Source organism: Diplotaxodon limnothrissa, unplaced genomic scaffold, assembly GCF_057381915.1.
Source record: "Diplotaxodon limnothrissa isolate DT_005_m unplaced genomic scaffold, D_limnothrissa_male_GT1.1 unmapped_scaffold_1, whole genome shotgun sequence".
NCBI classification, from domain to species: Eukaryota; Metazoa; Chordata; class Actinopteri; order Cichliformes; family Cichlidae; genus Diplotaxodon; species Diplotaxodon limnothrissa.
In genome coordinates, this window is record NW_028188555.1 from 174,228 (window position 1) to 318,406 (window position 144,179).

A 144,179-nucleotide genomic window follows, 5' to 3' on the forward strand; every position below is an offset into this window, starting at 1 on the left:
TTAAAGTAAGTTACAGAGCATTTCCTGCCCTTCTGGGGGGATTATATTTCACTAAAAAACGATCTAATATACATGTCCACATAATTATGCATTATTATAATTATAATATATTAAAAACACACTGTATTTTAAAGAACATACATTAAGATGCAGATTATATTAGATTTATATTTTAAATAAGACAAAATTTGGATTTTACAGCAGTAAAATGATTGTATTTCTATACATGTAATAAGCTTTGCCCTGCACAGAGTGGATAGTGAAACAAATGGAATCATCATAAATACATTATTTCATATTTATTACTTCCCCCTCCTCATTGCTTTATTATTGTAGCTCTAGTAATAAATAATAATGTAAGGATTCTGGATCAGCACCATGATGCCCATAGTATATACAGTATTCTGAAGAAGGTCTAAAATGTCAGTGTGTTGCACCAAAATATTTAAGTAATTATCAGTTTTAGTTCTTAGAGTGTACCTCAAAGCACACTGTGTTCTGTTGATCTTATGTGCTGCACAATAATGTTTAATATTTAGTATTTACTGTTATATTACTATATATCATTGTGATGTTGTTTATTGTATTGCTCTCGTTTTCTTCTGCTTGTTTTCTTTTTTCTTTCTCAACAGGTGATCCAGGTGATTGATGTATGTGTGTGTGTGTATATATATATATATATATATATTTTTTTTTTTTGTCTGCTTATTTAGTTGGTTTTTGTTTTTTTGCCCTTTATCCCTGTCCCAGGACACAGCTGGGAGTGACTGACAAGATGAGACAGAGGAAACGCAAACTAAACACACTGACATGAGACACGGACCTTCACCACAAAGCAGTAAATACATAGACTGAGGCTACGTCCACACGTACACGGGTATTTTTGAGAACGGAGATTTTCTGTTTTTGTTTTCAAAAATAATCCCGTCCACACGTAAAGGCAGAAATGAAGGAAAACACTGCTAGGAACATGCCAAAGCAACAGGTGGAGATATATTCCTAACCGTGCAGAAATGCTGGCCAATCAGAAGTCTAGAAGCCTCGGTGGGAAAAAGTAAACAAAGCTGGGGCATAGAAGGAGAACCAAGTCGTATGTGTGGAGGGACAGTAACTGTGTGTATATGTAATCATTTAAACACTGCAGAAAGTACAATTAACACTAATAGTATAATAATAGTACCTGAATTGTACGGAGCCCCTCTGATGACATGGTCCAAAAATAAATAAATTGTGGCCACAAAATACCCTCGAAATACTATTTTCGAGAGCACGAAATGGGTATAACGTGGCAACGAATTACGCATTTGTGGCAACATCATATTGATACAATTCCTGGACAGCTGCGTAGAGACACAAGCATGAGAGTAGGCTAAACCTATACACCGTGGACAGAGACGGTATGAGTGAGTTTTATTTTAGGCTGGGAATGAGCTACAATGCATTTTGAAAAGCCTGCAATGCAAGGAACCATTATTACGGAGAGACATTTAAACAGGATACTGAGAGCCCAGTTGCTTTACAGGGCCTGGACGCCGGGATAGATTTTATTGTCAACCAACTGCAAGGGCCTGGGAAGGATCACGGTTATTGGTCAAGTGTTTCGTGCCCACAAATTAGCATTTCGTGCGCACGAAGTAGTATTTTGTGGCCACAATTGATTTATTTTTTGGACCATGTCATCAGAGGGGCTCCGAAGAATTGGGATACAGCCTCTGAGATAGAAAGTGTGCGACCGTGAACTCGACTCTCTTTATGACACATACACACACAGACACACACACAGACACTTGTTTTCAGATTTTAGTGAGGACACCAAAAAGCCTCAAAAATATCCTCAAACTCGTGAGGACGGCCATTTTGTGGGACTCTATTAGCCCACATAGTAGCATACCAACTCTTTGTCCTCACAAACATGTCTAAACAGGTACACACACAGACACACACACAAACAGGTTTGTCAGGTTCCTCGGCTCGTTCTCTGCGTTCAGTCCATTGAAGGTGATTATTGAGCCAATCACAGCTACAGAGCTCACTGTGACTCTTCTTCTCTCTACAGTCACACAAACAAACACACTCAGAGACTCTGACAGCAAAACTACAACAATGTGGTGTTAACACTCACCCTGCCTCAGCTCCACCGTCCTCCTGCTGCTCTGACGGAGGCTCAGCTGTTTCTCTTCCTGTTCCCACCTGCTCGGGTGGCTCCTCCCCTCTGCAGTTACAGGAAATCAGGTGTGTGTGTCTCTTGTTGAGACTGGTTCTTCCTGCTCTCTATCATCACATTGGGTGTTTCCAAATTCAGGGAGAGGATGCTTCGAATGCCACATTTGTAGGAAATTGTATCACATGGACGCGACGAAGGCTGTTCAAATTTGAAGTTTTCCAAATGCGTCCTTCATTTCCCTGAATTTGAAGGATGGGTCAGGTGTGTCCTTTGTGGCCCAACATATCCCAGGATTCATTGCGGGCCATACAGGAGATATTTTTCTGATAATGATAGTGATCGAAGTGGGAGTTAATGCAGGAGACGAACACTTTCAAATGTAAGTATATGAAAATCTGGTGGTGCAAAAGTTTTTATAGCGGGTGTGTTGTTAGGCTCTGGGCATCTGCATAGACATGTTCTTTTTTTGAGAATGTGAGGACAAACTTGAAAGAGAGACACTGTGAGAGTGGACACATCCACACTGCTGCTGCATCTGTGCTCACCACGATGGCCTCCTTCAGAGAGATGGAGGACTCACTCTGTCTTCTGGCTGATGTAAGTGTTCAGCTTTGAACAGCTGTCGTTCCAGCTGCTTTTAACTTTGTAGTTTCACATTTGTACAGACTTTATATTTTTTATAGACGTGTCATAAACCAGTCCTTAAATCATTTTCATTATCACAGATACAGTCTACACTCTGCATCATGAGCTGGTCAATATCGCAAAAGTTGTAATTCGTTTCATGTTTCATGTAAACTGCTCTGAGGTCACAGTGACACCAGCAGATATAGTTACAGCCTCTCTGTCCCCACCATCCCGGCCCACGTAGACCGCAAAGGCCGGGTCCTCCGAAGGATGCAGCCGACGAATTGGAACACAGCTCATGTCTGACAGCAGTTTGAAGAGGAAATGGATTCTGTTCTGTTCTTCACTCATCACCTACCTGACAGCTGACACCTCACACCTGTTTCTCAGCTGCAGGTCAGACAGAAGGACACACAGAGGATGGAGGGAAGGAGGATGGATCTGCTAGTCTGAAAGTTGGTATGTCAGTTTCTGGTCAAGTTTTTGTTCAACAGGAAACATAAACAGAAGCAGGATTCATACCAGCCTCCACTTGAACAGCAGCCTGCTTAAACTGTCTGCGTGTCTCTAGCTGATCTCTGTCTCCTGCTGATGTCACAACGTCTCCGTTTTATTTGAACACTGGAGGTGAAGATGGCAGATTGTTGGCTAAAATGGATGTCTGTGGCATCCTGCATTTAATGTTCAGCATCTTTGTGAAAAACCCTTTAAAAGTTGTTTAACATGTCCAAAAATCCAAAACTGTTACAGATTACAAAGATGTTGTTTCTATGGGCTCAGGCTGTACTTGCTAGTTCACATTTCGGTAGTAATGTTGATGATGAGGATCATTATTTTTCATTGCTTTAGTTTTTATTCCACTGTTTCAAGGACATGCACTTAGTAGGGACAGCGGACTGGACAGGTCTTCAGTCTGTCTCGCTCTAAGACAGCTGGGTTAGGCTCCAGCGCCCCCGCGACCCTGAAAAGGATCAGCAGAAGTGGATGGATGGAGGGTCAGTTTGTCAACATTAGAAAAACAAACATACTACCTGCCTTAAATGTGAAATGGACGGGCTTTATGTTTGCTCGTTGTTTGCTAAAGAGACTTTTCTGCAGCATTTCTCTCCCGACTTCTTTGTAGCACCTTTCACTGTCACACATTTGATCTTTACAGCAGGGCTGTGCCATATCATATACCATACTATAGAATTTTGACATAGTAGCTATATAATGTTACTCCTACTTTATAGATCTCCATCACCCGATCCTCCGAAAACCTCTTGGAGTTGGCAGCACTCGACTGAGCCATTTTGTGCAGAAGAAGATTAAAATGATGCTTTAAACTCCAGATGTTATCTGAGCTCAGATCCTAAAGCCAGACCTCTGCATCTTCATTCTTGTGGAAAAGCAGAGCAGATGTTGTTTTCAGGAGGATGCTGCTATAATGGCTTTAGTTCCTTGCAGGTAATTATGACGACAGCGGAAGCAGCAGGAACAACAAACAGCCCAAACTAACAGACAAAATATTAATGAAAGTCCAACCCAATCTCCTCCATCCCCGTATCCTCCACTATTTGCTTCTTCATCTGTGAAACCTGCAGAGCAGAAACAGTGTGTGGACAAAGTTAGCCGGTATGCAGACATGTTTGCTTTTGTTACAGGAGTTTGAAACACATCTGCAGCTCATTCAGAGGCTTTGGGGCCGTACACACTTCATTTTAAATCAGTACAGCCGATCTCACAGCTGCTGGATGTTTCTTTGAATCATAAGAACATTAAGACAAACAAGATGATCATGAAAATCATATTAATGATTGATTTGGCCTACGTTTGATGCTGAACTGCAGTAGCTCCTGACATTGTGCTTTTATTTCGTCTGGATTAGTTTGCAGCACTGCTGCACAGTTTACATTAAAGTGCACTTTTGCAGAGCAGACGACCCCCTGCACGACTGATGGGGTGAACCAAGGCCCTGCATCAGACAAAGAAGCATTATTTCAACTGTGAGTCATGCAAAGCAGCTCTAGTAGAGTCCTGTAAATGAACAGACTGGATCCCTGTAACGTACCACCTCAGTGACCAGTGGAAACATTCAAATGTTCAGGTAGTCATCCTAACTGACTTGGGGTTTCTGCCAGTGTGTTACAAGTGAAGCAGCTTGCCTGGTCTACACACTGGGACTCGTTTCTTTAAATCACCATTAATACAGTTTCAGCTGCTGACACATTCACTAGTGGGTAGTAATTAAAGCATGCTGCACCACTCATGAGTGCTATCATTCAGCACTCTCATTCATTTGTCTTAAAGCTGGTAATTAAACTCCCTGATGCCTCACTCTGTCTCACTCTTTTCTGTGTGTGAGAGAAAGAAGATGCAGCTGTGTTTCTAACAGCTTCTCTGGAGGAAGCCCTGCAACTCTAGAATCTCACCTGAGTCTGTGACTGTGAGCTTGATGGAGTGCCTGAACTCCTTGATGACTCTCTCACCACAGATGCTGTGGTTGGTTGGTTCACTCACTATGTATTAACAGACCTCTCTGCATTGAATCATATCTGTTATTAATCTCTGTCTCGCTTCCACAGCATGTCTTCATCCTGTCTTCCTTCTCTCACCCCAACCGGTCAGCAGATGGCCCCGCCCCTCCCTGAGCCTGGTTCTGCTGGAGGTTTACGTTGAAACCAAGCACACCATTGTTTTTCTTGTGACATTACCAATAAGTTTGATGTGTCACATGGCCCTCTTCCTATTGAAAAAACAAAAGTTGTATCCAAGATGGCCGACTTCTAAATGGCCACCATGGTCACCACCCATCTTGAGGAGTTTGCCCCTCACATATACTAATGTGCCACAAACAGGACTTTAATATCACAACCATTCCCATGTTATTACGGTGTATCCATATAAATGGCCCACCCTGTACTTACATTATAACCAATCCGCTCCTTTATCCCCTGTCACGGCTGGGGGAGGGAGCCGTGTGGTGTGGAGGAAAAGGAGGACCCAAAATGCAGCAAACTGATGATACGAGTGATGTTTATTTACACGGTGGCAGTGGCAAAAACAGGCAATGAAGCATGAGTAATGACAAACCTAAACTGGGAGAAACTAAAGAGCAAACCTGAAATCTTACAAAACGGAGAGCGGAGCAGAGAGACGCAGACCAAGGACCAGGATACCAAGAAACACAGACGAGCCGACAACGAACACAGACCGACACCCACTATATATACACACACACACAAGGTAATCGGGTAATCGCACACAGGAGGGAAGAACAGCTGATCTGAATACACATGATGACTGGAGGACACAAGCTGAACACAATGACAACAGACACAGACTTTCAGAACAAAACAGGAAATCTAGAACCCGAACCGGACACAAGGGGGGAGGACACAGAATAACTAGAACAGAGGGAAATAATCACAAAACACAAAACGCTGGGTCAACGACCCAGGACCATGACAGTACCCCCCCTCCAAGGGCTGGCTCCAGACAGCCCAAAACAAAAACAGACGACCAACCCAGGGCGGGCGGCGGGGGCCCAGGACGGAGGGACCAACACAAGCTCCAGCGAACCGAGAGAATTGTCCAAAACAAAAACACACATGCTGGAGCACGAGAACAAAACACAGTTCAGGAGGCCGGCCCGGAGGCTGACAACTCAGAAGTCCAGGACAGTTCATCTTCTGAGGCCGGCCACGTCGGCGACGTAGATCCATAAGCCGACCGAGCGGAAGGCAGCGGTGGCGGAGTGGAGGCAGTTCAGGGGGCCGACCGTGCACACGGCAGCGGCGGCGACGGGGAAACCGTTCAGGCGGCCGACCGTGCGGACAGCAACGGCGGCGACGAGGAAACCGTTCAGGCGGCCGACCGTGCGGACAGCAATGGCGACGATGACACAAGTCTGGAGGCCGACCGCGCGGAAGGCAGCGGCGGCGTCTAGGAGGTCGTCCATATTGACGATGACGCTCCACCAGCGGCCTGGTAGATGACCGCCGATGTCGAGGCGGCAGTTCGGGACCCGAAGGTGGCGTGGCCGTCGCAGCACCAGACGAGACCGAAGCAGCGGCTGGTCCAGGCGCGGCTGAAGCTGAAGCGGAGGCCGGACCAGGCGCGGCTGAAGCTGAAGCAGAAGCCGGACCAGACGAGGCTGAAGCAGAGGCCGGACCAGACGAGGCTGAAGCAGAGGCCGGACCAGACGAGGCAGATGACGAGGCTGAAGCAGAGGCCGGACCAGGCGAGGCAGATGACGAGGCTGAAGCAGAGGCCGGACCAGGCGAGGCAGATGACGAGGCTGAAGCAGAGGCCGGACCAGGCGAGGCAGATGACGAGGCTGCAGCCGGGCCAGGCGAGGCAGATGACGATGCTGCAGCCGGGCGAGGATGAAGGCTCGGAGGCTGCAGCTGGCGAGGATGATGAGGCTGCAGCAGGCGACGGCGTGGAAGCCGGAGACTGTAGCGCTGCAGGCGTGGAAGAAGCTGCTGCTGCCCGTGGCGTGGATGAAGCTGCAGCTGGCGAGGATGATGAGGCTGCAGTTGGCAGCTGGACGGGCTCCTCGGGCCCTCCAGCTGACGAGGCAGGAGGCTGGCTAGGTTCTCCTGAACCTCCAGCTGACGAGTCTTGAGGCTGGACGGGCTCCTCGGGCCCCCCAGCTGACGAGTCTTGAGGCTGGACGGGCTCCTCGGGCCCCCCAGCAGGCGAAGCAGGAGGCTGGACGGGCTCCTCGGGCCCCCCAGCAGGCGAAGCAGGAGGCTGGACGGGCTCCTCGGGCCCCCCAGCGAAAACAGTCTCTGGACCAGTGGGCACCGGGGCCCCTGGAACACACAGGTCAGAACCAGTAGGCGCACGGGCCTCTGGCAGGCACAGTTCAGAACCAGCAGGCGCACGGGCCTCTGGCAGGTACGGGTCAGAACCAGCAGGCACACGGGCCTCTGGCAAACACAAGGCAGACTGCAGCTGCACAGAGCATTGACCCAGCTCGGGCAGCGACAGCCGGATACAGTCCTCAGCTGGCTTCTTAATCTCCAGGGGTCCAGAGTCGGCCGGGGGCTGGGACCCAGCCTCTGGGGAGGCCCTGGAGTGTGTCACAGTCTCTGGGCTGGCCAGCTTTTGAGGACTGATTACAATATTATGTGGTGTGTCTCTCTGCTTGACATGAACAGGTGAAAAATAGTTCTTTCCGGGTTGGATGGACTTAACTTGTTGTGCAGGAGGAGTTGGTGACAACGATGGCTGAATAGGTGATAATAAGGCGGATGAGTCTCTTGTCAACTGAGCTATTGACTGAGCTATGGATTGTAACCAAGTGTCTAATAGGTCTGGCTGTGACTGTAATGGGGGTGACGGTTGAGTGGCTAACTGAGCTAGTGGCTGCTGGGCAGCTAACTGAGCTACCGGCAGGGCAGCCGACTCAAAAAACACAGCCCCGGAATAAACAGACACACAGTCCAAAACAGAAAAAGGGTCCTTTTCACTCACCACAGCTGGCAGTTCCAAAGTCCTAGTCTTCGGCTGTGGGGTGATGCGCCGACGGCGCGATCGTCGCTTCCTCCCGGGCAAAACCTCCGGCGGGCCGGGCAAAACCTCCGGCGGGCAAACTGATGATACGAGTGAAGTTTATTTACACGGTGGCAGTGGCAAAAACAGGCAATGAAGCATGAGTAATGACAAACCTAAACTGGGAGAAACTAAAGAGCAAACCTGAAATCTTACAAAACGGAGAGCGGAGCAGAGAGACGCAGACCAAGGACCAGGATACCAAGAAACACAGACGAGCCGACAACGAACACAGACCGACACCCACTATATATACACACACACACAAGGTAATCGGGTAATCGCACACAGGAAGGAAGAACAGCTGATCTGAATACACATGATGACTGGAGGACACAAGCTGAACACAATGACAACAGACACAGACTTTCAGAACAAAACAGGAAATCTAGAACCCGAACCGGACACAAGGGGGGAGGACACAGAATAACTAGAACAGAGGGAAATAATCACAAAACACAAAACGCTGGGTCAACGACCCAGGACCATGACATCCCCACTTAAAATATTTTTACTGAACTATTGTAATATTTGCTGCCATTGCTGCTGTCCTCTTGGCCAACTTACTCTTTCAAAAGACATGTTTAATGTTAATGAGATTTTTTTTTAACTAAATAAATAAAGGTTATATAAAAGTCGCTGCCAAAAACTGATCGCGGCTTCTACCTTGTTACACGAATGTTGTTTGTGGCTCAAGATGACTTTATGTCATCCATGAGGGAAGCATTTGACATATGTTTCACATATTATAGCCCAACAAGTTACTTATAGCAGTTTAAATACGAGCAATCACTTTTTGGCAAATACCAGAAATCAGTTTTTGGCAGACAATCACTTTTTGGCACAACACCGGTGTCTAGCAGGTTTTATATTTTAGAAAGTTTAAAGCTCAGCTTAATAGAAGTAGTGTGGTCGTGAGTTTTGCATAAACAAATTTGTGCAAACCTCAATGAAGTGAAGCAACATTATAAAGAAGAGTGAGCCTAAATGACTCCCCAATGATGTGAGAGACTGATAGTCATACAGAAAACAATGACTTTGAGCTGTTGCTGCTAAACGTGCTTCTACAAGCAACTGAATCTTGGAGTGTACTTTGGTTTGTCTGCTCATAAATTGGTGGTTCATGATGATAAATGAACTTCTGAACTGGTTTAACATCAGTGCAGTGGCTGGTCCATTCCTTGATGTATATGTCAACGTTCAAAATGAGCCATTTAAATCAGCTGTGTTGGATCAAGGACACATCTAAACCCTGCAGGACAGCGGCCCCGAGGCCTGGAGTTCCCACCCTCAGTGCAGTGGAAATAGTCTCATGCCAGTCTTGCTGCTGCCTTTGAGTCTATATTGCCGAACACTGTGTGCACACATTTTTTTCCTTCCTAAACAAACACACATTTGTAAAGGAAAATTTAAATTGAACTCACAGTTGGCGGTTAATCGTTATATAGTTTAGATGTACACCGAGAGACGCATTTAGTGGGACTTTTACACCGCCACAGATTTTCTTCTTCTTTTTTGTTACATTATTGACATATACTAGATATTTTAACCTAAGCAGCAACAATCATGTCTCTGGTACAGGCACTTTCCACCATGCAGATTAAGCTAAAATGTGACTTGAAACAAATTCTGGGTTTCCGTTCCATAAAGGTTCATTTCATCTGGTAAGTTAGCCCCTGAGGTAACAGTCTATGTGAACATAACATACTCACTGACTCACACTCAACTTGATTGATAGTGATTTCCTGAATCAGGCAAAGCGCACAGAGGAAATTCATTTGCATATGTTTGTTTTCACAATCACTGAAATCCAAGTTAGGCATGTTTCCCTTTTTTGTTGTTGTTCTTGACACGAGTGCTTCAGTTATTTTCTCATCAGTATGTTAGGACAGAAAGGATTCTGTTGTGGATTTATGATCATCTCACGTGTGTCCATCTTTCAAACTCTTAGATTGTGTAGACATTAATGCAGCTGTCAGACTGTAGGCCAGTTTCTTTGCACTGTAAGCATTGATTGGATGCTACTGTAGCAATCAGTGCTTACACAAAACGTCCCTGCGTAAACCCTCAGACACACAACAAACAGATCAATAGTATCTGAAATTCAGAGTACGGATCTTTTTACACATTTCTCACAGAAAATCACCTAAATCGCTTTCGTGTGAGATGCACATCATGTTTGCCTCATAAAGACTTGCCCTGTATGTATTCATTTCTTTTGACTTTCACGTGGAATTGTCACCTAATATAACAGGTCCATCAGTAAATGGTGTCTATCTTCAGTTTCTGTCTCCTAGACTTTGTCCCTGTCAGGTTACAGCTGAATAGATAGTCATATCATGCAGAGACTGCATCGTACTATAATGCTCGTATGATCGCGTTTGTCATAAGTGGACTGGTCTTGTTGAAACTTTGCAGAAACCTTGCCCAGTAAACTGTGAGTGCTAACATTTCTATGGCATATGCAAATACTTTAGACAAATCCCACAGTTGTCTATATTTGTATATTTGACAGTTTAATGAAGCATTTAGAAATCAAAGGTCAGATTAAAATGCTGGATCACAATAGAATGTGATATCACACAATACAATATTTTTAATATCACACACAGCATGAAAGCTTGCTAGTGTATATTATAAAAATATTACAGTATGTTGGTATAACTTTATCCCCTCCTAGTTTTTAAGATACAAATTTTGACCCACACTGATTTGTGATCATATTCCTCTGTCCACTAAATGAAGATGGAGGCTCTGCTCTTTATTTCTGTGTTTCTCTGGAGAATCCTGGTAACATGATGGCTTTCTGTCTCTAAACACACACGAGCTTAACTCCGAATGAACATGATCAGAGTTCATTGAACCAACTCTGATCAGTCTTTTCTAAGGGTTTCAAGCCTTTCTTGTTCGAGCCTCTCTTTGTTGTTGCTACAGTTATGTGTAATTATTAATAGTATTGCAGATGTTAGCCTCTGCCTGCAGTGTTGATGTGGGTAAAGGCTTTAACCATGGATTAGCGGCAGGTCCCAGCTTGTAAATTGTGGAGCATTAATGCCCACTCCAGCTCCTATAACCAAATATAAACAGTTGGGATGAGAGTTAGCTCAAGCCACTACAACAGCCAGCAAGAATGATCTGTTCATGCTAGCATTAACAGTGCCTATACACATAGCGACACACGGGGGCGGGGCCTAACTAATAACCAAGATGACTACAGGCTTGGAGGTGCTAAAAGTCAGATATACCAGGAGCAGTTTGGGCTTTAGAACAAATTTTGTGTAATTATAACAATATGTAATTTAGGAGCTGGTTACATATGATGCTGCTGATTTTTTAAATCTAATTTTTACGTTGCATTAATTTCTTTTTGTCAGACAGGGAATCAAACAAGTTCTGTTTTCTCGAATGAATCCCACTGTTATTTGTTTGTCCTACCAACAGGGATGTTTACATGGTATTCATGACTGCTGCACCTGATGACTTTCACAGCTTGAGGACTGCAAACATTTCCCAACAAGACATGAGTGGTGGGGTGATCGTTGGTATTCCTGATCAGGTGAGGATCTGTTCCCATCAAACCACCAAAACCAGTTGTTCAGGATGTTTACAGGATGAAGAATCCCCAGTTATTCTTTGTGGTTGGAATGTGCCTACATATGGCTGTGTGGGATTCTGGCTTACTTTAGGGTCAGAGCAGTTGGTATGTGGAGCAAATACTGACACAGTCAGAGTGGGCAAACCAGCAATAGGCTTGTTGTCATACCTGGAAGTCTGAAAGCTCCCGATGCTGGATGGTCTTTCTAGTTTTTAATGACAGGTCGTCTAACAAAGCTTCCATGAGGTGCTATAATGGAGACTGTCCTTTTCAAGGAGTTTCTCATGTCTTATCCTACTTTTTTCTTTTTTTAATTAACAGGAGTGAGAATTTGAAATCCTCTATATTGACATGATTACATTTCTTCTTTTAAATGAGAAGTACATTTTGAACACAGTATAGTGAACACAATATCCAAGAAGCTAAATCTGGTGAAATGGTTTCTTTAGCTGTCAGCTTGAAAGGCTGATTGGGGTATTTTTGTCACCTTGCATGCGGGTGGCATGGACACCCGACTTTTGTGTGCATTTATCAAAAAGCTTGGATGATTTTGAAGATCAGTGGCATTCAACTCATGATCAGCGTTCAAGTTTTCTTAAAATCTTGTAACATGATAACTAGAAAGAAGACAGCTAGGATTTTCAAACTGATCCCATAGATGGATCTACTATGAAGCTGAGGGACAGCACTGCTTAAAAGATCCTTTTTAAATGACTCCAGCTGTCTGATTTAATGAGACCACGTGTGCTCAAGTTTCCTGCTCTGACTCGGCCTCAGAATGTCTAGAGGCAGAAATCAAGCACACTCAAAGGAAATAAGCGTATCAGTGGGCATGTGCTCAGCACGCAGAGTGGGAGTGACTAAAGGTGCCACTGCAGAGCATCGCAGTTGTTTCGTGTGATTAAGTTGTGTGTTTATGAACCTGTGAGTGTTAGTCCTTTTGGCAGGATGACTCGCATGAAGCTGTTATAATTGTTTGTGCATGTTAAAGTTATGCCTCAGTTCTTTGATACCATGTTGGTAGGATTATTTGGCACTAAGTTAATAGCAGTGGCTGTAATCTCCCGCAGTCATTACATCCAGCGGTATTACAAATAAAGGACTTTTCTATTGTTTAGTTTAACTGTGGCTAGCTTGCCATGTCCGTGCCTTATGATTGGCAATTTGTATGACGTGCTATTTAGGCAATATATGAGCTATAGTGACCCCTTGTGGATATTGTGAGATATTGCTGTGTTGAGTACATTATGTTTTCAATTGTTTTCTAGTTATTTGTGACTCTACTAATGATAAAATTGCCTGTTTCTGTTTCCAGAAAACCATTGCTCATAGTCCCACATACTATACAATGATAAGTTCAAGTATGGCTGTACCTAATTTGGATTAAGCCTGGCAAGCACTTTGATGTAAACATTTCTTCTGTGGGACTTAAAGACAGTTAACCCAACTCCTGGACTGCTGCAGTCTTCCTGACAGAAAGCTTAGGCCAGGCTTGTATGCCCAGTATATATATTCTATAACGTGTGTAACTACTTCGTTTAGTTGTTTTTGTTTGGATTTAGTTTAGTTGTTTTTCTTTTCAGTGTATTTCAGTGTCAGTAATTTGTGTAGTGCTCACTCACATTTTCAACTGGAAAAGACCTGCAATAGAAACGTATTTAGGAGCAAACAAGTGAATGAAAAGTTTGACATCATTAAGGCCAAACAGCACCTAGTTTTCAACAAAAACACATAACATAAGAGCAGCAGTGACGATGCAGCTGACACAGACGAACCCATTTAAACTGGTCCCAGTGTTTTTAGCCTAACTTGAGTCTTGAACCATTGGGGCAAATGAAAAATTCCAGCAGTTCTTGAAAGCAGCAACTCTGTGCTTTTTTTTGTGATGTTAGGGACATTATGGTAACTCGAGGCAGAACACCATCCAAATCTTGGTAAATAACACATGAAAGAACAAAACAAACAAACATGGTAAAAAGAAGCCAAACGTGTGATAACATTGTTCCATCACGCTCACTCACTATTCTCTCAACCTTTGCCTTCACGGGGCTGCTGCAACAATGTACCTGGGATTACCGTAATGATGCAAATATTAATGAAAAGTGCAGAGTTGCTGCTCTCAGGAATCATTGGACTTCTTTTAATTGAGGAAATGGATCAGGAGTTACGGTAGTTACAGATGTTTAATACAACCCTAGAAAAGAGCTTTCTGTAGTGCTGTGTGATACGGAAAGATGTTTTATGTATCCGATACAAGTAAATACAGGGCTGATATGATCTATACTTTTTAATGTGGATGATGCATCATCAAAATGCCAAATTGTTTACATTTTCATGACCTTTACGTTGTTTTTTAGGGGGCTTCATCCTAATGATTATTAATGAGTTAAAACCGAGGACAGAAATAATAAAAGGATTTAGTTTGTAGCCCATAGTTTAAAAACAGTAATCACACATTATCCCTTTCTTTAACAGCAACACAAAAGGGTCATTATATTCCATTAAATCTGAGCCATATTATATTCAGTATATTTATTTTAATTTCAGTAAATGTTTTTATTTAAATGACATGTTTCAGTGAGATAAATGTGTTATTTCAAGGTCGTTGCATCATTTTTACTTTTCGAGTTGGCTAAAATAAGAATTAGCCAGTTGCACTTTAAAGTAATATAACCAACATATCGCCACAGTTATCTACCTGGATATTCTTCAGAGCATGCTTTCTTGCATGTGACAACAAGAGACCTCTCGGTTGTCTGGTGGAGCATTTAGCGCCTCGCTACATGTTTCCAAATCGGCATTTCTTCTCAGTGAAAGCTGTCCTAGAGAAGTAAAGCAAGTTTGTAAGTTTCTCTCTCAATGTTTGTAACGCATTCCCACTTTAAGCTTAACAACCGATATATGGAGCGACTGCCGCGCCTCCTCTCCCCCTCCCTCTCCTGCTGCTACTTCAATCATGAAACTAATCAATGATCAGCTGATCGCAAGTTCCGTCTCTCTTGTTTGTTTCCCACTTTGCGCCAGAAAGAGGAAACCAGCAGATAAACCACAGCAGCACGTTTAAGCTTGATAAGCTGTTGTTAGAATTTATTTAATATTACTTTAATGCCTAATGCTATAAGTAGCTGACAGCTGGTAACTGTGCAGGGGCGGGTCTAGCACGGTTTTGCCAGGGGGCCAGCTGGGGCATTAACAGGGAAAAGGGGGCACAAAGAAATACTTTTCTTTCTTATTCTCGTTTAAAATGTCTCGCTTTTAATAAATAATTATCTGAATCTTATAACCAAAGTTTTTATCTAACGTAAAATGTATAGAAATCTAATATTGTATATAGTAACTATTAAGTCTAATATATACCCTAGTAAGTTATAGTACTTTTTCCTTTGGGAAGATACCATCTGTGCAGTCTGCAGTTCTGTTGAAGAAAGATGTTGAATCTATTTAATTGTTGTTGAAAAATAATTGATTTCTGTGCATTTTTTTTTAAATACATGCATTAAATTAAAGTCGATTATGTCGATTAAGCACCACGAGGCAGAGGGTGGGCGATGGTTCCCTTTAGTTTTTTTTTTTGCTGGGAGTTTGCAACCCTATTAGTTAGGTTGTTTAATATTTCTGCTAAGTACTCTTTAAAATACCAGAATAGGGAGTGATAGGTTTTGTATTGTTGATTGTCATTTATGCTTAGAAATATTTACTTATATATGCTTAGAAGTATATAATCATTTGTAGATTGAAAGAATGTCTCATTCTAGGAGGTCTGTAACAACTCTGTGTAGCATGAAGAGGGGGGTGAGTTCACTCCCCTACAGAGGAGAGGTCGTATCTTCTTTTGCTGATTTATGGTATAGCAAACACACGTATATCTGTTTAAGTATAAGAGCCTTTTGTTAGATGGACCCAGACTTCTGGCACCAGCTTTGGGGAGTCTTCACAGGGTCACATCTTGACCTCACACAAGTCACACACACACACACACACACACAAGTCACACACACACACACACACACACACACACACACACACACACACACACACACACACAGGCAAGGTACTCTTTGTGTGTATGTAGACGTCATATGTTAATGAACCTATGCATATTCATGTAACCTCAATAAAAGAACAGTGGTACGGGAGGACGGACGAGAGTGACTGGGGTCAAGCGAAGGAATGGCGCTTTGTCCGGTCATTTCTCCCGTGCACGAGAAACATGAAGTCTTTGCCTACTTGTGTCTTGCTTTGCAGTGTAATTATATTGTCTTCAACGTTCCAGCGGATGGGTTCAAGCTACAAACCTATCAACAGAGATGCACATCGCCTAATATGCTTAATTGGTAGTAGGCTTTTGAGCCTATACAGCTTGGAAGACAGCATGCATGAAGAGGATGATGTGGACAAAATACTCATTTGCCTAATAATTCTGCACTCCCTGTATGTGTGTGCGTGTCCAGGGTTCAGCTGAGACAGTGTCCTTCGCCCTGCCAGGCTAAGTAAACAGTCTTCCAGCCAACCCAGGTGGCCTTGCACGGAATAGGAAGGAACAGACTCAACACAGTCGTTATCAGGGTGTTTTTGTTCGGCTCCAGCCTTGAGCCCACAGCTGGCGCCGAGAGGGTCTCCGCATAAGTGATGGTGCTTTTTACTTTAGTGCGAACAGCTCATATGAATTTCAAAGCAGTTCTACAGTCCAACACTGGTCTCTCAATCTCCCGTTGGAGAGCCGCGAGCTTCGCCATACTTGCGTTCTGTGATGTTGTCATTCTTGTGCTCAAGGAGCCGATTCTGAGAACTCACGGCAGTGTGCCTCCCCGAGATGTCATCCAATTTGCGCCCAGAGATGTTATTCTGAGCGAGCCCTTCCGAGATGTATCCAGTCTGCAGTCAGAGATCTTATTCTGAGTATCCACAGCAGCCGTAGTCTCTCCAAGATCTTATCCGTGCTGACTCAATGAGCCCATTTTGAGAAACTCACGCCTCTCCCATCGTTCCAATCCCAGCGGGCAGCCTTGTGGGGGTTTGAACAGCCGGTTCCGCTTTCTCAAGCCAGCTCCGATCAGCCAGAACCCTGTTACCATGGTTCCGAATAGGTAGATATCTTCAGCACGCAGACTCACCCGAGCCCAAACTTCTCGTTGAGAAATTGCATTTAGGGACCAGTTTTCAACAGGACAATGACACCAAACACACCTCCAGGCTGTGTACTAGAAGAAGTATACTAGATGGCGGCGCGCACAGACGCAGCGGCTCTATGCTCTCCACTTGGGTGCCTTTCTTTTTTGTTTCTCCACTTTTTCTTCTTCTTTTGTTTTCCTTATTGTGAAGCCAAATTTTCCTACAACCATCTGGAATTATGCAAGATCGGATATAACAGCCAGATCCCCATTACCAGTGATTATCAGAGGGTGCACAACATCCCCCCAGAGATAGCGAGAACATCGGGTGCTCCGTGGATTGTTATCGGCTCTGCCAAGAAACGCAGGCGGCGGAAGGAACGCAAACAAAAGCGGGGATGCCTGTCGGGCCTGCTGGCCAGGCTAAAGAAGCAGCCTTTCAAACCACCGCTCCCGAGCATCTTTCTGACCAGCGCACGGTCGGTCGTCAACAAAATAGATGAACTGAACCTACTTCTCGCCGCACAGCCAATCGTCCGTGACTGCTGTGTCCTGGTCGTCACGGAGACATGGCTCACTCCGCGAGGCTCCTGCCTACGACAGCCGTAACGCTCCGACAATCCATCAAGCGGTGGTAGCTTAGCAAAGTCGTACTGAAACATCTGACAGATTTTCGAGCGCCGTGCACATAAAATCGTTTCGAGGTCAGTAAACACAACCAGAGTTCATACATAAGGCACACGGGGTGATAAGGGGCTCTGTCGACTTTCAGAAAAATCAAAGGATTGATTTTAAGTGCGCCGTATTTTCCAAACAACACGGTAATAACGACGGCCCGCTAGCATGCTCTACCAAAAATAGTGCTTTGTTGTGTATCTGACGGACAAAAGCTAAACCAGTTCCACACCACTGAAGCTGCAGCATTTTTACAAACCAGTTCTGGTTCATCCGTTTCATTTAGCGATCCACTTTCGCTCTTCTCATTCTGCGTCATCATCCAATTCCACCTGTGATCTTGTGTCACCATTGCTCTCTGAGCTTTGTGTTGCTTCTTCTGTCACCTGACAAATAGGACATACATGACAATAAGAATAAAATGTGGAGCTGCTTCAGTGTGTCTGTCACTTTGTGCAGATCTTGACTGATCAGTAATGTTTGTAGGCTGAGTGCATTTTTAAAACAAGTTGTGCAAACTGCACTACAAGGTGGAATATTTGCAAAATCATAACTATGACCTATGAATACGTCAGTGCCATTAAGATGAAATTCTTGTGTCACCAACATTTTAACGTTAGGCATATAATTCTAACAGCCTCTGTAAACTAATATCCCGGCTGCTCGAGGCTGCTGTTTTCTCTGACAGCTTCACTTAGATTAGAATTAGAAACGCTGCTCTGAGACTGAGAGAACTAACAGTGCTGCATGTTGTGCTGTTAGTTTCCAAAACACGTTATTCATGGTTACATACAGTTTTAGACTGATGTGGGCCAAAGCCTAGCATAGCCTGCAACGTTATTGTGACGGACACATTTTATGTGTCAGACCCAGGACCCTGAGCAGTTATGGACTAATATTATAATGTATGTATTTTGTATTGCTGTCCCTCGTTCTCCCTGCTTGTAGACGTGTGTGTGTGTGTGTGTGTGTGTGTGTGTGTGTGTGTGTGTGTGTGTGTGTGTGTGTGTGTGGCCCTGGCAGGTGATTGGCCACACCTGCAGCTGATCAGGCCTGTCGGAGGAGCTATTTGAGAGTGTGGTGGAGCTCTCTCCGACGCTGGATCATTGCGTGGCTTCACGTCAGTCTCTCGACCAGTTCCTAGTTTGAGTCTGCTGCATTATTGTGTGTCTGACGGCTTCCTCTCTCTTATGTCCCCAGGAGTTACGGGGAGACGAGAGGACAGCGAGCACGGGGTGCTCATCACGGAGAAGCGGAGACAGGAGCACTAGCACTGGGAAGAGGACACGTCACGGGAGTCGGGAGAGCACGGGATTTATTGTCATGTCTGTCCATCGCTGTAAATAAACGCACTGCTTGTACATAGAGCACCGCGCCTGTGTCCTCCTTCCCTACACCCCCACGGTCTGCCAGCCAGACCGTGACATTATGAGTGAACTTGGCTTTAAGTGACTTACAGGTTTCTCTGAAAAATACTTTCTTATATCCAGGTTCTTCCTCTTTGCTGCCGTCCTCCTCTCCTCCTGGGAGCGCAGGCTTGCCTCTGCTAAAACTCAACAGAGCTCCCTGAAAGGTTCAGCCAATCACATTGGCCATATTTGTCACATGAGGTAGGACTCCAGTACAGGACGTAATTTAACTCTTTCGGCACCGCTGGGTGAATGAGACGTTGACAGATCTTTTTTTCTTCTTTCTATCAGGTTTGGTTTTCTTTACTCGAAGAGATCAAATTATTGGTGAGGACAATTCAATAATCGCTGGATATTGGTGGGGACATGTCCCCTCCGTCCATGCCAAATCGACGCCCTTGCCCGAATCGATTCAATCCATGATTCGATTCGATTTGGGGAAATTTTGCCTCAGACAGTCAGCAATATTATAATTTAGATCATACCCCCCCCCCCCCCACACACACACACACACACACACACAGCCTTATGGGTACAGTAGTCTCCCGCTACACCTCCTTTTAGCTAAAGACATACTTCATAATGACTCACTCAGCTCACAAGAACAGGAATGCAGAGCATTATCAAACGTTAAAATGATACACATCTCTCACTTGTTCACTTACATTTAAACGAAACACATAATTGTAAACATCTCTAACAGCCTAAGCCAGCTTTGAATAGGGCCTGAATGGATAACTTCAGAGAATTACACATCCAATCTTACACGAGGTCTCACCGCTCGACCAGATCTGGTAACAGTCCCTGTTGGTGTGAGGTGGCTCCTATTTCTCCTTAGAAAACCTGTCTGTCTCTACCACATAAGATCTGGGAGCACTGGCAGGTCCAACTACTGCTCCAGTGGTTCCTTCAGTAGTAATCCACACCTTCTGTCCTGACTCTATGTCTGCGGTTGTAGTGTTTTGCCTGCTCACGCCTCCCCTCCTCATCCTTCTCGCGAAAAGCCTGTAGGTCGGGCCACTTTGGCACCAGCTTCGCAGCAGCTTGTGGCAGAGAGGTACGCAGGTGTCTCCCCATGAGCAACTGTGCCGGTGAGAGCCCATGTTCCAGTGGGGTGGCCCTGCACGCTAGCAGTGCTCTGCTGTAGTCACAGTCCTCTCAAGTCTTTAATGGTACGATCAGCGCGTTCTGCCTCCCCGTTGGCTTGGGGGTACCTGGGGCTGCTCGTTTCATGTGTGAACTGGTACTCTTTAGCAAAGTGCTTGAACTGTTCTGATGAAACTTGCGGCCTGTTGTCCGATACCACAGTCTCGGCAACTGCATGTCTTGCAACGGCCTCTTTTATAGCATTAATAGTGACCTCTGCTGTTGTGTCTCTCAGTTCACCAAGTACCACGACCAGATTTGGTGTGTGGTAGTAACAGGCAAATGAACTTTTGTTTTTTAATGATTTGAATATATATGAATGCTTGTGCATAAATACACAAACAATACACATATGCTTTCATGCTTTCAATTGTGTCATTTACGTGATCTAGGTCAGCGGTCTCCAACCTTTTTTGCACCACCGACCGGTTTATGCCCGACAATATTTTCACGGACCGGCCTTTAAGGTGTCGCAGATAAATACAACAAAATAAAACTAGTACCGAAAAAAGAAGATTTATTCATAACACACGTGAAAAGACCCAGGAAAACCGAGTTAATGATAAAAACGATAACAAAATAACGCTGAAAAGCGATAAAAACCCTGAAAACCAGACATTTCACACCTGAGCCTCAACTCTCGCGGCCCAGTACCAAACGACTCACGGACCGGTACCAATCCGAGGCCCGGGGGTTGGGGACCGCTGTTCTAGGTAGCTCTGTTTTGGAAGTTCAGTTCAAGCTAGAAATGTGCTTTGGAGTTTGTACGTGTTTTGTCTCTAGGGGCCACCACATATACAGTGGGGCAAAAAAGTATTTAGTCAGCCACCGATTGTGCAAGTTCCCCCACTTAAAATGATGACAGAGGTCAGTAATTTGCACCAGAGGTACACTTCAACTGTGAGAGACAGAATGTGAAAAAAAAATCCATGAATTCACATGGTGGTATTTGTAAATAATTTATTCGTAAATTAGGGTGGAAAATAAGTATTTGGTCACCTCAAACATGGAAAATCTCTGGCTCTCACAGACCTGTAACGTCTTCTGTAAGACGCTTTTCTGTCCCCCACTCGTTACCTGTATGAATGGCACCTGTTTGAACTCATCATCTGTATAAAAGACACCTGTCCACAGCCTCAAACAGTCAGACTCCAAACTCCGCCATGGCCAAGACCAAAGAGCTTTCGAAGGACACCAGGAAAAGTATTGTAGACCTGCACCAGACTGGGAGGAGTGAATCTACAATAGGCAAGCAGCTTGGTGTGAAAAAATCAACTGTGGGAGCAATCATCAGAAAATGGAAGACATACAAGACCACTGATAATCTCCCTCGATCTGGGGCTCCACGCAAGATCTCATCCCGTGGGGTCAAAATGATCATGAGAACGGTGAGCAAAGATCCCAGAACCACACGGGGGGACCTGGTGAATGACCTGCAGAGAGCTGGGACCAAAGTAACAAAGGTCACCATCAGTAACACACTACAACGGCAGGGAATCAAATCCCGCAGTGCCAGACGTGTTCCGCTGATGAAGCCAGTGCATGTCCAGGCCCGTCTGAAGTTTGCCAGAGAGCACATGGATGATACAGCAGAGGATTGGGAGAATGTCATGTGGTCAGATGAAACCAAAGTAGAACTTTTTGGTATAAACTCAACTCGTCGTGTTTGGAGGACGAAGAATACTGAGTCTCATCCCAAGAACACCATACCTACTGTGAAGCATGGGGGTGGAAACATCATGCTATGGGGCTGTTTTTCTGCCAAGGGGACAGGACGACTGATCCGTGTTAAGGACAGAATGAATGGGGCCATGTATCGTCAGATTTTGAGCCAAAACCTCCTTCCATCAGTGAGAACTTTGAAGATGAAACGAGGCTGGGTCTTCCAACATGACAATGATCCAAAACACACCGCCCGGGCAACAAAGGAGTGGCTCCGTAAGAAGCATTTGAAAGTCCTGGAGTGGCCTAGCCAGTCTCCAGACCTCAACCCCATAGAAAATCTGTGGCGGGAGTTGAAAGTCCGTGTTGCTCGGCGACAGCCCCAAAACATCACTGCTCTCGAGAAGATCTGCATGGAGGAATGGGCCAAAATACCAGCTACTGTGTGTGCAAACCTGGTAAAGACCTATAGTAAACGTTTGACCTCTGTTATTGCCAACAAAGGTTATGTTAGAAAGTATTGAGTTGTATTTTTGTTATTGACCAAATACTTATTTTCCACCCTGATTTACGAATAAATTCTTTATAAATCCTACCATGTGGATTCATGGATTTTTTTTTCACATTCTGTCTCTCACAGTTGAAGTGTACCTCTGGTGCAAATTACTGACCTCTGTCATCATTTTAGGTGGGGGAACTTGCACAATCGGTGGCTGACTAAATACTTTTTTGCCCCACTGTATTTCTATTTACATTCAGGTGACAGCAATCCATGGATGGTTTCGACATGCAAGAGGATATTTTCCCCGGTGCCCAGCGGGAGAAGACACTGCTTGCGATGTCGATGAGGTCCTGTGGCCAGACCCCAACAGACGGCGGGATCCATGAGCCCACGTATGCACAATTGTCATGATTTTTTGTGTGTACAGTATAGTGTTTTTTCTATTACTGTATTATGTTTGTATTTTGCTTTATCTGAATTGATGGTGCTGCAGTGGACAATATTGAGTAGGCCTATTTGCTTTTTTTGGTTGTTTGTGTCTCCTGAAAATGTGCCTTCAGAATAAACAATGACAATGAAAGACTGCAGTGTTTTATATGAAGTAGACTAGTGTGTCCCCCTGATCTGATCTGCATGTGATGCAAGTATGTGTCATTTTGTCAACAGAGTTACATCTTGACAGAGGAATGTTAGGTTTTGACAGCAGAGTTTCAGTTTGGCACAGATGTGAATGGTATATTTTGATGTGTCATGTTTACTTGTGTTTAGAGTTTTGGCACAATGAGCGACGTTTTGCAAAATGTGTTCAAGCAACGGGCAAAAACTGTAACATGTTTTTCACCAAAGATTTCAGCAATTATAAAAATTCAACTCAAGCTATTCAGCTATTAGCATTCACACTGCATTTTCTACAGGAAGTACATTTTATATACCAGTTTCAGTTCAAAGTGCATTAAAAATAATAAATAATTATTAAAAATAATACCATCAATATGTTACTGCACTACACTTACTGGACTTGTGGAAGTATTTTGAGAACCATAAGAGATTCTTACAAATGTTTGAAAGAAAAAAATCTTTAACATAGCTGGAGACTCGTGTAGAAATATGAATGAGTTTATAAAGTTTCTGTCATGGTGTGCTGTGACAGGCAGGTAGTAGGACCCAAACACAGGACTCTTACGTGGAATGAAACTTGAATCGGCAGCTTTTATTACTGGAAACTCAGGTGGACTCAAGAAACTACAAACTAAGAAACAAGAACTAGGAAAACAAATCAGGAACTATGAACAAGAATCAAGTAAAGAACACGGAGGAGAAAAAACACCCAGCCCACTGAAAACTAAAGAAACCCCCAAAAACATGAAGAACAATCATTAAGGAACATATTTACATATTTAGAGTTACTGCAACACCAACACTGGGTCACAGCTTCAGTGTCAGTCGGTGACTTTTGGTCTGCAACAGCAGCAGAACAGACTTCTCAGTCTTTTGAAGAAGCCCTTTTTCTTCTTCTTGATCTGACGGTCTTCGGACTTCATGCTGGCTTCAGGTTCTGGAAAAGGTTCCTCAAAGGGAACATCAGGAACCGGCCCAATTTCAGAACAAGATCCGTTGATCATATGATCTTCACCTTCAACACAGGATTTGGACTCGCCATAGGGTTCCTCACAGGGAGCGTCGGGCTCTGCAACACTTTCTGACAGAGCTCCTTCGATCGTAAGGTCTCGAGTACTCAGACTGGATGCCCTTTCAGAAAGAAGTTCCTCACAGGGAACGTCGGGCTCTGCAACACTTTCTGACAGAGCTCCTTCGATCGTAAGGTCTTGAGTACTCAGACTGGATGCCCTTTCAGAAAGAAGTTCCTCACAGGGAACGTCGGGCTCTGGAACACTCTCTGACAGAGCTTCTTTGGCTGGTGGAACATTTGCCACTGAAAGGCCGTCAGAGGAGCGCTCACCATTTGTGCTCTTCACATCAGGACTTGAAGGGGGCTCAAAGATTTCACATATCCGGATCCTTGCTACATCAGCAATGGTCTTCAGCAACAGGGGTGCAAAGTTTGCAACTTGGATAGACAGAATTTCTTCAGGAAATTTCTGTCTAATCTCCGTCAGGATGCTGTCGACCAGATCGTCTCGGATAGAGCGGGTGAAGACGGCCTGTGTTTCCATCGCCGTGAGGCTCTTGGAGACACGATCTAAAGTGGCCTTGGTGACACTGGTGGAGAGGATACTTAGACTCTGGGAGGCCATGTTTAGGAGGGGACGAGGAGGAAGCTCCCAGAAGCCCTGGAGAACGCGGGGAACTACCTCGACCACTACCTCCTGCGCGGTGAGCAGTTTGCTGTTAGGCTGTTCCTGCTGCTTCTTTTTCAGGATTTCAACGTAATCCTTCACCGCGCTGAGGAATTTAGGTGCTCTGTAGAAAAACATGATAAGAGTTATCTGTTAAACATATTCAAAGCATCATTTAAATATTGAAACACTGTAGTTGGACTGTTAACCCTGTAACCACCTTTGTATCATACATGAGTTTCTGAGACCTCGATCTCATCAACATGATCAATACTTGCTATAATTTCTAAATGTTGTGGACAAAACTCTTTTTTTAGTCTAAAGTTAACATTGTCGTTAACAAAAAGTTGCCAAAAACACCCAGTGTATCAAATGTGATACAAAAAATAAATACACAATAAAAGTAAATCATACACAACATGACATAGCAAAGAACTCATGTGTGGCTTTTGTTTAAAGGGTTGATAAACATCTCAGTTCCAAAGAATCTGAATTTTCTGGCTGTTTTTTGATGGGTTGGGTCTTACAGGGTTAATAACTGTATGTTACATGAGACTCACTGAAATTTAGGAGGTACGGCCTCTGGGAACTGAAGAAGCAACCTGGCTTCAAATTCAACGTCCCTCATTTTATTGCTGACGTTCACCGCCCACACCTGAAACAGAAAACACATTTACAGTGCGCTTATGTGTAAAGGTTATGTGCACGTAATGAAAAAAAAGTCTTGTGGGTTTTCTCGTCTTACCAGCCTTAGAAGAGGTTTGGCTTCCTCTTCGTCAAAATCCTCTAACTCAAACTCCCACAGCCTTCAAAAGAAAGCAAAGCAGAGGTTTTCTCTCAGCACTTACACGTCATCACAAACAGACTTTCAGGCGTGACAGTAACTCACTGCTCTCTGAGCGTCTCCCTGCTCTTCTCCACCAAAAGATCTCTCAGATCTTCAGCAGTGAGGTTCGGTGGAATTAGATCTTCCTGCTGAAGTCTGAGAAACTCCGTCATTATCGCAACCTAAAAGTAAAGGAGACATTTAATCACCACCACTCTCAGGTCCTCAGAAATGACCTGATATTTTCTGTCAGCTTTGGTTTGCATGAATCTGGGTCTAACCTGAGCCTTGTAGCCCGGAAGATACCAGCAGATCTTTACAGCTGTTTCATAAATCGGTGTGTTGAACAACACCTGTCAAAGAAATAGCAATTTAGTCATTGTTACTTAAAATGATTCTCAGTTTGTCAACTTTTAAAACGACATCAAATTCTTCAAATTACTGAAATGCAGTAAAAGCAAAAGCGTCACATACCCTGATAGGCTTATAGATTCCTTGACTCTTTTCCATTTAAACGTGTTCAAATCAAAGTCAGGAAGAAAAACGTCAACTGCTCTCCAACGATGGCGTACGGGGGATCTGGACCTGAAAATGCTCTCAGCTCGGTGGTCTCGCACAGATGAGCTCTTTTGACAGTCTGATGTTTATTTATGAATGCAGAATTTCTTGAGCAGTCACCATGGAAACTTGATGCAGCTTCATGTTGTTAAATTAAAAGTAAACACTGTGTATTTTGCACTACACTCCACTAAACTTATCATATAAGTAAATAAAGTGTGGGTTAGGTCCCTCCTGTGGAAAGAGCCACACAAACCGATGGATCAGAAAAGACAAAGTCAGCTACAGCATGCCTTTTCATATTATGTGCCTGCTTATCTCCATTTCTTTACAGTAGATGGGAACTTTTGCAGTAAAGCAATGGCTTACAAACAGTGGACTGTGGACTAATGCAGACATCTGAAGCCTGACAGCAGCTGGTATATACACAGCTTTGGACAAACTGGCCCTTTAAACAGCCCAGAGGAAGAAGAGACCTCTGCGTTATCAGTGCAGCCTAAAGCACAATAATAATAATACTATTAATATGATTTTTAGAGCAATAATGCCCCCAAATAATGAAGTCATTAATTACACATCCGTCATGCTTCACAGGAGGTCAGGAGTGACCGATGAACGTGATGCTACATTAGAGTCTGTCCTATGAGTTCAGCAGGAGGAGGTGAACCCACAGCTGGGACCAGTTCTCTAGTGGGTCCAGTATCATACTTGTGTTCATCCTGGTCTGAACCTGGTCAGAAGAACTGACTTCACTTTTGAAAATTCAATACTTATAAAAGGTAACCCCAAACAGTCTACAACGGCTGTTTTCTGTCCACCGAAGCAAATTTGATTGACGAGGTTTTTGTACCTTCACTTCTCCAAAAAGCAAATAAAGAGATTAAACAAAGATTTACTGAACGACCGTCAGAATTCCCAGAGCTAACGTAGATCGCTTTATGCTCTTGAGTCAGGAGGGATAAGAAAAGTGACTGCAAACATTGTGGAACGATTCATAGCGTTTGATTGCTTGTGTGAATGTATTAAACAGGAAACCAGGAGCTGCAGAAACCCAGTAATGCTGAAGACGCATGCGTGTGCGTTTATTACAGGTTTTTCTGAATGCTTAAACCCTAACTGTGATTCTTACAGCACAATTCCTAAAACTATTGATACTTATAGCAAAACCACTCACTGAGTGTGCAAAACTAAAAGCACAAACACTGCTTTGCACTCAGTTTGCCATTTTGTAACACACACTTTGCAAACCTGTAGCTACAATCCACTGCACAGCACTCTTTTTGCAGAACTGTAAACACAACTCACTGCTTTGCACTCAATTTCCAAATGATCAACGCACTCCTAGCAAAACTATACACATTTATGGCCATTATTTACACTATTTTGTCAACTGTCTGGCACACTGCCACATGTGAAAGCTTTTTTAGATAATTAGTTCACTTTGCAATCAGCCTAAGCACTATGATACAGGTAAGCTCTGTGTGTGGAGTACAATGGAGGGAGCAGGAAGAGTGAGAGGAGGCCGAGGAAGAGGACGTGGAGGTGAAGAAGTAGGATGAAGAGGACGACAAGGACAAGGAGGAGCAAGAGGAGGACGAGGAGGGGGGAGAGGACGGGTAAGAAGAGTAAGAAATAGAATTGCTGATGACATCAGAGCTACAATAGTGGACCATGTCATCAACCGTGGAGTGACCCTGAGGGAAGCTGGCCAACGTTTTTTTTGGTTTTTCTCAAACTTAAGTAACTGAAACCTTTCATTGAACTACAGCAGAAACAGATTGGAAATGCCAAGTTATTCTAACACTAGTGGACTTGTTAAACAAAACATTTGTTTCACTTCTTTCTCAACATGCAGCACCATTAAGAACAGTGGACCAGCATAGTTGGTCTGCATGAGCACACTTACTGCAACAGTTGTACATGCTGAAACTGGTTGCTGGCAGCTGATGTGAAGAAATGTCTGGACACATCAAAAGTTTTCTTTTTCATTTTCTTCCTCCCTTGGATAACATACACATGGCAAATAAAAACATGTAACTAGGGTGACGTGAAGTGTGTATCATCAGGTTTAACTAAAATATAATGAGGCTGTCCATCTGTGAAGTAATTGTTCCTTCAAAAACCACTGTGACAACAGATTTTATTTCATTCATTTGATGGTTTTCTATTCTGTATACTGGAACTTTTTAATAGCCCCCCTGTCCACACATCCTTGACATGAGACTTTCTGCAGAGTTGCACATGATGAATGCACACAAAACTTAAAGTGTTGCTGTCATATTTTTTTGGATGTGGTTTGTTGTCATAATCAAGAACGTGTCTTATTTTTTATTTGTTTTGTTGCTGATCGGCCATTGGACTGCTGAGCCTGCAGTGAACAGCCAGTCACTGACTCTTGATGCTAGAGCAAGGACAACTGAGCTCTCTCTCTCTCTCTCTCTCTCTCTCTCTCTCTCTCTCTCTCTCTCTCTCTCTCTCTCTCTCTTTTAAATAAATAATACGTTCGAGCTGTTTATGTTTTTGACTTGTTATGGACTCTGACTGGCAATGGGAGGGCTGGCGGACTCATATTATGGAGGTGGAGGGTAGACACATTTTGTGTGCAAGAGACCACATACTACAGTGGTGATTGACACAGACTTCAATGGACATTTAGGTGAAGGGAACAGAGGTTATGAGGTGTTGGGTAGGTGTGGTGTTTAGGAGAGAAATCTAGAAAGACAGATGTGGGGCAGATTTTCCAAGTGGAAATGGCCGTGGTGCACACATACTTCAAGAACAGGGAGGAACTTGTAGAAATATATGAAAGTGGAGGAAGCTGCACACAGGGCAACTAAATATTATGCAGAAGGTGAAATCAAAAAGACAGGAGACAAGGAGGTGTCAGGGAGAATGCAGCTATGCAGCATCAAATGGTAGTTTGAAGGATGAGTTTGGACATCAAGAAGAGGAAGTGAGTGAAGGCAGAGACATGCAGGAGTATAAACAGGCTCTGGGTAGTAGGGAAGACTTACCAGATGGCTGGGATAGTACAGCTTTATTGAGATAAACTGCCAAGAAGGGGTTTGACGTCTTCTCTGCACAGAAGAAAGGGAAAAAAGAAAAGTGATTTTGAAAGTATTTGAAGGAAGAGATTTACAAAGAAAAAGAAGTGTAGTTAGCGAAATGAAGAAAATAGACCAAGAAACTGGGAGGCTAGGCATGTAGCAGAAAGAGGTGACAAAGGAAAAGGCTCAGTGCCACGTATGTGAAGCTGGACCCCAAGGAAATGAGGGAATGAGACTTGCTAGGCAGAGAGTGAGTTTGAATGGATGTTCAAACCCCAAAAAAAAAGATATATTCACATAACGTAGATTGAAAGAAGCTGCAGGTGGCACAGCAGCTTTAATGTCTTCCAGACAGGAAGTTTTGGAAAGAAATATCATCATTTCCCAGATTTTACTATCTTAGTGTTCTGTAACAAAATCACTGTTGTGCGCATGGTGTTAGAGATGATGATGATTACAAACAAACTTAATGTGCTAGTCGTGCTTTTCTTGAGGGATTTGTCCTTCGACCAGTTTTCATGTCATTGGAATCATTTGTATTCACTGATTCTGGCACTTATTTCATCAAACCAAACTCCAAGTAAATACTTTCGGCTTTTTGGTTTTGTCAAACGAACTAATGTAAAGAATGCCTGGCTGTGCACTACACCACGCAGTGGGAATTTGTCTTCTCCAGTTAAATTCAGGATTAACTTGCTTTATAACACAGACCTCAAAAGTAACCGTTATAACCCCAAACACAAGAAAATGTGATCTACAGCACAGTGAGAACTGGCAACGCTTATCTGGAGGGGTCAGAGTGAATGAACTGGACACCTGTAGAAGCAGGATTTGATTTCCACTGATTTCCTTTCCGATCCGATACCAAGTAAAATTCAGGGTGGTATCGACGATACTGATCTGATACCGATACTCTGAACAAAAACTTATTTTTTTACTCTATCTTTTATTTTATCTCAAATTATAGCGTCGTAATGATCACAGGACATCAGATTACTTGTTCTTATCACTTAATGATGCAGAATTATCATATAGAAATGAAAAACCTGAAGTTGTGGCTATTTGTTGCCTGCCTGCAGCATTAAAGGACTCCGTGAGAGACGTCTGTCTCGCCCTGGCAGCACCTCTCCCTCTCCTCCTCTTCAGTTCGCCTCAACATACGCTCGTCATATTCTGTGATATGATTCACTCTGAGGTGTTTGACCAGGTCAGCGGTGTTACCACAACACCTCACATTCTTGCCACATGTATGGCAAACCACGTCTCAGCTGTTCGTGGAGGTAAAATACGTCTGCACATGACTCTGTTTACGCTCAGCCATTGTTGTGAGTGTGCACGCCAAGGGGCCGGACACAATGACGGGTATCGGAGGAATCGATATTTCAGTATCGATCCGCACATCACTAGTTGAGATACGTTTTAAACTGGTCCAAAAAACAAATGCATATTTTCCCGAACCACTGTTCCTTGACTAAGGTGGATAACGTGATGAGGTCAAGGAAGGGTGTGACGGAGATTTGATTGAAAAACTTTGTCGTCCGTTAAAGTTTCACGTTGGCTTTTTCATCTTGAAAGCCCTCTCTGCTCGTGTCCAACCCGTGTGAACAATCACAGATGTGAGAAATGTAAACAAACCGTCCGCAGAACGCTGATCAGGTTATTTTAAGCGCAAGAAAACAAAAACGTTGCGCTCACCGTCGGCGTCACGGACGAGGCCTGGGGGTCCGGGCCCGTCCACAAAGGTCATTGTAACACAAATCATACGATTGCTAATGAAAATGCTATAAAGCTACATCGCAGATAAGTCTCTGGAGTAACAATCAAGGCCATGTTAGTTATTTGATGAATAGTATCTGTGCCACTCATGGCGCATGACTGAGGAGGACGTTGACCTCTGCAAGTCAGGAAAGTCTGCTGCTCATTGTATAAATATGAGATGTTTTTCAAAAACCAGCCAGCCATCATCTCGGGAGGCTGACTCCAAAGTACCATCTCACTTCAAACTTGCAAAACAAGTCGAGTCGATGCGAGCGCACTGCTTGTTTCTAGTTAGTCTTTAAGGATGACAGCATTAGTCTGCTCCTTTGTATGAAATAAAGTGAGTCGAGTCCATGTGGTCTGGCACCCACCCACATTTCTCTGCTAGTGATCCATGAGGACTCCACCTTGTTGCCAGTTCTCTTGTGTGGAAGCTTCAGGAAATGACAGCTTCACTCTGACGTGTGTGAGCTGTGTGAGGTCTGTGGTTAGAAGTTTACAGTGTTTGCTCTTTGTGTCGTCTGTAATATGCTCTATGGCTTTAAAAAAATGGCCACATGTTTCTGTAGCTGAATTTGTCCATCTCTGACCTTCTGAGGCTGTATTTTCAAACAGGGACGTTCTGACTTTTCTTCACCTTGTACTTCATTCTGCAAATGTTTTATACTCTATTAGAGTTATTACATTATTCTGTTATGCTATAAAATCAACCCCCATATAAGATCGTACTTAAGAAATACATTTAAAAAACCTTCCTGTGCAAATAACCCAAGTTATCTAGAAGAAATAAAAACTGCACCGCAAACCAAACTCAGGTGTTCGACCTGTTGAGCTCGGGAAACTAACTGGTGTTTCATTTTAGTGAGTGCTTTGTTAGATTCCTTCATTTGAACCAAATGAAGTTGATTAAAGTTGATGCACTGATGTGTTTGAAGTGTTTTGTTAGTTGCGATGGATCTCCTGCTGTCTTTTTTCCTCATTATTAAAAGAGGATTTCTTTGAATTTCAAACATCCATTTCCTGTTTATCTGGTCCCGGGTCACAGGTGCAGCAGTCTAAGCAGAGAATCCCAGACCTCCCTAAACAACCACTTCCTCCAGCATATCCAGGACAATACTGAGGCATTCCCAGGCCTGCTGAGAGATATAACCTCTCTAGTGTGTCCTGGGTCTGCCCTGGAGACTCCTCCTCATGGGACAGGCCCCAAACACCTCACCCAGGATATTTTTAATTAAAACATCACAAATAAGTCGTCAGGTCTGATGGTCACATTTGTGAGATTCAACCACCATAAAGCAGAGATCACACAGGACACACTGTGTAACCCTCAGCTCAGGTGTGTTCAGGACATTTGCTTGGAAGAAGCCGTCTGTGGATAAATCCTGCTCTCCACCTCAGCTGTCAGGTTTATCCAGAGAACGGCCGTCCTGACTTCCAGCAGCCCCACAGTCCTCGTTTCTAATAAACTGGCATCACTGAAACGAACTGTCTGCCTCGCTGTTCAATAATCTGCTCTTTGCCAATTTCCCAGCAGAAGCTTCCACTCATATCAGCATTTTTCTGTGATTCTCACATTAACTAAACATAAAAAGCTGAAGCCAACCTCAGAGTTCCCCGTAGTGAGGAAGAGTTTCCTCTGAGCCACAGCTGAGTTTGATGCGTCCACAAAGGAAGACTGACGGGAGGACAGACTCTGGGAGAAAGGCAGATATTAAAAGATATGAATACAAAGTACGCTGCAACAAACAGGACAGCAGATTATGAAGAGCGGTTAGACCTTCATGTGTCAGTCATTGAAATGTGATCAAAGTTACCTGTTTGACATCCTGATAGAAGAAAATCAGCTTCTTGGATCCGTTTGCAGCAAAGAATTCATGGATCAGACTGAACTGGAAGAATCAGACATTAATGACTCAAAGGTTCAACTCTGAGGAAGGATCACGTCTCTGAACTTACTCTGTCATCAGAGACGATGGCGTCTTCCACCGCCGCCTCCTCCAGGCTGCCGGCGTCGGCCAGCCTGCTCATCAGGTATTTATGTCGGGCATCCAGAGCTGCCCGCCGTTCCTCCTTCACGGCTCTCGCCTGTTTGGCTACTTCTCTCCTCGCCTCATTGGACAGCAGCATCGTCCTTTTACCAGACACCTGGAGAAACATCAGCTCAGTCTACAGACGCAGAGACCAGTGAGAGCTTGGCCCAAACATCTGCAGGTTTCTGAGGACCACGTTTGACCCTGACTGGAGGCATCGATTCTGAGTGTGACTGCCTAAACTGAGCTACTGTCCCCCCTCCACTGAGACGTTGTCCTGTGATGTGTCATGGGGGGAAGTGTTCCTCACGGTTGGACTCGTGAGAAGTTCAGTCAGTTTATTCAAACTTTAAAAAGACGCATTTTCAGTCTCTGGATTTCAGCAGAAACAAATGTGAACACAGCACTTTTTGATTGAGTATAAAAGGATGAAAGAGTCAGTGATTAGTAACATTGTTGCTGACTGATGCTGTTGTAGAGCTGTCTTTGGATCCTCACCTTCCTGGAAGCCTTCCCTGGATTGCTCATATATCATTAACTTGTTTGTGTTCAGTAGAATCAGGTGTTGTGGATGCAGGTCGTAGCTGTGTGAGGCCTGTACAGTCAGCGCTGTGTGAGCGCTGTGTAACGTTAGCTTAGACTTCTTTCTGTTGTTATCATCCTTCAGGTTAATGTTGTTGTCATTATGCATCACAGGAAGTGTGGGTGGCTGTTAGCCTCACAGCTCATGGAGAGTTGCTGCTGCTCTGCCTCCTTTTTGATGTTTCTGCTCTTTGTGGCTTTGTGTTACTTTGTGTCGTGTCTGAAACAAAGTGAGTCCATGTTACTAACTGTAGTCGGCTCTCTGTCTCGTGCACAGCTGACTGTTGTCTGAATGAAAGTATTTTTGTACTTTGTGTAATCTGTTGGGTCTTTGAGCCCTTTTTAAACAGCATATGAGCCATATGTATGTGTGTATATGAAAGGTTGTTTGTAATACATCAAATTGTTGCTTATTCTAGAGCTGCTGCTGTGCCTGATTGGTCTACTCGCTCGAAACTGAAGGTTGACTTGATTCTTTTGGTTTTTTACATTTTGTCAATAAACCAACTTCTTTATGATTTGAACGGCGTCTCTGACGTGTCACAGGCCTGTCAGCTTTCTTGGTGATTGGTATAGATTTGAGCTTCATGCTCTGGCTGTTGTTGGGTTTTCCTCTTTCATATTAAAGCTTTTGTCCTACATTTGGCTCTAAAGTCTAATTCTAATCCCAGCACTGTGTCTGGGTGTGTGATGCTTGTTTTCCTGCTCTTTCTCATGAAACAGTCACAACATTCTCAGTCCAACTTTCACTCTTTGCTGCGTTTGCTGCAGCTGCAGTGAACATGGTGCCGTTTGCCTTTAAGAAAGTTGTGCACAAAGGCTTTTTCTCTAGCAGACAGCTGTGTGGCTAAAAGTCAGATCATTTTTTACCACCTCAGTCACACTGGACTGAAACAAGAGTGAAACTAGGAAGAATCAGAGTTTGTCCAGTGACTGCACTGATTTTCTTCATATTCACAAACTGATTCTAAGTAGTTGCATCAGCCAGCTGAGGTCATGTGACTAATGGCTCTCAGCTTCTGTCCTCCTATTCGCCGGTGTCCTTCACCTGTCACACCTGGTCAACAAAGAGTGAGAATGTTCAGAGCTTTAATGGAAAAGAATATTATTACATATAAAAGGCCTCTAACAAGTATTGTAGTGTTAATCAGGATGAAGTCCATCATGAAGACTTCAGAGTGCTTCAGACAGTCGGTGTTTCATCCACAGAGCCTCCAGTCTGCATATCAAAGTATCCTGAGGAATGACAGTGAACCCCGAGTTCCCCTCATTACATTCATGTGTGTGACTGTGAGGAAAAGGTGATTGTATGAACGTGTGTGAGCGAGTGAATGAGGCTTGTATCAGAGTGGAGATAATGTCAGCGGCACAAGCTGGACGCTGCAGGTGTCACATGTGAATCTGTGCATCAGTGTCTGCACCTTTGTGGAGGTGAAGCTCAGGAGGTTTGGATTTGTTCAAAGCTCTGTCTGCTCCATCTTTCTTTCCCTCAGGCCTCTCCAGATCAGGAAGGAGGTCCTGTTCTCCTTCTCCCTCCTGGATTTCTGGATCCAGGGAAGGATCAAAGTCTCTCAGCCCAGCATCAGAGCTTCTGGCTGGGGGAGGACTGGAAGTTTCAGCTGGAGGCTGAGAGCCTGGATCTGCCATCTGAGTCACAATTCAAATATTCTCAGTAATCTCAAAAAGCAACAGAAAGGTGCCATTTTCATGAGCAGTGGGTTATCCAGCAGTTTGATTCATGTCAGCAGCATTTAGTTTGTAACTGCTGACTCACCTCTGGCTGTGTCCTGCTCTCAGGGTCACAGTGGACACTGTACCTTTGACCGAAGCTGCAAAGACAGTCAGCAGGGGTCTGGATGCATTCAGCACCACGTCCTTGTTGGGCAGACACCTTCAGTGACAGGACAGACAGTCCAAAGTAAGGAGACGTGGGACACAGTGAAGACACAGAAACAGAAACCAGAACTATAATCACAAAACAAACTCAGAAACATAAAGAGTGAATCAGCTGATTCAGTGTTTGTGACAAAAACATGGATCCTGGTTAATAACTTTTATTTGTTTGTTTCTGTATTATTTTGTGTATCGTTCTTATGAGCTGTTGTTTTGTCAGTGAAATATTATTTCATTGTTTTAAGCTTTTTGTTGACTTTGAAGTGCTTAAGTTGATATTTTTGAACATTTCATTTGTTCGATTATTGTCGAGTCGATAAAACTGTCAAACGCACAGCTGCTTCCAGCACGGCCGGAGGAGAGGTGGCCGAGCAGACGCACAACACACACAGCTCACAGGTTTGCATTTCTATATATTGCAGATGTTGCAGAAATTGACAGTAAAGAACTCGGAGATCCAGCGCTGTCTCCTGCCCCTTATTTATACACCACAACACAACGACAGGCGTAACTCACACAAACGGGTAACATGAGGCTCAGATGCTTTGGACGTGTTCACATATACTGGACACAGAATGATGAAGATGGAGCTGCAGGAAGGAGGAAAAGAGGAAAAACACAGAAAAGATTCACAGATGTGGTGAAAAAGGACACGACAGCTTCTGTTTGTTAGTTTGGTTTTTCTTTATTTGGTAAAGATTCAGAAATAAAGAGAAGATCACATGTTTGAATATTATATTAACGTTCTGTAATTACAACAAGTTGTAAAATCTTTCCAGAGTGAGACAGAGACTGTGCAGAGACTGTAGAAGGACAGAGCAGCAGCAGAGCAGTCCAGATACACTGATGATCCTCTGTCAGATCCAGAGGGACACACAGGGCTGATGCTGGACTCTACATTGTGTCTGACAGTGGAGCTGTTCTCAGAGCAGTTCACTCTGCAGCACTGACAGTCATCTGCACTTCATTCCTCTGTCAGTCACTGCTGGATGAAGCTCTCCTCTCCACCTCCCAGTAACATGGCCCAGTCAGAGCGTCTCTACACACAAGCTGCTGCTGCTTCAACCTCTCTGGATCATCAGGACACAGCTGCTCCTCTCTCAGCACACACACCGTCCTGTTTACCATCATCGCCTCCACCTGCAGAGAGAAGGAGGAAGAGCAGAGGAGATAAACGAGTGTTTCCAGAGACTCTTCATCAGCTGTCAGTCAGTGATGCAGCACATCCAGTATAAAGAGCAGCAGGGACGTCAGTGCTGGGACTGTACTAGGACTCATTGTTGCTTCACTTTTTCTAATCTTTGGATTTTTATTGAAGTTGCTGAAAATGTTTTTCCCTCCTAGTTTGAGTTTGGACTTTCATTCATTAGAAGAACCTTGGTGTGTCCACTCTGAGCTCTGTAGGAACCCCAACAACAAGCCCAACAATCCAGATGGACGGTTCCAGCTGTTAACTGGAGGAATTCCATCCAAACATCTGCTCTCACTAAATTCTTCCTCACCTACAGACTGTGTTCTTCACTGCTTTAAACTTGGAAATCAATGCAGTCATTGGTCTGCGTGCTGCTTTGTTCAGAGAGCTGATTGGCTGTTGACAGTGTTTGATCAGAGCGTGTCAGCCGTTACTATGGTGACCATAAAGGTGAGAAACAGGAAGTGTTTGTGTCCAATCCTGAAGCCTGTCACCGTTCTCCTCTCACAGCTTCACTGAGAAGCTGCAGCTTTACAGGAAACACTGGATCTTTGTTTCATACTGACTGTGTTTAGTACAATACTGCTGACAGCACCACCCACTCACTCCATCACTCTACTTACTCCAGAGTCTTCAGTCTGTAGTCTGGACTCTGCTGAAGATCAGACAGCTGCTTCACATCTGGATCCTTCAGGTTGTTTAAGTCCAGGTCCAGCTCTCTCAGATGGGAGGGGTTGGACTTCAGCGCTGCTGCCAGATAATCACAGCTGATCTTTGACAAACCACAGTCGACCAATCTGTATAAAGAATGAAAGATGTAAGTTTATTAGACAAAGTGCTTGAAATCATTCAGTGTTTCATCATCTGTTCAGAGCTGAAGAAGGTTCAGAATGTAGAAGTTTAGAAAATGGAAGCTCCAAACAGCTGAAGCCAACAGGAAGCAGCTTCAAACAGGAAACTGTGCAGAGTTTCAGACTATATGTCCTGATGCAGCCAGTTGGATTTTGGAGATTTGAATCTCTGTTCTGTGACTAAGTCCTTGAATCATTTCTTCCAGTTGGTCCAACACAAGGGCACAGATTTTTTTTAGTTATTAGTTCACAGAGGCTGTTAAAATTATACGTCTAACATTAAAATGTTGGTGAGACAATAATTTCATCCTAATGGTGCTGACATATTCATAGGGTTAATTTTTGCGACAAAATGTCATGAGGTAGTCATTATTTTGCAAATATCCACCTTGTAGTGCAGTTTGCACAAATTGTTTTAAAAATGCACTCAGCCTACAAACATTACTGATCAGTCAAGATCTGCACAAATTGACAGAAACACTGAAGCAGCTGCACATTTTATTCTTATTGTCATGTATGTCCTATTTGTCAGGCGACAGAAGAACCAACACAAAGCTCAGAGAGCAATGGTGACACAAGATCACAGGTGGAATTGGATGATGACCTGTTGGTTCATGACTGTATTTGAAGCACATGTGTGACTGCATGTATGTGGAGTGTCTCACTGTTATTCATCAGGTGACAGAGGCAGCTCTGCCATGTTGTAGCTCAGACAGGTGAAGAGGCGAGGTCACAGGTGACTGACTGATGATTTGGTGCTATAGATTAACTAGTATTTATTCTCATGACAATTGTTAGGCTGCTGCTGTAAATTGATTCATTAGTGTATGTTTGACAAAGAATCTGAATTGACATGTCTCACTTTTTATATGGCACAAATCAATGTGTTATTTTATCAGGTGGCAATATGTCCTAGTGCAGTCAGAGGGGAGGAGCCAGGGCCAAAGGTGAGGCACATCAAGCACAGAATAATAATTGTAATCTGAGGATAAAACGCAGGTACTGAGGCTGAAAGAAGCCTCAGTGCTCTCAGAAGACTAAAAACATGGGTAAGGTCAACAGTGACTCAAATGAGATTAAACAATGCTGCTGTGTGTCCACCAGGAGAGACTGGACAGTATAGATGCAAAACCAATATGCCAGCAGTTTATCTCAGTTAATGAGAGGAGCAGGCATGTGTTTGGCTCCTTCACATAGTGGACATTGAGTTGTGTGGGACGCCAGTAGTCCATGTCTGTTGCTGTAACAGTAGTTCATGTTTAGAATAAAACATCTCAGCTCACTGATTTGATCGGAGCAATAGTGCCTAAAATGTTGCAGAATTTTGCTGAGAGATCTTTTACTCTGTGGTAATCTTAGACGAGTAGTTTTATGGACAAAACCCACCAGGTCATTCAGTGTTCCCTTAGTGCCAAAATATAACAGATGTTGGTGTTATAACTGAAGTAATGATGTTAAGTCCTTAAAGTCATATTCTTTTATTGTCATGACTCTATTTTTATTTTTGTATGATACCTGATTTATATGGATTATGGCTGAAGTAAACTAAAGCCTAAAATACTTTAGTCAGTCATTTGTTTAATAGTAATTTAACATTATATAATTCACATATAAAACTATGAATTGTGATTTTAAATGGTTTAAAAGCACGTAGAATAGCATATGTAGGCAAGTATATTTCTCCTCTTTTTATTAAGAAGACAAAACAAAAAGGGAAAAAAAAAAAGAAACAGGGCAGAGTTCGGTGGTTGAATTATTCGTCCCCACCAATGGCAAAACCAAATCTACGCCTTTGGTCCAACAAGACAGACTAAGTATTGGACATGTGTTGTGGCTCCATCAGGGGAGCTTCTAAATGTGATGTGATGGCCCCTCTGGGTCTGTCAGGTCACAGCACTGAAGAGAGCTCAAACTGGGCACACAGCTGTTCCAGTCTGGACCAAAGACTCTATACTGGGACTGAGGGACTGCTTTGACTGCACCCACTGGGACTTTTTAAAGGCTCATGTTCTCACTTAGATCATCGATTTCTACTGACATTTCTTTCTGGGAAAAATGGGGATTACTTTGGAAACAGGAAGTATTTTCCCCAATAAGCAGCCCTGGATTAGTAAATCACTCCAACATGTTCTCAGGCAGAAGAAGCTGTCTTGTTATGAGGGAGAGAAGAAAAAGATTGAGGCACAGAAACCTGTTGAAAGAGAGATAAAGCAGCTAAAATCAGGTGTAAAAGTAAAGCAGAGGATGAGCTGAATAAAGGACACTCAAGGCTGGCTTGGAAAGGAATGAAGTCCATGGTGGGGATGCAGAACAAGGAGCAAAGATGAATGTGATGCTGAATCAGCAGAAGACTTGGACTCATTTGATTCCAGCTTTGATATCATTGATTTCAATGAAGAGCTTTGTGATTGTAGCAAAGGGCTGGTAGCTCTGAGAGTCCCACTGATGAGGTGTTTGTGTGAAAATCTCTTAGTGGGACCAAAGAGAGAAAAAGCCCTGGTCCTGATGCTGTGGGAGGGAAATGATTGAAGTGTGCTGTGAGGAACTGACTGGGAGATTTTCACACATTTTCCAGTCCTCCTTGGAACAACAGGAAGTTCCCAGCATATGGAAACAAAGGTTAAGTGTCCTATGGCACTCAGTGATGATGGTGCTGTGGCCCCACCACCTCCACCTCTTTGTAAAGGAACTAACTGTAATCTGAAGCTTCAAATGGAACTAAGACTTCCTCCACTAGGTGGCAGTGTCTGATGAGAAAGTGTTAGTGGAGCTGGCCTGGAGTCAGAAACAGGAAGATGCAGGATTTGGGCTGAAATGGGCAAAAGTGGTTAGCACTAGTGCCTTAGAGCAAGAAGGTTGTAGGTTGAAGCTTGTTGGCCTTTCTGTGGAGGTTGGATGTTCTCCCACAGTCCAATGAAATGCTGCTTAGGTTCATTGGTGCTTCTACATTGGCTGTAGGTGTGGATGTGAGGGAGTGCTTCTCTGTCGCTCTCTGTTGGCCCTGTGATGGACTGCTCACCTGTGCAGGTGGGCCACGCCTCTTGCCCTATGACAGCTAGGGCACAGGCTGCAGCCCTGTGAGCCTAAGCTGAATAAACAGTTAGCAAAAATGATCCATAGATGGCCTGAAATCCCCCAGTTAGCAGTTTGGTAGATAGCTATGACATGCTAATCCCATCCAGCAGCTGTATTCTACCTGTAAGCTGATCCCTGCTGAGCCAAAGCACTTTTTCATATACAAATTACAACCTTTAATAGAAACCTATTGGTCAGCATCTTATTAGCCTGCTGTTAGCTTCATTCCACAGAAAACTGAGAGAAACTAACAGAGTTGATAAAGAATAAAGAGAAATGTGCTGATTTAAAGCCTTTGAAGTGCTTCAGATGATCTCTGTCCACTTCTGTCCACTCATTCATTCATGTAAGCTTTCTAATGCAGCTTTGATCTTCACAGTCTGCTTGATGAAACTCATTCTAACCCTGAATGTCAGAGTGTTCCTCCTTCTCTTTCCCATCATTCATGCTGGCAGTGGAGGAGATTTGGATGTTGGACTGTGTTTTGGATGATGTGTGTATGTTTGTGTTGGACTGCTGTCTGTAAAGCAAACACACATTTTGCTTTGGATTTCAGTGTCAGACAGACTTTAAGGTGCAATGAAGAGTTTGAGAGTTTCACAGTGAATTTTCCAGTGGAGGATTTTTCTTCTTCTTTGAAGGTTTGAAATGTGAACATTGTTCTGCTGCAGTCAATGGACTAAACCAGAGAAGAAGAAAACAGACTTTACCATGAAGATCCTCAGTGTGGATCAGTATAATATCAGCCTGATGTCTGCAGTTTAGTGTCAGCACAACTTTCACATCATATTCATCTCAGCACAACTAAAACATGCTGACTGACCCCAGAGTTTCAAGTTTACATCCTGGACTCTCCAGGAAACCACACAGATGCTTCACTCCTGGATCCTGCAGCTTGTTTCCCCACAGGTCCAGCTGTCTCAGATGGGAGGGGTTGGACTTCAGTGCTGCTGCCAGATAATCACAGCTGATCTCTGACAAACCACAGCGCTCCAATCTGTATAAAGAATGAAAGATGTAAGTTATGTGCTACACGGCGCTCAGAAACCTTTCAAAAGATGTTTTGGTACGACTTTGCTCAGCTACGAGGCCGCACCGCTTGATGGATTGTTGGAGCATTACAGCTACGAGGAGCCTCGCGGAGTGATACGTACTCTGCTTCAACGTAATATTACTGTATTGAGTGTGTATAAGGACCATAAATGGCACCTGTAAGAGACACGGTTACAAAGAGGGTTTCAAACTCCAGGCTGTCAGTCACGCAGTAGAACCTGGGAACAGAGCAGCTGCTTGTTATTATGCTCAGCGTCTGTTTACATTTTGACTGCACGATTGTGAGCTTTTTGTTATGCACAAACACAACCTTGTTTTCTTTTATTTATGGAGCATTATTATTTAATAAATGCTGATCATTTATTCCTGAGTAATTGTTTCATGTACATCTACGCTGTATGTTAATAAATGTGCCTGTGTGAGATTTGGGACACAGCTTTGACTAAGAACTCTCTTTTTGTTCGAACTTTCTGGCTTCAAAAATATCGAGATATATATCGTATATCGCCATCCAGCTAAAGAATATCGAGATATGAACTTTGGGTCATATCGCCCAGTCGTAATATTGCAATAGGTTGTCCGTTAAACTCAAGCGGGGCTTGGGCCCTGGCACGGCGTAGCCACACAATCCTGGTAGTAGTGACGCTCGGCTATGACGGCGTGCGGGTTACCAGCTGGCTTTCTCAGGATAGGGCTCCTGTGTGAGCGGTCGACAATAACGTCTTTATCCATACCCAGCACTTCACGTAGTAGCACGGATACGGCCGTGGAGGAGCTCGAGTCCAGGCCCTCTGGGATCCCTATGATGTGGATGTTAGCTCTCCGCTTCCTGCCTTCATCACATTTATCCTTCAGGTCAGACAGCTCCTCCTTCATACTCTCTACTGTAGACTGCAGGGTGGTCACCTCATCGCTCCACATTGACAGCCCATCCTCAGCTTCTTTCACTCTAACCTTTACTCCATCAACTTCGCCGCACGTCGCCGCCATGCTGTTAGCGATCTCATTTCTCAGTCCTTGCACGTCAGCCCTTATATTGTCAAAATCTTCTTTCAATGCATTTCTGAGTTCTTCTTTTAACAGCGTACAAATGTCCTCTTTAATGGATTGAAGAAGCTCCAGTTTTAGAGCAGTAGGATCCACATCACGCGCGTCTGTTGAGTCTGCTCTTCAGCGGCCGTAGAGCTGGACGCTGCCCTTTGGCCATCATCGATACTCTCGCCCGAGATCGCACCGGGGCTAAAATATTCACCTGCTCAGCTGTTTTTGATCAGTTTGAGCCTGTGTGGTTTGATCAGGTGGAGGAACGATGTGATGCTATAAAGACATCATCTTGTCCAAATGATGTTGTTCCAACACGTGTTTAAAAAGATTTTAAAGGTTGTTGGTTCCGACATCTTAGCGATTTTTAACAGCAGTCTTAGTTCAGGTGTTGTACAGCCTGTTTTAAACATGCTGTTGTACAGCCTGTACTAAAAACCTGATCTGGATCCTCTGTCCGCTCAAATTTCAGGCCTATTTCAAAGCTTCCCTTCCTGTCGAAGATTTTGTAAAAGATTATATTTGTTCAGCTGCAATCTGTTGTAAAGGTTTCAGTCTAGTTTTAAAGCTCTTCACAGCACTGAAACTGCACTTTGAAAAGTTCTTAATGATCTTTTAACAGCCACTGATCAGGAGACTCAGCTGTGCTTTTGGATCTGACCGCTGCCTTGACCACAGCATCTTGACCTCACCATTGGAGCATGGCGGCATCAAGGGCGCTCTATTAGACTGGTTCAGCTCTTTTATTAAATCGCATTATTACATTTGGGGCTTATATTTGACGGCAATTTGAAAAACAGCTGAGCTCAGTTGTACAGCGGTCTTTCTTCAAACTGAGGCTTTTATCTAAGGTGAGATCATTTATATCTTTTAAAAACCTTGAACGGGCGATCCACGTTTTCATGACGTCCCAGCTGGATTATTGTAACTCCTTATATGTTGGAGTTAGTGGGACCTGCCTGGCAAGACTGCAGCTGGTCCAGAAAGCTGCAGCTCGTCTTCTGACACAAGCTCAAAGACATTTATCGTCCCAACAACCACATATACGCTGGTCCCTCGCTGTAACACAGTTCACCTTTGGCGGCCTCGCTGTTTCGCTGATCTTTTTTGTGCAATTTTGCATGTTTTTGTTTTTTACAGCGCATTGTGTTCTGCGTCCTGATTGGCTGTAGACCATTGTCAGCCAATCGCGTGCCGTGTCTCCTGTACAGTACAGAATGTGTTCAAATTTACAGCAGTGTGACTCTGCAGTGCTGCACTGTATGTTTGTACGTTTTGTCCCAACAAACAACAATGATGACGAGACGTTTTGCACCTGTGGTAGCAGCCAAAGGCAGAGGAAGATGCTGACCATCATAGTTTCAACAAGGAGGCAAAAAGGTTGTAACTGTCCACAACAAGAACATCGTAAGGATGGAGTCAGCTTTGGCTTTGTGGCTCAGTGACCGCAGGAAAAAGAACATCGTGCTGGACACCAACATTATCTGCAGAAAAACTCAAAAGCTTTATGAAACTTTACCTGACAGCGAGGAGCCCAGGCCATGGACGAGTGCTCCTCACACAGAAGCTCATTTAATGCCAGCAAAGGCTGATTTGACACATTTCAGAAACACTTTGCTTTCACTCTTTAATAATGAACTTATTTTTCTATGAAGGTTTGAACTTTGTTTAAACAAGAGAGAAAAGTGTGAAAATGTTCATGCCTGTCTGAGAAAAGTGTAGAAAGTGTGCAGTGAGGGTTTAACTGCCTTAAAACTTCTATAATACTTGTAAAACATAAAGCTGCTACTTCATTCTGAGACTTATTTTTAGAACGTAACTCGATAAACGAGCGACCGCAGTAATGTATTGTGTTTATTTTGAAAACTCTCAACAGGATCTTCAGATTTATTTTGAAAGCTTTATCTGGAAAACACAAACACATAAGCAGGAAACAAAGAGCGTGATATGAAACGATAGACGTTTTCATATGGTCATCATATATACATCGTTCTATCGAACAGCCCCAGCTCCTGCTGTCAGTCTCTGTAAATCTGCTCTGAAAACACATTTGTATTCACTGGCTTTTAATACAGCATGAGAGTTATTTGATATTTGATGTGTGATATTAATATTAGGAGTTATTTTAATCGTTATTTTGGATTCTTGTACAGCACTGTGGTCAACGCTGCTGCTGTAATTAATGTGCTATAAACACATAAACAATCTGCAGTTAAACATCCAAAACTAAAGATGTGATCGCTGCCTTTAGAAAATGTGCTGATGCACAAGATATCAGCTCCATTAAGGTGGAATGTGGCCGTGTTAGAAACATGTTGGAAGAAGTTTGAAGCTGAAACTGTGAAGCTGAGAGTGAAAGAGCTCCAGCGTCTGTCACAGGAAACTTTCTTATTTCCACACTGATGAAAGCATCAAGCTTTGATTTCCTGCTGCTTTTATTGAGTCACACTGTGAAACTGAGCCACAGCTGAACCAGCATCCCTGTACAGCAGACACTTACAGCGCTTGGCTGCTTCCATTGGACCCTCTGCACAGAGCTTCAGTTTCCTCTTCTGGTCCCAAAGTGCAGAACAACAAGGTTTCAAACAGCTTCGTTCCAGCAGCATCAGCCACAGACATGCAGAGAGAATCCTTTGGTTGTGTTGTGTGTTTGCATATCTGCTGTGTTGCTTTGTGAGGATGGATCATCTCCTGCAGCTCCAGATAAACAAGCTGGACCTGAACCTGGTAGCTTCACTTAGAAGACACTTGTGACGGGAACGTGTGAGAAGTTTTGTGCAGACAAGTTTGGATTTAGAGTGTGGGACGAGCTCTCCACAGTCTTTGTGGAGATCCACATTCTGCATACTGCCTGTGAGAAGCTGCAGACATTTGTCCTCCAAATCCACTGAGCAGCTGCTCGTGGTGGTATTAGCTTCATGTGTGCGTGTTAGCATGAAGCCTCGGTCACACTCTGCTGTGGACACGGTCACGGACAGCTGGACGCCTGATGGACGAGTCGTCCTTCCTGTTAAACTTCTTTGAGCATGAGAAGAGCATGAGAAGCTCAGTGGACACTGTTCAGGGTTTTAACTCTCGCTTTCTGATGGGTTTAGATTTTATTATTGTCATTTGTTTTAGGAAATATTTAACCATATATTCTTAGAGGTGTATAATCAATTGTGTAGTGATAGGATGTGTGATCTTTAGCAGGCTGCAGGGGCTTGGTGTGTATTCCACACTAGAATGCACACCCACATCCTGGGAGCACGAGAGAGGTCGTACCTTCTCTTATTGTTTTATGGTAGGATTAACGTAGCTACGTCTGTTCTAGTCTAAGTGCTTTTTGTTTAGATGAACTGCTGGACTTCCTCACCATGTTATCTAGGGTGAACCATCTAGGGTGAAGGGGGGTCTACCCTCTTCCTGACCAAGGATGTTATATGACCCTTTGATCAGCAGTACCACACACACACACACACACACACACACACACACACACACACACACACACACACACACACACACACACACACACACACACACACACACAGCCTGGCTGAGAGTCTGATGGTGGTCAAGTGGTGGAACGACGCTTGGCTCCAGCCAGGTCTCCCTCATGCATGAGTAAACCAGAGAACTTTGGTGCCTTGTGTCTTGCTTTTTGCTGCGTAGCAGATTGTCCTTAACGTTCCAGTGGATAGGTTCAAACTACAAACCTATCACTTTCACTTCAGCTTCACCAACAACAGCACAAGCAGAGCAGCCCACTGCCTGCATGGCTGGGACAGCGCCCCCTGGTGACTGTAAACCACTACAACATGTAGACGGCCGTCTGCAGGCTGGATGTAGCACCACCGCAGAGACGTGCTGCAGCTCTGTTTAGTTACCCAGCTGACAGCAGAGGCTGTAGTTTACTGTTACCAACATGGAAAACTGAAGCTTCACCAGCTGGAGCTACAGAGCTGGAGAACAAAGGAGACTGAGAGGCCAGAATGATGTGGGAGGAAACATCAAGAGCCTGTTTGAAAGGAGACACATGTGGATGCTGTGCCAGTCTGTGGTCTGTCAGAAGTCAGCTGAGTCACACTGCAAGAAGCTGCAGAATCTCAGAGGAGGAGATTTGGAAGTGTTTGTGGGACAAACTGGACTCAAAGAAAGAAGATGTTTGTGAAGTCTTTGGTGGAGGTGAGCAGTGTGAAGCAGAACACATGCAGATGAATCAGGAGGTCAGCATCAGTGTCTCCTTGTGGTGGACGGTAAAAGAATCAGAGCCAACGCTCCCGTCCACCCTCGGCATGAAGCAGTGCTGTTTCTGAAACAGGAGGACAAGTCCAGAGAAGACAGAGGAAGCAAAGATGAGGGTGGGACAGGACAGCAGGACTTCCTTCACACCTGCAGCTCCATCACACTGCTGTAGCTCCTCTTCATCACACATGTACCTGCAGCCTGTCTTCAAGTCCAGGAGTCACCTCCACACAGTGTAGAAGCCTCCTGTGCAGACCATGGAGTCCAGCCTCTGTCAGGGAAGTCGGCACTAAAGCCTGAAAGACTTCAATCTGTCTCTGCTCCACCCGAGAAAGACCAGCACCGTACTTGTTGTGCATTCAAGGAGGGAACATCAGCGCTGCATCGTGGGAACAACACCGCAGGAACAAAGACACAGCACGGCCGATGAAGGACGAGGACAAAGGAAAGGTGAGTGAGAAGACCCCGGTGGTGTGGACGGACCTGCAGGGGCTCCAAGACTGAGGAGCAGAGACGTCCATGTACCAGCTGAGGATGCTGCAGTGATCCAGGGAGCTCGGTCCAATCTGAGGCCGTGTGAACTACGTGGACCACAGTTTCTTCACAGACTTCAGCCACGTGAACATCTGGAGATCCAACAGTGTACGAGCTGTGAGCCATCAGCTGTTTCTCTCATCAGCTGCTGTAATGAGAGCTGCTGGAATCATCTCGAGCAGCAGGAAATCACTGATGTTGTTTCTAACCAAAGATATGGGACTGAGCTCCGCTGAGCTCCTACTTTCATCCAGATAGAAACTGCTACAGTCTGCTGATTATTGCTTTGCCTCCATCACACGAGCTCTTTATCCTGTTCTTCACTCTCATTGGTTCTTTGTCTGCTTGTTTTTACAACAGTAGTCTTCTGATTGGTCAAAGACAATCAGCTGTGACTAAATGTAGCTCCTACAGCAGTGATGGGAATAACTACTGAAGATAATCCAGTATCAAAGCTCAGGAATCAGCAGCTCCCACCTCGTTTTCTTTCAACAACTATTTTTAGCTGCTGTGTTTTTGTGTTTCTGCAGACCTCACATCCTGCTGCTCTGGACAACTTTTTCATTCTTTTGTATCATTATTTTGCTTTTCTTTTATTATTATGTTATATGTATTAATATGTGAAACACTTATTCTTTGTGTTTTTGCTTTGCTCCTGTCAAACTGCTTTAATAAAATCTGCTGCAGTCTAAACTGTGGACGTTCCCTTTTTAACCCTTTGTGAAACAATAAAGGTTTAAATCTGAGTATTCATCTATGTTAGTGTTTAATGGGTCTAATAGGTTGCTTTGGCCTTTCCCAGTAATATCTTCCCTTGCAGTCTGTGGTCCAGGCTTCTAAAACCATCCCAGGTTAACAAGAACTACAATCTAGAGGAGAGCTGCCATAACAGGTGTGACTGATGAGATCTGACCTGCAAGGTTACTCAGGTTTGTTTGTATCAGGACAAGCAGGGAAGCCGCCTGGACGTCAAAGTAGTTAGAGCTGGGCGAGTGTTCTCACCCACATCGGCTTCACAACTCTGCATCATCTACTGAGTAAGACTCAGAGCATCAGAGATTAGAAGGTCTACAAAGAGCTGAACCAGACTTCCTGTATAAAGGTTTTAGTTCCACAGATCGACAGTGTCAGCACAACTAAAACGTGGAGACTGACCTCAGAGTTTCAATTTGATGTTGTGGATTCTCCAGAAGAACACACAGCTGCTTCACTCCTGAATCCTGAAGCTTGTGGGAGCTCAGGTCCACCTCTCTGGGATACGAAGGGTTGAGCTTCAGCACTGCTTCCAGATAATCACAGCTGATCTCTGACAAATCACAGCGCTCCAATCTGTATAGAGAATGAAAGATGTAAGTTTATTAGACAAAGTGCTTGAAATCATTCAGTGTTTCATCATCTGTTCAGAGCTGAAGAAGCTTCAGAATGTAGAAGTTTAGAAAATGGAAACTCCAAACAGCTGAAGCCAACAGGAAGCAGCTTCAAACAAACACAACAAGAGAAAAAACTCTGAATGTTTCACATTAAAGTCGAACATTTCTAACAAGAGTGTTTTAAAGACAGCGTCACTGATGATCATCTTCTGCCCAGTAAAACTTTGGTTTTCCTCATGTGAGTGTTAATGATGCACAAAGACTGTGAGTGCAAAGAGGGAGCGAGGAGGATGACAGAGAGATGGTACAGGAGCATCAAGAACCCGGCGAGGAAATGAGCAGAAGGACTTTGGAGCCTGTTGGATTGAAGCTTTCACAGAGACGTGTTTGACTGGACACCACCAGGACAGACTTTTAATCCCAGGATTTGGATGAGCTTTCTGTCTTTATGGTCACAAATGATGCTGTAACTCTGTGAATGTCCTGGAACTGTCAGCAGTGTGGTTACGTCCTTTTGACCTGAGTTTCCACAGCTCTTATAACAGCAGTGTACATTCAGACTGAGACACGCTTCAGTCTGTATGGACCTGTTTCTGTAGCTGCCACCATCATTCTACATGTTTGTACATCAGCTTATCAAATCCTGTCTGCTGTCTTCATTTATTACTCTTCACCTGCTTCAGTCTCACTGTGTGGGCGGAGCTGCCTGAGCCCCGCCCACACAGACACAGCTCCTCTCTGGAGCTAAACTTCTGCTTCATCTCCGCCTCTTTTCTTCATCCTCCACCTCTCTTTTCTCTTCTTCAGTGTTCTGCAGCCACAGAGCCTCACAGCTATTAGCACGCCCATAACTGAGCAGCTAGCATTACCCAGCATGCCGTGCAGCAGTGTCAGTTTGTAAATGTGCAAGAATTCCTGCTCCAAACTGTTTCACAGACTGCTGTGTGCCGTGACCTTTGACCTGCTAAAGACAGTCAGCTGTGGATTATTCATTGTTGTGTCTGATACTTAGAACTGTGAGGAAGAAGCTACACAGTTAATCAGGGTCCCCTCTCTCTGAATCAGGAAAGGTGGGCAGGCCGCGTGTGGGCCGCGGGCCATAGGTTGAGTATCACTGTTTGAAATGTGAACATTGTTCTGCTGCAGTCAATGGACTAAACCAGAGAAGAAGAAAACAGACTTTACCATGAAGATCCTCAGTGTGGATCAGTATAATATCAGCCTGATGTCTGCAGTTTAGTGTCAGCACAACTTTCACATCATATTCATCTCAGCACAACTAAAACATGCTGACTGACCTCAGAGTTTCAAATCGACATCGTGGATTCTCCCGAAAACCACACAGATGCTTCACTCCTGAACCCTTCAGGTTGCTGTAGGTTCCACTCAGGTCCACCTCTGTGGGATACGAGGGGTTGGACTTCAGTGCTGCTGCCAGATAATCAAGGCCAATATCTGACAAACCACAGCTCTTCAATCTGTATAAAGAATGAAAGATGTAAGTTTATTAGACAAAGTGCTTGAAATCATTCAGTGTTTCATCATCTGTTCAGAGCTGAAGAAGGTTCAGAATGTAGAAGTTTAGAAAATGGAAACTCCAAACAGCTGAAGCCAACAGGAAGCAGCTTCAAACAAACACAACAAGAGAAAAAACTCTGAATGTTTCACATTAAAGTCGTACATTTCTCATAAAAACAGGACAAAGACTTGAAAAAGTCGTGTTTTTCCTTCCAGGAACCACATGGCTTCACTTTTAAAGGTGAAGTGTGACAGAAATGGACATATTTGAAGTCCAACACCTTTTTCCAGTCACATTATTAAAGCAGACAAACTACAAGCTCATTTTCATTCCAACAAGTCATCTTCTGACCTGGACTAACAACACTGGTCTCTATGTGCAGCTGGCTGTGAGACCAGTGCTCAGGGAGCGTCTACAAAGTGCAACACTGAAAGAACATCACACACTCATTTGCTTCCAGCACTTTCACACAAACATCTACTGTCATCATTCATGTTTCTGCTCCTCTGGATTCACACGGAGCCTCTGCTCATGCCGTTGCCATGGTGAATCATAGTATGTGGCTCCATAACTCAGACTGAGCATGCTCAGAGCTGATTGGCCTGACTCTGATCAGCTGATCTAGAAGAGGAAACTCTGCTATATGTACATTATTACATCTACACCTGAATCACAACACTCACACAAATATATCAACTGTGTTTAATATTTTGGCACGTAGATCATTTATGTGCTTCAGCTCTTCTTACATTTTACCACCAACATGTTTCAAAAGGAGCAGCTTTTACTTTGAAGGCCAGCTGTCTGTGTTTCCTGTTTTCATTGTTGGATAATGAAATAAGTCGATGCTTCAGTGCTTTGAATTGTGTTACACAAAGCAAAGTTTTCTCGTTGTTCAGGCAGAATCGAGCGTTGAAGAATGAATTCACACGTCAATAAACATTTTCATCAGCACAAGCAGGACAATGAAAGCAGGAAATACCCCAAACTGCCATTTCTCATTCTACAACTTCAACAACTGCACATGAATTATACTTCATACACAGACCCACAGTCTCTGATTGCTCTGAAATCTCACTGACAGCCAATAGAAATAAAGAAAAGTCCAGACTGACAGTCTCTGTGGGGTTAGGCAGTGAACTGCTCACGCTGCGTTAAAGTGCATCACAAACTATTGGAATTGGATCCAACTTTGTGAAGAAGATTTCTTCTCAGCTGCTGTTTTGAACATTTCCTCATGAACTGTATTAAACTCTGTAAATGAACTGAGAACTATTTCTACATTTGAAACTATGGATTCATTTTCCCGTTCACTTCTGTACGTTAGTGTATAAATGAATGTTAGACTGGGCTCCATGGAAACACTTGGACTGGTCTCAGCTGCCTTCTTTCTGTAGTCCTTTCTCTTCTCCAGCTTCTGTTTGAAATCCTCTCACAGAGCCTGAAACCTGCTTTGCTGTCATGTGTGGGCCTGTGTTCCTCTGCTTTAACACAAACCTCACCACAGCAGCTGTGTGGGTCGTCTCTGTAGCAGCCAGATCAGCTTCTGATACATGAACATCGTCACAGCTCCTAACTTCACCTTTATTAGCTTTGACATTCATGTCTTTCTTTTCTCTGTCTGTTTCCACACAAGCTCAAAGTCTCTGCAGCCTGTTTTTATCTGCTATCATCAGATCTCCAACAGCCTCATTCACATCCCTCACACACTCTACAGCCTCACCAGTACTGACTTCATCTTCACTGACTGATGGAGCACAACATGAACCTGTGGAGGCTGAAAAGCTGTCCTGACAAACATCTCCCCGTCACCACTCCACTTCTGTCAGCCTTTAAATGAACCCTGCTCAAGTCTGTCACTTCTATTTGGAGCCAAGAGGAAAACTGTTGTTCAGTCGTTTGGAAAGACACAACATTTCTGAAAGCACTCAAACTTCTTCACATTTGTCTTCAGACACATCCTGAACATTTAGGAACTAAAGAACGTTTCAAATATCAAAGATCAGAAATATAGAAAAACAACAACAGCTGCAGTCAGTGAACTCACCTCAGAGTCTCCAGTCGACAGTTTGGACTCTCCAGTCCAGCACACAGAAGCTTCACTGCTGAATCCTGCAGCTTGTTCTCACTCATGTCCAGTTCTGTCAGATGGGAGGGGATGGACTTCAGAGCCGAGGCCACAACTTCACAATGAGTCCCTGAGAGTCCACAGTCAGCCAGTCTGTGATCATAGAAAATACAAAATGTGTTATTATAAAAGCAGAAAGTCTGCATTATAAACACAGACTGAATGTATATGAAGACAAAACAGAGTGAGGTCATAATCTGATGAACATCTGCTCTTCACATCTGTGCTTCAGCTCCTCTTACTGTGTTTGACATGACACAACGATTGAGTCTCTCTCAGACCTGCAGACTTTTAATGAGAATCTTTGTTTGGCTTTAATCTGCAGATGAAGGAGGAAGATGGTGTCACATTTAGGCTTCCATAATGTCCACAGTCTGTCAGTGAGATCTGATCCAGAGTCAGAGTGAAGACACACATGTGGACTGTTTCCTGTCTTGAATCCAGAACATTTTGAATGAGCTCAGCTCAGTGAAGAAGAGTTCCAGCTGGAAAGACGATCTCTGTTTGCTACCTGCTGCTGTCAGGTACGACTGTTCACGTCCACACTCAGGAAAAATCTGCTGACTGTCACCAAACGGAGCAGAAATGTCATCACTGGACAATAATGATGAATGAACTCAGAGCTGCTGATATCACATCTGATTTCAGGGGAACTAAACACAGAAATGATTGGCTCGTTTTAGCTTTCTGAGCCATTAGTCTGCAGGTTTATCACTAGTTGGCAGAAACAGACTTGTATTAATGTTCAGCGCTTCAGTGTTTATGACTCCAGATCCAGGTGACAGCAAGTCAAAATGATGTTACCTGTCTGTGTCCAGCAGCAGCCTTTGAATATTGTTATAAACTCACATGGATCAGTTTGTCTTTGATTGGTTTGTAAAGTTCAAATTCATTTATATTCATCAACTCTAAATGAAAAATGTTTTTCTTCTTCTATGTTTATTATTAGAGTAACAAATTCTTATAGTTTCCTGTTGTTGAGAATTTCAGTGTAAAACCACTCGACCTGTGCATCACTGCACACTGTGAAAGTATTACTGCAGTTTAATCTATAATCCTAATCAGTGTGTTTACTGGACTGTAGTCAGACCTCCGTTATACCAAAGGAAACACTGAACGTCTTCAAAGTCACAATAAATTTATAATAAATGCTAATAAATACTGGAGTGTTAGAAAAGATGCTTCCAGCGTGTTTGTCTTTGATAGGGTTTATTCTGTTCGTCTATTGTCTGACCACTTGGGGGCGCTTTTGTCTCTTTTGCTCTGAGCCTTGGGTTTATTCAAACTGATTTTAATAAACTATTTTATGCAAGTTGAAGCTTCATCTCCATCTCCAGTGGTTGTTGCATATTTTATGACTATATTAGTAACAGTCAGAGAGTTTAGAGTAAATTAGATCTTCACGTTTGATTCTTGACACAACATAAATGGTGAGCCGGTGTCAGAGGAAGTGACAGCATCCACCGAGGACCGGGGGGAGTGGGAGGACTGGGGGACCAGGCCAACAAAAAGGTGATCACTGATACAGGTCAGCAAACATTTGCTCATTTGGTGTCTTAGAGCAGACTCCGCCCAGCTTTGTCGTCCATGGTTGCTCTTTCAAAGGAATCTAGTAACATATTATTTTACTTAATGATCTACTGACACCACTGACTATGCAGGACAACCCCACGTCTGGAGCCAGTGCACATGTGCAGTTCAATTCCTGGGCAGGTTCTGAAGATGGCCGAGCTGTCGAGGACAAAGTTACTAATGTGAAGCTAATGTGGTTAATCAAGATCTTCATAACTATGTGGAGCACAGTGTGCTTTCATCGTGGAGAAATCACACTGAAGAACTCGGCACACATTTTGGGGGCCTTTCTGTTAGTTGCTACAATATGCAAAATTTCATTAAAAGTTTAATAAACTATCATCTGGTCTTTATTTTTAGTTAGCACATACCTTAAAAACTCTAAGCTGTAAGCTAATGATAGTTACATAACAGCAGATGCATGCTGGTGCAATAAGTTGTATGTTTTATTTTTGATCTGATTCAGAATCAGAATCAGAATCAGAATGGGTTTATTGCCAGATGTTGAGGTTTACAACATTAGGAAATTGCTGCGGTGCTTCAGTGCAGACAATAAGAATTAAAGTGCTATGTAGAAAGAAAGATATGTGCATGAGATATACATGAGATTAGTCAAATAATCACAAAAATAATTGTTTGTGGCAGCCCTAGTGTGACCTCAAATAAGAAATGATTGCAGTTTATGACTGAGTAACTAAACTATCACCAACTGATAATATTAATGATCACATCTGGACTCACCGAGCCTTTCTGAAGTTCCTCACAGCTGGAATCAGTCTCAGTCGTCCCTCCTTTGTTGTGTTGTACTCGTTCAGGTCCAACTCATCCAGAACCTCCTCTGACATCTGCAGCATGAAGGCCAGAGCTGAGCAGTGGATCTCAGAGAGTTTCTTTGATTTGTTCTCTGACTTCAGGAACTCTTGGATCTCCTGAGATAATAAGATGTCGTTCATCTCCATCAGACAGTGGAAGATGTTGATGCTTCTGTCAGGAGAGGATTTTGTCTTCCTTTCTTTTAGATTCTTGATGACTCTCTGGATGGTTTCTGGACTGTTCTCTGTCTGACCCAGCAGACCTCCTAAGAGTCTCTGGTTGGACTCCAGACAGAGGCCATGAAGGAAGCGAACAAACAGGTCCAGACGACCATTTTTACTCCTGAAGGATTTTATTAGTGTTTCCATCAAAAAATCATCCAGAGATGACTCTTTGTATTTTTTTCCCAGGAAGTCCTTCAGCACCTCTGACTTCCTGTTGGTGAAACAGTGGAACATGTAGACTGCAGCCAGAAACTCCTGGATGCTCAGATGAACAAAGCAGTAGACTGGTTTCTGGAAGATCACACACTCTCTTTTGAAGATCTCTGTACAAACTCCTGAGTACACCGAGGCCTCTGTCACATCCAGACCACACTGCTCCAGGTCTTCTTGGTAGAACATGATGTTTCCTTTCTCCAGATGTTCAAACGCCAGCCTCCCCAGCTTCAGAAGAACTTCCCTGTCAGCCTCCGTCAGCTCCTGTGGACTCGTCTCATGTCCCTCGTGGTACTTGTTCTTCTTCCTCTTTGTCTGAACCAGCAGGAAGTGTGAGTACATGTCAGTCAGGGTCTTGGGCAGCTCTCCTCTCTGCTCTGTAGTCAACATGTGCTCCAGAACTGTAGCAGTGATCCAGCAGAAGACTGGGATTCTACACATGATGTGGAGGCTCCTGGATGTCTTCATGTGGGAGATGATTCTGCTGGACAGCTCTTCATCACTGAATCTCCTCCTGAAGTACTCCTCCTTCTGGGCGTCAGTGAAGCCTCGTACTTCTGTTAGCCTGTCAACACATGTAGGAGGGATCTGATTGGCCGCTGCAGGTCGAGAAGTTATCCAGACGAGAGCCGAGGGAAGCAGATTCCCCTGGATGAGGTTTGTCAGCAGCTGGCTGACTGATGACTTCTGTGTGACATCAGACAGCAGCTTCCTGTTGGTGAAATCCAATGAAAGTCTGCTTTCATCCAGGCCGTCAAAGATGAACAAAAGCTGAGAGACAGCCAGCTTCTCTGCTGTGACCTTCTGTAATGTTGGATGGAAAACATGGAGCAGCTCCAGAAGACTGTACTGCTCCTCTCTGATCAGGTTCAGCTCCCTGAATGAAAGCAGAACCACCACACTGACATGTTGGTTCTCCAAGCCCTCTGCCCAGTCCAGAGTGAACTTCTGCACTGAGAAGGTTTTTCCAACACCAGCCACGCCGTTGGTCAGAACCACTCTGATGGGTCTCTGTTGGTCAGGTAAGGCTTTAAAGATGTCCTGGCACCTGATTGGAGTGTCATGGAGGGCGTCCATCTTGGAAGCTGTCTCCAGCTGCCTCACCTCATGTTGGCTATGAACCTCTTCACTCTGTCCCTCTGTGATGTAGAGCTCAGTGTAGATCCTGTTGAGGAGGGTTCTACTTCCTGTTTCATCACTTCCTTCAGTCACACGTTCACATCTCCTCCTCAGACTGATCTTATGTTCATCTAAAACCTCCTGCAGACCAACATCTGCTGAAAGAAAGAAAAACAGAAAGAAAACTCTTCAATGTCTGAACAACAACAAGAAGTCCAGTTTTCAGAAATGAGTCCATCAGCAGACAGATGTTCAGTCTTACTTTGTACACAGCTGCTCTGACTGGCTGTCTGCAGTCCAGCTCTGCTTCTGGATCTTTCTCCACACTGGGGACAGGACCAGTCTCCTGATGAAGCAGACTGGTCCCAGTATGAGGAGATGCACTGTCTGCAGAACCAGTGTCCACAGCTGGTAGAGACTGGATCCTTCAGGACGTCCTGACACAAAGCACAGCAGGACAGCTGCTCCTCCTCAGAGACACCACTCCTCTTCCTCTTCCTCCCTCTGTGAACACATTTCTTTATCACTAAAATCATTGACTGTCAGTGACAAACATCCAGATTTGATGACACTGTGCAGAAGCTCTGATGGTCACAGAGAAAAGTTTGGGATCCATCACTCTGAACTGACCTTTGACCTCCTCTAAAAACTGTGGTGGAGCAGCGGTGTCACATTCAGAGCTTTCAGCTTTATTTTGAAAGAGTTCAGTCATCAGGAAGTGAACTTCTGGGTTCTGATTTCCTTTCTATTATTTTACAGAAGTGAAGAAGAAGAACTAAAAGCTTTGAAATGATCTGAGTGATATTTTTGAACATTGCCACCAAATTGAGTTCAGCCTCCAGCAGTAACTTTGTTTCATGATGCTCCCTGATGATGTGATGTTTGATTACAAACCTGTTTATGTGTTAGACATTAATCACATGAACACAGGCAGAAAAAAGAAGCCAATGAAACAAATGACAGAAACGTGTTCATTCACTGCCATGATCCATATTTGATATGTACAGATGTTTGTAAAGAACACGTGTGCAGCGCTTTGTTCTGAGTATCTGCTGTCAGCACACAGTGCAGCAATAACTACAACCACACGTTTCTGTAGATCCTGAACATCAGCCTGGAGGAATCTGACCTCAGGTCTGCACACAGACGAGCTTCACCTCTGGGATGATGCTGGCTTCAGCTCCTTCTACAATCAGGCAGAAGCTTCTGCACCATCAGGACACAAACAGAGAGGAGCTTCTATCCTCAGACCATCCAAGTCCTAAATCAGAACATGCTCCCCTCATAGCATCACCATCAGGGTTTAAACAGGACCTTACATCATGTTCTTGTCTCACTGTCATATTTCAGATCATACCTGATTCATTATGACGTCACACGCTGCTACACTGATCCTGCTGCTTCATTACTGCTGATATTACTCTGCTCACTCTGTTCAGTTACTCTCTTTACATCACTTTGCTCATTTGCTTTGTTCTGCTTGCACTGCTCTGTCAGTACATGCTGTGCTAATGTGGCACAAAGCACTTTAACATTACATCTGCACAATGTTTCATTATTTCATTTAATGATTGTTTCTAATGTTTTGTCCAGTCACAGGAGCAGCTCAGCACATTTCACTGTGTTGTACGTGTATGACGATGCCTGTGACAAATAAACAGCCTCGGACTCTTCAATCTTCTGCATTTCTTTGGAGATCAGCTCAGTGGCCTGTTGAGACCATCTTTCTATTTCTGATGACTCAGTTCAGATTATTATCCTGATACTTTCTTTTAAAATGTGATGAAATCATTTATCTGATGTTCTGACACAAATACACCAAAACAATCCCAAACAGCACAAACCACCACGTTACACACAGTGTAATAAAAATACAGGCAACTACAAATAAAAACACTTTAAAAATATAAACTAAAATTACAAAGTGGTCACAGAATTTCAAACACCCGTAAATGAGTCAGCAGCTCTCTTACATGGTCAGCTGAGCTCCATGATTGAAGAACATTGTTGCTGCAGGTTCATGACTGAAGTCTGGAGGATCTATTTCTTTGGACCAGTCACTCCTCACAGACACACAGCTGGATGCTGGAGACTGTGACCTCTGACCTCTGCAAACACAACCACATTGCATTCATTTCACATCAATTAGTACACCACAAAAGGCATGCAAGAAACACAGTATGAAGCTGGCTTCAATAACATTCAACAGGTCAGGTGGAAACTTTTCTCAGATTTGATTCATGTTTTTATAGAACGATCCAGCTAAAAAAAATATACCATTAGGTCAGGGGTCAGCAACCTTCAGGACCCAAAGAGCCATTTGGAGCCAGTTTCCACGCAAAAGAAAACACTGGGAGCCACAAATACTTTTTGACATCTAGAATGAAGATAACACTGTATATACTGTTTTTTACCTTTATGCTTTGTGTGAACAACTAAGGTGTGTTGCTTATGAAATCCATGAAGTGCTACAGAGAAAATTACATGTTATTTATGTAATGAACACATTTGAACTCTTACAGAAATATAACCAAAGGAAAGACACCCAGCTGAACTAAAATGATGTAGCAAACAAAAACTGCTGTGAGCCGCCACCCTTATATCTCCTTTGGGCTTTTGGAGCCTTGACCTGACTTTTAAAAAATAATTGGAAAAAAAGCTCTATGCTGCTGAAAGATGAAAAATAGATATTTGCAAAATTCTGCCTAAATATGTATTTTACCTGGTTAATGTGTGTGGCGGGGCGTGGTCTGCAGCGCCGCTGCAAGGGAGGCGGACGCACCTGAGCTGCACCCGCAATCACGCCTCGCCGCCTTAACGTCTGTGCTGTTGTGTTGGTGTGTGTCGGGCTGTGAGCTGCAAAGCTACAGCCGGCTGTGTGCGTACAGCAACCGTGTGAAAAGTGGTCAATAAAGAGAAGCTGAAAAGCGAGTTCATGCAAACATCGTCGGGTCTGCCGTGATATGTTTACAACGGGACTTCTGCTCCTGAACCTCTGCGCACAGCGTCTGCAGGTCGGGGCTGTACGAAGTCACTTTCATCTTTACAGGACTGTAAGCTGTCGTCTGTGAGGCGTGAGCGGTGTTTGTTTTTAACGTAGTTCACGGTGGAGAACAGCTGCTGACATAATGTGGATCCGAAGAGCCATAATTGGCCTACCTGGGGCTGAAAGTCTCGATAAATGCACGGCGTCTCGGCGGGTACACCGGCTTCCACGAGTGTGACGCTTATTTGAGCGATGAAAAAATAATAAAATATAATTTTATTTTTTTATTTCAATATCACAATAATCTTCCAATTTAGAACTACAAGTTAAAAAAGAACATAAATAAAATACACTTCAGCTAAATACTTCTAATTTATTTTCCCAAACCACGAGGAGCCGCACTGTAAGGACTAAAGAGCCGCAGGTTGCCGACCCCTGCATTAGTGTTAGTCAATGTTGCAACTGAACTGAAAAACAAAAGATTTTGGTCAGGTCCAAAGAAACAAAGTCACTATTAATACAACACAACCCCCCCAAAAAGAGCCATGTAGACCCCGGGCTCTATGGGTCTTGTGCTCGGAGCTTGTTCCTGTGCTGCCATGATTAGTGCCTCTGTGCTGTCTTTCAGTCCAGCTTTGTTCAGCCACTGGTAGGATTTCTGGATGTCAGCCACTTCCTCTGCCTGCTGGTGGTGCAAACTGTGTTGTTCTGAGTTTCATTGGACGTCTTTGTCCAAAGCACCAGACAAAGGGCAAAGTAGATGCATTTGCATCAGCAGGAAAATACACCCCAAACTGGCATCATCATTATACAACTTTAACAACTGCCACTAAATGATACTTCATACACAGACCAGTGTTAGGTTAAGTTATGATGTCACTGGCAGAACATTTATATAAACAACCTTTGAACTCTGAGTCAGCAGCTCTCTTACATGGTCAGCTGAGCTCCATGATTGAAGAACATTGTTGCTGCAGGTTCATGACTGAAATATAGAGGTGTGTTTCTGGACCAGTCACTCCTCACAGACACACAGCTGGATGCTGGAGACTGTGACCTCTGACCTCTGCAAATACAACCACATTGCATTCATTTCACATCAATTAGTACACCACAAAAGGCATGCAAGAAACACAGTCTGAAGGCAAACTTCTGGCTTCAATAACATTCAACAGGTCAGGTGGAAACTTTTCTCAGATTTGATTCATGTTTTTATAGAACGATCCAGCTAAAAAAAAATATACCATTAGGTCAGGGGTCAGCAACCTTCAGGACCCAAAGAGCCATTTGGAGCCAGTTTCCACGCAAAAGAAAACACTGGGAGCCACAAATACTTTTTGACATCTAGAATGAAGATAACACTGTATATACTGTTTTTTACCTTTATGCTTTGTGTGAACAACTAAGGTGTGTTGCTTATGAAATCCATGAAGTGCTACAGAGAAAATTACATGTTATTTATGTAATGAACACATTTGAACTCTTACAGAAATATAACAAAAGGAAAGACACCCAGCTGAACTAAAATGATGTAGCAAACAAAAGCTGCTGTGAGCCGCCACCCTTATATCTCCTTTGGGCTTTTGGAGCCTTGACCTGACTTTTAAAAAATAATTGGAAAAAAAGCTCTATGCTGCTGAAAGATGAAAAATAGATATTTGCAAAATTCTGCCTAAATATGTATTTTACCTGGTTAATGTGTGTGGCGGGGCGTGGTCTGCAGCGCCGCTGCAGGGGAGGCGGACGCACCTGAGCGGCACCCGCAATCACGCCTCGCCGCCTTAACGTCTGTGCTGTTGTGTTGGTGTGTGTCGGGCTGTGAGCTGCAAAGCTACAGCCGGCTGTGTGCGTACAGCAACCGTGTGTGAAAAGTGGTCAATAAAGAGAAGCTGAAAAGCGTGTTCATGCAAACATCGTCGGGTCTGCCGTGATATGTTTACAACGGGACTTCTGCTCCTGAACCTCTGCGCACAGCGTCTGCAGGTCGGGGCTGTACGAAGTCACTTTCATCTTTACAGGACTGTAAGCTGTCGTCTGTGAGGCGTGAGCGCTGTTTGTTTTTAACGTAGTTCACGGTGGAGAACAGCTGCTGACATAATGTGGATCCGAAGATCCATAATTGGCCTACCTGGGGCTGAAAGTCTCGATAAATGCACGGCGTTTCGGCGGGTACACCGGCTTCCACGAGTGTGACGCTTATTTGAGCGATGAAAAAATAATAAAATATAATTTTATTTTTTTATTTCAATATCACAATAATCTTCCAATTTAGAACTACAAGTTAAAAAAGAACATAAATAAAATACACTTCAGCTAAATACTTCTAATTTATTTTCCCAAACCACGAGGAGCCGCACTGTAAGGACTAAAGAGCCGCAGGTTGCCGACCCCTGCATTAGTGTTAGTCAATGTTGCAACTGAACTGAAAAACAAAAGATTTTGGTCAGGTCCAAAGAAACAAAGTCACTATTAATACAACACAACCCCCCCAAAAAGAGCCATGTAGACCCCGGGCTCTATGGGTCTTGTGCTCGGAGCTTGTTCCTGTGCTGCCATGATTAGTGCCTCTGTGCTGTCTTTCAGTCCAGCTTTGTTCAGCCACTGGTAGGATTTCTGGATGTCAGCCACTTCCTCTGCCTGCTGGTGGTGCAAACTGTGTTGTTCTGAGTTTCATTGGACGTCTTTGTCCAAAGCACCAGACAAAGGGCAAAGTAGATGCATTTGCATCAGCAGGAAAATACACCCCAAACTAGCATCATCATTATACAACTTTAACAACTGCCACTAAATGATACTTCATACACAGACCAGTGTTAGGTTAAGTTATGATGTCACTGGCAGAACATTTATAGAAACAACCTTTGAACTCTGAGTCAGCAGCTCTCTTACATGGTCAGCTGAGCTCCATGATTGAAGAACATTGTTGCTGCAGGTTCATGACTGAAGCCTGGAGGTTTGTCTTTGGACCAGTCACTCCTCATAGACACACAGCTGGATGCTGGAGACTGTGACCTCTGACCTCTGCAAACACAAACACATCACATGAATTACTGATTAATCTCTGTTTAAAATCTTTTAAGCAGCTGCAAACACACAAACTGGATGATGTGATGGTTTCTGTCAGTAATAGTTGTCTCAGATTAGAGTACAGACGGCTGCAGAGACGTTCACAGCAACAGAGAAGAAATCATTACCTTGGATTACATTACTACTACGATTGATACTAGCATTATCGTACCCGGCCCACCATTAGGAATCATTTATGATGTCACTGGTAGAACATTTATAGAAACAACCTTTGAACTCTGAGTCAGCAGCTCTCTTACATGGTCAGCTGAGCTCCATGATTGAAGTTCATTGTTGCTGCAGGTTCATGACTGAAGACTGGAGGAAGTCTTTCTTTGGACCAGTCACTCCTCACAGACACACAGCTGGATGCTGGAGACTGTGACCTCTGACCTCTGCAAACACAACCACATTGCATTCATTTCACATCAATTAGTACACCACAAAAGGCATGCAAGAAACACAGTATGAAGGCAAACTTCTGGCGTCAATAACATTCAACAGGTCAGGTGGAAACTTTTCTCAGATTTGATTCATGTTTTTATAGAACGATCCAGCTAAAAAAAATATACCATTAGGTCAGGGGTCAGCAACCTTCAGGACCCAAAGAGCCATTTGGAGCCAGTTTCCACGCAAAAGAAAACACTGGGAGCCACAAATACTTTTTGACATCTAGAATGAAGATAACACTGTATATACTGTTTTTTACCTTTATGCTTTGTGTGAACAACTAAGGTGTGTTGCTTATGAAATCCATGAAGTGCTACAGAGAAAATTACATGTTATTTATGTAATGAACACATTTGAACTCTTAAAGAAATATAACCAAAGGAAAGACACCCAGCTGAACTAAAATGATGTAGCAAACAAAAGCTGCTGTGAGCCGCCACCCTTATATCTCCTTTGGGCTTTTGGAGCCTTGACCTGACTTTTAAAAAATAATTGGAAAAAAAGCTCTATGCTGCTGAAAGATGAAAAATAGATATTTGCAAAATTCTGCCTAAATATGTATTTTACCTGGTTAATGTGTGTGGCGGGGCGTGGTCTGCAGCGCCGCTGCAGGGGAGGCGGACGCACCTGAGCGGCACCCGCAATCACGCCTCGCCGCCTTAACGTCTGTGCTGTTGTGTTGGTGTGTGTCGGGCTGTGAGCTGCAAAGCTACAGCCGGCTGTGTGCGTACAGCAACCGTGTGTGAAAAATGGTCAATAAAGAGAAGCTGAAAAGCGTGTTCATGCAAACATCGTCGGGTCTGCCGTGATGTTTACAACGGGACTTCTGCTCCTGAACCTCTGCGCACAGCGTCTGCAGGTCGGGGCTGTACGAAGTCACTTTCATCTTTACAGGACTGTAAGCTGTCGTCTGTGAGGCGTGAGCGGTAGGGATGGGTATTGATAAGATTTTCACGATTCCGATTCCATTTTCGATTCTGTTTAACGATTCGATTCTTTATCGATTCTTTTTAAAAAAGGAGAACACTAAGGTCGATTAGCTTAGAACTTTGTTTTATATCTTCTCTTTGAACAAGATAGAAATTTAGGAGTAACATGGCCTTACAAACCCAACAGTGAGATCTTAAGAGATCCAGCCTACGGCTCTTCAATGTGGTGTCACAGGGACCCCGGGGAAAAAAATTGTAAATGTAAAATAATAAAATAAATATTCTTCTGTAGCAATAACAAAGTATAACATAAATTATTCTGTAGCAATTACACAAGAATATCCAGTAATGTCCCTGCCTACAATTAAACACATTCACTTACCGAAAATCGGGGGCATCTGCTGTGGCAAATGGGTGCAAGGCTTTGACCACAAACTTAGACACTGCTCGGTAACATTAGTCTATCCTGGCTTGAAAGGAGACGCTACTGGTAGACTGCAGCGAGAACTGCCAGCGAGCGCCAGCCAGACTCTGTCTCTCTCATCATGGTCACCTAAACGCGCAGTAATGGCAGATAAGGCAGATCGCGCTAACATAATATGCACTGTTAGCTGATTATTTACCTGCCGCATTAACGGGAGAGGACGTGCAAACGTTACCGCTGCTGCTGGGTTGAGATTCACGAGTCCGGAGCGGAATTAAAAACACGACATTCATTTAAGGTCATCGTGTGTTTTGTGAGCAAATGCTTTTGCATATTCGTAGTGTTTCCTCCCTTAAATGAAGTATCTACTTTGCAAGTATTGCAAGTTGCCCTGTTGTCATCCGTTCTTGTAAAGTATAACCAATCTTTTTAGCGTTTGAGCCGCCATGTTTCCTGCCAGGTAAATGACGCTCCGCAACGTGGTGACATCATTCAGGGTGACTGGAATCGATAAGGGAATCGTTTGCAAAAATGGCAAACGATTCCAAGGAATTGAAACAGTGGGAACCGGTTCTCAACAAGAACCGGTTTTCGATACCCATCCCTAGTGAGCGGTGTTTGTTTTTAACGTAGTTCACGGTGGAGAACAGCTGCTGACATAATGTGGATCCGAAGATCCATAATTGGCCTACCTGGGGCTGAAAGTCTCGATAAATGCACGGCGTCTCGGCGGGTACACCGGCTTCCGCGAGTGTGACGCTTATTTGAACGATGAAAAAATAAAAAATATAATTTTATTTTTATATTTCAATATCACAAAAATCTTCCAATTTAGAACTACAAGTTAAAAAAGAACATAAATAAAATACACTTCAGCTAAATACTTCTAATTTATTTTCCCAAACCACGAGGAGCCGCACTGTAAGGACTAAAGAGCCGCAGGTTGCCGACCCCTGCATTAGTGTTAGTCAATGTTGCAACTGAACTGAAAAACAAAAGATTTTGGTCCAAAGAAACAAAGTCACTATTAATACAACACAACCCCCCCAAAAAGAGCCATGTAGACCCCGGGCTCTATGGGTCTTGTGCTCGGAGCTTGTTCCTGTGCTGCCATGATTAGTGCCTCTGTGCTGTCTTTCAGTCCAGCTTTGTTCAGCCACTGGTAGGATTTCTGGATGTCAGCCACTTCCTCTGCCTGCTGGTGGTGCAAACTGTGTTGTTCTGAGTTTCATTGGACGTCTTTGTCCAAAGCACCAGACAAAGGGCAAAGTAGATGCATTTGCATCAGCAGGAAAATACACCCCAAACTAGCATCATCATTATACAACTTTAACAACTGCCACTAAATGATACTTCATACACAGACCAGTGTTAGGTTAAGTTATGATGTCACTGGCAGAACATTTATAGAAACAACCTTTGAACTCTGAGTCAGCAGCTCTCTTACATGGTCAGCTGAGCTCCATGATTGAAGAACATTGTTGCTGCAGGTTCATGACTGAAGCCTGGAGGTTTGTCTTTGGACCAGTCACTCCTCATAGACACACAGCTGGATGATGGAGACTGTGACCTCTGACCTCTGCAAACACAAACACATGAATTACTGATTAATCTCTGTTTAAAATCTTTTAAGCAGCTGCAAACACACAAACTGGATGATGTGATGGTTTCTGTCAGTAATAGTTGTCTCAGATTAGAGTACAGACGGCTGCAGAGACGTTCACAGCAACAGAGCAGAAATCATTACCTTGGATTGCATTACTACTACGATTGATACTAGCATTATCGTACCCGGACCACCATTAGGAATCATTTATGATGTCACTGGCAGAACATTTATAGAAACAACCTTTGAACTCTGAGTCAGCAGCTCTCTTACATGGTCAGCTGAGCTCCATGATTGAAGAACATTGTTGCTGCAGGTTCATGACTGAAGTGTGGAGGTCTGTCTTTGGACCAGTCACTCCTCACAGACACACAGCTGGATGCTGGAGACTGTGACCTCTGACCTCTGCAAACACAACCACATTGCATTCATTTCACATCAATTAGTACACCACAAAAGGCATGCAAGAAACACAGTATGAAGGCAAACTTCTGGCTTCAATAACATTCAACAGGTCAGGTGGAAACTTTTCTCAGATTTGATTCATGTTTTTATAGAACGATCCAGCTAAAAAAAATATACCATTAGGTCAGGGGTCAGCAACCTTCAGGACCCAAAGAGCCATTTGGAGCCAGTTTCCACGCAAAAGAAAACACTGGGAGCCACAAATACTTTTTGACATCTAGAATGAAGATAACACTGTATATACTGTTTTTTACCTTTATGCTTTGTGTGAACAACTAAGGTGTGTTGCTTATGAAATCCATGAAGTGCTACAGAGAAAATTACATGTTATTTATGTAATGAACACATTTGAACTCTTACAGAAATATAACCAAAGGAAAGACACCCAGCTGAACTAAAATGATGTAGCAAACAAAAACTGCTGTGAGCCGCCACCCTTATATCTCCTTTGGGCTTTTGGAGCCTTGACCTGACTTTTAAAAAATAATTGGAAAAAAAGCTCTATGCTGCTGAAAGATGAAAAATAGATATTTGCAAAATTCTGCCTAAATATGTATTTTACCTGGTTAATGTGTGTGGCGGGGCGTGGTCTGCAGCGCCGCTGCAAGGGAGGCGGACGCACCTGAGCTGCACCCGCAATCACGCCTCGCCGCCTTAACGTCTGTGCTGTTGTGTGTCGGGCTGTGAGCTGCAAAGCTACAGCCGGCTGTGTGCGTACAGCAACCGTGTGAAAAGTGGTCAATAAAGAGAAGCTGAAAAGCGAGTTCATGCAAACATCGTCGGGTCTGCCGTGATATGTTTACAACGGGACTTCTGCTCCTGAACCTCTGCGCACAGCGTCTGCAGGTCGGGGCTGTACGAAGTCACTTTCATCTTTACAGGACTGTAAGCTGTCGTCTGTGAGGCGTGAGCGGTGTTTGTTTTTAACATAGTTCACGGTGGAGAACAGCTGCTGACATAATGTGGATCCGAAGAGCCATAATTGGCCTACCTGGGGCTGAAAGTCTCGATAAATGCACGGCGTCTCGGCGGGTACACCGGCTTCCACGAGTGTGACGCTTATTTGAGCGATGAAAAAATAATAAAATATAATTTTATTTTTTTATTTCAATATCACAATAATCTTCCAATTTAGAACTACAAGTTAAAAAAGAACATAAATAAAATACACTTCAGCTAAATACTTCTAATTTATTTTCCCAAACCACGAGGAGCCGCACTGTAAGGACTAAAGAGCCGCAGGTTGCCGACCCCTGCATTAGTGTTAGTCAATGTTGCAACTGAACTGAAAAACAAAAGATTTTGGTCAGGTCCAAAGAAACAAAGTCACTATTAATACAACACAACCCCCCCAAAAAGAGCCATGTAGACCCCGGGCTCTATGGGTCTTGTGCTCGGAGCTTGTTCCTGTGCTGCCATGATTAGTGCCTCTGTGCTGTCTTTCAGTCCAGCTTTGTTCAGCCACTGGTAGGATTTCTGGATGTCAGCCACTTCCTCTGCCTGCTGGTGGTGCAAACTGTGTTGTTCTGAGTTTCATTGGACGTCTTTGTCCAAAGCACCAGACAAAGGGCAAAGTAGATGCATTTGCATCAGCAGGAAAATACACCCCAAACTAGCATCATCATTATACAACTTTAACAACTGCCACTAAATGATACTTCATACACAGACCAGTGTTAGGTTAAGTTATGATGTCACTGGCAGAACATTTATAGAAACAACCTTTGAACTCTGAGTCAGCAGCTCTCTTACATGGTCAGCTGAGCTCCATGATTGAAGAACATTGTTGCTGCAGGTTCATGACTGAAATATGGAGGAAGTATTTCTTTGGACCAGTCACTCCTCACAGACACACAGCTGGATACTGGAGACTGTGACCTCTGACCTCTGCAAACACAAACATCAATAACTGATCAGTTCTCTCTGACAGCCATATGATCAGCTGATCCCTCTGTGATATTGTGTCTGCCTCATAACGCTGACAGGTCAGCCAATCATCAGCGGTTTTTTCTGTCTCTGAATGAACTCAGTTTGTTCTCAGCTCTTCTCTGATTCTGCTGCACTGACTTCACTTAAACTTACAGAGTTCAGATCTTAGCAAGAAAACAAGTCAATAAAAATCAAACTCAGATCAAACAGTTTGAACCAATCACAGATCAATGATTCTGTCATGGTTATGTTGAAATGACTAATAAAGTTAGTAGTGTTCTTACATTGTTGCTGCAGGTCCATGACTGTAAGGTGGAGGTGTTTGTGTAACCCCGTCACTCCTCACAGACACACAGCTGGATGCTGCTCCGTCCTCTTCCTCCATCTTCTTGATGTCAGGGTGGAGTTAGTCTGAGAGGTAAACACACACACTCAGAGGTGCTGTTGTACTGGAAGCATCACACTGACGGCTTTCTAATGTTGGAGCTTTGGCACTAAAGTCCAAACCAGTTATTTTAGAGGCTCAAAGTCTTTAAAAAACACCAAAACCATCACATTATTTAATAAGTACATGATCAGGTGGATGAAGGAACTCAGTGTGTTTGGGATCATCATCATGGTGAGGAGCCCACATGTTACGGCTCCTTTGGAGAGAAGCTGAGGATCACTGCAGGAAGTGAGCTCATGAAACCAAACTGCTGTTTGTGAGCAGGATGACTCTGTTATTGGACCTGCTCTGTGTTCTACATGTGATCAATACTTCAAATATCTGTAAACATCTCATCTTATATTTGTTGCACTTGGTCACATCTGTCTTTAAAAATAGATTTTTAATGTCACTGAGAGTTCTTTTCTACCTTTATTGATTTATTTTGGAATAAATTAAATATAAAGGTGCCAAAAACTGCCTGCAGCTTCTGCTCTGTGACAGGAAACTACTGTCAGGCTCAAAATGACTTCAGATTATTCATCACAGAGTGTTTATGGATCACAGGACACGTTACAGTTTTACAGCCTCACGGACATAAAACTCTTAAAGTTTGTTTCTGAAGGGATTTTCAGATCAGACCTGATGTTTCTGCCTGCAGCCTGTTTACCGATATAATCAATATCAGACATCAGAGCAACAGAAACCTCGGTGATCAGGACGCCGGGACTGAGAACAGGAAGTGGCTCAAACGTCGCACTTTCATAAAGTCAGCCTGAACTCCACTCACAGAGTTTCTGTCGCCATTTTAGTTTTAAAACCCGTCGTGATAAGGGCGGGTCTTACTGTGAACCTGCGCGCTCATTGGCTAATAACTTGAGATTGACAAGTCGTTATCCAATGAGCGCGCGGCTTCTCCCAACATAAAGTAGTTTCCTTTGAAAAACCAAAGTCTGATTATTTTTGCCTCCACTGACGGAGCCTGTTGTTCCCGCCACAGAGACACAGTAATGTCAGAGCGGTGTTAACACTCACCTGCCTCAGCACAGCTCTCACTCTCCTCCTGCTCTCTCAGCTAAACTCACTTCCTCTCTACTTACAGGAAACCAGCGCTCAGAGGAGCCGACCGGCCTCACGTTTCACCCACAGACACGAACAGTGTGGAATTATTTTATGTCATAAGAAGAAACATATTCATGTTAACACTCACCTGCCTCAGCTCCACCTTCCTCCTCCTGCTGCTCGGAGGATCAACACTTTCACTTTCACTGCTCCTCCCTAAACACAGAGGATGCTGGGACTTGTAGTTTTTACCTTGTGTGATATTTATGGCTGTGACATTAAATCACAGCATGAAAACTTCCTGCAAACATGTCACAGGCGATAAAAGTTTCACATTAAAGGTGAAATTATTTTTCTGTCTCATGTTCAATAAACAGTGAGCTGGGAAAACTGAAGAACAGACTTCAGACGTTCCCTGCAGAATTTCTGCTGCTCGGTCGTCTGCATGTTGCTGAGACTGAGCTGATGATGAAGCTGTGATGGGTTTATGGCACGTTTGGTTCTGGAGAAGAGTTTTACTGCCGGTGCAGGTGAAATGATCAGAGGTTACAGCCTCTGGTTAAAGTGGAGGCAGCGATCAGGACGGCTGAGCAGCAGAGGTCTCGAGGGTCCTAAAGTGTAAAAGCATCAGTGTTAGTAACACAAAGATGACAGAATGGGATCATCCACACAACACTAACATCTAAATCCACGGCAGGAACTCTACCAGTGTCCTGAAAAATCTGTGTGCACGATGCTGAGATTAAAATCTGTCTGCTCATCTTAATGCAATATTGTGAAGTTACAATTCTTTTCTGTAAAAAGAATTTTCATTTTTGTATATAAATAAATGTTGATGCTGTGCTTTGGGATCGTGTGCTTCAATTTGACTTATAATGTGCCAAATGACTGCAACAGGCGGCTCAAGACGATGCCATCCAGAGTAAGGATCTTGTTAGCCACAGTGTTTCTAAGATTTTTACGCCCCGTTACAATAACCTCAGTTTTATCTGAACTTAGAAGCAGAAAATTAAAGCTCATTATGTGTCTAAGACATCCTGGCAGTTTAACCAATAAAAGCGGGTATCATATGCATAGCAGTGAAAATGTATGCTATGTCTTCTAAAGCACGTATAATGTAAACAGAACTGGTCTTTGCACAGAAGCCTGTGGAGCTTCATAATTAACCTCAGTGTGTGAAGAGGACTCTCCATTTAATAATAGCTGTAATAAAATGTTCTGGCCAACGGTGTTAAACGCTGCACTTGGGTCTAGCAGGGAAGATTTCAACTTTTCAATATGAATGAAGGCTGAAAACTGATTAGATTAATGTCTGATGATCTTTTCTGTGCTTCTTCAAGTTTGTAACACCGAACATATTAAAGGATGATATAAGGTTCACAGGAAGAGTTTAATTAGACACATTTACTATTTTTCTTTATACTCTTTCTTTCTTGACATGTTTAATATGATTACTATCAGAGGAGAAAATGAACCTTGTGTAGTTTAAAAACTTTTTATTTAATCAAACTGTAATGTTGTTGAACTCTGACGGACGTGTCTTTTAATCTTGTCAACAAATCCTTAATCACCTAAATGTGCCATTTATCATCTAGTAAAATGTTCCCTCTGCTTCTGTTGCACATCTCCCCCGACACTCTCTGCTTCACCAGCCCTGTGCAGCTGGTCCAATCGCTGCGTCCTTAAACTGGTGTGTTTAAATCTCTTTACCTCTGTTGTGAACTTCACACAAAGTTTGTGGTAACAAAATCAAACTGAGGAGGATCTGGTTTGAAAAACACACACTCGCGAGACAAAATAAAAACAGACTGCTCAAAGCAAAAGCAGGACTAAAAATAGACTAAACCATTACACACAAAAGTTGAAAAACCTAAAGAGTGTGTGAGACTGCTAGCTGTGTCGTTCAGCAATAAACTCATCTATAAATGTGTTAGTAAAGAGTGACTTGTACTTCTGTCCCATTAAGCAACGGTTTAACAAATTTCACTGCAAACTATAAAAGGAATCTGGATTTAAATAGAACATAGTAGTGCAGGAAACACTAGTATAAGGTGTCTATGGAACAAATCTCCTTCAGCGTTCAAAATGACCAAAGTGAGGCCTACAGGCGTTTCTCTCAGTTGGTTGTGTTCAGGGAAAAAGCAGCTAAATACACTGAGACTGCTCCACATTGTTAGTGAGTTAACTCTGGATATCTGTAGGTTTGTCAAACTTGGAGTGAACAAAAGCAGAAAACAGTAAAAGATGCAGACAGTGAAAGTCTGGTTTATTTCATGAACACAATGAAACATTTTCGGCAAAGTAGCATACATGATAAATAGATACACATGACACGGACAGTGAGAAGTAAAACTCGTCGTCTTACCACATGTTATATTCTGTAAACTTAAAATAAACCACAGAAATGAGTGTTTTAAAGTCATTATTAAAAACATGAGTCAACATTACTGAAGTGACACTTTAACGATGCTTCACATCACCGTGTTTATGATGATAAAACATGTTCTCTCGTTAGTAGATGTCTGCGCTGACACTTGTCATGAAAATGTCCCGAGCCAGGGTTCCTCTTCAATTATCACTGATCATTAATAGGGTCACAAAAGATTTGTCACATTATCCCCATAAACAAAATGCTTTTATAGAAATCATTGTGACACAAATATTTAGATTCTTGTTTCACAATGTGCATGAACTCAAAATCTTTAGAGTTTCATATTTATAAAGTATCGCAAAGAATACATTTATACCGTTGTATGAGCCACACTTCTTGTAAAAAACTGATTGGAAATGCGTTCGAGAAAAGCTCCTGCTGTGACCTTCCTTCTGTGAGGGCACACACACACACACACACACACACACACACACACACACACACACACACACACACACACACACACACACACACACACACACACACACACACACGTGTCTATATACACACATTACACATACATACACAAAGCTGTGTAAAGCAACTATTGGCGACTGTCAAGCCTTTGAGTCGCCGAGCAGCTGAATAGGCGAATAATGTTGACGCGCCCGCTGTTTAAAACGTAAGTCAAAGTTCCAGGTTAAAACTCCTTTATTTGTTATCAAATCCTTAAAATCGGTAGAAAAACAGTGATCAAAACATTCCAAGCTTGAGCGGTCAGCAAAAGTCGACTTCCCCCATCACCCACTCATTCACAAAAATTCCCTCAGGACGTGAACAGATGATATAGCAATCACTATTACCGACACCACGTGACCCAAAGCTACGCCTTATCCACAACAGCAACTATAAATAACGAATCTAAACGTATATACATAAAATACAGAAATGAATGAGGTGGAATGAATACTACAAATGTACATAAGGTGCAGCTGCAGTCTGGCAGTGGGAGCAGTGTGACAGGTCAAGTGTTAAGAAGGGAGATGGCGAGGGGAAAGAAACTGTTCCTGTGTCGGGTGGTCCTGGTCTGCAGGCTTCTGTACCGTCTGCCAGAGGGCAGCAGATCAAAAAGTCTGTGTCCAGGGTGTGAGGGGTCTGTGATGATTTTCCCTGCCCGTTTCCTGGTTCTTGAGCGGCACCCCCCTGCCCTCCATCCAGGATGGAGGGCAGGGGGGTGCCGATGATCCTATCTGCTGCCCGTACAGTCCGCTGCAGTCTACTCTTGAACTTGAAGCTTTTGTTACCATACCTCAAACACATGTACCCATACCTTAAACAAAAGCACTGCTTTGCACCCTAGTTGCAATTATGCAACACACATGGTCCTGCATACTACACTCTATTTCACACATAAGACACTTCGTTCACAAAATGAAATTTCAGGGTGCCACCCTGGAAAACATCCAAAATACAAAGCACATCGGGTAATTGCAACCACTCAATACACACCTGAAGGCACGTACTTGAAAAACTGAACACCAATTAGCCAACTACAAAAAGCCCTCAGTTTAGCCAACTAAAGAACTTTGCAAGCATGGATGGAGGGAGAGCAAGAGGAGGAGGTCGTCGAAGAGGCCACGCACAGACCCATATTTCTGATGATATAAGAGCAACTTTGGTGGACCATGTCATCAACCATGGCCTGACTATGAGAATTCTCTAGAATGACTCGAAGACCTTCTGGGGCAGGACGCCAACGCCTGTTCACACAACAGCAGGAACTTGCCGTTGTGGACCTAGTGAGGGCAGACAATGCCATCCGTCTCCACCAGCTACGAAAGCAAATACAGGGAGTGCAGAATTATTAGGCAAGTTGTATTTTTGAGGAATAATGTTATTATTGAACAACAACCATGTTCTCAATGAACCCAAAAAACTCATTAATATCAAAGCTGAATGTTTTTGGAAGCAGTTTTTAGTTTGTTTTTAGTTTTAGCTATTTTAGGGGGATATCTGTGTGTGCAGGTGACTATTACTGTGCAGAATTATTAGGCAACTTAACAAAAAACAAATATATACCCATTTCAATTATTGATTTTTACCAGTGAAACCAATATAACATCTCCACATTCACAAATATACATTTCTGACATTCAAAAACAAATCAGCGACCAATATAGCCACCTTTCTTTGCAAGGACACTCAAAAGCCTGCCATCCATGGATTCTGTCAGTGTTTTGATCTGTTCACCATCAACATTGCGTGCAGCAGCAACCACAGCCTCCCAGACACTGTTCAGAGAGGTGTACTGTTTTCCCTCCTTGTAAATCTCACATTTGATGATGGACCACAGGTTCTCAATGGGGTTCAGATCAGGTGAACAAGGTGGCCATGTCATTAGTTTTTCTTCTTTTATACCCTTTCTTGCCAGCCACGCTGTGGAGTACTTGGACGCGTGTGATGGAGCATTGTCCTGCATGAAAATCATGTTTTTCTTGAAGGATGCAGACTTCTTCCTGTACCACTGCTTGAAGAAGGTGTCTTCCAGAAACTGGCAGTAGGACTGGGAGTTGAGCTTGACTCCATCCTCAACCCGAAAAGGCCCCACAAGCTCATCTTTGATGATACCAGCCCAAACCAGTACTCCACCTCCACCTTGCTGGCGTCTGAGTCGGACTGGAGCTCTCTGCCCTTTACCAATCCAGCCACAGGCCCATCCATCTGGCCCATCAAGACTCACTCTCATGTCATCAGTCCATAAAACCTTAGAAAAACCAGTCTTGAGATATTTCTTGGCCCAGTCTTGACGTTTCAGCTTGTGTGTCTTGTTCAGTGGTGGTCGTCTTTCAGCCTTTCTTACCTTGGCCATGTCTCTGAGTATTGCACACCTTGTGCTTTTGGGCACTCCAGTGATGTTGCAGCTCTGAAATATGGCCAAACTGGTGGCAAGTGGCATCTTGGCAGCTGCATGCTTGACTTTTCTCAGTTCATGGGCAGTTATTTTGCGCCTTGGTTTTTCCACACGCTTCTTGCGACCCTGTTGACTATTTTGAATGAAACGCTTGATTGTTCGATGATCACGCTTCAGAAGCTTTGTAATTTTGAGACTGCTGCATCCCTCTGCAAGATATCTCTGTTAAGGGTTCCGAAAGAGACTCAGGCGCAGGCCAGGGTTTCCCTTTAAGCGAAGAACAGTGCGTTTATTCACAGTGAACACAATCACCAAGTGGCTATGTACAACGTGCAGGGGAAACGGGTCCGGGTCGCCAGGGTCCGTGGGAAACAGGGTTAGGGGAAAAGGTGCTCCACACTTTCTGTACAAAAGCTCCTCCTCAGTCACTCCTCTCAGAATCCGGTTCCAAAAACGATCTAAACACAAAAGGTCGGGTTAGCGGGATAATAACAAAGGGCTTTCAAGATACAGGTTGGCAGATACACAAGTTTGACTGACGCTGATAGTTCAACGATCCAGCGAAGACTAGTGCAGACTCGCCATCTAAGTAGTGCAGTAATCAGCTGGGATCAGCGGCCGGTGTGGTGATGAGCAGGTGTGTGGGCCAGCGGCGGGAGCCCGCAGTGAGCATCGCCGTGGCGAGAGAGAGAGAGAGTGAGAGAGAGAGGGCGAGAGAGCAAACAAACCACAAACATATTGCCCAATAGAGGATTGACCAGCAGGGCACAGGGACCATGACAATCTCACTATTTTTGACTTTTCTGAGCCTGTCAAGTCCTTCTTTTGACCCATTTTGCCAAAGGAAAGGATGTTGCCTAATAATTATGCACACCTGATATAGGGTGTTGATGTCATTAGACCACACCCCTTCTCATTTGCCTAATAATTCTGCACTCCCTGTATGTGTGTGCGTGTCCAGGGTTCAGCTGAGACAGTGTCCTTCGCCCTGCCAGGCTAAGTAAACAGTCTTCCAGCCAACCCAGGTGGCCTTGCATGGAATAGGAAGGAACAGACTCAACACAGTCGTTATCAGGGTGTTGTTCAGCTCCGACCTTGAGCCCACGTCTGGGGCTGAAGGGGTATCCGCATAAGTGATGGTGCTTTTTACTTTAGTGCGAACAGCTCATATGAATTTCAAAGCAGTTCTACAGTCCAACACTGGTCTCTCAATCTCCCGTTGGAGAGCCGCGAGCTTCGCCATACTTGCGTTCTGTGATGTTGTCATTCTTGTGCTCAAGGAGCCGATTCTGAGAACTCACGGCAGTGTGCCTCCCCAAGATGTCATCCAATTTGTGCCCAGAGATGTTATTCCGAGCGAGCCTTTCCGAGATGTATCCAGTCTGCAGTCAGAGATCTTATTCTGAGTATCCACAGCAGCCGTAGTCTCTCCAAGATCTTATCCGTGCTGACTCAATGAGCCCATTTTGAGAAACTCACGCCTCTTCCCATCGTTCCAATCCCAGCGGGCAGCCTTGTGGGGGTTTGAACAGCCGGTTCCGCTTTCTCAAGCCAGCTCCGATCAGCCAGAACCCTGTTACCATGGTTCCGAATAGGTAGATATCTTCAGCACGCAGACTCACCCGAGCCCAAACTTCTCGTTGAGAAATTGCATTTAGGGACCAGTTTTCAACAGGACAATGACACCAAACACACCTCCAGGCTGTGTACTAGAAGAAGTATACTAGATGGCGGCGCGCACAGACGCAGCGGCTCTATGCTCTCCACTTGGGTGCTTTTCTTTTTTGTTTCTCCACTTTTTCTTCTTCTTTTGTTTTCCTTATTGTGAAGCCAAATTTTCCTACAACCATCTGGAATTATGCAAGATCGGATATAACAGCCAGATCCCCATTACCAGTGATTATCAGAGGGTGCACAACATCCCCCCGGAGATAGCGAGAACATCGGGTGCTCCGTGGATTGTTATCGGCTCTGCCAAGAAACGCAGGCGGTGGAAGGAACGCAAACAAAAGCGGGGATGCCTGTCGGGCCTGCTGGCCAGGCTAAAGAAGCAGCCTTTCAAACCACCGCTCCCGAGCATCTTTCTGACCAGCGCACGGTCGGTCGTCAACAAAATAGACGAACTGAACCTACTTCTCGCCGCACAGCCAATCGTCCGTGACTGCTGTGTCCTGGTCGTCACGGAGACATGGTTCACTCCGCGAGGCTCCTGCCTACGACAGCCGTAACACTCCGACAATCCATCAAGCGGTGGTAGCTTAGCAAAGTCGTACTGAAACATCTGAGAGATTTTCGAGCGCCGTGCACATAAAATCGTTTCGAGGTCAGTAAACACAACCAGAGTTCATACATAAGGCACACGGGGTGATAAGGGGCTCTGTCGACTTTCAGAAAAATCAAAGGATTGATTTTAAGTGCGCCGTATTTTCCAAACAACACGGTAATAACGACGGCCCGCTAGCATGCTCTACCAAAAATAGTGCTTTGTTGTGTATCTGACGGACAAAAGCTAAACCAGTTCCACACCACTGAAGCTGCAGCATTTTTACAAACCAGTTCTGGTTCATCCGTTTCATTTAGCGATCCACTTTCGCTCTTCTCATTCTGCGTCATCATCCAATTCCACCTGTGATCTTGTGTCACCATTGCTCTCTGAGCTTTGTGTTGCTTCTTCTGTCACCTGACAAATAGGACATACATGACAATAAGAATAAAATGTGGAGCTGCTTCAGTGTGTCTGTCACTTTGTGCAGATCTTGACTGATCAGTAATGTTTGTAGGCTGAGTGCATTTTTAAAACAAGTTGTGCAAACTGCACTACAAGGTGGAATATTTGCAAAATCATAACTATGACCTATGAATACGTCAGTGCCATTAAGATGAAATTCTTGTGTCACCAACATTTTAACGTTAGGCATATAATTCTAACAGCCTCTGTAAACTAATATCCTGGCTGCTCGAGGCTGCTGTTTTCTCTGACAGCTTCACTTAGATTAGAATTAGAAACGCTGCTCTGAGACTGAGAGAACTAACAGTGCTGCATGTTGTGCTGTTAGTTTCCAAAACACGTTATTCATGGTTACATACAGTTTTAGACTGATGTGGGCCAAAGCCTAGCATAGCCTGCAACGTTATTGTGACGGACACATTTTATGTGTCAGACCCAGGACCCTGAGCAGTTATGGACTAATATTATAATGTATGTATTTTGTATTGCTGTCCCTCGTTCTCCCTGCTTGTAGACGTGTGTGTGTGTGTGTGTGTGTGTGTGTGTGTGTGTGTGTGTGTGTGTGTGTGGCCCTGGCAGGTGATTGGCCACACCTGCAGCTGATCAGGCCTGTCGGAGGAGCTATTTGAGAGTGTGGTGGAGCTCTCTCCGACGCTGGATCATTGCGTGGCTTCACGTCAGTCTCTCGACCAGTTCCTAGTTTGAGTCTGCTGCATTATTGTGTGTCTGACGGCTTCCTCTCTCTTATGTCCCCAGGAGTTACGGGGAGACGAGAGGACAGCGAGCACGGGGTGCTCATCACGGAGAAGCGGAGACAGGAGCACTAGCACTGGGAAGAGGACACGTCACGGGAGTCGGGAGAGCACGGGATTTATTGTCATGTCTGTCCATCGCTGTAAATAAACGCACTGCTTGTACATAGAGCACCGCGCCTGTGTCCTCCTTCCCTACACCCCCACGGTCTGCCAGCCAGACCGTGACATTATGAGTGAACTTGGCTTTAAGTGACTTACAGGTTTCTCTGAAAAATACTTTCTTATATCCAGGTTCTTCCTCTTTGCTGCCGTCCTCCTCTCCTCCTGGGAGCGCAGGCTTGCCGCTGCTAAAACTCAACGGAGCTCCCTGAAAGGTTCAGCCAATCACATTGGCCATATTTGTCACATGAGGTAGGACTCCAGTACAGGACGTAATTTAACTCTTTCGGCACCGCTGGGTGAATGAGACGTTGACAGATCTTTTTTTTTCTTCTTTCTATCAGGTTTGCTTTTCTTTACTCGAAGAGATCAAATTATTGGTGAGGACAATTCAATAATCGCTGGATATTGGTGGGGACATGTCCCCTCCGTCCATGCCAAATCGACGCCCTTGCCCGAATCGATTCAATCCATGATTCGATTCAATTCGATTTGGGGAAATTTTGCCTCAGACAGTCAGCAATATTATAATTTAGATCATACCCCCCCCCCCCCACACACACACACACACACACACACACACAGCCTTATGGGTACAGTAGTCTCCTGCTACACCTCCTTTTAGCTAAAGACATACTTCACAATGACTCACTCAGCTCACAAGAACAGGAATGCAGAGCATTATCAAACGTTAAAATGATACACATCTCTCACTTGTTCACTTACATTTAAACGAAACACATAATTGTAAACATCTCTAACAGCCTAAGCCAGCTTTGAATAGGGCCTGAATGGATAACTTCAGAGAATTACACATCCAATCTTACACGAGGTCTCACCGCTCGACCAGATCTGGTAACAGTCCCTGTTGGTGTGAGGTGGCTCCTATTTCTCCTTAGAAAACCTGTCTGTCTCTACCACATAAGATCTGGGAGCACTGGCAGGTCCAACTACTGCTCCAGTGGTTCCTTCAGTAGTAATCCACACCTTCTGTCCTGACTCTATGTCTGCGGTTGTAGTGTTTTGCCTGCTCACGCCTCCCTTCCTCATCCTTCTCGCGAAAAGCCTGTAGGTCGGGCCACTTTGGCACCAGCTTCGCAGCAGCTTGTGGCCGAGAGGTACGCAGGTGTCTCCCCATGAGCAACTGTGCCGGTGAGAGCCCATGTTCCAGTGGGGTGGCCCTGCACGCTAGCAGTGCTCTGCTGTAGTCACAGTCCTCTCAAGTCTTTAATGGTACGATCAGCGCGTTCTGCCTCCCCGTTGGCTTGGGGGTACCTGGGGCTGCTCGTTTCATGTGTGAACTGGTACTCTTTAGCAAAGTGCTTGAACTGTTCTGATGAAACTTGCGGCCTGTTGTCCGATACCACAGTCTCGGCAACTGCATGTCTTGCAAAGGCCTCTTTTATAGCATTAATAGTGACCTCTGCTGTTGTGTCTCTCAGTTCACCAAGTACCACGACCAGATTTGGTGTGTGGTAGTAACAGGCAAATGAACTTTTTTTTTTTAATGATTTGAATATATATGAATGCTTGTGCATAAATACACAAACAATACACATATGCTTTCATGCTTTCAATTGTGTAATTTACGTGATCTAGGTCAGCGGTCTCCAACCTTTTTTGCACCACCGACCGGTTTATGCCCGACAATATTTTCACGGACCGGCCTTTAAGGTGTCGCGGATAAATACAACAAAATAAAACTAGTACCGGTACCGAAAAAGAAGATTTATTCATAACACACGTGAAAAGACCCAGGAAAACCGAGTTAATGATAAAAACGATAACAAAATAACGCTGAAAAGCGATAAAAACCCTGAAAACCAGACATTTCACACCTGAGCCTCAACTCTCGCGGCCCGGTACCAAACGACTCACGGACCGGTACCAGTCCGAGGCCCGGGGGTTGGGGACCGCTGTTCTAGGTAGCTCTGTTTTGGAAGTTCAGTTCAAGCTAGAAATGTGCTTTGGAGTTTGTACGTGTTTTGTCTCTAGGGGCCACCACATATACAGTGGGGCAAAAAAGTATTTAGTCAGCCACCGATTGTGCAAGTTCCCCCACTTAAAATGATGACAGAGGTCAGTAATTTGCACCAGAGGTACACTTCAACTGTGAGAGACAGAATGTGAAAAAAAATCCATGAATTCACATGATGGTATTTGTAAATAATTTATTCGTAAATTAGGGTGGAAAATAAGTATTTGGTCACCTCAAACAAGGAAAATCTCTGGCTCTCACAGACCTGTAACGTCTTCTGTAAGAAGCTTTTCTGTCCCCCACTCGTTACCTGTATGAATGGCACCTGTTTGAACTCATCATCTGTATAAAAGACACCTGTCCACAGCCTCAAACAGTCAGACTCCAAACTCTGCCATGGCCAAGACCAAAGAGCTCTCGAAGGACACCAGGAAAAGTATTGTAGACCTGCACCAGACTGGGAAGAGTGAATCTACAATAGGCAAGCAGCTTGGTGTGAAAAAATCAACTGTGGGAGCAATCATCAGAAAATGGAAGACATACAAGACCACTGATAATCTCCCACGATCTGGGGCTCCACGCAAGATCTCATCCCGTGGGGTCAAAATGATCATGAGAACGGTGAGCAAAGATCCCAGAACCACACGGGAGGACCTGGTGAATGACCTGCAGAGAGCTGGGACCAAAGTAACAAAGGTCACCATCAGTAACACACTACAACGGCAGGGAATCAAATCCCGCAGTGCCAGACGTGTTCCGCTGCTGAAGCCAGTGCATGTCCAGGCCCGTCTGAAGTTTGCCAGAGAGCACATGGATGATACAGCAGAGGATTGGGAGAATGTCATGTGGTCAGATGAAACCAAAGTAGAACTTTTTGGTATAAACTCAACTCGTCGTGTTTGGAGGAAGAAGAATACTGAGTTGCATCCCAAGAACACCATACCTACTGTGAAGCATGGGGGTGGAAACATCATGCTATGGGGCTGTTTTTCTACCAAGGGGACAGGACGACTGATCCGTGTTAAGGACAGAATGAATGGGGCCATGAATGGGCCAAAATACCAGCTACTGTGTGTGCAAACCTGGTAAAGACCTATAGTAAACGTTTGACCTCTGTTATTGCCAACAAAGGTTATGTTACAAAGTATTGAGTTGTATTTTTGTTATTGACCAAATACTTATTTTCCACCCTGATTTACGAATAAATTCTTTACAAATCCTACCATGTGGATTCATGGATTTTTTTTTCACATTCTGTCTCTCACAGTTGAAGTGTACCTCTGGTGCAAATTACTGACCTCTGTCATCATTTTAGGTGGGGGAACTTGCACAATCGGTGGCTGACTAAATACTTTTTTGCCCCACTGTATTTCTATTTACATTCAGGTGACAGCAATCCATGGATGGTTTCGACATGCAAGAGGATATTTTCCCCGGTGCCCAGCGGGAGAAGACACTGCTTGCGATGTCGATGAGGTCCTGTGGCCAGACCCCAACAGACGGCGGGATCCATGAGCCCACGTATGCACAATTGTCATGATTTTTTGTGTGTACAGTATAGTGTTTTTTCTATTACTGTATTATGTTTGTGTTTTGCTTTATCTGAATTGATGGTGCTGCAGTGGACAATATTGAGTAGGCCTATTTGCTTTTTTTGGTTGTTTGTGTCTCCTGAAAATGTGCCTTCAGAATAAACAATGACAATGAAAGACTGCAGTGTTTTATATGAAGTAGACTAGTGTGTCCCCCTGATCTGATCTGCATGTGATGCAAGTATGTGTCATTTTGTCAACAGAGTTACATCTTGACAGAGGAATGTTAGGTTTTGACAGCAGAGTTTCAGTTTGGCACAGATGTGAATGGTATATTTTGATGTGTCATGTTTACTTGTGTTTAGAGTTTTGGCACAATGAGCGACGTTTTGCAAAATGTGTTCAAGCAACGGGCAAAAACTGTAACATGTTTTTCACCAAAGATTTCAGCAATTATAAAAATTCAACTCAAGCTATTCAGCTATTAGCATTCACACTGCATTTTCTACAGGAAGTACATTTTATATACCAGTTTCAGTTCAAAGTGCATTAAAAATAATAAATAATTATTAAAAATAATACCATCAATATGTTACTGCACTACACTTACTGGACTTGTGGAAGTATTTTGAGAACCATAAGAGATTCTTACAAATGTTTGAAAGAAAAAAAATCTTTAACATAGCTGGAGACTCGTGTAGAAATATGAATGAGTTTATAAAGTTTCTGTCATGGTGTGCTGTGACAGGCAGGTAGTAGGACCCAAACACAGGACTCTTACGTGGAATGAAACTTGAATCGGCAGCTTTTATTGCTGGAAACTCAGGTGGACTCAAGAAACTACAAACTAAGAAACAAGAACTAGGAAAACAAATCAGGAACTATGAACAAGAATCAAGTAAAGAACACGGAGGAGAAAAAACACCCAGCCCACTGAAAACTAAAGAAACCCCCAAAAACATGAAGAACAATCATTAAGGAACATATTTACATATTTAGAGTTACTGCAACACCAACACTGGGTCACAGCTTCAGTGTCAGTCGGTGACTTTTGGTCTGCAACAGCAGCAGAACAGACTTCTCAGTCTTTTGAAGAAGCCCTTTTTCTTCTTCTTGATCTGACGGTCTTCGGACTTCATGCTGGCTTCAGGTTCTGGAAAAGGTTCCTCAAAGGGAACATCAGGAACCGGCCCAATTTCAGAACAAGATCCGTTGATCATATGATCTTCACCTTCAACACAGGATTTGGACTCGCCATAGGGTTCCTCACAGGGAGCGTCGGGCTCTGCAACACTTTCTGACAGAGCTCCTTCGATCGTAAGGTCTCGAGTACTCAGACTGGATGCCCTTTCAGAAAGAAGTTCCTCACAGGGAACGTCGGGCTCTGCAACACTTTCTGACAGAGCTCCTTCAATCGTAAGGTCTCGAGTACTCAGACTGGATGCCCTTTCAGAAAGAAGTTCCTCACAGGGAACGTCGAGCTCTGCAACACTTTCTGACAGAGCTTCTTCGGCTGGTGGAACATTTGCCACTGAAAGGCCGTCAGAGGAGCGCTCACCATTTGTGCTCTTCACATCAGGACTTGAAGGGGGCTCAAAGATTTCACATATCCGGATCCTTGCTACATCAGCAATGGTCTTCAGCAACAGGGGTGCAAAGTTTGCAACTTGGATAGACAGAATTTCTTCAGGAAATTTCTGTCTAATCTCCATCAGGATGCTGTCGATCATATCGTCTCGGATAGAGCGGGTGAAGACGGCCTGTGTTTCCATCGCCGTGAGGCTCTTGGAGACACGATCTAAAGTGGCCTTGGTGACACTGGTGGAGAGGATACTTAGACTCTGGGAGGCCATGTTTAGGAGGGGACGAGGAGGAAGCTCCCAGAAGCCCTGGAGAACGCGGGGAACTACCTCGACCACTACCTCCTGCGCGGTGAGCAGTTTGCTGTTAGGCTGTTCCTGCTGCTTCTTTTTCAGGATTTCAACGTAATCCTTCACCGCGCTGAGGAGTTTAGGTGCTCTGTAGAAAAACATGATAAGAGTTATCTGTTAAACATATTCAAAGCATCATTTAAATATTGAAACACTGTAGCTGGACTGTTAACCCTGTAACCACCTTTGTATCATACATGAGTTTCTGAGACCTCGATCTCATCAACATGATCAATACTTGCTATAATTTCTAAATGTTGTGGACAAAACTCTTTTTTAGTCTAAAGTTAACATTGTCGTTAACAAAAAGTTGCCAAAAACACCCAGTGTATCAAATGTGATACAAAAAATAAATACACAATAAAAGTAAATCATACACAACATGACATAGCAAAGAACTCATGTGTGGCTTTTGTTTAAAGGGTTGATAAACATCTCAGTTCCAAAGAATCTGAATTTTCTGGCTGTTTTTTGATGGGTTGGGTCTTACAGGGTTAATAACTGTATGTTACATGTGACTCACTGAAATTTAGGAGGTACGGCCTCTGGGAACTGAAGAAGCAACCTGGCTTCAAATTCAACGTCCCTCATTTTATTGCTGACGTTCACCGCCCACACCTGAAACAGAAAACACATTTACAGTGCGCTTATGTGTAAAGGTTATGTGCACATAATGAAAAAAAAGTCTTGTGGGTTTTCTCGTCTTACCAGCCTTAGAAGAGGTTTGGCTTCCTCTTCGTCAAAATCCTCTAACTCAAACTCCCACAGCCTTCAAAAGAAAGCAAAGCAGAGGTTTTCTCTCAGCACTTACACGTCATCACAAACAGACTTTCAGGCGTGACAGTAACTCACTGCTCTCTGAGCGTCTCCCTGCTCTTCTCCACCAAAAGATCTCTCAGATCTTCAGCAGTGAGGTTCGGTGGAATTAGATCTTCCTGCTGAAGTCTGAGAAACTCCGTCATTATCGCAACCTAAAAGTAAAGGAGACATTTAATCACCACCACTCTCAGGTCCTCAGAAATGACCTGATATTTTCTGTCAGCTTTGGTTTGCATGAATCTGGGTCTAACCTGAGCCTTGTAGCCCGGAAGATACCAGCAGATCTTTACAGCTGTTTCATAAATCGGTGTGTTGAACAACACCTGTCAAAGAAATAGCAATTTAGTCATTGTTACTTAAAATGATTCTCAGTTTGTCAACTTTTAAAACGACATCAAATTCTTCAAATTACTGAAATGCAGTAAAAGCAAAAGCGTCACATACCCTGATAGGCTTATAGATTCCTTGACTCTTTTCCATTTAAACGTGTTCAAATCAAAGTCAGGAAGAAAAACGTCAACTGCTCTCCAACGATGGCGTACGGGGGATCTGGACCTGAAAATGCTCTCAGCTCGGTGGTCTCGCACAGATGAGCTCTTTTGACAGTCTGATGTTTATTTATGAATGCAGAATTTCTTGAGCAGTCACCATGGAAACTTGATGCAGCTTCATGTTGTTAAATTAAAAGTAAACACTGTGTATTTTGCACTACACTCCACTAAACTTATCATATAAGTAAATAAAGTGTGGGTTAGGTCCCTCCTGTGGAAAGAGCCACACAAACCGATGGATCAGAAAAGACAAAGTCAGCTCCAGCATGCCTTTTCATATTATGTGCCTGCTTATCTCCATTTCTTTACAGTAGATGGGAACTTTTGCAGTAAAGCAATGGCTTACAAACAGTGGACTGTGGACTAATGCAGACATCTGAAGCCTGACAGCAGCTGGTATATACACAGCTTTGGACAAACTGGCCCTTTAAACAGCCCAGAGGAAGAAGAGACCTCTGCGTTATCAGTGCAGCCTAAAGCACAATAATAATAATACTATTAATATGATTTTTAGAGCAATAATGCCCCAAATACTGAAGTCATTAATTACACATCCGTCATGCTTCACAGGAGGTCAGGAGTGACCGATGAACGTGATGCTACATTAGTGTCTGTCCTATGAGTTCAGCAGGAGGAGGTGAACCCACAGCTGGGACCAGTTCTCTAGTGGGTCCAGTATCATACTTGTGTTCATCCTGGTCTGAACCTGGTCAGAAGAACTGACTTCACTTTTGAAAATTCAATACTTATAAAAGGTAACCCCAAACAGTCTACAACGGCTGTTTTCTGTCCACCGAAGCAAATTTGATTGACGAGGTTTTTGTACCTTCACTTCTCCAAAAAGCAAATAAAGAGATTAAACAAAGATTTACTGAACGACCGTCAGAATTCCCAGAGCTAACGTAGATCGCTTTATGCTCTTGAGTCAGGAGGGATAAGAAAAGTGACTGCAAACATTGTGGAACGATTCATAGCGTTTGATTGCTTGTGTGAATGTATTAAACAGGAAACCAGGAGCTGCAGAAACCCAGTAATGCTGAAGACGCATGCGTGTGCGTTTATTACAGGTTTTTCTGAATGCTTAAACCCTAACTGTGATTCTTACAGCACAATTCCTAAAACTATTGACACTTATAGCAAAACCACTCACTGAGTGTGCAAAACTAAAAGCACAAACACTGCTTTGCACTCAGTTTGCCATTTTGTAACACACACTTTGCAAACCTGTAGCTACAATCCACTGCACAGCACTCTTTTTGCAGAACTGTAAACACAACTCACTGCTTTGCACTCAATTTCCAAATGATCAACGCACTCCTAGCAAAACTATACACATTTATGGCCATTATTTACACTATTTTGTCAACTGTCTGGCACACTGCCACATGTGAAAGCTTTTTTAGATAATTAGTTCACTTTGCAATCAGCCTAAGCACTATGATACAGGTAAGCTCTGTGTGTGGAGTACAATGGAGGGAGCAGGAAGAGTGAGAGGAGGCCGAGGAAGAGGACGTGGAGGTGAAGAAGTAGGATGAAGAGGACGACAAGGACAAGGAGGAGCAAGAGGAGGACGAGGAGGGGGGAGAGGACGGGTAAGAAGAGTAAGAAATAGAATTGCTGATGACATCAGAGCTACAATAGTGGACCATGTCATCAACCGTGGAGTGACCCTGAGGGAAGCTGACCAACGTTTTTTTTGGTTTTTCTCAAACTTAAGTAACTGAAACCTTTCATTGAACTACAGCAGAAACAGATTGGAAATGCCAAGTTATTCTAACACTAGTGGACTTGTTAAACAAAACATTTGTTTCACTTCTTTCTCAACATGCAGCACCATTAAGAACAGTGGACCAGCATAGTTGGTCTGCATGAGCACACTTACTGCAACAGTTGTACATGCTGAAACTGGTTGCTGGCAGCTGATGTGAAGAAATGTCTGGACACATCAAAAGTTTTCTTTTTCATTTTCTTCCTCCCTTGGATAACATACACATGGCAAATAAAAACATGTAACTAGGGTGACGTGAAGTGTGTATCATCAGGTTTAACTAAAATATAATGAGGCTGTCCATCTGTGAAGTAATTGTTCCTTCAAAAACCACTGTGACAACAGATTTTATTTCATTCATTTGATGGTTTTCTATTCTGTATACTGGAACTTTTTAATAGCCCCCCTGTCCACACATCCTTGACATGAGACTTTCTGCAGAGTTGCACATGATGAATGCACACAAAACTTAAAGTGTTGCTGTCATATTTTTTTGGATGTGGTTTGTTGTCATAATCAAAAACGTGTCTTATTTTTTTATTTGTTTTGTTGCTGATCGGCCATTGGACTGCTGAGCCTGCAGTGAACAGCCAGTCACTGACTCTTGATGCTAGAGCAAGGACAACTGAGCTCTCTCTCTCTCTCTCTCTCTTTTAAATAAATAATACGTTCGAGCTGTTTATGTTTTTGACTTGTTATGGACTATGACTGGCAATGGGAGGGCTGGCGGACTCATATTATGGAGGTGGAGGGTAGACACATTTTGTGTGCAAGAGACCACATACTACAGTGGTGATTGACACAGACTTCAATGGACATTTAGGTGAAGGGAACAGAGGTTATGAGGTGTTGGGTAGGTGTGGTGTTTAGGAGAGAAATCTAGAAAGACAGATGTGGGGCAGATTTTCCAAGTGGAAATGGCCGTGGTGCACACATACTTCAAGAACAGGGAGGAACTTGTAGAAATATATGAAAGTGGAGGAAGCTGCACACAGGGCAACTAAATATTATGCAGAAGGTGAAATCAAAAAGACAGGAGACAAGGAGGTGTCAGGGAGAATGCAGCTATGCAGCATCAAATGGTAGTTTGAAGGATGAGTTTGGACATCAAGAAGAGGAAGTGAGTGAAGGCAGAGACATGCAGGAGTATAAACAGGCTCTGGGTAGTAGGGAAGACTTACCAGATGGCTGGGATAGTACAGCTTTATTGAGATAAACTGCCAAGAAGGGGTTTGACGGCTTCTCTGCACAGAAGAAAGGGAAAAAAGAAAAGTGATTTTGAAAGTATTTGAAGGAAGAGATTTACAAAGAAAAAGAAGTGTAGTTAGCGAAATGAAGAAAATAGACCAAGAAACTGGGAGGCTAGGCATGTAGCAGAAAGAGGTGACAAAGGAAAAGGCTCAGTGCCACGTATGTGAAGCTGGACCCCAAGGAAATGAGGGAATGAGACTTGCTAGGCAGAGAGTGAGTTTGAATGGATGTTCAAACCCAAAAAAAAGATATATTCACATAACATAGATTGAAAGAAGCTGCAGGTGGCACAGCAGCTTTAATGTCTTCCAGACAGGAAGTTTTGGAAAGAAATATCATCATTTCCCAGATTTTACTATCTTAGTGTTCTGTAACAAAATCACTGTTGTGCGCATGGTGTTAGAGATGATGATGATTACAAACAAACTTAATGTGCTAGTCGTGCTTTTCTTGAGGGATTTGTCCTTCGACCAGTTTTCATGTCATTGGAATCATTTGTATTCACTGATTCTGGCACTTATTTCATCAAACCAAACTCCAAGTAAATACTTTCGGCTTTTTGGTTTTGTCAAACGAACTAATGTAAAGAATGCCTGGCTGTGCACTACACCACGCAGTGGGAATTTGTCTTCTCCAGTTAAATTCAGGATTAACTTGCTTTATAACACAGACCTCAAAAGTAACCGTTATAACCCCAAACACAAGAAAATGTGATCTACAGCACAGTGAGAACTGGCAACGCTTATCTGGAGGGGTCAGAGTGAATGAACTGGACACCTGTAGAAGCAGGATTTGATTTCCACTGATTTCCTTTCCGATCCGATACCAAGTAAAGTTCAGGGTGGTATCGACGATACTGATCTGATACGATACTCTGAACAAAAACTTATTTTTTTACTCTATCTTTTATTTTATCTCAAATTATAGCGTCGTAATGATCACAGGACATCAGATTACTTGTTCTTATCACTTAATGATGCAGAATTATCATATAGAAATGAAAAACCTGAAGTTGTGGCTATTTGTTGCCTGCCTGCAGCATTAAAGGACTCCGTGAGAGACGTCTGTCTCGCCCTGGCAGCACCTCTCCCTCTCCTCCTCTTCAGTTCGCCTCAACATACGCTCGTCATATTCTGTGATATGATTCACTCTGAGGTGTTTGACCAGGTCAGCGGTGTTACCACAACACCTCACATTCTTGCCACATGTATGGCAAACCACGTCTCAGCTGTTCGTGGAGGTAAAATACGTCTGCACATGACTCTGTTTACGCTCAGCCATTGTTGTGAGTGTGCACGCCAAGGGGCCGGACACAATGACGGGTATCGGAGGAATCGATATTTCAGTATTGATCCGCACATCACTAGTTGAGATACGTTTTAAAGTAGTCCAAAAAACAAATGCATATTTTCCCGAACCACTGTTCCTTGACTAAGGTGGGTAACGTGATGAGGTCAAGGAAGGGTGTGACGGAGATTTGATTGGAAAACTTTGTCGTCCGTTAAAGTTTCACGTTGGCTTTTTCATCTTGAAAGCCCTCTCTGCTCGTGTCCAACCCGGGTGAACAATCACAGATGTGAGAAATGTAAACAAACCGTCGGCAGAACGCTGATCAGGTTATTTTAAGCGCAAGAAAACAAAAACGTTGCGCTCACCGTCGGCGTCACGGACGAGGCCTGGGGGTCCGGGCCCGTCCACAAAGGTCATTGTAACACAAATCATACGATTGCTAATGAAAATGCTATAAAGCTACATCGCAGATAAGTCTCTGGAGTAACAATCAAGGCCATGTTAGTTATTTGATGAATAGTATCTGTGCCACTCATGGCGCATGACTGAGGAGGACGTTGACCTCTGCAAGTCAGGAAAGTCTGCTACTCATTGTATAAATATGAGATTTTTTTCAAAAACCAGCCAGCCATCATCTCGGGAGGCTGACTCCAAAGTACCATCTCACTTCAAACTTGCAAAACAAGTCGAGTCGATGCGAGCGCACTGCTTGTTTCTAGTTAGTCTTTAAGGATGACAGCATTAGTCTGCTCCTTTGTATGAAATAAAGTGAGTCGAGTCCATGTGGTCTGGCACCCACCCACATTTCTCTGCTAGTGATCCATGAGGACTCCACCTTGTTGCCAGTTCTCTTGTGTGGAAGCTTCAGGAAATGACAGCTTCACTCTGACGTGTGTGAGCTGTGTGAGGTCTGTGGTTAGAAGTTTACAGTGTTTGCTCTTTGTGTCGTCTGTAATATGCTCTATGGCTTTAAAAAAATGGCCACATGTTTCTGTAGCTGAATTTGTCCATCTCTGACCTTCTGAGACTGTATTTTCAAATAGGGACGTTCTGACTTTTCTTCACCTTGTACTTCATTCTGCAAATGTTTTATACTCTATTAGAGTTATTACATTATTCTGTTATGCTATAAAATCAACCCCCATATAAGATCGTACTTAAGAAATACATTTAAAAAACCTTCCTGTGCAAATAACCCAAGTTATCTAGAAGAAATAAAAACTGCACCGCAAACCAAACTCAGGTGTTCGACCTGTTGAGCTCGGGAAACTAACTGGTGTTTCATTTTAGTGAGTGCTTTGTTAGATTCCTTCATTTGAACCAAATGAAGTTGATTAAAGTTGATGCACTGATGTGTTTGAAGTGTTTTGTTAGTTGCGATGGATCTCCTGCTGTCTTTTTTCCTCATTATTAAAAGAGGATTTCTTTGAATTTCAAACATCCATTTCCTGTTTATCTGGTCCCGGGTCACAGGTGCAGCAGTCTAAGCAGAGAATCCCAGACCTCCCTAAACAACCACTTCCTCCAGCATATCCAGGACAATACTGAGGCATTCCCAGGCCTGCTGAGAGATATAACCTCTCTAGTGTGTCCTGGGTCTGCCCTGGAGACTCCTCCTCATGGGACAGGCCCCAAACACCTCACCCAGGATATTTTTAATGAAAACATCACAAATAAGTCGTCAGGTCTGATGGTCACATTTGTGAGATTCAACCACCATAAAGCAGAGATCACACAGGACACACTGTGTAACCCTCAGCTCAGGTGTGTTCAGGACATTTGCTTGGAAGAAGCCGTCTGTGGATAAATCCTGCTCTCCACCTCAGCTGTCAGGTTTATCCAGAGAACGGCCGTCCTGACTTCCAGCAGCCCCACAGTCCTCGTTTCTAATAAACTGGCATCACTGAAATGAACTGTCTGCCTCGCTGTTCAATAATCTGCTCTTTGCCAATTTCCCAGCAGAAGCTTCCACTCATATCAGCATTTTTCTGTGATTCTCACATGAACTAAACATAAAAAGCTGAAGCCAACCTCAGAGTTCCCCGTAGTGAGGAAGAGTTTCCTCTGAGCCACAGCTGAGTTTGATGCGTCCACAAAGGAAGACTGACGGGAGGACAGACTCTGGGAGAAAGGCAGATATTAAAAGATATGAATACAAAGTACGCTGCAACAAACAGGACAGCAGATTATGAAGAGCGGTTAGACCTTCATGTGTCAGTCATTGAAATGTGATCAAAGTTACCTGTTTGACATCCTGATAGAAGAAAATCAGCTTCTTGGATCCGTTTGCAGCAAAGAATTCATGGATCAGACTGAACTGGAAGAATCAGACATTAATGACTCAAAGGTTCAACTCTGAGGAAGGATCACGTCTCTGAACTTACTCTGTCATCAGAGACGATGGCGTCTTCCACCGCCGCCTCCTCCAGGCTGCCGGCGTCGGCCAGCCTGCTCATCAGGTATTTATGTCGGGCATCCAGAGCTGCCCGCCGTTCCTCCTTCACGGCTCTCGCCTGTTTGGCTACTTCTCTCCTCGCCTCATTGGACAGCAGCATCGTCCTTTTACCAGACACCTGGAGAAACATCAGCTCAGTCTACAGACGCAGAGACCAGTGAGAGCTTGGCCCAAACATCTGCAGGTTTCTGAGGACCACGTTTGACCCTGACTGGAGGCATCGATTCTGAGAGTGACTGCCTAAACTGAGCTACTGTCCCCCCTCCACTGAGACGTTGTCCTGTGATGTGTCATGGGGGGAAGTGTTCCTCACGGTTGGACTCGTGAGAAGTTCAGTCAGTTTATTCAAACTTTAAAAAGACGCATTTTCAGTCTCTGGATTTCAGCAGAAACAAATGTGAACACAGCACTTTTTGATTGAGTATAAAAGGATGAAAGAGTCAGTGATTAGTAACATTGTTGCTGACTGATGCTGTTGTAGAGCTGTCTTTGGATCCTCACCTTCCTGGAAGCCTTCCCTGGATTGCTCATATATCATTAACTTGTTTGTGTTCAGTAGAATCAGGTGTTGTGGATGCAGGTCGTAGCTGTGTGAGGCCTGTACAGTCAGCGCTGTGTGAGCGCTGTGTAACGTTAGCTTAGACTTCTTTCTGTTGTTATCATCCTTCAGGTTAATGTTGTTTTCATTATGCATCACAGGAAGTGTGGGTGGCTGTTAGCCTCACAGCTCATGGAGAGTTGCTGCTGCTCTGCCTCCTTTTTGATGTTTCTGCTCTTTGTGGCTTTGTGTTACTTTGTGTCGTGTCTGAAACAAAGTGAGTCCATGTTACTAACTGTAGTCGGCTCTCTGTCTCGTGCACAGCTGACTGTTGTCTGAATGAAAGTGTTTTTGTACTTTGTGTAATCTGTTGGGTCTTTGAGCCCTTTTTAAACAGCATATGAGCCATATGTATGTGTGTATATGAAAGGTTGTTTGTAATACATCAAATTGTTGCTTATTCTAGAGCTGCTGCTGTGCCTGATTGGTCTACTCGCTCGAAACTGAAGGTTGACTTGATTCTTTTGGTTTTTTACATTTTGTCAATAAACCAACTTCTTTATGATTTGAACGGCGTCTCTGACGTGTCACAGGCCTGTCAGCTTTCTTGGTGATTGGTATAGATTTGAGCTTCATGCTCTGGCTGTTGTTGGGTTTTCCTCTTTCATATTAAAGCTTTTGTCCTACATTTGGCTCTAAAGTCTAATTCTAATCCCAGCACTGTGTCTGGGTGTGTGATGCTTGTTTTCCTGCTCTTTCTCATGAAACAGTCACAACATTCTCAGTCCAACTTTCACTCTTTGCTGCGTTTGCTGCAGCTGCAGTGAACATGGTGCCGTTTGCCTTTAAGAAAGTTGTGCACAAAGGCTTTTTCTCTAGCAGACAGCTGTGTGGCTAAAAGTCAGATCATTTTTTACCACCTCAGTCACACTGGACTGAAACAAGAGTGAAACTAGGAAGAATCAGAGTTTGTCCAGTGACTGCACTGATTTTCTTCATATTCACAAACTGATTCTAAGTAGTTGCATCAGCTAATCACCCGGACACTGAGCGTCCAACACGCTCCCTGAAGGGAAACGATTACATCCTCCAAACAATCACAATCTGTCTCTGAACGACTGGAATTATTCTCTGATTTGTCAATAACTGGAGTTTATCAATGCAGACACGTTGCCAACATGATGAAGTCAGTCTGAGTCGCATCTCTTTGGCTAACTTAACTCAAGTGGTTGCCGACTATTCTGGTTCTATTCCCATATAACAGCAGGGTTGCTGAGCACCTCTGTCACTCTGCACTTATGTTCCCAGTTCTCTTTTGTGGAGGAATTTTCCAGGAATTCCTGGGACCAGCTTTCCATGAGAGACCCAATCAGGAGCGACTGTCCTGGACACTCCCAGCATCACAGGGACTCACAAACCCGTCTACCACAGTGAGAAGACTGATGGTCACAGGCCCACATGTAGCTTTAGATCACACGTGTGCACTTCCTGTGGTCACTGCTGTAACTCTAGACTCACCGAGGGGCCAGTGGTTGGTGAGGCAGCAGCAGCTGAAGTCATGTGACTAATGGCTCTCAGCTTCTGTCCTCCTATTCGCCGGTGTCCTTCACCTGTCACACCTGGTCAAGAAAGAGTGAGAATGTTCAGAGCTTTAATGGAAAAGAATATTATTACATATAAAAGGCCTCTAACAAGTATTGTAGTGTTAATCAGGATGAAGTCCATCATGAACACTTCAGAGTGCTTCAGACAGTCGGTGGTTTCATCCACAGAGCCTCCAGTCTGCATATCAAAGGATCCTGAGGAATGACAGTGAAGCCCGAGTTCCCCTCATTACATTCATGTGTGTGACTGTGAGGAAAAGGTGATTGTATGAACGTGTGTGAGCGAGTGAATGAGGCTTGTATCAGAGTGGAGATAATGTCAGCGGCACAAGCTGGACGCTGCAGGTGTCACATGTGAATCTGTGCATCAGTGTCTGCACCTTTGTGGAGGTGAAGCTCAGGAGGTTTGGATTTGTTCAAAGCTCTGTCTGCTCCATCTTTCTTTCCCTCAGGCCTCTCCAGATCAGGAAGGAGGTCCTGTTCTCCTTCTCCCTCCTGGATTTCTGGATCCAGGGAAGGATCAAAGTCTCTCAGCCCAGCATCAGAGCTTCTGGCTGGGGGAGGACTGGAAGTTTCAGCTGGAGGCTGAGAGCCTGGATCTGCCATCTGAGTCACAATTCAAATATTCTCAGTAATCTCAAAAAGCAACAGAAAGGTGCCATTTTCATGAGCAGTGGGTTATCCAGCAGTTTGATTCATGTCAGCAGCATTTAGTTTGTAACTGCTGACTCACCTCTGGCTGTGTCCTGCTCTCAGGGTCACAGTGGACACTGTACCTTTGACCGAAGCTGCAAAGACAGTCAGCAGGGGTCTGGATGCATTCAGCACCACGTCCTTGTTGGGCAGACACCTTCAGTGACAGGACAGACAGTCCAAAGTAAGGAGACGTGGGACACAGTGAAGACACAGAAACAGAAACCAGAACTATAATCACAAAACAAACTCAGAAACATAAAGAGTGAATCAGCTGATTCAGTGTTTGTGACAAAAACATGGATCCTGGTTAATAACTTTTATTTGTTTGTTTCTGTATTATTTTGTGTATCGTTCTTATCAGCTGTTGTTTTGTCAGTGAAATATTATTTCATTGTTTTAAGCTTTTTGTTGACTTTGAAGTGCTTAAGTTGATATTTTTGAACATTTAATTTGTTCGATTATTGTCGAGTCGATAAAACTGTCAAACGCACAGCTGCTTCCAGCACGGCCGGAGGAGAGGTGGCCGAGCAGACGCACAACACACACAGCTCACAGGTTTGCATTTCTATATATTGCAGATGTTGCAGAAATTGAGAGTAAAGAACTCAGAGATCCAGCGCTGTCTCCTGCCCCTTATTTATACACCACAACACAACGACAGGCGTAACTCACACAAACGGGTAACATGAGGCTCAGATGCTTTGGACGTGTTCACATATACTGGACACAGAATGATGAAGATGGAGCTGCAGGAAGGAGGAAAAGAGGAAAAACACAGAAAAGATTCACAGATGTGGTGAAAAAGGACACGACAGCTTCTGTTTGTTAGTTTGGTTTTTCTTTATTTGGTAAAGATTCAGAAATAAAGAGAAGATCACATGTTTGAATATTATATTAACGTTCTGTAATTACAACAAGTTGTAAAATCTTTCCAGAGTGAGACAGAGACTGTGCAGAGACTGTAGAAGGACAGAGCAGCAGCAGAGCAGTCCAGATACACTGATGATCCTCTGTCAGATCCAGAGGGACACACAGGGCTGATGCTGGACTCTACATTGTGTCTGACAGTGGAGCTGTTCTCAGAGCAGTTCACTCTGCAGCACTGACAGTCATCTGCACTTCATTCCTCTGTCAGTCACTGCTGGATGAAGCTCTCCTCTCCACCTCCCAGTAACATGGCCCAGTCAGAGCGTCTCTACACACAAGCTGCTGCTGCTTCAACCTCTCTGGATCATCAGGACACAGCTGCTCCTCTCTCAGCACACACACTGTCCTGTTTACCATCGTGGTCTCCACCTGCAGAGAGAAGGAGGAAGAGCAGAGGAGATAAACGAGTGTTTCCAGAGACTCTTCATCAGCTGTCAGTCAGTGATGCAGCACATCCAGTATAAAGAGCAGCAGGGACGTCAGTGCTGGGACTGTACTAGGACTCATTGTTGCTTCACTTTTTCTAATCTTTGGATTTTTATTGAAGTTGCTGAAAATGTTTTTCCCTCCTAGTTTGAGTTTGGACTTTCATTCATTAGAAGAACCTTGGTGTGTCCACTCTGAGCTCTGTAGGAACCCCAACAACAAGCCCAACAATCCAGATGGACGGTTCCAGCTGTTAACTGGAGGAATTCCATCCAAACATCTGCTCTCACTAAATTCTTCCTCACCTACAGACTGTGTTCTTCACTGCTTTAAACTTGGAAATCAATGCAGTCATTGGTCTGCGTGCTGCTTTGTTCAGAGAGCTGATTGGCTGTTGACAGTGTTTGATCAGAGCGTGTAAGCCGTTACTATGGTGACCATAAAGGTGAGAAACAGGAAGTGTTTGTGTCCAATCCTGAAGCCTGTCACCGTTCTCCTCTCACAGCTTCACTGAGAAGCTGCAGCTTTACAGGAAACACTGGATCTTTGTTTCATACTGACTGTGTTTAGTACAATACTGCTGACAGCACCACCCACTCACTCCATCACTCTACTGACCTCAGAGTCTCCAGTCTGTAGTCTGGACTCTGCTGAAGATCAGACAGCTGCTTCACATCTGGATCCTTCAGGTTGTTAAGTTGTAGGTTCAGCTGTCTCAGATGGGAGGGGTTGGACTTCAGTGCTGCTGCCAGATAATCACAGCTGATCTTTGACAAACGACACCAGCTCAATCTGTATAAAGAATGAAAGATCTAAGTTTATTAGACAAAGTGCTTGAAATCATTCAGTGTTTCATCATCTGTTCAGAGCTGAAGAAGGTTCAGAATGTAGAAGTTTAGAAAATGGAAACTCCAAACAGCTGAAGCCAACAGGAAGCAGCTTCAAACAGGAAACTGTGCAGAGTTTCAGACTATATGTCCTGATGCAGCCAGTTGGATTTTGGAGATTTGAATCTCTGTTCTGTGACTAAGTCCTTGAATCATTTCTTCCAGTTGGTCCAACAAGACAGACTAAGTATTGGACATGTGTTGTGGCTCCATCAGGGGAGCTTCTAAATGTGATGTGATGGCCCCTCTGGGTCTGTCAGGTCACAGCACTGAAGAGAGCTCAAACTGGACACACAGCTGTTCCAGTCTGGACCAAAGACTCTATACTGGGACTGAGGGACTGCTTTGACTGCACCCACTGGGACTTTTTAAAGGCTCATGTTCTCACTTAGATCATCGATTTCTACTGACATTTCTTTCTGGGAAAAACGGGGATTACTTTGGAAACAGGAAGTATTTTCCCCAATAAGCAGCCCTGGATTAGTAAATCACTCCAACATGTTCTCAGGCAGAAGAAGCTGTCTTGTTATGAGGGAGAGAAGAAAAAGATTGAGGCACAGAAACCTGTTGAAAGAGAGATAAAGCAGCTAAAATCAGGTGTAAAAGTAAAGCAGAGGATGAGCTGAATAAAGGACACTCAAGGCTGGCTTGGAAAGGAATGAAGTCCATGGTGGGGATGCAGGACAAGGAGCAAAGATGAATGTGATGCTGAATCAGCAGAAGACTTGGACTCATTTGATTCCAGCTTTGATATCATTGATTTCAATGAAGAGCTTTGTGATTGTAGCAAAGGGCTGGTAGCTCTGAGAGTCCCACTGATGAGGTGTTTGTGTGGAAATCTCTTAGTGGGACCAAAGAGAGAAAAAGCCCTGGTCCTGATGCTGTGGGAGGGAAATGATTGAAGTGTGCTGTGAGGAACTGACTGGGAGATTTTCACACATTTTCCAGTCCTCCTTGGAACAACAGGAAGTTCCCAGCATATGGAAACAAAGGTTAAGTGTCCTATGGCACTCAGTGATGATGGTGCTGTGGCCCCACCACCTCCACCTCTTTGTAAAGGAACTAACTGTAATCTGAAGCTTCAAATGGAACTAAGACTTCCTCCACTAGGTGGCAGTGTCTGATGAGAAAGTGTTAGTGGAGCTGGCCTGGAGTCAGAAACAGGAAGATGCAGGATTTGGGCTGAAATGGGCAAAAGTGGTTAGCACTAGTGCCTTAGAGCAAGAAGGTTGTAGGTTGAAGCTTGTTGGTCAGCTGGGCCTTTCTGTGGAGGTTGGATGTTCTCCCACAGTCCAATGAAATGCTGCTTAGGTTCATTGGTGCTTCTACATTGGCTGTAGGTGTGGATGTGAGGGAGTGCTTCTCTGTCGCTCTCTGTTGGCCCTGTGATGGACTGCTCACCTGTGCAGGTGGACCACGCCTCTTGCCCTATGACAGCTAGGGCACAGGCTGCAGCCCTGTGAGCCTAAGCTGAATAAACAGTTAGCAAAAATGATCCATAGATGGCCTGAAATCCCCCAGTTAGCAGTTTGGTAGATAGCTATGACATGCTAATCCCATCCAGCAGCTGTATTCTACCTGTAAGCTGATCCCTGCTGAGCCAAAGCACTTTTTCATATACAAATTACAACCTTTAATAGAAACCTATTGGTCAGCATCTTATTAGCCTGCTGTTAGCTTCATTCCACAGAAAACTGAGAGAAACTAACAGAGTTGATAAAGAATAAAGAGAAATGTGCTGATTTAAAGCCTTTGAAGTGCTTCAGATGATCTCTGTCCACTTCTGTCCACTCATTCATTCATGTAAGCTTTCTAATGCAGCTTTGATCTTCACAGTCTGCTTGATGAAACTCATTCTAACCCTGAATGTCAGAGTGTTCCTCCTTCTCTTTCCCATCATTCATGCTGGCAGTGGAGGAGATTTGGATGTTGGACTGTGTTTTGGATGATGTGTGTATGTTTGTGTTGGACTGCTGTCTGTAAAGCAAACGCACATTTTGCTTTGGATTTCAGTGTCACACAGACTTTAAGGTGCAATGAAGAGTTTGAGAGTTTCACAGTGAATTTTCCAGTGGAGGATTTTTCTTCTTCTTTGAAGGTTTGAAATGTGAACATTGTTCTGCTGCAGTCAATGGACTAAACCAGAGAAGAAGAAAACAGACTTTACCATGAAGATCCTCAGTGTGGATCAGTATAATATCAGCCTGATGTCTGCAGTTTAGTGTCAGCACAACTTTCACATCATATTCATCTCAGCACAACTAAAACATGCTGACTGACCTCAGAGTTTCAAGTTTACATCCTGGACTCTCCAGGAAACCACACAGATGCTTCACTCCTGGATCCTGCAGCTTGTTGTTGGAGCTCAGGTCCAGCTGTCTCAGATGGGAGGGGTTGGACTTCAGTGCTGCTGCCAGATAATCACAGCTGATCTCTGACAAACCACAGCTCTTCAATCTGTATAAAGAATGAAAGATGTAAGTTTATTAGACAAAGTGCTTGAAATCATTCAGTGTTTCATCATCTGTTCAGAGCTGAAGAAGGTTCAGAATGTAGAAGTTTAGAAAATGGAAACTCCAAACAGCTGAAGCCAACAGGAAGCAGCTTCAAACAAACACAACAAGAGAAAAAACTCTGAATGTTTCACATTAAAGTCGTACATTTCTCATAAAAACAGGACAAAGACTTGAAAAAGTCGTGTTTTTCCTTCCAGGAACCACATGGCTTCACTTTTAAAGGTGAAGTGTGACAGAAATGGACATATTTGAAGTCCAACACCTTTTTCCAGTCACATTATTAAAGCAGACAAACTACAAGCTCATTTTCATTCCAACAAGTCATCTTCTGACCTGGACTAACAACACTGGTCTCTATGTGCAGCTGGCTGTGAGACCAGTGCTCAGGGAGCGTCTACAAAGTGCAACACTGAAAGAACATCACACACTCATTTGCTTCCAGCACTTTCACACAAACATCTACTGTCATCATTCATGTTTCTGCTCCTCTGGATTCACACGGAGCCTCTGCTCATGCTGTTGCCATGGTGAATCATAGTATGTGGCTCCATAACTCAGACTGAGCATGCTCAGAGCTGATTGGCCCGACTCTGATCAGCTGATCTAGAAGAGGAAACTCTGCTATATGTACATTATTACATCTACACCTGAATCACAACACTCACACAAATATATCAACTGTGTTTAATATTTTGGCACGTAGATCATTTATGTGCTTCAGCTCTTCTTACATTTTACCACCAACATGTTTCAAAAGGAGCAGCTTTTACTTTGAAGGCCAGCTGTCTGTGTTTCTTGTTTTCATTGTTGGATAATGGAACAAGTCGATGCTTCAGTGCTTTGAATTAGGAGTGGGTTTTAATAATCGATTCATCGATTAAAATCGATTCTGGCTTGGATAACGTGATATTGATTAATTAAAATCCTGAATCAATTTTTTAATATTAATTTATTTTGCCCGAAATGTCAGAATCTCAGGTTAAACCTCACAAAACTTTAACAACCACCAAACAGCTGAAACAGTAAATGAGAGCAGGAACACGGATTCTGCACAGAGACGTAAACACAAAGCTCGGACCCGCCGACACATCAGAATCAGTGAGATGTCGCCTTTCTCACTGACGGCACAGACACGGTCGGGGCTGAAAGCCGACAGCTCGCCGATTCTGATGTTTCGGCGGGTCCACGCTTTGTGTTTACGTCCTTTTTGCGCTCGATTCTGAAGCTGTTAGTTTTATCTCTCTACAAACAATATTGACTGAACCAGCAGCAAAAGAAGATCCAAACTACGCTTCACATAAACATCGTCATGAACTCACTCTGACTTTTGCTGTTTTGCTTCCACCAGGATAAAATCACACTTCATGCACAGCTCTCTCTCTCTCTCTCTCTCTCACACAGTTTCCCGTCTAAAAATCTGTTTTCTGCATTATTCGCTTGCTTGTTACGCACAAGTCTACCGTTGTTTACAGCGCTGTCGGCTGCTGTTTTTTTCCTTTTACTTGCTTTCGAAAAGAAAACCTAATTTCTGCTGTTCAATACTGAACAAATTTAAACTTTTTAAAATTATGCAAATTGCAAAACGCTCAGTTGTGTCTTTAACAAAAACACTGTAACTTTGCTCTGCTTCACTTCAGCAGCATCAGGTAATGTTCATGTGTTGATTGATTCATGGTTTTCTTTCGTTTTTGATCTACTGCAGAATATTTCTATAAAATCCCAGAACAGGAAAATCACCTTCATGTTTTTCTGTGTTTTATCTTCAGCTACTTTGACACAAAGGCCTCTGCTGTGATGCTCACACATTTGATAAAGTCTCGAAAGTGCCAGCTTCCCTTTTATAGACACAAAAATATGTAAATGTACTGAATTATAATATTTCTGTCTGAGGCAAAATTTCCCAGATTCCAATCGAATTGAATCGAACTGAACATTTCCTCATGAACTGTATTAAACTCTGTAAATGAACTGAGAACTATTTCTACATTTGAAACTATGGATTCATTTTCCCGTTCACTTCTGTACGTTAGTGTATAAATGAATGTTAGACTGGGCTCCATGGAAACACTTGGACTGGTCTCAGCTGCCTTCTTTCTGTAGTCCTTTCTCTTCTCCAGCTTCTGTTTGAAATCCTCTCACAGAGCCTGAAACCTGCTTTGCTGTCATGTTTGGGCCTGTGTTCCTCTGCTTTAACACAAACCTCACCACAGCAGCTGTGTGGGTCGTCTCTGTAGCAGCCCGATCAGCTTCTGATACATGAACATCGTCACAGCTCCTAACTTCACCTTTATTAGCTTTGACATTCATGTCTTTCTTTTCTCTGTCTGTTTCCACACAAGCTCAAAGTCTCTGCAGCCTGTTTTTATCTGCTATCATCAGATCTCCAACAGCCTCATTCACATCCCTCACACACTCTACAGCCTCACCAGTACTGACTTCATCTTCACTGACTGATGGAGCACAACATGAACCTGTGGAGGCTGAAAAGCTGTCCAGACACACATCTCCCCGTCACCACTGCACTTCTGTCAGCCTTTAAATGAACCCTGCTCAAGTCTGTCACTTCTATTTGGAGCCAAGAGGAAAAACTGTTGTTCAGTCGTTTGGAAAGACACAACATTTCTGAAAGCACTCAAAGACACATTTCTCTTCAGACACATCCTGAACATTTAGGAACTAAAGAACGTTTCAAATATCAAAGATCTGAAATATAGAAAAACAACAACAGCTGCAGTCAGTGAACTCACCTCAGAGTCTCCAGTCGACAGTTTGGACTCTCCAGTCCAGCACACAGAAGCTTCACTGCTGAATCCTGCAGCTCGTTGTTACTCATCTCCAGCTCTGTCAGATGGGAGGGGATGGACTTCAGAGCCGAGGCCACAACTTCACAATGAGTCCCTGAGAGTCCACAGTTAGCCAGTCTGTGATCATAGAAAATACAAAATGTGTTATTATAAAAGCAGAAAGTCTGCATTATAAACACAGACTGAATGTATATGAAGACAAAACAGAGTGAGGTCATAATCTGATGAACATCTGCTCTTCACATCTGTGCTTCAGCTCCTCTTACTGTGTTTGACATGACACAACGATTGAGTCTCTCTCAGACCTGCAGACTTTTAATGAGAATCTTTGTTTGGCTTTAATCTGCAGATGAAGGAGGAAGATGGTGTCACATTTAGGCTTCCATAATGTCCACAGTCTGTCAGTGAGATCTGATCCAGAGTCAGAGTGAAGACACATATTTGGACTGTTTCCTGTCTTGAATCCAGAACATTTTGAATGAGCTCAGCTCAGTGAAGAGTTCCAGCTGGAAAGACGATCTCTGTTTGCTACCTGCTGCTGTCAGGTACGACTGTTCACGTCCACACTCAGGAAAAATCTGCTGACTGTCACCAAACGGAGCAGAAATCTCATCACTGGACAATAATGATGAATGAACTCAGAGCTGCTGATATCACATCTGATTTCAGGGGAACTAAACACAGAAATGATTGGCTCCTTTTAGCTTTCTGAGCCATTAGTCTGCAGGTTTATCACTAGTTGGCAGAAACACACTTGTATTAATGTTCAGCGCTTCAGTGTTTATGACTCCAGATCCAGGTGACAGCAAGTCAAAATGATGTTACCTGTCTGTGTCCAGCAGCAGCCTTTGAATATTGTTATAAACTCACATGGATCAGTTTGTCTTTGATTGGTTTGTAAAGTTCAAATTCATTTATATTCATCAACTCTAAATGAAAAATGTTTTTCTTCTTCTATGTTTATTATTAGAGTAACAAATTCTTATAGTTTCCTGTTGTTGAGAATTTCAGTGTAAAACCACTCGGACCTGTGCATCACTGCACACTGTGAAAGTATTACTGCAGTTTAATCTATAATCCTAATCAGTGTGTTTACTGGACTGTAGTCAGACCTCCGTTATACCAAAGGAAACACTGAACGTCTTCAAAGTCACAATAAATTTATAATAAATGCTAATAAATACTGGAGTGTTAGAAAAGATGCTTCCAGCGTGTTTGTCTTTGATAGGGTTTATTCTGTTCGTCTACAGTCTGACCACTTGGGGGCGCTTTTGTCTCTTTTGCTCTGAGCCTTGGGTTTATTCAAACTGATTTTAATAAACTATTTTCTGCAAGTTGAAGCTTCATCTCCATCTCCAGTGGTTGTTGCATATTTTATGACTATATTAGTAACAGTCAGAGAGTTTAGAGTAAATTAGATCTTCACGTTTGATTTTTGACACAACATAAATGGTGAGCCGGTGTCAGAGGAAGTGACAGCATCCACCGAGGACCGGGGGGAGTGGGAGGACTGGGGGACCAGGCCAACAAAAAGGTGATCACTGATACAGGTCAGCAAACATTTGCTCATTTGGTGTCTTAGAGCAGACTCCGCCCAGCTTTGTCATCCATGGTTGCTCTTTCAAAGGAATCTAGTTACATATTATTTTACTTAATGATTTACTGACACCACTGACTATGCAGGACAACCCCACGTCTGGAGCCAGTGCACATGTGCACAGTCTGTAAATTTATCCAAGTCACACAAGCATTTTGAAATAAGTCCTAATCAGTCCAAGAAAAACAGTCTTGAAGGGTCTGGATGGACTCGCTGACCACACCAGAACCAGCACTGAGGTTTAGTTCTCTTTAAGACAGATTTCATGATGGGAACCAAATAAAACACATTTCAGTCAAACATGCCACAGAGAGCTCTACAGAAAGATTTATTAGGTTCCTTGATGGAGCCATAACAAACGTCAGCGAGCGACCTCCCAACTGTACATTGATTAAAATGACAAAATAAACTGGGAGCGTCTGGTGTGACGTTACTGTGGTCTGAGTGGCGACTTCCACATTCACCCTCAGTTGAACGTACACATCAGTAACAAGGATCTGTGGAAACTCTCTTGGTAAGTAAAAAGGATGCAGGGAGGCGGATCGAAGTTCAGTCTCAGCCGTGATTCCCTCACCACCACTTTATCACCAGCTCTCATTATTTTAAAGACAGAGACCCTCACACTGGGCTTCACTAGTTACTGCTGGGTCTCTGTTATACAGAAGGCCCATGCCACATTAAGGAAAAAATAATGTCCTTAATTTCAACATTAAAGGTGAAAATGACTTTGAGAATAAAGAAGAAATGTGGAGATTTGCTGTTTCAGGACAAAGTGCCACAGCTGCTGTACTCTCTGAGTCAGTGAAACTTCAGCAGTGGTGTTAGCTAAAGAAGGGAAATGATTCCTGTTACACATCCATGTGTTATATAAACACAGTGTGGTGAAAAGTATAAAGATGCTGAAAGGATGGTGCAGAAAGCTGAAAAACACAAATCTGGAAGATTTGTACAAAATCAAATGTCTTGTAATGGACGGATGCGAGGTTATCGATGGTTCCACCTTCATACAATAAAGAGAATGGATGCTGCAAAACTGGATGATGAAATATTGGTTCAGCACTTTGTTTGAAAGCGCTTTAGAAATAAAGTTATTATCATAAGACGGTGAATCACTTTGTTTCACTAACTCATCTAAACAAAGCATTTTGTAGAGGGGACAGCAAACCTGGCAGTTTGTCTTGAAACATCAAATCTCCACATTTCAACTTTTTTCTCCAAATACAATTTTGACTTTAACCTCGACTTTATCTTAAAATGATCGGGAATATTTTTCTTACCGTGGTCCTAAAACTCGGCCTTACTCCGTTTCCATCGAAGCAATAAGGTCAGCTTTCTTGTGCTCCACGGTAAACCTGTTCACCGTGGAGAAATCACGCTGAAGAACTCGGCAAGTAAGGCCCCTGTGAGCTCCACATCTCCAGCGTCGGGTCCCAAAAGAATAAAAGTGACTCTCGACTATACTGGCGAACCTGAAGATCTCCACAGAGCTCTCACTAAGTGGCAAGTCAGCATCCAGGTGAGGAGGATGGCTGTGAAACCAAAACGAGCCAGAATGACTCAACAATCCACTTTAAGAAAAACAAACACACAAATCACTCTGGCCCACTCACTGCTGCTACACGTCACCAACCACCAGGGATGATGATGATGATGCTGGCATCAAGTAATCAAAGCTCAGCTTCTCGTCTGGTGATGATTTCTGATCATTTCTATGATGATCGGACCAAATAATGCAGATACGACGTGATCACGCCCAACAGTCTGCCAACGGGCACAGACTGACCTCTTCCTGCTGTGAGTCGTCCCTGTCAGAGCCTCGTCCTTGTGACTTGGTGATGCTGTGGTGTGTTCGTGACCTCACACGCTGTTTGTGTGACTTTTGTTATAAAGGGGCGGAGTCACGAGTGGTGACGGTTTAAAAATAATGACCTGCAGTGACCTTTGACTCTAATTTTGGATGTATGCTGGCACACTGCTGTCCATCTCAGCTCTTTAGTACAGAGGAAAGAAAAACTAAAGAACTGAAGCACATATGCTGATGGTGATGATGTCACAGATAATGTGATTGTTCACACGTTCAATAATTAGTTGGAAAAATTAAGAAAGTGCAATCAGAGCCCAGATAAAGACAATAACATCAGACAGAAAGAGCAGTGATCAGAAGCACAAACAGAGGCTGCTTTGGACCATCTTCACTGTTTCACACAGTTTCACTTTACTACAAACACGTTCTTTGTAAAGTCTCACTTCAGTCTTCTCTCCTAAGGAGCAATGCTAACAGACCAACAGCAGCACAGACATGAGCAACAGTCTCATTACTGTCTGCTGCACCGTGTTAACACGACCAAGCGGAAACAGCACACAGATAAAACATGTCAGACTGCAAACTCAGCGTAAGACTAAAAACCGACGACGTGGTGAAAAGCTCACAGTTACACACCCACATACATGTGAAGGTGCACTCTCCTACCAAGGTCTCTGCCAGAATAATACAAATGTAGTGTTCTGATAAAAAACAAAACATTTTTAAAAGCATGAAAACAACTCTTCACTGTGAACACAAAATAAAGCAGAATTTATTACTGTGTGACTGAGTAACTAAACTATCACTAATTGATAATATTAATGATCACATCTGGACTCACCGAGCCTTTCTGAAGTTCCTCACAGCTGGAATCAGTCTCAGTCGTCCCTCTACTGATGTGTTGTACTTCTTCAGGTCCAACTCATCCAGAACCTCCTCTGACATCTGCAGCATGAAGGCCAGAGCTGAGCAGTGGATCTCAGAGAGTTCCTTTGATTTGTTCTCTGACTTCAGGAACTCTTGGATCTCCTGAGATAATAAGATGTCGTTCATCTCCATCAGACAGTGGAAGATGTTGATGCTTCTGTCAGGAGAGGATTTTGTCTTCCTTCCTTTTAGATTGTTGATGACTCTCTGGATGGTTTCTGGACTGTTCTCTGTCTGACCCAGCAGACCTCCTAAGAGTCTCTGGTTGGACTCCAGACAGAGGCCATGAAGGAAGCGAACAAACAGGTCCAGGCGACCATTTTTACTCCTGAAGGATTTTGTTAGTGTTTCCATCAAAAAATCATCCAGAGATGACTCTTTGTATTTTTTTCCCAGGAAGTTCTTCAGCACCTCTGACTTCCTGTTGGTGAAACAGTGGAACATGTAGACTGCAGCCAGAAACTCCTGGATGCTCAGATGAACAAAGCAGTAGACTGGTTTCTGGAAGATCACACACTCTCTTTTGAAGATCTCTGTACAAACTCCTGAGTACACCGAGGCCTCTGTCACATCCAGACCACACTGCTCCAGGTCTTCTTGGTAGAACATGATGTTTCCTTTCTCCAGATGTTCAAACGCCAGCCTCCCCAGCTTCAGAAGAACTTCCCTGTCAGCCTCCGTCAGCTCCTGTGGACTCGTCTCATGTCCCTCGTGGTACTTGTTCTTCTTCCTCTTTGTCTGAACCAGCAGGAAGTGTGAGTACATGTCAGTCAGGGTCTTGGGCAGCTCTCCTCTCTGCTCTGTAGTCAACATGTGCTCCAGAACTGTAGCAGTGATCCAGCAGAAGACTGGGATTCTACACATGATGTGGAGGCTCCTGGATGTCTTCATGTGGGAGATGATTCTGCTGGACAGCTCTTCATCACTGAATCTCCTCCTGAAGTACTCCTCCTTCTGGGCGTCAGTGAAGCCTCGTACTTCTGTTAGCCTGTCAACACATGTAGGAGGGATCTGATTGGCCGCTGCAGGTCGGGAAGTTATCCAGACGAGAGCCGAGGGAAGCAGATTCCCCTGGATGAGGTTTGTCAGCAGCTGGCTGACTGATGACTTCTGTGTGACATCAGACAGCAGCTTCCTGTTGGTGAAATCCAATGAAAGTCTGCTTTCATCCAGGCCGTCAAAGATGAACAAAAGCTGAGAGACAGCCAGCTTCTCTGCTGTGACCTTCTGTAATGTTGGATGGAAAACATGGAGCAGCTCCAGAAGACTGTACTGCTCCTCTCTGATCAGGTTCAGCTCCCTGAATGAAAGCAGAACCACCACACTGACATGTTGGTTCTCCAAGCCCTCTGCCCAGTCCAGAGTGAACTTCTGCACTGAGAAGGTTTTTCCAACACCAGCCACGCCGTTGGTCAGAACCACTCTGATGGGTCTCTGTTGGTCAGGTAAGGCTTTAAAGATGTCCTGGCACCTGATTGGAGTGTCATGGAGGGCGTCCATCTTGGAAGCTGTCTCCAGCTGCCTCACCTCATGTTGGCTATGAACCTCTTCACTCTGTCCCTCTGTGATGTAGAGCTCAGTGTAGATCCTGTTGAGGAGGGTTCTACTTCCTGTTTCATCACTTCCTTCAGTCACACGTTCACATCTCCTCCTCAGACTGATCTTATGTTCATCTAAAACCTCCTGCAGACCAACATCTGCTGAAAGAAAGAAAAACAGAAAGAAAACTCTTCAATGTCTGAACAACAACAAGAAGTCCAGTTTTCAGAAATGAGTCCATCAGCAGACAGATGTTCAGTCTTACTTTGTACACAGCTGTTCTGACTGGCTGTCTGCAGTCCAGCTCTGCTTCTGGATCTTTCTCCACACTGGGGACAGGACCAGTCTCCTGATGAAGCAGACTGGTCCCAGTATGAGGAGATGCACTGTCTGCAGAACCAGTGTCCACAGCTGGTAGAGACTGGATCCTTCAGGACGTCCTGACACAAAGCACAGCAGGACAGCTGCTCCTCCTCACAGACACCACTCCTCTTCCTCTTCCTCCCTCTGTGAACACATTTCTTTATCACTAAAATCATTGACTGTCAGTGACAAACATCCAGATTTGATGACACTGTGCAGAAGCTCTGATGGTCACAGAGAAAAGTCAAAGTGGAGAAACTTGTGTTTGAGTTCAGAATCCAAGTTTCCTTTGCTGTTCCTGCCTGTCTTATTAAACACAGAGTGATCAGCCTACAAACTCCACAGCAAAAGCCTTCATCACAGAGCTGATTATGTCCTTCACTGGATGTACTGGAAGTTTGGGATCCATCACTCTGAACTGACCTTTGACCTCCTCTAAAAACTGTGGTGGAGCAGCGGTGTCACATTCAGAGCTTTCAGCTTTATTTTGAAAGAGTTCAGTCATCAGGAAGTGAACTTCTGGGTTCTGATTTCCTTTCTATTATTTTACAGAAGTGAAGAAGAAGAACTAAAAGCTTTGAAATGATCTGAGTGATATTTTTGAACATTGCCACCAAATTGAGTTCAGCCTCCAGCAGTAACTTTGTTTCATGATGCCTCCCTGATGATGTGATGTTTGATTACAAACCTGTTTATGTGTTAGACATTAATCACATGAACACAGGCAGAAAAAAGAAGCCAATGAAACAAATGACAGAAACGTGTTCATTCACTGCCATGATCCATATTTGATATGTACAGATGTTTGTAAAGAACACGTGTGCAGCGCTTTGTTCTGAGTATCTGCTGTCAGCACACAGTGCAGCAATAACTACAACCACACGTTTCTGTAGATCCTGAACATCAGCCTGGAGGAATCTGACCTCAGGTCTGCACACAGAGGAGCTTCACCTCTGGGATGATGCTGGCTTCAGCTCCTTCTACAATCAGGCAGAAGCTTCTGCACCATCAGGACACAAACAGAGAGGAGCTTCTATCCTCAGACCATCCAAGTCCTAAATCAGAACATGCTCCCCTCATAGCATCACCATCAGGGTTTAAACAGGACCTTACATCATGTTCTTGTCTCGCTGTCATATTTCAGATCATACCTGATTCATTATGACGTCACACGCTGCTACACTGATCCTGCTGCTTCATTACTGCTGATATTACTCTGCTCACTCTGTTCAGTTACTCTGTTTACATCACTTTGCTCATTTGCTTTGTTCTGCTTGCACTGCTCTGTCAGTACATGCTGTGCTAATGTGGCACAAAGCACTTTAACATTACATCTGCACAATGTTTCATTATTTCATTTAATGATTGTTTCTAATGTTTTGTCCAGTCACAGGAGCAGCTCAGCACATTTCACTGTGTTGTACGTGTATGACGATGCCTGTGACAAATAAACAGCCTCGGACTCTTCAATCTTCTGCATTTCTTTGGAGATCAGCTCAGTGGCCTGTTGAGACCATCTTTCTATTTCTGATGACTCAGTTCAGATTATTATCCTGATACTTTCTTTTAAAATGTGATGAAATCATTTATCTGATGTTCTGACACAAATACACCAAAACAATCCCAAACAGCACAAACCACCACGTTACACACAGTGTAATAAAAATACAGGCAACTACAAATAAAAACACTTTAAAAATATAAACTAAAATTACAAAGTGGTCACAGAATTTCAAACACCCGTAAATGAGTCAGCAGCTCTCTTACATGGTCAGCTGAGCTCCATGATTGAAGAACATTGTTGCTGCAGGTTCATGACTGAAGACTGGAGGTTTGTCTTTGGACCAGTCACTCCTCATAGACACACAGCTGGATGCTGGAGACTGTGACCTCTGACCTCTGCAAACACAAACACATCACATGAATTACTGATTAATCTCTCTTTAAACTCTTTTAAGCAGCTGCAAACACACAAACTGGATGATGTGATGGTTTCTGTCAGTAATAGTTGTCTCAGATTAGAGTACAGACGGCTGCAGAGACGTTCACAGCAACAGAGAAGAAATCATTACCTTGGATTGCATTACTACTACGATTGATACTAGCATTATCGTACCCGGACCACCATTAGGAATCATTTATGATGTCACTGGCAGAACATTTATAGAAACAACCTTTGAACTCTGAGTCAGCAGCTCTCTTACATGGTCAGCTGAGCTCCATGATTGAAGTTCACTGTTGGTGCAGGTTCATGACTGAAGTGTGGAGGTTTGTTTCTGGACCAGTCACTCCTCACAGACACACAGCTGGATGCTGGAGACTGTGACCTCTGACCTCTGCAAACACAACCACATTGCATTCATTTCACATCAATTAGTACACCACAAAAGGCATGCAAGAAACACAGTATGAAGGCAAACTTCTGGCTTCAATAACATTCAACAGGTCAGGTGGAAACTTTTCTCAGATTTGATTCATGTTTTTATAGAACGATCCAGCTAAAAAAAATATACCATTAGGTCAGGGGTCAGCAACCTTCAGGACCCAAAGAGCCATTTGGAGCCAGTTTCCACACAAAAGAAAACACTGGGAGCCACAAATACTTTTTGACATCTAGAATGAAGATAACACTGTATATACTGTTTTTTACCTTTATGCTTTGTGTGAACAACTAAGGTGTGTTGCTTATGAAATCCATGAAGTGCTACAGAGAAAATTACATGTTATTTATGTAATGAACACATTTGAACTCTTAAAGAAATATAACAAAAGGAAAGACACCCAGCTGAACTAAAATGATGTAGCAAACAAAAACTGCTGTGAGCCGCCACCCTTATATCTCCTTTGGGCTTTTGGAGCCTTGACCTGACTTTTAAAAAACAATTGGAAAAAAAGCTCTATGCTGCTGAAAGATGAAAAATAGATATTTGCAAAATTCTGCCTAAATATGTATTTTACCTGGTTAATGTGTGTGGCGGGGCGTGGTCTGCAGCGCCGCTGCAGGGGAGGCGGACGCACCTGAGCGGCACCCGCAATCACGCCTCGCCGCCTTAACGTCTGTGCTGTTGTGTGTCGGGCTGTGAGCTGCAAAGCTACAGCCGGCTGTGTGCGTACAGCAACCGTGTGTGAAAAGTGGTCAATAAAGAGAAGCTGAAAAGCGAGTTCATGCAAACATCGTCGGGTCTGCCGTGATATGTTTACAACGGGACTTCTGCTCCTGAACCTCTGCGCACAGCGTCTGCAGGTCGGGGCTGTACGAAGTCACTTTCATCTTTACAGGACTGTAAGCTGTCGTCTGTGAGGCGTGAGCGGTGTTTGTTTTTAACTTAGTTCACGGTGGAGAACAGCTGCTGACATAATGTGGATCCGAAGATCCATAATTGGCCTTCCTGGGGCTGAAAGTCTCGATAAATGCACGGCGTTTCGGCGGGTACACCGGCTTCCGCGAGTGTGACGCTTATTTGAGCGATGAAAAAATAAAAAATATAATTTTCTTTTTATATTTCAATATCACAATAATCTTCCAATTTAGAACTACAAGTTAAAAAAGAACATAAATAAAATACACTTCAGCTAAATACTTCTAATTTATTTTCCCAAACCACGAGGAGCCGCACTGTAAGGACTAAAGAGCCGCAGGTTGCCGACCCCTGCATTACTGTTAGTCAATGTTGCAACTGAACTGAAAAACAAAAGATTTTGGTCAGGTCCAAAGAAACAAAGTCACTATTAATACAACACAACCCCCCCAAAAAGAGCCATGTAGACCCCGGGCTCTATGGGTCTTGTGCTCGGAGCTTGTTCCTGTGCTGCCATGATTAGTGCCTCTGTGCTGTCTTTCAGTCCAGCTTTGTTCAGCCACTGGTAGGATTTCTGGATGTCAGCCACTTCCTCTGCCTGCTGGTGGTGCAAACTGTGTTGTTCTGAGTTTCATTGGACGTCTTTGTCCAAAGCACCAGACAAAGGGCAAAGTAGATGCATTTGCATCAGCAGGAAAATACACCCCAAACTAGCATCATCATTATACAACTTTAACAACTGCCACTAAATGATACTTCATACACAGACCAGTGTTAGGTTAAGTTATGATGTCACTGGCAGAACATTTATAGAAACAACCTTTGAACTCTGAGTCAGCAGATCTCTTACATGGTCAGCTGAGCTCCATGATTGAAGAACATTGTTGCTGCAGGTTCATGACTGAAGTGTGGAGGTTTGTTTCTGGACCAGTCACTCCTCACAGACACACAGCTGGATGCTGGAGACTGTGACCTCTGACCTCTGCAAACACAAACATCAATAACTGATCAGTTCTCTCTGACAGCCATATGATCAGCTGATCCCTCTGTGATATTGTGTCTGCCTCATAACGCTGACAGGTCAGCCAATCATCAGCGGTTTTTTCTGTCTCTGAATGAACTCAGTTTGTTCTCAGCTCTTCTCTCTGATTCTGCTGCACTGACTTCACTTAAACTTACAGAGTTCAGATCTTAGCAAGAAAACAAGTCAATAAAAAGCAAACTCAGATCAAACAGTTTGAACCAATCACAGATCAATGATTCTGTCATGGTTATGTTGAAATGACTAATAAAGTTAGTAGTGTTCTTACATTATTGCTGCAGGTCCATGACTGTAAGGTGGAGGTGTTTGTGTAACCCCGTCACTCCTCACAGACACACAGCTGGATGCTGCTCCGTCCTCTTCCTCCATCTTCTTGATGTCAGGGTGGAGTTAGTCTGAGAGGTAAACACACACACTCAGAGGTGCTGTTGTACTGGAAGCATCACACTGACGGCTTTCTAATGTTGGAGCTTTGGCCCTAAAGTCCAAACCAGTTATTTTAGAGGCTCAAAGTCTTTAAAAAACACCAAAACCATCACATTATTTAATAAGTACATGATCAGGTGGATGAAGGAACTCAGTGTGTTTGGGATCATCATCATGGTGAGGAGCCCACATGTTACGGCTCCTTTGGAGAGAAGCTGAGGATCACTGCAGGAAGTGAGCTCATGAAACCAAACTGCTGTTTGTGAGCAGGATGACTCTGTTATTGGACCTGCTCTGTGTTCTACATGTGATCAATACTTCAAATATCTGTAAACATCTCATCTTATATTTGTTGCACTTGGTCACATCTGTCTTTAAAAATAGATTTTTAATGTCACTGAGAGTTCTTTTCTACCTTTATTGATTTATTTTGGAATAAATTAAATATAAAGGTGCCAAAAACTGCCTGCAGCTTCTGCTCTGTGACAGGAAACTACTGTCAGGCTCAAAATGACTTCAGATTATTCATCACAGAGTGTTTATAGATCACAGGACACGTTACAGTTTTACTGTCGATGTTTTAGTTAAAGAAAATGCTGCGATAAGGTCTTACTGTGAATCTGCGCGCTCATTGGCTAATAACTTGAGACTGACAGGTGGTTATCCAATCAGCGTGCGGCCTCACACGGACATAAAACTCTTAAAGTTTGTTTTTGAAGGGATTTTCAGATCAGACCTGATGTTTCTGCCTACAGCCTGTTTACCGATATAATCAATATCAGACATCAGAGCAACAGAAACCTCGGTGATCAGGACGCCGGGACTGAGAACAGGAAGTGGCTCAAACGTCGCACTTTCATAAAGTCAGCCTGAACTCCACTCACCGAGTTTCTGTCGCCATTTTAGTTTTAAAACACGTCTAGATAAGGGCGGGTCTTACTGTGAACCTGCGCGCTCATTGGCTAATAACTTGAGATGGACAAGCCGTTATCCAATGAGCGCGCGGCTTCTCCCAACATAAAGTAGTTTCCTTTGAAAAACCAAAGTCTGATTATTTTTGCCTCCACTGACGGAGCCTGTTGTTCCCGCCACAGAGACACAGTAATGTCAGAGCGGTGTTAACACTCACCTGCCTCAGCACAGCTCTCACTCTCCTCCTGCTCTCTCAGCTAAACTCACTTCCTCTCTACTTACAGGAAACCAGCGCTCAGAGGAGCCGACCGGCCTCACGTTTCACCCACAGACACGAACAGCGTGGAATTATTTTATGTCATAAGAAGAAACATATTCATGTTAACACTCACCTGCCTCAGCTCCACCTTCCTCCTCCTGCTGCTCTGAACGGAGGATCAACACTTTCACTTTCACTGCTCCTCCCTAAACACAGAGGATGCTGGGACTTGTAGTTTTTAAACTTCGTTCAGCCGTCTTTAGTCCATCCAGGACACGCACTGCATTTTGGGACAGTTACTAACCCCACATCTGGGGCTACTGGGTGGCACCAAATGACTCCTTCAAATTACAAACATATATATTGTTTATTAATAAGCAAATATTATGCAAAAAAAAACTACAAGAGAGGAACAGGCAGACCAGAAAATAACAGACATGAAACATAACTGAGACAAGGACACAGGGAAAGTGTCGTAACAAAACTAAAAACTACACATCAGGAAACCTTAACATGAGTCATGGAGCAAGGAATGCTAAAACTAAATAAACACAAAATAAAAACTATAGACACATATCATAACCAAAGCCACTGGGTCACCAGACCCAGGAAAACTAACACCAAAAAGCTGCCTGGTACAAGGAAAAGTCACTGCTTTATTGAGCGAGGAAGAGAAGGATGTTCAGGTTGTGTTTATGCATCCATCCAGCCCTGCTGCAGGTTTCATCTGGCCGACAAAGGAAGAGAACTGCTCAGAGTGCTCAGAGTTATTGATGGACACACAGAGAGTCACTGAAAATGTCTGAACTAAATACTCTTATATGGAGAAAATTTTAAGCTTTAATCTTTAATAGTTTTGAGATATTCATGTTCAAACATTCCCCAGATTTCAGTGTGCAAGACAATGGCCTGAAAGTGGCTCAGTAGACTATTTTATCTTCCAGAGTATTTAAAATATGAAGGTTCACAGCAATCATCATATATGTTCAAACTTTGTATTATAACATTTCTGGAGAAATCAGAGATAGAAAATAAAAGTTCTTGTTTGAGATGGGATGACTTTTGTTTTGTTCTTTCACACTAAATAGTTGAACGACTGAACACTTTCACTTTCATTACCGTTCCCCATTTACAAGAAATCAGCTGACATTTGGTGTGTGTGTGTGTGTGTGTGTGTGTGTGTGTGTGTGTGTGTGTGTGTGTGTGTGTGTGCATGTGTGTGTGTGCATGTGTGTGTGTGTTGTAAACCACCAGAAGTAGTGTATAGTGCTTCATCACACACATGCAGGCGCAAAGTTGACATAGTTGATGTGTCATAGTTGGCACATCTGTTAGTTGACTAATCACATAATCAAATATTAAAAATGACTTAATTAATAAAATCATTTCGAGTCCCTGCCTGATCATCTTCAACAAAGAGACATTTTCTCTTTTTTGTGTCGTTGTATGTCACATTTGGACACTAGGGGGCGATAACATTTAAACAAGGCCAACAGTGTGTAGCAGTGTCCTCCACAGGCCTCGAGGGCCAGTGTCCTGCAGGCTTTAGATGTGACCTTGATCCAACACAGCTGATTTAAATCGCTAAATGACCTCCTCGACATATCTTGTAGTTCTCCAGAAGCCTGGTAATAAACTAATCATTTGATTCAGGGGTGCTGACCCAGGGTGTTATCTAAAAACTGCAGGACACTGGCCCTTGAGGCCTGGAGTTCTCCACCCCTGCTCTACAGGTTTGTCAGCACTGACCCAGTTAGGCTGGGCTGTCTCTGTGTAAGTGAAACTGAAACTCAATGTTTGTACTAAAGGCCCGGTAGTTCTGGTTTTATTCTCTTCAGTTGTTAGTTTCTCTGGTAGTTTTTTAGAGTTGCCAGTAGAGGATACCTCACCGCTTTGTATGGCAGAGACAATGGGCAGGGAGGAACGTGGGCATGGCACCTGAGCTTTTCTGCTTAGTTTATTTCTAACCTGTGTTTATGTTGATGTACTCTTGAGTTGTTGATGTGAACATCTTAGTAATTGAGGATTTTCTTTCTGTTCCTTTCAGAGACCACACCCACATACCTAAACCTGTACACTATGCTAACTAGAAGTTTTTCATTAAGTGGACTGAATATTTAAAAGAACACAAAGCAAACAAGAGAAGAGAAAACCAAAGAGGAGCCGATTCCCTGTTTGATTCAGCTGGCTGTGTCAAAGTAGTATTAAAATGTAACTGATTCCTCTGCTGATGAAATAAGATTGATGATTTTTGTCAGGAAGCACTCACAGCAGGTTATTAGCTTACAAACAGAACCTCTCCCCCACAGTTATTTCATAAAGAACAATGAGCACATGCAGTATAAAAACAGGCTAACTCCATCTGAAGTCATTTTCTGGTCCCACTTTCAGGCCTCTTTTTGACATCAAACCCTGAGACGATGCTTGAACATGAATATCTAAAAAAAAAAGATAAAAGCCTGAAATTTTCACAGGTCTTTTTTTTTTTTTTTAACCATCAAATGAATTTGTAATTTGGAAAAGCTGCATCTAAAAACGTCTGAGTAATGGCAACAACAAAAAAATGTTGCTGTCCTGTAAAGTCGCATATTTGAGCACACACTAATAAAAAACTTTGCAAAACAAATCGTGACAATTGCTGAATGATTTATAATATTTAAAATAAAACAGAAAAATGTTTTCTCAGTTTTCATGCTGGATTGAACAAATATGACAGTTTTGACATATTTTGTCAAATATGTGCACAGGTATCATTTTTGAGACCTACTATACCTAATGTTTTGACAACTATTGGCCAATGTGATAATTCAGGTGAAGTATAAAATCTCTGATGGAGTTTAGAGGTTTAGAAGCACTGAGAGCTCAGAAAAGTCTGTAGCATGATAGAAGAAGACTTTAGGGAAGTGAAGCAGTTTCAAACATATGAAGGATTTTCTCTGATGCTCCGTTTCAGCTTTTTTTATGTTTTCTAAATGTGAATCTTGAAGTGTTCAGAGTCAGCAGGTGAAGTCAGGTTTCTCTAATCCTAATGTGGATCATGTCACCTGGTTTCTAGGTTTCATGACAGGTCAGAGGTCAGCGACTGTAACTCAGTTAGTTCTGTTAATGTGAACTCACTGAGTGTTTGTGCTTCACCTCTCAGACTGACTGAGGATGATGATGGAGGAAGAGGAGGACAGAGCAGAGTCTGCAGCATCCAGCTGTGCGCCTATGAGGAGTGAGCTGTCCAAAGGAAAAAATCTAGACTTCAGTAATGAACCTGGACCCACAGGCACAAAGGAACAGTTTCTGCTGTAAGACTGACAATGATGATGATGATGATGATCTGGTTTACTATGGAGCAGGTTCCGGCAGTTAGTGGATGCATTTCAGCTGCTGTTCTCTCATCCTCCCTCAGTCTGTAGGAACAAACCAACACTGTTAGAATTTGATCTTATCAATGCAGCCTATTGGTTTACTTTTTATTGTTTGAACTTGTTGCTAGAGAAACACCATAAACTTGAGTATACATTAGAAAGAGTGAAGAACACAGACATCAGTCAGTATCAGTCCTCCTGTCCTGCTCTGTTGGACCATCCAAGCCAAGCTGGAACATCAATATTTAAGTGTGTAAACATACACGGCAGACCCAGTGGCATTTTGATCATTTTTACTAATACTTTGACGGTTGCTGTCCACAATACACACGGAGCTGCAGCTCTCCCGCTGCCAGCTCAACATAACAACCACAACAACAAGCCCAACCACACACTGTAAAAAAGAAAAAGTTGAGAAAACTTAAAATTTCAAGGCAACATGATGCAAGAGATTTTTGAGTTTTCTCAACTTCTGCCAACTGTAGTTGACTTAACTAATATTTTCATGTTCTGCCAACTTGGATCTACTTGTTCACCTAATTAGGATAATCCTGTAAGTCTAACAAAGAAATTCTGGTTTCAATGCCATGTATTTCTGCCTTCACCAAACAAAGATATTCCTGTTGAATTAACATACAATCATTCCCTCCAAGGCCATGTATTCCTAAATTCACCAAACACAGATATTCTTGTTGAATAATCATACAATTCTTACTCCAGTGAGTTGAAAATTTACCAATATTAATAAAGAAAAATTTATGCTGTTATCGTACTTGAAAAAACACTCAAACAGATATAGAATAAAACAAAGCACAACTGAATGTTATGTAAAAACGTATTTATTTTTTTCAACAGTGCTTTCAGTATATTTCAGAAGGTAATGGGCAGTGGGGTGAATTTCTGTAAAAAAGCAAACAAACAGAAAAAAACGTGTTGCCAGTTTCTTTAGGGTGCTTTGAGCACCCCAGCAGAGACATTAAAATTCCAGAGTCCAGAAAAAAAGAAAAGTGTCCAGCAGCTTAGTCATTCACGTTCACACCCTGACTGTCCTGTAAAAGCTTAACGTAACTATTGCACACTAAATAGGGTAGTGCAACAAACAATTGCCTTTGTACCCAGACATTGACATTTTACATGGGCTCACTATGATGAACTACAGAAGTCAAAAGTTATTAGAAATGTTACCATCAATGAACAGTGAACTATCAGGTAAAATGAACGATTATATAGAGGGAAATGGGTTGAACTACTGGGTTTTGTTGTGTTTTTTTACATGACTCTACAATGCACTTGAACATGTTTAAGAACAAGTTAAACTCATGTCTGGCTTCCCCGTTAACAGTCACAGCAAAAGCTTTGTTTTTAGAGACCTTATGCGCTGTGAGCATCGAGAGCCACCGAGTTCAAAAAAGATGCCCTGAATTGCTTCAAAGGTAAACTCATCTGCTTTGGATAATCAATGTTGAGGGCATACAGAAGGCCAAAGAGGTATGCCAAGGCAGTAGAGAGGTCTGGAATGTTATGTAGCACGATGTCCCCTTCCAACACAACAGCCTGTTCTCAAACAGAAGTATTGGCATCGTCATCTTGCAGGATGGTGAGGATGGCAACTGATGCACCGTTCAACACTGGTTCCAAAATGTCAGTGTCCTGAAGAAAAGTAAAATATGAATTATTGAAAGCTAAGAAAAATTAAAGACAAAATACATTTCTAAAGATCTTAACTTTAACCTCTATACCATGATGCTCATTTGACTCATGGAGGTTTTAAAAAGAAAAAGCTTATTTTCCTTTAATTAACGGCACAATATCTTTCACCAACCAACCTTGTGATGAGTTTTGTACAAAAATATTTTCTGCTGTTGAACACCCGCTAACAATGCCCAGGTGCTCCTCAGCAGAAAAAAAAGCAGCGAGAGTTATGACAACTGCAATCCTCACCATAAAATTATCTGGACTGCACTGAGGAAGTGTACATTTCCATTTTGGATTAAATCATCTTTTAAAAACATCTCATAGCAACTAGTTTTTCTTGCATTACTTTTTTGTACTTACTAAGCACTTCAGGAAAACCTGTGTTGCATCCTCTCCGAGGAAAATGGGCAGGCCTCTCAGTGCTGCTGTCTTTTGGTGGGACACAATGTCAGATGTCTAAAGAGTATTCAGTGGAAAACAGACATTTAAATTAGTATAGTAACGTGGTGTACCTACACACAATGCAAAATCAGAACTCTTATAGTAATGAAAATAAAATACAGATCAGGCCCAGCAACATGTAAAACTTAAAAACACAAAACACCATTTTAACAATTTTACTTTCTTTTTACAAATTAAATAAAATACCGCCAAATAAAAACAAAGTAATGACTGATGACATTCATTTCCATTGATGTGTTTTGGCTGAAGCCAACATTTTTTTCTGTTATGACAAAGGTATACTCTCTTCTAAAAATGTCAGGTAAAGGAGCACTTACCTGTTCATCAAGTTTATCCAAGATGTCTTCCATCTCCTCACCAAGAGCTCCCTTCTTAGACCGGTATAGTTTCAGCAGGCCAGGCACAAATTTGTCCAGGGATGCATTGAACGTCCCCAGGAGGTCTTTGCTTGTGATCCGATGAAATTCTTCAGATATCTAAACAAGACAATAACCAAAATATTGCCATTTATTCAGCACAGAAAATTTCTGGGTAGCTGCCTTGTACAGTCTGCACCATGTTATATGCCTGACTGTGTTATCAACCGCAAAACCTACTTCAAAAATCTCTCATGAATACACATTTTGCACAGGAATAGAAACACCCTCCACAAAAAACTGTATCAATATGCAAATATATACTATGTTCACACTGAAATGTGGAATTTTTGTGGATTTTTACTATTGAGTGTGACCTTGAGAGGTGTGATCGTAATGCTCCAGGTGTTTTAAATACACATACAAAGTCTGTGTGAATGCATGGCCAATGTGCACCTTGTCCGTGATGAAGGCGGAAATGTTTCAAAAGAGTCTCTTGACTGGAGCTTGTGAATTTGCAAAATCGGCACTGCATGAACTCCACCCCTGAAACACAAGAGACATAGTCAATTTTGCCAAAAGCACTTTTGCAATGGGATAAAACATCCATATCTAACACACAGAAGGAATCCATAGATGCAGGAGCTGAATACATCAACAAGCCAAAACCAGAGACATCATGAAAAAAATATGTAAGGAATCATATTAACTTACATATGACCACTTGTCTACTATATCAAGTATATGATTGATAACATACATGACATGTAACATAAATGCAAGCTTGAATTCAAACATTTTTTTGTTACTATGATAAAAAAATGCAATAACTAAAGAAAAATTAATACTATCTGTAACACAGTATACATCAACAACACACAATCATTCCTTTAATATTGTCTCCTTCCCCATTATGTAAAAAGCTCTGAAAATGTAGCAATCTTATAATACAGAGCATGAAGTACAACTTTAATTTGCGTGTGACATTAACTTACAGTACATTAGGCAATCTTACACCAGCTGACAAACTGTCAAGTCAGCTTTAAACATTACTTTAAAGTAACAGTGCTGCACCGGATAAACGGTGACTATTGAAAAAGTGAAAAAACAATATTAGACAAATATTAGACAATATGCAAGTTACTTATATCACTGTCATATAATTGGCGCACATATCCTACACCGACCCATGAAAGAGTCTCCATGACAACGCGTGCTTGGCCCAGTTTGTTGTCAAGGTTAACATAACGTTTTCATGCAAAGATAACATTGAAACTGGTTACAAAACGGGTAATAAGCTAATAAGTTTTACCATGGCAGAAGTGCTGTAAAAAGCCAGTGTGAGATACCGTCATTTAGTGATGTCTGTCTGAATTTCAGAGTGTTTAACATTAAACATTACTTTTTGCGCTGGCCACTACTCTGAGCTAAAACCTTTTTTTTTTTTTTAAATATTAAACTTTATTAAGAAACAGTATACAGAACATGTATACAATCAGAACAAAATTAACATATGCCAGGGGGTGTAATACAAAGAATTACATACATTCAAATAATTTGTAATTACTACAAATGGTAATAGTTTTCATAGCCTTTTTGTTAAGTGATCCACTAATCAATTTTATGTAACATAAAACATCATTATAGTAATGTTTAAAATTAGGTTTTTTGTTACTGTATTTGCATTTGTGAAAATAAAATTTAGCTAAGATAACTAATAAGTTTATTATAAAGTAAACATCTTCTTGTTTTTGCCTTCGAAAGAAACAAAATACAACATTTTCCCATTTCACAGTAAAGTCATTATAGAGATGTCCAGCAATGAATCTACTGAAGTCTTTCTCTGAGCTAAAACCTTCAGAGGCTGCTTGTAGCCCGATTACGACACAGCGGCGCGACGAAGGCTGCCCAAATTCATAGTGGACTCCTCTAAATGCGTCCGAGAAATACGTCCTCCTTATAATAAGCATCTCTTAAAATGTTTGCAATATTGAAACATTTCAATATAATGTAGAAAAAAAACGAGAGAAAAAAGTTACGGATCGGACTCCCCGATCCTTATTGCGCATGTGCAAATTCTATCTGTGGAATTAGTTTTAATATTACTCTTTCTGGGTCACAAAATAAACTTTTAAGATATTTTCAGGCGTTAATGTAGCTGTGTAAATTGCTAATATCTGTTCAGTTTATTAAGACAACATATACTTGCAAAAGTGCTCCGACGCTTTCGGAGACGTCTGTTACCCACCCACCAGCTCGATAGCTAGCCAAGGGGGAGGGGGGGGGGGGGGGGGGGGGGGGTCAATTAAGTCACTTAGATAACTTAAAAATGCTATAGTTGGCCTTTTTCAGTGTTTTACTAGTTCCATCCTCCCGGGTCCTCAGGAGGATGCAGCCTAGGCGCTTGTAGAAAATCTTAATAACACATGTAGTTAGCTTACCTGCTAGGGTAAATGGTCGGCAGCTCCAGCACCTGTCCAAAACTGCAGAAGTGAAAATCCTCAATGGTCGAAAAATTGCATTTTACATCCAAATCTAGCCACGATGGTTCAAATTTTCTTAGGAGGTTTTTAGTCTAGAACACATGGTAAACCACTATCACACAGCTCAGGTCTGCTCAGGCTCAGTTGAAAGTCCGTTTGGTTTAGTTCAAACTTGTTCAGACCACATGTGCCAGTCATCTACGGGGTTTCCCACTGGTTCCCAACTTGACTCAGAAACTCTGCTCAAAAGTTGATAATCTTTGTTATGCTGTCTAGAAAATCTTAGTTAGGACAACAATGAAAGAAATTTGTTGGGTAGACAAGCTTTTTTAGGTTGTAAATGGAAAGTTTTATTTCTAAGTCAGTTTAATTTAAAAACTTTAGTGAAATCAACAATTGCTAGTTATCGTTTTTACAGTGCAGGACCCAGTACAATATTTAAGTCGGCGGGGTGTGATTGCTGATGCCGTGCAGGTTTTTTTTTTCCCTTTGTAACGGTAAACAATGAAAGGTGGTGGATTGGCCAGATGCTGGTCGGTGTGTAAAAATAACTCAGTTGTTTGGTGCTGGCTATGGCGGTGCTTCCTCAGATTCAGTAACATTAGCAAGTGGTGGAGGCCAGCAGGTGGATGAGAGAAAGGGGAGGCAGGAGGAGCAGAGCCCCGAGGCAGCCGCTGGTCCGTGTCATGGAACGGACATATTATAGGTGTTTAAGAAGTGTTACTACCACCTAGTGGTAACTAAGCAGAATGTCTTTTTTGTAGAGGAAGTGGCACACAGGAAGTAGTGTGCTCTTTAGCTGCTGCAGCGACAGCATTTGTAATCTGATGGCAATCTCTGCAATCCTGGTGTTAAAGTCCACAATATCGGCTTCATCCTTTTACAAAAAAGAGAGAGAGAGAATTTATTTTTATCATTAAATCCTGCCAAACACAACAAGCGGCCTGTTTCTTGGAGGATGAAGTGCTGGGAATAAAGATTGTTAAGCTAGCTGTATAGCTGAAATTACGTTGCCTGCAACAAACTTTAGTGAGGACAGCATAGTCCGAGTGTCAGGTGAACTGAATTTCAGGTAAGAAGTTATGACCTGCAGTCTATCTGGGTCAGATATGAACCAGGTTTAGGTGGAGTTTATTTTCGTTGTGCTGACTTTTTACAGTCAGTTACAATAACTCGTACTGTCTACTAGCTAGCATGATGGAGCTGGGTGGGTGCTATGATGTTACTGATAGTGAACTTTATTTTATTCTTAAGGTTAGTTAGTAGAGTTGCCAACCGTCCCGTAAAAAACACAGAATCGTCCCGCAGTGAGAGAAAATATTACGCGTTTCTTATTGAGGTGAAAAGGAACAGTTTGTCCCGGACTTCAGCTACAATGAAAAAGACACAAAGCTGGATTTATTCTGTCGTTACGCTGCACAGCTGCCTCTTCTTCTCTCATTCTCTCCCCCTCCCTCACCTGTTGCTACTTCAATCATGAAAACTGATCAGTGATCAGCTGATCGGCTTTTCTCTCTTGTTTGTTTATCGCCCACTTTGCGCCAGAAAGAGGAAACCAGCGGATATCGCGCTAAACAACAGCAGCACGTTTAAGCTTGATCAGCTGTTGTTAGAATTTATTTAATATTAATTTCTAGTATCAGCTGATGTTTGCTGGAGCCACAGCTGCAAAAAAGCTGCTGGTCATGATGTCGGTTTGGTTATGTGATGAGAGGGAAACATGAAGATGAAACCAGGAGATGTCCTTACTGAATCATCAGAGCTGAACAGGTGATGGAGGAACAGGTTTACCTTTTAGGTGACATGAATGAGTTGAAGGGAAGTTATGAACTGTTTCTGAGAGACAAATAACACCAGGATCCTTTTTTAGGTAGCTGACAGCTGGTAACTGTGCAGGGGCGGGTCTAGCAAAGTGTTGCCAGGGGGTCAGGTAGGGCATTAACAGGGAAAGGGGGGCACAAAGAAATACTTCCTTATTCTCATTTAAAATGTCTAACTTTTAAAAAATAATTATTATAATAATAATTATATAAAAAATAACTATCTGAATCTTACAACAAACGATTGATAGATTGATGCATATATACCATCAGAACAGTGCACATCACTGTCACAACAGCGTTTGTTTTCATTCAAAGGCTTTAGGATTTTTGCTATAATGGTGGGCCGGTCTCTAGTCAAAATGCTCGGGCCAATTTTCTGTCCCAGTCCAGCCCTGTATGCAGCTCATCTGCAGTCTGGTGTTACCTACATCTTCCTATTCAGAAGGCAGAATTTCTGAGTTCTGAGTATAATCGACAGCACCACGACTGCAGTTTTTGTGTTGGATGTAAAAGGCGCACATGAGGCTGTGACGTAGGCTAGAATCATGGTGGCGGTCAACAGCGGTCCAGGCGTGGGATTTCTCTCGTGGAAATATGCACATTATTTTTTCCTTTCTATTGGTAGGTGGCACAGTGCACTTGTGGCAAGTAAGCAAGCTAGAAGACTGGCAAAGTTATGGAAGCAACACATTAACAAGAGAAGTCTGAGTAAAACCAAAGTTACTTTCTCTATGAACTAGTTACTCTGAAAGTAACAGTAACTTTGAGTAACTGAGTTACTTTTGATAGAAGTAAATAGTAATGTAACTAAGTTACTAATTTAAAGTAACTTACCCAACACTGCTTGCGACAGAGAAGCCAATCAGCTGATCATTGATCAGTTTTATGATTGAAGTAGCAACAGGGGAGGGAGGGGGAGAGAATGAGAGAAGCAGGGGTGGATCTAGAGAAATTTTCTTAGGGTGGCAAAGAAATCAAATGGGGTGGCAAATCAAAGCCTTTTTTTCAAACACATATGCAGGTGGTTACATATGGTTAAAATAATTCAAATGCAGTAAGTATACATGTTTTTCATAGAAATATAGTCTATAACTTAATTATTGTCCGTAGCCTACATAATTAAACACTTTAGTTACATAAAACATGTGAGTTTTGATGTTATGTACTGTATAGCCTGCATAATAAATAAATATGTAGCCCAATGAGTATAAAATCCAGAAAGCTACACAACATGGGGCGGTTCATTTACAAACACAAGTCTAACTTAAGTTTCACTGTTTTTTGTTAGAAAACAGTCACATTGTTACAGCTTAAATTACACAAAATGTCAGAAATCTGCACTGTCATGAACAAAAATTTAAACCTAATTTTTCATGATTTGTTGGATTAACCCACTGAGGTCTGAAACACAACCGGCCACTTTTGACTCCTTTTGAGTTTATGTGTGTATCTCACCCTCAGATTGTTTCATTTTATTTTTTCTCCCCTTGCCTTGTTTGGTATCTTACCTAAAATCCTAGTAGTATTTTTTTTTTACTGTAAACATGTTGAGTAAATTTTTATAACTTGAAATGTAAACATAAATTATACATTTTGTAAACATATACAACTATTTATCTAAAAATGCAGCCAATACACCTGCCATTTTTTTCATTTTGACAACCATTAAAAAATATTACTAAAACTAAAATGAGAGAACAATCAGGTGTTGCAATGAGATGCCCCACAAATGATGTGTGCCAGTAAAAAAAAGTTTGTCCACCAGAAGACAGAGGAGAAGAGCACAGGGAGAAACCTGCAGGCCTGACAACAGAAGGTGTATCACTCCGCTGGTTTTCTACTGAGTGACAGTGTTTACATTGCAAATGTACACACAAAACGAAACAACGACTACACAACAGAGCAACTACACAAGACAGCACAACACACTATACACTCCACGCTAAACGTCAGAAATCTCCCACATCACTCACCTTCCCTCCATTTCCAGAGTGTAACAACCAACCACCTGTGTGAAATCTGAAATTCCCATGATGTTGTTCAAAATAGGCATCGTTGGCTACTGAAAACAAGAAAAAAGCCGGTCCCTGCTATGGACTGAACCATTTGTTAATGGTGGAGGGGGGTAACAATAATGCGTTCCTGATTTTGGCATAATAACTAGTTACCGTGCTCGTTACCACAATAATAACATAGTTACTGTAACTGTTACTTAATAACACGTTAGTCCCTACACTGTATATTAGTTTCAGTTAGGTTTTGTGCGTTTTACCCCTTTTTGTGGGCTGATCAGCCACTATTTAAGTTTCCCTTTGTCTTGTCAAGTGAGGTCAGTTTGTTTGAGTTATCAGTATGGTTTGTTAACTTTGAGTAGAGTTATCTTATTTTGACCTCTTTTATAGGCCCAAGATTTTGATTCTTTTTGCAGGATTTAACAAATTAAGTTTTTAGGTTAAATAAAAAATCCTTTTTTTGGACTTTAACCTGTGCCTAAGTTTCCTTCGCTGCTTGGTCCATCACAAGCCATCACACTAGCCACTGGTGTTTGGGCTGTTTGATACTTTCAAAGGTCAAAGGTGAAATGTGTGCACAGCTTTAGCTAACACTGAATACTTGCGTGCAGCTGATTTATCTGATTTGTTGTTGTTAAATGTCCTGCAGCAGTCTCTCCTCACAGAGACCGCAAATGCCAATCAGTCTCAGTATTCATGTAGTCAATGAGGAACTTTATAGTTTTCATACTCTGCATTTATTAAAGAGGAAATTGTCAGCCCTTTCTTAAACTTTCACAATGGGCTGTTTACACAGAGGAATGATCTCTCCACATTCCTTTTGTGCTTTACAGAGTCTTAACTCCTCCTTTAAACATGACTCATTGTCCCATATACATAATGAGCGCACATTACAGGTCGGGTTACAGTTGCAGGACTGTTTCAGTTCAACCGCCACAGATGTGTTTTGTCAAAGCTCTCCTGCTGTTGTCTCTGGTTTTTGGATCTACAGGTGAGTGAATCATGACATGATTACATTTGATGTAATTTTATGTTTAAATTTAAATGATCTAAAATCGCTACATTGTGAATAATCAGCCTGTCTGAATGCTGAGTTTTCAAAGCTGAAGCTAAAAGTGCAACAACGTGATTGAGTTTGTGCCCATATTTGGAGCTCATCTCAATGTCAGTGCTGAAAAAGCAAACAGTTGCACTTTGACCTTTGAACCTCTCTGCTCAGTGTTGTTTCCTCTTTCAGACCAAGAAACGGTCACAGCTGAGTCTGGACAGAACGTCACTCTGACATGTCGAGCTCCAAACAACAACATCATAATTGCAGAGTGGAGTAGACCTGATATGAAGCCCGGACATGTCCTTGTGTACCGGGGTGGGCACTTTATTCCAGATGATCAGCATCCATCTTTTAAGAAGCGGGTGGATCTGCAGGACAGACAGATGAAGGATGGAGACGTGTCTTTGATTCTGAAGGATGTCACCAGTGCTGTGTCCCGATTCGCGATGTTGTGAACCAAAACAAAATACCAGAGGCCCAGGAGGATGCAGTCAAACAGATGAGTTTATTGAACACACACGTGGGAAGATGCACACTGCAAAACATCAGATGTAGATCTTCGTCAGGGTTGGGTAACGCCCCTTCACGCGTTGTACAAGAATATAAATTGCATTTTAAGAACATCATTTACATGTTTTATAGACAATGAGCAATTTTAAGAGATAAATGCAGACACTGAAGTTCCCCTCTCTAGTATCTTCTCCAAATATGGCGATGGATTCAGGCTCTGACGCTTCCCATGGACTGGTCCTCCTTTTTGGCCCATCTTCTGTCACCTGTTACTAAGCAAACTCAGATGCAACAATAAGCCGGATACATTCAGGCCTTCACTCAAGCCTGTTTCTAGATTATATGGATTATATGTGTTTTGTAGGCGTGTATGCAGTTTTAACCTTCTATAGCTCCAAGTCACTTACACAATAGATCGCCCGGACATCGCGCCGAACAAAGCTTACAACCTCCAATTAATTGACCGAGCTCCAACTCTTTAATAAGCACAAAATGAAATGTGTATAAAATGGTCTTGGCTGTACCTGTAATAAAAAGGTTAATGTAATACCAACAGCTTCAATAAATGTATTAATGAAATGATAATTACTTTGATTAATGCAATGGTAATAATGATGAATATGAGTAGCAGTAAAATATTTCCTTATTCCACAGCTGATAGTGGAACATGTGAGTGTCGCGTCTTCAGAAGAATAAACCGCAGGAAGAGAGCTCATCTGGACACTAACCCCATCAGCATCATCAGCCTGAGAGTTGTTGAGCCTCCAGGTGAGTGAGTAGAGTTGAGTGTATGTGTGATCAGAGGTGAAGCTGCTTCCTGGTTGTTGATGTTTGTTTCTAAAGATGTTGTTGATGAGACTTTGTAGAAAGCAGCTGGTCTGAGTGATGTGATCAGAGTGCAGTAGATAATGTCTGACAGCAGTTTGAAGAGGAAATGGATTCTGTTCTTCACTCATCACCTACCTGACAGCTGACACCTCACATCTCTTTCTCACCTGCAGGTCAGACAGGAGGACACACAGAGGATGGAGGGACGGAGGATGGAGTTGGCAGAAAACATCATGGTGGACTGGTAGCTTCTGTTTTGTTACTTGTTGTGGTCGCTGTTGTGTTCTTTAAAAAACAGAAGGATCCTCCTGATAAAGAAGCAAAACATGAGATTATCTGAAATAAAGCACCATGACAGGAGAGAGAGAGCACATTAAAACCAGTATTCCTTTTGTACCAGTCTATATTACTGACAGACAGACAGACGGGAGATTTAAGGGCTCCTCTGGATCCAAATTTGTTCCAGGAAAAACCTGGTTTTACAAAACTGGTTCAACACAAAGTCCACCTGAGGGATAATGCTCCACCCCGTAGAAAATTCTATAGGATTCCTGACCGCCTGGTGCCACAGCTGAAGAAAGAAATCGACCTAATGTTGTCGCTTGGGATAATTGAAACATCAGCGAGTGAATGGTGCAGCCCAATTGTTCTGGTCCCGAAAAAGGATGGAACATTGAGGTTTTGCATTGACTTGAGATATCTCAACTCTGTCTCAAAGTTTGACCCCTATCCAATGCCTCGCATTGATGAGCTCTTGGAAAGGGTGGGGAGAAGTAAGTTCATTACCACTCTTGACCTAAGCAAGGGCTACTGGCAGGTGGCCCTAGCTCCAGAGGCAAAGGAACTGATGGCCTTCAAAACCCCGTTTGGGCTGTTTCAGTTCAGGGTGTTGCCGTTTGGTCTCCAAGGGGCACCAGCAACGTTTCAGCAGCTGATGGAGCAGGTCTTGATGGATGTGTCAGACTTTGTTGCAGCATACCTAGATGATGTTGTGATATTTAGTCAGACCTGGGAGCAGCATGTGGCTCACCTGCGACGCGTTCTAAAGCTAATCAAATCTGCTGGTCTTACTATCAATCCTCACAAGTGTAAGATCGCACAGAGGCAGGTGGGGGTACCTTGGGTATGTGGTTGGACATGGACAGGTGAAGCCTCAGGTGGGGAAAATGGAGGCAATCCATGCATATCCAGTTCCTACAACCAAGAAGAAGGTGCGGGCATTTATAGGCTTAGTGGGCTGGTACAGTAAATTCATCCCCCACTTTGCAGAGAGGGCAGCACCTCTCACGGATTTGACAAAAGCGTCGGCACCGAATAAGGTCAAGTGGACAAAAGACTGTGACAGAGCTTTCATTGCCCTTAAGTCTGCCATCGCGAGTGATTCTGTTCTACACAGCCTGGATTTCACTCAGCCTTTCACACTGCAGACAGATGCTTCTGGAGTAGCATAGGAGCCGTGCTGCTGCAGGAGGTGGAGGGAGTGAGGCGCCCAGTTGTTCTCCTCAGCAGAAAGCTTCAGGACAGAGAGTCTAGATACTCCACCGTGGAAAAGAAGTGTCTGGCTATGAAGTGGGCAGTGGAGTCACTGAGGTACTATCTTCTAGGCAGACATTTCACCCTGGAGACAGACCACCGTGCCCTTCAGTGGCTGCACAAGATGAAGGAGACTAACATGCGTGTTGCGAGATGGTATCTGTCATTGCAACCCTATGATTTCACAGTGCGGTATCGTCCAGGGAAATCTAACTGTGTTGCAGACTGTCTTTCACGTATGTATGAAGATTGAAGTACAGTAGTCTAAGGAGAAGGGGGAGGAAATGTAATGGAGACCAGGGGTTCCATTACCTTGTTGGCATTGTTAGTGATTAATTGATGGATTGGGAATTTAAAATAGTAAAATAAAGAAAAACACATTAGTTTTTATGAATTATTTATTAGGTTTATTTGACATACGATTAAAATGACAGCTTGTAAAGGTGAAGAGACGGGGGGCTGGCCATCCTACCTGTGTCAGAGAAGAGCCAAAGTTAGAGCTGCTTGCAGTTAATTATTTGTCAATAACCTAAATATATGTGAAATGAGAAATTGTAAAGGTACTCACCTGTCCTGGTTGCTTCTTGCAGGATGTGGAGCAAAAGAGTGAAAGCGGCTCAATCACCTGTTTAAGAGCTCCTGGAGCAGACCAGTGTGCCAGGTTAGGGAGTGTGGTTAAAGAGGGGTTTAATTTCTATAGTAATGGGTGAAGCTTATGTTATTGGTTTGTTTATAGTACGTGTTGGAAATATGTATATGTTTGTTATGTGCTTTAATGTTACTGTATGTTTGTTTGTGTGGAGGGTTATGTTTTCATGTTGATTAGTTAACCCCCATACTTGGGCTATTCCGGATGCTCACCTGAAAAGGTAGAGTATAAAAGGCAGCCATTTAGTTTAGTTGTGGTTAGTGTTTGTGCTGTTATCATGCTCCTTCTTTAATAAAGTGCCAATCCATGGATGTATTTTACTCCAGTCTCGCGTCATATTATTGGACAGAACCTATGACGGACGGACGGACGGACGGACGAGGTTTCCTTCATGAGGAGAACAAACAGAATATAAACCAGTGTGTTTACAGTGAATGTGCTCAGGTCTGAGCTGCTGTGTGGACCAGTTAGAGAGCAGCAGCTGGATTCCAGTGGTTGGACTGGTGGACGACTTCAGTGAGGAGTAGATGACATTTGGCTCTGGTAGAAACTCTGCACACACAAACACACAGGAGGAGAATATCAGCATAGATAACCCCCCCTCCCAAAATGGTTTCTTCCAGCTCTCCCCTGCTCTGGCTCTAGCGCCCTTTCTGCCAGAGCGATGGTGGCTGAGACGCAGCGGAGCGGAGGTGTAAGTGCCTGGCTTAAAACAGGACATGTTAGCTGCATTTAACCTTCAGTTACTCTTTATATAGTTAGGTAGGAGTCAGGCCATGTTTCTTTTTAGCTGAAAAACATTACACCAGGTAACCTGCAGTGTTGAAAGCGTGTTTTCCCACGATGTTTGCTACCCTACAATCCGTCCTGCTCTGTAGTAAAATCAGCGACATTTGACCGTCCTGTTGCTCCCATTGAAATGTATACACCCACCCATCCATCCATTCGCTTCCGCTTATCCTTTTCAGGGTCACGGGGGGCGCTGGAGCCTATCCCAGCTGTCATGGGCGAGAAGCAGGGTACACCCTGGACAGGTCGCCAGTCTGTCGCAGGGCCAACACACAGGGACAGACAACCATTGGCACTCACATTCACTTGCACATTCACACCATTATGTATCTGTATTATATTATACAAACACATTAAAAGTGAATCTCTGTCCAAAATATGCACTCAGTTTACTTCTTACTCACTATGAGCATCATTCATTATTCTCCTCCAGTAATTAAGGTTAGGATATGTATTTTTTTTATTCCAATCCATTCTTCTTTGGCAGCATTTAAATAACCTTGATCAGATTTGATGGTTTTGTTACAGACTTTTCAAAAAAGTGTTTTGCTTTTTTTTCACAAATGTGGGATTAAATTGTTAAAATGTACAAAACAGTGATGTCATGTTTTGTGACGAGGACCCAGGCACAGAGAGACTTGATGAATTTAAGAATCTTATGATTTAATAAAGAAATTTGCAGACTTGCACAGAGATGGTAAAATTATGATGACTGATAAAGGAGGCGAAGACAACATGAGGACAGGGAGGATGCAGGGACCGACAGAGACGGGGAAGAAGTCTCATTGTGACGAGTAAAGTGTATCTTGGCTGGCTGGGCAGCTCTCTGGGTGCTCAGCCCCCCAAAGCTCTGATCCTAGAATCGCTCCTGCAAAAATTTTACATTTTCTGTAAATTCTGTGAATCTCGGGCAGCTCGACTTGCGTGAAGTGTTTCAAGCTGGGCGTCGTGTACCTGGAGTCGAGTGTTTTAATTGAAACGATACATTTTTAGACATAAGTTGTAACAGCCGCCGTTTTCTTTGTGACTATTTATTCCACGGCGTGCTGCAGGGACAAGCCTGTTCTAACGTTTGAGTCTAAGCTTTAGTTTTTGCTTCTCATCCGTAAACACTCTGCATCTTTCACGTGATTCAGTTTATTTTGAAAAGTCTCAACAGGCTTTATGGCTTTATTGTGAAAGGTTTATGTGGAAAATAAACAAGCGGACAGTCGATGGTTTTACCATCGTTGTTGCTAACGACAACGCATAAAAACAGGCGCTTGTCCGTCCGTAGTGTGGTTATATTAAATATAAGAGAAAGAGAGAACTTTAAGAAACTAATATAGCCACTACAGTGACCATCAAAACATGAAAAAATATTGCTGTAAACAGTTTATTTTGCGACACCACGAAACAAACGATAGCGTAAAATGAAACGATAGATGTTTTTGTATCGTCATCCGACACATATCGTTATATCGAACAGCCCTAATCAATACAGTTTTCAAAAAATGCTTCTCTGTGCAGAATCGGTTTAAAAACATAAACAGCTGTGGGATGCTGCTTGTCCGTGATTTGGACATCATATTTTCTTGTTTGGCTTGGAAGGAAGTTGGTTTGGAAACATATTTGGCGACGCTTCCTCTTCTGCTTTGCAACTGTGTGGGATTTAAAAACCTGTCCATGATGCTGGCAGTGTCCAAGCATGTTGTTGTTTTTAAGTTCATATCTCCCCTGCAACGGCTCTGAAAACATGTGTTCTAACAGCAGCAGTACTGAGCTCAGTCTCAGAGAGATGCAGATGCAGTTTGCATGTAACTACACGCAGCCTTCCTCTTTCTCTCGCTCCTCTCTCCCTCCTTCTTGTGGAGCAGGTCTCTCTCTCTCTGGTACACAAATGCACGCACACACGCGCACACACACAACAGAAGAAAGGAGAACTGGAAAGCCGAAGACTTGTTGACTAGATTCCCAAGCAGTGACGCGGTGGATATTCATCATCATTTGCCCTCCTGTCCACCTTTGATAGTTTACACTCATTCTCTTGTGCCCTTATTTCCCTTTACACCACATAAAGGGGGGGGGGGGGGGGGGGGGGGATTAATTTGATGCTACAAGTGCCTGAAGCAGGTGCCCGAGAGGATCACATATGGAGAATGATGTATGGCCACATCTGCGCATCTCGTTTAGTAGCAGCCTTGGATGAATAGACTGTTGTGTTGCTTTAAGAGGCCCCATGGGCAGATTAGCTCTTCTAGTCCAAGACAAAGCTCAGATTATAGAGGCAGTGCCATTTCACATCCTCTGAACACCCACAGTCCCGCACAACTCCTACAGATTAAGCTGTGATGAAGCTCCACTGTGATGATGATGATGCTCCCGTGCGCACATTTTATTACTAACAGTCATGGAGGTCATGCTGAGCAGGGAGGGGATGATACGGATCAATAGCACTGTAGTGTAACATGGGTAAAAAAAAGCCATCAGGGGAGATCAGGTAGAGAACATGAAGGTCCAGTCACACTGAATGGATTCATTTTTACCAACAAGTGCTTTAAAGAGAGCTCCTGCTTGGCACAAACACCTGTGTGCCTTCAGAGACTCAACTTCCATCAAATATTTGTTTTTTAATTAAGGCACAAGTGCACAGGCAGCAGTCTGTGTTCAGAAAAACCCAAAACATTTGATTCAAATTTAGAACAAAAACACCACAGTGGGAGGGAAACAGAGAAACTGGCTTCTTTTTTCCACTATAACTGTGTTTACAGGCCGTTCCAGTCTTTATCTGTCTCACACACTCGACCAAATAACAAACACAAAATAAAAAAAGAACATCTCACATAAATAAATACAGAAATAATCCAAAAGTAGCTATATTAGTAGTGAAACAAACAAGAAAAGCATTTAAAAACCAAACGTGTAAAATCAGTCAGTGCATGATTACATTGCTCCGCCCATCAAAAAGTGACCTGTGTGAATATCACCATCTCATTTATAGGACTGATGAACGTTGGTTGGAACATTTGTAGTCCAATCATACTTCACAGACATCTTTAATCCTTCACTGAGTCAGGCTGTTGTTCTCACAAGCCTCAAACTCTCCACCATCTGTGCTGAAGTAGTCGTGTCCCTCCTGCATGAAGGACGACTGTCCGGTCCCACTCACCTCCATCATTATGAAGAGCTTTGAACAGTTAGTCATGCATCAAATCAAAACTTCCCTCCAACCTGGATCCATGTCAGTCACATACCGCTCAAACCGCTCGACCGATGATGCGATTTCAACTGCCCTCTTATTCAGCCCTCACACATCTGGACACTCATACGTTAGAATGATGTTCACAGACTTCAGCGTTCAACACCATCTTTCCCCAGCAACTCATTCACAAACTGGATCTGCTGGGCATCAGCACCTCGCTGTGTCACTGGCTGCTGGATGTCCTGAGAGGAAGACAGCAGACAGGTCGGCAGCAACACCTCCAGCACAAGAACACTGAACACAGGCTCCCCAAGGATGTGTGTCGAGCCCCTTCTCTTCACTCTGCCTCTCATTTCTTATCATTTTCAGTCTTTTAAAAGGTGAAGTGTTCAAAAGAACAACAGCACCTGATCTCTGCTGAGGTGTTAAAGAGCTCTTATTTTAGGATGTGATGATGAGACAGCATACAAACTTACAATTACATGATAATAATACATTTGTAATACACAACATTTGGCTTGTAATTGGTGACATCTGTAACACCACATTTGTGATTGAGACCTTTTGAGGTCAACATGGTGACTGAGGACAACGGGTCCTGCAGAGTCAGTAGTTTCTATTCAGCTGTTTTGTTTTCATGTCTTCTCCTCCATCATCAGTTATCAGGAGAGCCGACAGTCAAAGTGCAAGAATTCAAAGAAACACAGAGATTCTCCTTACAGAGCAGACACAGCACAGATGTTTCCTTCATCGTCCTTCTCACTCAGTTCAGCTTCTTTTCATTTCTGTCACTGACACCAAGTAAAGCCGCCCTCTTCCTCTGAGCACCAGCTTTTCTATTATTACAAAGAAGAAGAAACTATTAAAACACCAAAGCACAAACACACTGTGGAGCCTTTTTGGTTTTCTTAACACACTTTTACAGACACTGAAAGCACAAAGCTGCTCCACAAACACAGGATTAAGAACAGAAGAAGATTTCTGTCAGGAAGCATATCTGGAAGAATATTCAGGCCCAATCTGACACACAGACCATAATAATAAAAGTGGAGAATGATCAGAATCATTTCAGAATTTTCAAATAAATCCAGATTCAGTTTTGGCAGCAGAGCACAGGGATGCACACGAGACTGAAAATCAAGTCTTCTGTATCTTTGTAAGTCCTGTCACTGTCTGGCAGTCGGTGACCTTCACCTCTGATGAAAAACTGAAATGAGATCTTTTCTCAGCTGATTTTAAAAAAGAAATGTGAGTAATGATCCAATCAATCATTGTTATTGTTGGCCAATACTGTGAAGACCGAACTAGGATTCACGTAAACGCTGAGATTCAAAGTATAATTCAATGATTATTGTCATAAATGACAGATATAGTATTTTTCTATTTTGTCTCGTATGTTATTCTGTTTATCTGATTCTATTGTTTCCCCTTGAAATCTCCTCCAGTTTGCGCTGATCCAGGACGTCACAGGTCTTGGACTCAGTCGTGGAGACGATGGTCTGGTAGCGAACACAGATCTTCTCCACGCCCTCCACCTGAAACACACCTGAGCTCAGTTTGAATCCGTCTCATTTCTGGAAAATAGACTTTTGACACGATTAATAAATAATAAAAGGAGGAAATACATTTATACAAGATCATTACAAATGTCCATTCATCACTGTAGCTTTGCATCGACTTTAATTCCACCATTTTTATATTATAAAAGTCTTATTATAATTATTATTGTGCATTGATGAATATCTGATGGAGTCACTTGTTTCTAATCTGACAATCATCCACCTTCATGCTCTGCAGAGCAGCCAGGCTCTCCAGAGTGGACGCCATGTCGGCCATCTTCTCCAGACGGCGGCAGAAAGAGTCAAACTTCCCGAAGATGTAGTTCTGACTGAAAACACGCACACACGTGTGTAAAGGTTAGCGTGACGCTGCTGACACGCTCTGACTCAGAGTCAGTTACTGATCACCTGAAGTCAAACTGTCTGTTCTCAGGTTTCCTCTCAGTTTGTCTCTGACGCTGTGGAAGCTTCGCTGATACGCCGCATTCAGATTACAGCAGTCAGAGATTCACTGCAGCACACACACACACACACACACACACACACACACACACACACACACACACACACACACACACACACACACACACACAGTGTTGATGTTGTACTTGCACATAAACTCTACATTGGACTCTGATGTGTCGCGCCATACCTGCCACCTACTGGTCAGCCAGTGTAAGTGCACAAAACATTTCTTCAAACCAAGATGGAAAAATACATGTTTAAAAAAATGAAGTTCAAAAATCTTTTTTCATCCCTAAAGATGAATAAAAATACTAAAGAATAAATCCTGATTGATGTCGTCATAATTCATGCATGAAAGGGTTAAAAACTATTCTACAAACAAACAAACATGAATATTTTGGAACATTTCAACTTTAAAGAGCAGAAAGAGAAAGAACAGAAAGTTATATTGTGTAAAAGTGGTTTTGTCCTGAAGTCTCAGAGTGGAGACTAAACTGTTGCAGGTCTGAGGAGCTTCTGTCCACAGACGTCAGATCATGTTTGATAAACTGAGTTTAAAGTGAAACCTGTAAATGCTGACGCTGCAGGAGATCCAGCTGAGAGGATGCGTCTACCTGTTGAAGGTCACCGTGCGGCTCTTCCAGCGCTCCAGCTCGTCCGACGGCCCGACGTCGTCGGCCTCTTTCCTCATCTGCTCGCTCTCCGTCAGCACCTGCTTGATTTGATTGGTCCACAGGGTCGACACCTCCTCCAGACGCTCCACCAGCTCACTGTTATTGGCTGAGAGCGAAACACACGAGTTCCTCTAAACACGCGTGAACTCATTATTTCAAAGAAGCCATCGTCTCAGGTCAGATGCTTCCTTCAGCTTCCACAGATAAACTGGTTTGATTTACCTGAGAGTTGATTTTTAAAGCTTTAAATGATGTTTCCTGTATTTCCAACAGTCTTATTGTTTGTGTGAGATGTGAACAGCTTGAGCTTCATACCTGCTGCTCTGTAGTCTGCAGGGCTGCTCAGCTGGCTGATGGCGTCAGGAAGCTCCACGTGCTGCAGCTGCAACTTTCTCTCCATGTTCAGTCGGGCTGAGCTCAGATTACTGACAAACTGATCCACCGAGGACAGGAAGGACCGGACGTGTGGACACGAGGCGCCGTCCTGCACAGAGCCCCACGACTGGGCACAGGGTCAAAGGTCAGCAATAACAACAAAGGTTAATGTGTTTTCCTGTTTCACTTTTTACCTCATTCACAGCCAAAAGCATCAGGAGGAGCACTGCACACAAATAAGACTTTTCATGGATCATTATGTAACAGCTGCTCTACAGTCAAAGCCCACAAAGAGAAACCAGCAGGTACAGATGAGCCCAAGGTGTGGCCTCCAGTAACACTGTGAGGAACCTTGGAGTCATGTTTGACCAGCACATGTCCTTCAACGCACATATTAAACAAACATGTAAGACTGCGTTCTTCCATTTGTGCAACATCTCTAAAGTTAGAAATATCCTGTCTCAGAGTGACGCTGAAAAACTAGTTCATGCATTTATTACTTCCAGGCTGGACGACTGTAATTCATTATTATCAGGATGTCCAAAAAACTCCCTGAAAAGCCTTCAGTTAATCCAAAATGCTGCAGCAAGAGTCCTGACAGGGACTAGAAAGAGAGAGCAGATTTCTCCTACACTGGCTTCTCTTCACAGGATTGACCCCTCATGGCTGCCCCTCCCTGCCCCTTTCTTTGCTTTCAGTCTCTTCCTGTTTAAAGAGAGTTCTTCCTTCCCACCATCAACAAAGTCTTCATATATGGCGTCATGTGATCACTGGAAGCTTAAAACATCTCCCTTTTTGTGCTCAGTGAAAGCCTGAATGGATGGAGGTGTTTTACCTGCTGCGACCTGAGAGCAGGTAACATGATGTGAGTCAGCAGAGTTTCCAGACTGTTCAGGACGCCGCCGCCGCAGTCCAACACGCCAAAGTTCACTTCCTGGAAACATCAGGTTGCACGAGAAGATCAGAATGATTGGCTGCATCCACGTCACAGTCAACCAATGAGGTCTGTGCGGTTTGTTAAATGTGCAGGTGAGGAGGTGACCCAGACCAGTTACTGACCTGCTGCACGTTAGCGGTGGTTATGGCCTTCTCAGTGGTTCTCAGGAAGAACAGACATTTCCCCAGTAAAGGCTGGAAATACAGAACGTGATGGAGTTCAGATTCCTTTAACGTGACGCAGACAGAGCACTTCCTCTGCACTCTGTCACCAAAGTTCACCATGCAAAGGAAAACCTTTCATGGGCTTTAGAGACGGGGTGGTTGGAGAGCTCTGCAGGCTGCTCGTTACCAGTAATGGGAGTAACGGCACTACTTTTTCAGTAAAGAGTAATCTAATTACTATTCCTATCGTTACAACGCCGTTACAATTACTAACAAGAAAATGTGGGGCGGTCCGTTACTATTTTTCAACAAACAGACGGTTGAAGCTGTGTTCAACTTACAGCAGCTTATATCAGCTGCAGGAAGTAGCTGTAAGTAATCTGGGCGCTGCAGCTTTAAGCAGCTGTGCGCTCCCGCAGACAGACCATCACTTTTTGGCACAACAGCTGGAGCTCAGGGGGCAAAACAATCGCATGAGTGCTGCTGTTTGACTGAGGAAGAATAAAGGAGTCGTGGTAAGACAATCACATGACCACTTACAGACAAAGCAACAAGGTGACATATACCAGTTTATAAACTGTGTTGATAGGCCAGTAAAACCAGAGTCATGATAAACAATATATACGCGTGTTTGTTCCTCAATAGTTTCATGTTTAGTGTCTAAGGACAGCAGCGAGCACTCTCTGCTTATGAGCTGCTGTCAGACCTGCAGGTATCAGGCTGTGATCTTCTCCTTTATACTGGACACTAATTATTATTTTGGAGTCGCACAAATAATTCGTGTGGCGTCTTATTGAATGCAGAACAGCTGATTGTTCTGGAAATAGTTTAATGGTTATTAAAAAAAAGGGTAAAAGGTAAATGGCTGCAAATAACTTTGTTGTTTGCAAAACTTGTGTGTATAATTTTCAAATTTATATTTACATTTAAAGTTATAAAAATGATTCGTTAAACATGCTCGTGGTTGTTACAGTAAAAAATATAACTTTTTTGTTTTCTGTCTGATTTTAGATCAATTGTGTTAATACAGTTTGTCAAAATGAAAACATAACTGCAGATTCAGACACGTGAGGTTGTGCTGAAAAGAATGATACCAAACACGGCAAAGTAAATAATTTTTAAAGGTAAATGTAGAGGAAACATAAAAAGCTGTCACGGCTGGGGCAGCAGTCGTGTGGTGGAGTGAATGAGGACCAAGATGCAGACGGCGGTGGAGATGCGAGTGGAGATTTATTTAGAACCTTGTCTCTCAGTTACTAAGTTACTTTTTTGAAGAAGTAATTAGTAACTATAATTAATGACTTAATTAATTTAGAATGACTATTTGAAAGTAACTTGCCCAACACTGGATATGAGCGAGTTTCCCATCTGATGCAAACTGGAAAGCTTCTCCTGTTTGAAGTGGATCTATTCAGCTTTTATTTCCTGATCATTTTAAGCATCAACAAAGTTTCTAAAAACAAGCAACAGTTTGTCATCATTCATAAACTCTGACGTCACAGGAGTGTTTTTATTCCTGTCCCATGTTTGCAAGTTTCTGCATATCAGAGCTGCCAACACGGCACCGACTCAGGCTGGAACTGACTTTAAATACTTCATCATTCATGATCCTGTTAAAACCACATCCAGGGGAAATGTTATTAGCATGTAGCCTTTAGCTCATGCTCTGATTGCTGCTCCTCCATGTTTGTAGTCCTTTTTTCTGTGAATAAGTGTTTGTGGAGCTTTGAGCTCCTCAGACTTCGGCCTCTCGACCTCCTGATGTTCAGCCTGCAGCTGTCAGTCATCCAGTGTTTGCTCAAAGACTTTAATCACCTCGTTAACCAAACAAAGCAGCACAGTTTGATCCATGGAAACACAAACACGCTCAGGCTCATCATCTCTGAGCAGGACGATGATGAATCGTAGGCTCGGTATTGTTTGGAGCTTAAAGAGAAACCAGATACATCAGAACACAAAAACCCCGAGAGGTGGATCAATGTGACGTCACACACCTGAGCTCTGAGTCCTCGAGTCTGATCCAGGCTCGTGCTTTAAGACACGTTTCTGTGTAACCCTCAGCTCAGGTGTGTTCAGGACATTTGCTTGGAAGAAGCCGTCTGTGGATAAATCCTGCTCTCCACCTCAGCTGTCAGGTTTATCCAGAGAACGGCCGTCCTGACTTCCAGCAGCCCCACAGTCCTCGTTTCTAATAAACTGGCATCACTGAAATGAACTGTCTGCCTCGCTGTTCAATAATCTGCTCTTTGCCAATTTCCCAGCAGAAGCTTCCACTCATATCAGCATTTTTCTGTGATTCTCACATTAACTAAACACAAAAAGCTGAAGCCAACCTCAGAGTTCCCCGTAGTGAGGAAGAGTTTCCTCTGAGCCACAGCTGAGTTTGATGCGTCCACAAAGGAAGACTGATGGGAGGACAGACTCTGGGAGAAAGGCAGATATTAAAAGATATGAATACAAAGTACGCTGCAACAAACAGGACAGCAGATTATGAAGAGCAGTTAGACCTTCATGTGTCAGTCATTGAAATGGGATCAAACTGGGACAGTGGCGCGGCGGCCCCTCTGTTGGTCTTCCTTGGTCTCTTGTGTTCTGGGGGCCTCTGGATGTCTGGAGTTTTGATCTCCTCCATACCTGCTTCATGCCCTGGAGGACGGGGCTGTGGCTCCCCACACTCCCTAGCAGATCGTTACATGGAGAAACCTTTGGAATGCAAGCATGCTGATCCACACAGGTATGCACACAGGTGTACACACGGGTATTCACAGACGCGGACTACAGCTTTCTTGGCTGCTGCCTCAAAGCACACTGTGCGCTGGCTATCTTGCGTGCTGCACAATATCGTTTATTATTTAGTAACTATCGATATCTACTGCTAGCTAGTTTATTGTGATGGTGCTGTTTTTTTTATTATGTTGTTCTTTGTTGTTTGCTTTCTCTTCTGTTTTTTTTCTCCATACAGGTGACCCAGGAGTTTGTTTGTTTTTTTGTTGGTGTTTTTTTTTTTTGTTTTTTTTTTCTTTCTTCCCCCCCTTCTCACCGTCTCTTCTCCCCTTTGGTTTTCTTTCTCTCCCTCTCTTTCTTTCATTCTTTCCCCCTGTCCTGTCCCCCAGTCATGTCTGTCCCGTTTGTAGCAACTGAAAATAAAATAAATTCATAATTATAATAAAGGTCAATCAAATGGACCAATATGGCAAGGCCATGATGATCCACTTGGTAAAATAAATCCGCTTGGCATCTTTCTTGGCCTTAAGACAACAATTCTGATGGCTAAAGATCCAAACGGGACACAAAAAAAAAAAAAAAAGTGAAATGTTACGATTAACCCCATAGTCTGGGTTAGTTGTAACACATCCTGGGGTAAAATGTAACACAATGAAATAAGGGTACTAACAAAACATTAACATGTAATCTTTGTTTATTCAACACATGAATGCACTTAGAGCCATTTATGTAGCTGTGTGTGTGTGTGACAGAATGCAGAAATCTAGCTTTTGAACATATTCCAACCCCCCAAAAAAGACAAATTATGGAATTTTCTGCAACTGAATATTTCATTAATTTTGGTTGGTCTTCCTTGAGTTTGGCCTCATTGGCTCAGTGGGCATTATAACCTACAACTCTTGCACCAATTTTGAACATAACAATGAAGCTGAAAAAATGTAGTTGTTCACCAGCATCGCAGTTCCATTACTTTTTTCATGGCTTACCTTGGTGTGGTTTGCAAAGTGCTTCAGAAAGATGAGGAAATCTGTTTCTTGCACCCATCCTGATTTATTTCCACTACCAGTACTTCCTACTGGTCCATCTCTGACACAGAGGTCTGCATAATGCATGTGTGGGAACACAAACAGTGAAGTAATTGTGTTGCCAATGGCATTAACCGCATATACAAAAGCGACCAGTGAACCTCTCTGCTGATGTCGTTGCCCCAACTTGTTTAATATAAGTTAAAGTAAAAGTGTGGTAAGTTGTAACATCTGCATTATTGTTACAACTAACCCAGACTGTTGCTGTTACAACTGACCCAGACTCCTATAGCCATGAACTAGCTAACATTACAGCCAACGGCTAAAACATTAGCACTAAAGACCTACACAGAATATATCCCCATAGACATACAAATAACACAATTTAAGTTTGATGAGTTTAACTGCAAAGCAGATAATGCTATTAGAAATTGAAATAAAGTAGAAAAACTTACTTTTTGGCATACAAATTACTTTTTTTCGTGTTAAATTGTCTGTGTTTGACAAAATGTGCTGATTTTTCACATGTGATAGCAGAACTGAGTTGGGCATGCACAGGATGAGTCACATCATTTGAAACTTAGCCCTGATTGGAGAAATTGGAAGTGTTACAACTGACCCACGTTACAACTATCCCCGGTCTCCCCTACAATATCCTTCTCTTAACTTTTACTCAACTTTTAGCATTTTTGTGCATATGGTACGGTGTTTGTTTGAAATGCTTTGTAACCATATGGTATGGTGTTTGTTTGAAATGCTTTGTAA

General features: G+C 43.1%; 4 protein-coding genes, 1 long non-coding RNA gene and 1 pseudogene across 6 annotated transcripts; all 6 read right to left on the reverse strand.

Moving 5' to 3' along the window:
• Positions 1 to 23,871: 23,871 nt before the first annotated feature.
• LOC146606949 (uncharacterized) lies at positions 23,872 to 26,065 on the reverse strand. Its single transcript, XM_085349132.1, has 6 exons — positions 26,030 to 26,065; positions 25,837 to 25,908; positions 25,619 to 25,737; positions 25,475 to 25,535; positions 25,290 to 25,384; positions 23,872 to 24,853 (listed from the first exon to the last, which is right to left on the reverse strand). Exons 1-6 carry the CDS (start codon positions 26,063 to 26,065, stop codon positions 23,872 to 23,874), a joined length of 1,365 nt encoding a protein of 454 aa, XP_085205258.1.
• Positions 26,066 to 41,313: 15,248 nt separating this feature from the next.
• LOC146606950 (NACHT, LRR and PYD domains-containing protein 12-like) lies at positions 41,314 to 69,443 on the reverse strand. The gene is made up of 9 exons (XM_085349138.1): positions 69,427 to 69,443; positions 66,119 to 66,220; positions 62,667 to 62,801; positions 56,617 to 56,858; positions 54,727 to 56,512; positions 52,333 to 52,506; positions 50,065 to 50,244; positions 48,552 to 48,725; positions 41,314 to 41,538 (listed from the first exon to the last, which is right to left on the reverse strand). The coding sequence occupies exons 1-9, from the start codon at positions 69,441 to 69,443 to the stop codon at positions 41,346 to 41,348; spliced, it is 3,003 nt and encodes a 1,000-aa protein (XP_085205264.1). The 3' UTR covers positions 41,314 to 41,345.
• A 13,726-nt stretch (positions 69,444 to 83,169) lies between these two features.
• LOC146606951 (uncharacterized) lies at positions 83,170 to 85,362 on the reverse strand. The gene is made up of 6 exons (XM_085349121.1): positions 85,327 to 85,362; positions 85,134 to 85,205; positions 84,916 to 85,034; positions 84,772 to 84,832; positions 84,587 to 84,681; positions 83,170 to 84,151 (listed from the first exon to the last, which is right to left on the reverse strand). Exons 1-6 carry the CDS (start codon positions 85,360 to 85,362, stop codon positions 83,170 to 83,172), a joined length of 1,365 nt encoding a protein of 454 aa, XP_085205247.1.
• Positions 85,363 to 102,525: 17,163 nt separating this feature from the next.
• Positions 102,526 to 109,908, reverse strand: LOC146606952 (protein NLRC3-like; annotated as a pseudogene). Its single transcript, XR_014905277.1, has 3 exons — positions 108,728 to 109,908; positions 106,838 to 108,623; positions 102,526 to 102,712 (listed from the first exon to the last, which is right to left on the reverse strand). The product of XR_014905277.1 is annotated as a protein NLRC3-like (transcript).
• A 9,797-nt stretch (positions 109,909 to 119,705) lies between these two features.
• On the reverse strand, positions 119,706 to 120,633 carry LOC146606953 (uncharacterized). Its single transcript, XR_014905278.1, has 3 exons — positions 120,594 to 120,633; positions 120,175 to 120,270; positions 119,706 to 119,769 (listed from the first exon to the last, which is right to left on the reverse strand). It is a non-coding gene; the product is annotated as an uncharacterized LOC146606953 (long non-coding RNA).
• A 17,492-nt stretch (positions 120,634 to 138,125) lies between these two features.
• LOC146606954 (dynein axonemal heavy chain 5-like) lies at positions 138,126 to 139,444 on the reverse strand. The gene is made up of 3 exons (XM_085349127.1): positions 139,400 to 139,444; positions 138,505 to 138,691; positions 138,126 to 138,295 (listed from the first exon to the last, which is right to left on the reverse strand). The coding sequence occupies exons 1-3, from the start codon at positions 139,424 to 139,426 to the stop codon at positions 138,126 to 138,128; spliced, it is 384 nt and encodes a 127-aa protein (XP_085205253.1). The 5' UTR covers positions 139,427 to 139,444.
• Positions 139,445 to 144,179: the final 4,735 nt, after the last annotated feature.

Bases quoted from the DNA above. Each gene is read 5' to 3' on its own strand.
- LOC146606949 (XM_085349132.1), bottom strand. From the start codon at position 26,065: ATGGAAAAGAGTCAAGGAATCTATAAGCCTATCAGG. The intron at 25,909-26,029 runs GTATGTGACGCT...TTTCTTTGACAG, and splicing joins GAATCTATAAGCCTATCAGG to GTGTTGTTCAACACACCGAT. The intron at 25,536-25,618 runs GTGAGTTACTGT...TTTCTTTTGAAG, and splicing joins AGGGAGACGCTCAGAGAGCA to GCTGTGGGAGTTTGAGTTAG.
- LOC146606950 (XM_085349138.1), bottom strand. The intron at 56,859-62,666 runs GTAAGAGAGCTG...ATGTGTTCACAG, and splicing joins CATGGAGCTCAGCTGACCAT to AGGGAGGAAGAGGAAGAGGA. The intron at 48,726-50,064 runs GTCAGTCAGCAT...TTCTCTATACAG, and splicing joins TGTCGATTTGAAACTCTGAG to ATTGGAGCGCTGTGATTTGT.
- LOC146606951 (XM_085349121.1), bottom strand. From the start codon at position 85,362: ATGGAAAAGAGTCAAGGAATCTATAAGCCTATCAGG. The intron at 85,206-85,326 runs GTATGTGACGCT...TTTCTTTGACAG, and splicing joins GAATCTATAAGCCTATCAGG to GTGTTGTTCAACACACCGAT. The intron at 84,152-84,586 runs GTGAGTCACATG...GTTTTTCTACAG, and splicing joins GCCGTACCTCCTAAATTTCA to AGCACCTAAACTCCTCAGCG.
- LOC146606954 (XM_085349127.1), bottom strand. From the start codon at position 139,426: ATGTTACCTGCTCTCAGGTCGCAGCAG. The intron at 138,692-139,399 runs GTAAAACACCTC...CCCTGTGCCCAG, and splicing joins CTGCTCTCAGGTCGCAGCAG to TCGTGGGGCTCTGTGCAGGA. The intron at 138,296-138,504 runs GTATGAAGCTCA...TTTCGCTCTCAG, and splicing joins TGCAGACTACAGAGCAGCAG to CCAATAACAGTGAGCTGGTG.